Here is a 144,179-nt window from a genome sequence, read left to right on the forward strand (position 1 = left end):
ATAAACTTCGTTTTATGCAAATTAATATTTTCCAATTGACATAAATTGTTCTGTTTCTGGATAATTTGCTGGAGCTGTGCCTGAACCTGCACAGATTCACAATCAATAGCCAGCAGTGAGTCAATCGCAGCAAGCCATGTCAATGAGCCTCACCTCCAGAATTGGTCTGGGTAGACCATTGCAGGATCAGCAAGAAGAAGGAGAAAGGCATCCAAGAGTGAGGAGGAAGAAGAAGAAAGATCCTCTTCAACCAGAAGGAGGAGTCTTCTGCAGACTGAACTATCACAACTAACATCATCTTCCTCTTGGCTGAGTCCAAGGATCACTTACAGGCTCATTCGTATTGCATTCGTCTAAACTTCTTATGTAGTGCCCTGTCACACAGGAACCCATCCAGGCCATCATCTTTCTAGCCTAGAGCAGGTACCCAGGGGGTTTCTTCCTCATCAGCTGCCAGAACCTCCCAATCATTGAGCACCTCTGCTGTTGCTCTTGACTCCTCTTCAGAGGCTGGCAACATCCACCACTCATCAGCTGCACTCTCCAGAGTACCTTTTTCTCTCTCAGATAATTCTTCAGCAGTTACCTCCTCCGGTGTATCTATTCTGTCTATCTTCTTGGGCACCACCGGATTGGCATCTTTACATGTCCACACATACAGTGAGTCACAGTGGCGGGTTTTCACAGGTCTACCTACTTCTTCAGAGACCACATCATCCTCAAACTTCGACGAATTGTCAACTGTATCCGACATCTTCCATCCCCATATCTCTGCTTCCTGCACATGCAGGTATCCTTGCCGAATATCTTGTTCAGATGGGACGATCACCTATGATCCAGTCCAGCAGGCTCTGTCAATCAATCTCTCCATATTACAGGGCATCGGGAGACCACACTTCTAAGACTCCTTTCACCTTTAGACCGTTGTGTGTGAAGTGTCCTGACAGCTGACACTTCCAACAAAACACTTGTTTCAGCTCCCGCTCCTCGGCACATCTGTCCTCCTTCTCCTTTTCATGCCACTGTAATGTTCTCTGCAGGCATGTGTACACCTCCTTCATCTTTATCACGAGGTTGGGTCCCTTGTACTCCAAGATGATCTCCAGGTTGATGAATGTGATTCCTCCTCATCATCTGTATGTCCAAACAGAGCTTCAACTCTATCTGGTGTGAGGCTATCAGCATAGACATTGTCGTCATCACAGAGTTCGCAGTCATCACCATTACTGCTGTCGTTCTCATACAAAGCGCTGTCTTCACTGCCATCCATAGCATTACTAATGCTACATTTCTTGAAGGCATGTTGCACCATGTCCTCTGGAATCTCTTCCCATGCATCACGAACCCACTTTGCTACCAATTCTATGTCGGGCTTCCTCAGATTTCCAACTTTTGTCAGTTGGGCTTGACCAGATGACATGCTTTCATGCCACATCTTTCACACACGGTCTTTGAAAGGTTTGTTTAAACACACATCTAGGGGCTGCAATACAGATGTAAGCCCACCTGGGATAACGGCCAAAGTAACTTGAGAAGACTTTGCCAATTTTTTTATGTCATCAGATGTGTGGGCTCTGAACATATCCCAAACTAGCAATGATGGTTTTTTCTTTAAGGCTGTTCCTGGACGTCCGTTCCAAATTTCTTCCAGCCATTTTTTTGTTCCGTCTTCATCCATCCAGCCTTTAATATATGCATGCACTGTAATTCGTGGTGGGAATTTGACCTTTTTAGACAAGGTCTTTCTTTTAAAAATAATGACAGGCCGCAGCTTAGTTCCATTAGCCAAACATGACAGAACGACTGTGAAATGGTTTTTTTCATTTCCTGTGGTTCTGAGTAAAATAGTTTTTTTCTCCCAAACTTGCCACAGTTCTGTTGCTAGGAAGATCAAAGGTCATAGGTGTTTCATCCATATTCCCAATATCTCCCAGGTCAAAGTTATGGATCCTTCTTTGTTTTATGAAGAATGAATGGAATGACATCACTTTCTCTTCAAGGTCTTTTGGCAACTTCTGTGAAATCTTTGTTCTTTGCCGCAAACATAAGGCAAACCTATTCATAAAGCGGGTACACCATCCTGCTGACGCAACAAAATTTTCAATGCCTGGTGCTTTTAATTTGTCATCTTTAGCCAATTGAAGGGCACGTAAGCGAATTCCCATACGTGTCAAGCAGTAACCATTTTGACGACACTCTATAACCCATTTATGCAATTCAGTCTCTAGAGCTTCATATGAAGTCGTTAAACCACGTCGAGCCTTTTTTGCATTTGGAATCTTTTCCAAGTCAGCTTTCATTTTCCGCCACTCCCTCACTTGTTTTTCGTCAACACAAAATTCCCTACTTGCAATACTGTTATTGCTCTCTTCTGCTCTTGACACAACCTTAAGTTTGAAGCCAGCTTCGTATGACCTGCGTTTTTGTTTTGGTCCAGGATTAGAAGTACTGGGCTCTATTTCTAACAGGATAAAAAAAACCATCTAGTATTTTATGCACTTTATTATGCTCATCTTCTTTTTTTTTTTTTACTTTACTTTTATACATTCAGCTGAGACCCCAGGCTTCCACTACAGTGAAAGCACATTCATTAGAAGCAGCGGCACCCAGCAGTTATGCTGCTCTAGATAACAGTGACCCCCCCTGTCAGGATGTGTGCATTGCAATTAGTGAGGGCATCTCGGCTTCTCATCAGCACCCCTCGCCGCTAAGTGCTTTGGCGCACAGTCCAAATTCTTGAAGACACACATACTTTCGGTTGCTTTGTTTGTGAAAGATGGGTGATGATGCAGGGTTTAATATCTGGGCGGCACGGTGGTGTAGTGGTTAGCACTTCTGCCTTACAGCACTGGGGTCATGAGTTCAATTCCCAACCATGGCCTTATATGAGTGGAGTTTCTATGTTCTCCCTGTGTTTGCGTGGGTTTCCTCCAGGTGCTCCGGTTTCCTCCCACACTCCAAAAACATACTACTAGGTTCATTTTTATTACCGTACTTTTGCAGAAGAGACACGTGTACTAATGTTATTATAGTAAAATGATGGAGTTGTGTTTTTCTAATTACATCTTCCAGATATAACAACTACATACGGGTAATCCATTATATACAGTTAATGGGGGAAAATACCAACAAGACATTTCACATCCCCTTGTTAAATCCTAGAGGGATATGGGGGAATGAAGTGTTAACACACAACACAAGACATTTCATTGTGTCTTTTTTGCGATAATACAACCACCAATCGTTGATGGTGACTGTATTCAACCTACCAGGACCACAATGCACGATTACAATTCCATGGACACCATACTGAAGCTAAAAGGACTACAACTAATAATATACTTATTGAACACTCAAGCGATGAGCGAGTTGTTCTACTGATGGCATGCAGCAACTTCTACATTCATGATTGTGCTGTGTTTTATCAATCAGTTTTCTTATTTATTAGAACGAGTATACATGTTGGAGATCTCCTTATTCTCGTACTGCTTAGACGTAGAGAATTTCAAACCCTGGCTCTATTTTTATCTATACATTGCCTCCTTTATTGATAACTGGACTTTATCCATATGTCTGCATACGCATTTATGGTTTTTATGCGCATGTTACAGTACGGTCATTACCGGTAATTAACCTACCGGTATATATCTGTTGCTATAATATTGTACAATATTTTAATTTGCTATCAATGCACTGATTTTTTATATGTACTTTGATATTTCATTGCATATTTACATTGATATATGTGCTACAGGATATTATTTTCACAAATTACCGTATATTAAATATATTCCATATTTTTACTTTGGATATAGTATACTGTGGGCACATAATTGTATTTTGTAACGAGGATGGTTCGGCATTTGGAACTTCCGGTCGGTGGAACGCACATGCGTTCCACTGCGGAACTTACGGCAACAGGCACCAAGCTCTTGAAAGTTGATTTTTTTCTCACCAAACTTGTAAGTTAATATTTTCTTTCTCTTTCTCTTCAGCCCTTAAGCGGAACTTAGGGGCTGAAGCTATGGAGGCAGGCACCATCCTCGTTACGGCCGTGCATTGGTGTCCTGGAGCATCACCCGAGTATAAGCCGAGGGGGGGCTTTTCCAGCACAAAAAATGTGCTGGAAAACTCGGCTTATACTCGAGTATATACGGTACTTAGAAATAAAAGGGTGAGCACAAAAACAGTGTAATATTATTAGATACTAGAAAATGTTCTTAACCTCCAGTGTGAGTACATTTATTGGGATGTACCAGGCTTCTCTGATTAGAGGTATAGATCTACGTTTTGGATAAAGTATTCAGTGAAATACCATACATAAAACCTACAGGAATTGGGAGACCATCATACGATAGTATGAAAGCGCATTTTTTAATAGCTGTTTCTTTTTACCCTGGCTGTGGAAACAATATGACAGTTCACACATATGATAATAAATACAAATATGCAGTAACAAAGGACATAGTAACATCCTTTTACACAACAGTTATACAAAAATAAATACAAAATGAATCATGCTGACACATTAGGTATTTTCACTTTAAAATCATTTCTGATAGGCCCATGATGGTGATGACATCACCAGTGTCCACTGTAACCATGGAGACGGCAGTAAATAAACAGCTACAGATTTGTTTATGTTTGATTTGACCTAATGGCAGTTGATGGTCAGGTCAGAGGACATCTCATCTGAGAGAGACTAGAGAGATATTACCCATTGCTACCTTACCATATTACCTTACATCAGTATCATGGCAGGTAAGATTTCTTGTCATCTAATGCATAATAACTCATGACGGTGTAATATTAACTATGTCAAGCTAAAACCAGATGCAATACATAAACATAACTTATGATGGTAAGTGACAACCAAGTATTCAGATTTGTTTATTATTATCTAAGCTACTTCCAAAATGTTCATGGGACATATTGAATTCTTGAAATGTATCAATGGGAATTAAATATTTTTGAGCAATCTAATATTGTGACGTTAGTCAATATATAAAATATACTATATTATTTTGTCAGTCTTGTATGTCAAATTCATTGATGAGTTTTAGGCTGTAACCCAACATCACCAGTTTTCTTTTTGAGATGTTTATCCATTAAACTGTGAAATAAATAAACAAAGTGAGATATGTTTACTTAAATGATAATTTCATCTAAAACTAAGGGGGGTATTCAATTGTTGCCGTTACCGCTCTCAAACGAGCGCTCTAAAAATATAAGCGTTAATACGGTAAATACTCGCTAAATTTCATCTCGCAGCTCCCTGAGCTGCGACATGAAATTCAGCGAGTAAACTACCGTATTAACGGTATTTACGCACATATTACCGTATAAACTGTAATATTTTTCGAGCGCTCCTTTTTTTTTGTTTTAGCGCGTTAAAAACAACAATTAAATACTCCCCTAAAAGTCATTTAAATTCATTGATGAGTTTTAGGCTGTAAAATCACCATTTTTCTTTTTAACTATGAGATGTTTATCCATTAAACTGTGAAATAAATAAACAAAGTGAGATATGTTTACTTAAATGATAATTTCATCTAAAACTAAAAGTCATTTATGGAAGGATTTCAAAAAGATAGGGAAAAATGAAAGCTATATTTACTTTTAGACTGGCTTTACCCCCATCAGGCAGGTCACCCGAATGCACCAAGGGTTCCTCTCAGCAATCCTACTAAGTCAGTCCTGTTTCATACAGTCTGAGCATGTGTCATGGCCCCTCATGTATGACAACACTGCTGCGTGTTTCTGTCAGGCCATCACTAGTAAGAGAGACGATCACAATCTAGGCAGATACAAATATTAATAAGTATTACAACTTCTACATGTAAATGGGCATTAGGTATAAAAGAAAATGAGCCATTATAAGTGTACTGTTACTAAACTGTGATATAATGGATCGCTAAGGAAACGTAAATGTCCCCCTCACTGAAAAAGTGAGGTTAGTCTGATAAAAACCGACATTGCACTTTATTGCAGAGTCTTTCCACTCTTCATTTTCAAACTCAAGCTCTAAACTCAGGTCACCATCGTGCAGAGGGAAGTCAGGATTACACCTAGACACCCGCCATGATGCATTAGGATGGGGGTAATCAACATACTTGTTTCAGTGTAAAAAACAATTACTCCTCTTAAAATATTAAGGCATAATTCTATCCAATGTGGATTATAACATTATGCTGGTAATTCATGGTACATTGACTTATAACATTATATAATTGCAAGTAAAAAAACAAATAAGCAGGACACACTTGGCCCAACAAACTGTGCAATACTATGATCCCTTTTAAGCAGATACCTTTACCCCCCAAATTTAGCTTTGCACAAAACAGTTTTGTCAACTTCCAACATAATTTATCTTTTAATTTCCAACACTCATGCTAATATTATTAAAAATGTTGGACCATTTAAAATGGGCCTCAATTGTGACTAATAAGCATTCAAAGTTCAGTGTAGTAGTAGTCTTATATAACATACACTGCGTGCAATGTAATGATATGTATGGGATATAACCAGAAAAAGTGTTTGAAAAGAAAAACTAATTCCTGAAGCAGCAGTTATAGAAAGACACTGATGACTATATAGGGACTGAGCCATTAAAAAATGTATCTGTTTTTTGTGAGTATCGTACGCAATTCCTTTCTGCGCATGCCCAGAACAAGGACATTCGGCCGTCGATGAAAGCAAGTCCGCTGCGTATGACAACGCAAATAACTGTTACAATGGCCTATGAATTCGGGGAGTGAACGGGGCGGGGAAGGGACGTGTGCCCATACTCGATGCACAATGTGGGCGTGCCAAACTGAAATGAATGCAGCCACGTTAACATGAAGCTCTGTGTTTGTAAAAGTTTCTTGTTTTTCTGCCGTATCTCTTGCACCAGCTAAGGGTCTAGTCTAAGTCATGGGTAAGTATTGTATGCATGCTATAACATGTGTCTGCAATCAGGAGCAACTGTAACAATGTATTTTATGTACAGTAGACATTAAGGACAGCCTAATAAATGTTTTTCAAAGGAAAAAAAATATATAATTTTTTTTTTATACAGTTTTCATTTCTAATCATAAATGACTATATTATTGACAGGTAACATTAATTGTTTTTTATTTTCTGTGTGCGTTCTTTTGAGATTTCATATTCCACATACGTATTGTACACATCCTGCAGTGTCTGGTCTTGTAGAGCAGAGTGAACCTACACCCATTGTCAACACCACACGTATCTTGAGATCTGCTCCTTGCTGACTCCGGGAGTACGCAGAACCGACTTACGTGCCGTTGAGGACAACAGCACGATGCGCTCAGTATCCGTCCCTTAACGACCAATAGTCCAATAGTCTTAAATATAAACTATCCCCTAAGCAGAACACTTACCTGACTCATCTCCGGCACAGAGCTCTGCACTATTCTGTGGGTCTGCATCTATTCTGTCACAGCTGACATACTTTTTTCTACAGGGCCATGGTCTCCATTAACATTCTTAGCAACACACCAGCTTCTCCCCCTAGCAATAAATGCGCTACAAGTTTCTATAGCACCGTAGGGGTATAAGTGTTAGTGTGATCCTTTAGTGGAGTAAAGTGACTCCAAGCCTGATGCAGTGTGAGACCAGCTTTAGTAAACTAACACCAACCCCACCAGACCATGTATAACTAAATGTGTAATCAATCAAAGCCTTTATATTTAATCTTTATCAGATTCATAATGTATCTGGGGTAAAGCTCTTCATTCGCTCTTCATCAGACATGATTCAACTGGTACATTGGGGGGAAAAAAACTAAACATTTTTTCTTATATTTGTTTTTGGGTCTCACATTGTCTAGAGAAATTAATTAAGAAAGAAAACTACCCACAGGGGATGGGCTGGAATACAATAAGACATTTTTAGGTTGAAATATCTTAGTATATAGACTGTTCTCTGTACTTTGAGAGGTTGAAAAATATAAAGATTCAGATAGTAGTGGAAAAATCATTGTTTTGATCCCTCACAATATTTTGGACTTATTGAAGCTCTCAGATACATGTGAAGTGTTGGGAAACATCATTACATTTTTTCCACCACAAACTGTTGTGGGAAATTATGACCAATCATATCTCAAAGGAGATTCTATTTTTACAGATATGATGACTTTCTATCTTGTTATCTTAAACAGACAACACCAAAATCCCCTAACCCCCATCCAGCTTTCTGCTGGAAAAGTGTGGGAAATTTCACCCCTTCTTTGCTGATTTTTCGGTCCATTTTCACCTTGATGTATACCCTGTGGGATTGAAAAGGATTTTAAGGGAATATTATTGTTAAGAACAGTCCAAGTATTGAAAATTGCATTCATGAAACAGCATTTATAATAATAAACACCATTTTATGTATTACAATATTATATTATTAAATTATTATTTTCTTTGCAGACTCTTTAAGGAATACTTCAGATAATAATGCCACTGACATAACATCTCCAAAAAGCCAGATCAGCAGGTTACGCCTTCAGCTACAGGAATCGGTTAATTACTTCCATGAACTGGGTAAAAGAACAAGTAATCAAATCCAAAGCCACACTAAATCTTCTCAAAACAACATGGAATCTAGAAAAAAAATAGTCAACATAACTTCAGAACCCATCCTCCAGCAGAAGCCTACTCGTAATATGCAGGTGTCCAGAAAATTTTTCCAAGCAGGGCTGAAAAACACCAAAGTTCCTAACATCCACGGAATGTCAAAATCATCTATTTTTCAGGAACCGGAGGTTTCTATACCGATTCCTCCAGAGAAGAGAAAGGAACGAGAGGCCTTGAAAAGGAAAGCTCAGAAGGAGCGAGAAGAGGCCGCTAAATACCCCAGGAGGAGAGGGCCACAAATCCTAAGTCAGAGGATTAAGGATCAACAAATTGCCCTTCACTATGGATATTTATTTTGTTAATTTATCTCTTTGAGTATCTGGGTGGACAATTTATCTGATGACTAGTCCTTGCCTTCAATCAGTATGCCCCATTACTTTATTTCTGGTAGATAAACGTCGTTTTATGCAAATTAATATTTTCCAATTGACATAAATTGTTCTGTTTCTGGATAATTTGCTGGAGCTGTGCCTGAACCTGCACAGATTCACAATCAATAGCCAGCAGTGAGTCAATCGCAGCAAGCCATGTCAATGAGCCTCACCTCCAGAATTGGTCTGGGTAGACCATTGCAGGATCAGCAAGAAGAAGGAGAAAGGCATCCAAGAGTGAGGAGGAAGAAGAAGAAAGATCCTCTTCAACCAGAAGGAGGAGTCTTCTGCAGACTGAACTATCACAACTAACATCATCTTCCTCTTGGCTGAGTCCAAGGATCACTTACAGGCTCATTCGTATTGCATTCGTCTAAACTTCTTATGTAGTGCCCTGTCACACAGGAACCCATCCAGGCCATCATCTTTCTAGCCTAGAGCAGGTACCCAGGGGGTTTCTTCCTCATCAGCTGCCAGAACCTCCCAATCATTGAGCACCTCTGCTGTTGCTCTTGACTCCTCTTCAGAGGCTGGCAACATCCACCACTCATCAGCTGCACTCTCCAGAGTACCTTTTTCTCTCTCAGATAATTCTTCAGCAGTTACCTCCTCCGGTGTATCTATTCTGTCTATCTTCTTGGGCACCACCGGATTGGCATCTTTACATGTCCACACATACAGTGAGTCACAGTGGCGGGTTTTCACAGGTCTACCTACTTCTTCAGAGACCACATCATCCTCAAACTTCGACGAATTGTCAACTGTATCCGAAATCTTCCATCCCCATATCTCTGCTTCCTGCACATGCAGGTATCCTTGCCGAATATCTTGTTCAGATGGGACGATCACCTATGATCCAGTCCAGCAGGCTCTGTCAATCAATCTCTCCATATTACAGGGCATCGGGAGACCACACTTCTAAGACTCCTTTCACCTTTAGACCGTTGTGTGTGAAGTGTCCTGACAGCTGACACTTCCAACAAAACACTTGTTTCAGCTCCCGCTCCTCGGCACATCTGTCCTCCTTCTCCTTTTCATGCCACTGTAATGTTCTCTGCAGGCATGTGTACACCTCCTTCATCTTTATCACGAGGTTGGGTCCCTTGTACTCCAAGATGATCTCCAGGTTGATGAATGTGACTCTACCGACTTTGCAAAATGTAAAAGGTCCTGGAAGAAAACAGGCAAAGGTCTTACCTATTCACCATGCAGACACTGAAGAATCCAGAGAAGCGCTTCACGTGGGGGTTTATCAATTATCCTTGCAGTCTTGTCCAATTGTCCTTGTAGGGATTCCTCACTGTCTTACCATATCCAGGTCCACCTTGTGCTCAATTAACTTCTCTATTGGCCTAGAGACTGAAAATGTGCCAACTGGCCTTGTGTCCAACAGTGCTGTTAGTGGGCAAAGTAAACAGTATGTAAACCATACTTAACTGCTCCATGCAGGAACTGGATCTTCTCCCCACTGCTTCCACTTCTTTCAGCTGTCTGCACTTCTACTCATGTATAATACTTTACTTGATTGAAGAGGCTCTGTCCTCTTCAGTGTGCGCCAGACTCTTCCGCTTGTTTGAAGAGGGTCCTTCTTCATTTTTGGCATTTTTCTGCTTCTTCTTTTGTCAGAAAATTCAAATGGCCAACTGTGAAACTCAATTGACTGGCAGTCCTGGCCATTGAATGGCTAACAGTGAATCTGTTCAAATTCTCTGTCACTAAAGTTAGAAGTTCAGAGAGTCCAGACTTACTTGTGCTGGATTGGTCATTTGGTAACTAGAATGCACTTTTTTCTTTGACTGCTGGTTGGCTCTAGTGCTGTCCTCTTGGGCACAGCTTCAGGTTCACACTGTGGACACTCTTCTACATTTCCTTCTTCTTTTTTCTGTTTTGGTCTTCACAATTAACTTCTTCTTTTCGATTGCAGAGTCCAATGTTTGATTACTGGCACGTCAGTACTGCATCTGCTGCAAGCTATTAGATAGTGCACTCTTATACAGGATCCAATAGAGGTGGTCAGCTTTCTCACCAACAGCAGTTACCAAGGGGTTTCCTACACAGCTGCTGGAGCCTCCCAATCAATTGTCACCTCTGCTGTGGCTCTTGGCTTCTATACAGAGGTGACATCCACCACTTACCAGCTGCAATATCCATAGTACCTTCTTCTCTCTCAGGTACCTCATCTCCAGAATTCTCCTCTATGGTACCTAAAGCGTCCATCCATCCATCCATCCATCCAGCATATCCCAGAGGAGAGTATTCACAGGTCTAGCCTCCTCCTTAGGGACCACCTTCTCCACTGATATAGACAAGACATCTGCTGTATCCAACATCTTCATCCCCCACTCTGCTTTCCTTCCCGGGAATCTTGTCCAGATAGGTTAATTACCTGTGATCCACTGTCCAGCAACCTCTGCATAGCATTTTCTCCAACATCCAGAGCAGTGGGAGAGCACTCTTCAAGGACGTCTTCCATCGGACAGTTGCATGTAAGTGTGCTAGCTGAACACTTCCAACACTGCACTTCTTCTGGCTTCTGTTGGCGGGTACTTATATATTTTTACTCTTTCCCTTGCTGCTGCAATATTCTCTGGAGACATGTGTTCATTTCCATTTATGCCTGTCATTTAAGTACAAGAGAAATCTCTCAGCTGCACGCAATTTAAATGATTAGTTTGGGTTTCTGCAGCTTTCCCTCATGGAGTTAACTTTACTCAAAGTGTTGCAGCCAATAGTAGCACAGGGGAGGGGCCACTTCCCTGCTATAGCTCCTAACACTAGGAGTGGCTTTTGTGTTCCAATCGTGCTCTGACGAGAGGATTTTCATCCAAACGAAGGCTTAGTATACTGTAGAACTTTCACACTTTAAAACCCACCTTTTTTCCACAGCTTTCATCCTCTCCAAAATCTAGAATCCCCACCTTGCCCCATCTGATTAGCACCACCTTTCCCGTTATTTCAATCCCCAAATTTGCCTGCCAAGGGACCCTAGTGTCCTTGTCCCGGTTAACAGTCATACATCGTAGCTCACTCACCTTTCACACACACACACATATCCCTCACGACCCCCCCTCTTTCTTTTTTATTACCCAAAACCTTCCCCCATTGTCTTTCCTACCCACAACCATGCCCCGACCTAAAAGGATCAGGTCTACCCCCGCAAGACACTCACAGCTGATCCCCCTGCCATTCGGCTGCACTCCCTTGGAACTGGAGGGCGCCAAGCCGTCCGGGACCTCCAGCCTGAGAGTGGCCGCATCCACCTCCGGAATGGCGGCCGTCTCTTTTGATGGAGCGCTTGGGTGCGCATGCCGCCGCAGTCAGGGATCACGTGACCTGGGCGCAGGGACGCTGGATGCAGTGCCTGCACCCGGACAGACGCAAAGAGCCCATGCTCCGGAGCGAGCGGCCAGGTCACCCCACTCAGTGGCAGTCCTTACAGGGAGAGTCAACAGGTCTGTGCGGGATAGGGGATCTCCTTTCCCGCCCCCCGCTCGAGCGACTCTTGCTGTTAGGCGGAATGACAGGGATGGGCAAGTCGGCACACAAGCTAATATGGGGGGTAGCAGTGGACATGGCGACAGGTATGCCCTTCCATCCACAAGACAGGGGATTAGGCCCTGTAATTTACAATGTAATTCCTCCATCTCTGGTCCCCGCCATGTTACAGACAGATTGGGGTGCAGCCAGGGATAGGTTCAGCACAAGAGAGGCTCAGGCACATCAGTCCGGACCGCCGCTTACTGACTGCAGCAGGGCTTTCTCATCCACCCGCCTTTTTGAACCCAGGGGCCTCGCTAGGTGGGCAGAGGGGCGTGGGACACACGTTTAATTGCTAGAGTTTAGGGGCAACCCTCCACAGTCAACGTCCCCTATGCTGTTTTCAATTGAAGAAGCCTATGAGGCCCCTGCTCCGAGGGACACAGTGGCATCCAGTGCACCTAGGGTAGCCACATCAGTATCAGGAAATAACTTCGCTGGCAGCCAGCCCCTAGGGGCAAATGTCATTCCAGCCCTCCCCCTGTCAACCACATCTCCGTGTAAAGACCAAGGAGATCTATGGCCTTTTCCCCCCGCGGCATTAAGGCAAGCGGGTGGGTCCTCCAACGCTAGTTGGTCCCTACCCTACCCCTCCTCAGTATCTCCCATCCCTGCCATCATCAATAATATCTGGACAGCTCCATACCCATCACCCTCGGGGCATTATGCCCAGTACTCTCCTCGCCCGTCATTTTCCTCTCAGGGTTTCTACACCATCCCGGATGCACAGGGACAGAATGCGCAGCCATGGGCTACACAGCCACCCCCTCCCGAGTTTTTGCAGTTTATGGTTTCACCTAATCAACCAACCCATTCCGCTCCTAGAGAAACTACAGCACTCACTGCGGATAATAACAATAACTCTCATCCAGTTTTACAGGAGTAGCTTCAGGCCAAGGAGACATAGGCTCTCATTCCGGAGTAATTGCAGACGGCAACTCAAGGTCAACCCGGCATTTCTCACCCTTCAACTGCTGAGGAAGTTCCGCTTGCGGAGATGGGGACTACAACTGATAACGCCGGTGAGAATGAGAACATGGCAGCTTACACTCATAGCCCACCCATGTCTACAACTAGCGATGACTCCTCATCATACCACACGCATTTCAAAGGGGGCAACTATAGCAAAGGGGTTCCAGGCCAGCAAGCAGTTAAACCCACAACAGGTGCCCTTATGGTTAGTTGTGAAAACACAGCGTTGTTAGCAGGGATTCGTCCCAGGATTAGGGATAAAATTAAGAAGGGTTTCTCTGTTGACTTATTCAAGCTAACAAATTCAGCGCAAAAGGATCTATCAGCAGCGGGGGTGAAGGGAGGCATGGGTACAGACGCATATAAATCTTTCCCAAATTGGCTAAGCGGTTATTGCGCGTTCGTAGCATGCTATTTAGAGACTAGGCCATCAGCTTACGTGGAGGTGTGCAAATACTTGCATCTCATAATTTTTGTATACGAGCTTCCAGGAACATGGCGGGCGTACGACGAGCAATTCCAGGATAAAGTCAGTGGGTGGTCACTTAATGGATGAAACTTAATTGAGCAAATATGCATCCTGAACAAGGGGGCCAAGCCACTCTGTTTCTGTCAGCGGGGAGACATAGCGCTCCCCAATTATATAAGAACAGGTGCTTTGCATTCAATAATGCGGCTTGCGGGAAAGGCGAAGCTTGTAGATAAAGGCACACCTGTTCTTACTGTCGTGGCAACCACCCAGCCGAGAATTGGACAAAAAATAGTAAAGGAACCAGCTGAGGTCGCGGGAATACAGGAGGTGACATGTAAAGCCCACTCCCCTATAAACCTCCAAGTTCTTAGCACGTGACTTCGTCTTTACCCTAAAACTGAGGAGGCTTAGTTTCTGTTACATGGCTTCAGAGACGGTTTCAAACTGCCCATTAGGGGTAAGATATCCACCAGTTTAGTTAATAACCTGAAATCATCTCTCCTCTACAGATATATTTTAGCTGACAAAGACCGTCAGGAGGTTAGCCTGGGGCGCATGCTAGGCCCTTTCACTGACCCTCCCATAGCTGGCCTTATTATTTTTATTATTATTATTTCCCTTGTTGGAATAATGTCAAAGAAAAGCGTCGGGAAGTTTAGGCTAATTCAACATCTATCCCACCCCCGAGGTAGCTCCGCAAACTATGCCATTGATCCCTCTATTAGCCCGGTAACATATCAATCTTTTGACGAAGCACTGTGACTCATCAGAGGTCTAGGGCTAGGCGCATTAATGGCCAAATTAGATATTGAATCCGCTTTTTAGATTGCTCCCGCTTTATCCGTCATCTTTTAAATACATGGGCTTCCGCATGCCAGATGGGTTCTACATAGATAGGTGCCTTCCCATGGGTTGTTCGGTCTTGTGTGCCTTCTTTGAGGCATTTAGCTCCTTCCTGCATTGATGCATACAAGCAGGAACGGGCAACCTTGGGATAGCACACTGCCTAGATGACTTTCTTATATTAGGTCCCCCTTCTTTTTCCATCTGCATTGACACCCTTTTCACTTCCAAAGCTCTTTTTTGCATGATGGAGGTTCCAGTGGCCCACGAAAAGACAGAAGGGCTTGTTACCACACTATCATTTCTCGAAATTGAGATTGACACTGTTCAAGGTTGCTGTATGCATCCGTTAGATAAAATTAAGAAGCTAGACACCCTAATCTTAGAGGTACTTTCATCACCCTCCCCCACCCTTCGACGAATCCAATCCCTTTTAGGCTCCCTGAGCTTCTCATGCAGGGTAATACCCACGGGCAGAATTTTTTGTAGAAAACTGGAACTAGCAATGGCCGTGTACACCCACTTCCACGCTCGGCTTCGTTTAGGGGAAGAGATTGTGGCAGATTTAAGAATGTGGCTGCGGTTCCTAGCTAATTTCAATGGCTCCAGAATCTGGCCCACGGAGCAAATATGTGCAATAGCCTTGGATTTACACACGGACGTATCCGGGGCTATAGGTTTTTAGTGCCTTTTTTCAGGGGGAATGGTGCGTTGCCCCTTGGCCCCTCTTATAAAAGCAAAATAGCTTAATGCGCAACCTATTAGCTCTAGAACTATTCCCCATCATGGTAGCTGTTGTACTTTGGGCCCCCGCCTCCGTGGCCGGAACGTGGTTTTTTGGTGCGATAATCTTGGCGTGGTACAGACAATCAATCGCCAGAGTGCCTCATCCCGACCAGCAGTGAACTTTCTTAGGGTGCTGGTTCTTCGTTGCCTGGATCACGACATAACATTTTGAGGCCGCCACGTTCCCGGAGTGGACAATAAAATAGCTGATGCCCTCTCACGAGGTAAATGGCGGATCTTTAGAGCCCTCGCCCGCCATGCGCAGCGAGTAGGTATAACCTGTCCTAATTATGTTTGGCAGATGGTAGATCCAGCATAAGGACCCTCGCAGTGATATCCCTGGCCCCATCCACCAAGTAAACATAGCTTTCGGCGTGGAATCGTTGGGTATGTTTTCAAGCGACGGGCCATCCAGCTCCTTCCAATTTAGCAGACGCTATGTTCAAATTTATGTGGGATCGATTATAGAGAGGGCACATCTAAAGCGTCGATGGTTTCTACTTTAGCAGGAATCTCCTTCATGGCCAAATTGCAAGGTGTCCCCGACCCCACAAAGGTTTTCCTCATAAGTAAAGCGTTAAAAGGGTGGGCGAAACTACATCCAGTTTTAGCAGATAGTCGTAGATCAATTGTTGGCCCCTTGTTAGTATGATTGGTGAGGGCTTTGTCTGTGATTGCGAACGACACTTATGAGGAGTTACTGTTTAGCGCAGCATTTTCCATGGCATATCACGGGGCCTTCAGGGTTGGTGAGCTAGTGGTGCATTCCAACAGACACCTAGGCTCAGCTTTGCTATCAAGCAGGTTATGTGTTTACCCACTACCATTCAATGTAAGATATCAAGTTCCAAGACAGATCAAATGGGAAGAGGTCAGTGGGTAATTTTATCGGCCCAACAGGACACGAGTATTTGCCCAGTCACTCTATGTCTTAGATTTGCCCATTCCCGCCCCCAAAACCCTGTATGGTTATTTCATAATGATGGTTCTCCACTCACCAAGTTTCAGTTTAACGCCCTTTGAAGAGAGGTTTAGTTAATTTAGGTTTAAACCCTGCGGATTATGAAACGTATTCATTTAAGATAGGGGCAGCTACTGCTGCTGCTATGGGTGGTGCTACAACCCCCGAAATTCAATCGCTAGGACGGTGGAATCAGACTCTTACAAGAAATATATAAGGCCAGATAATTTATATCCTTCTTTCCGTTTGTCTCCTCTATTGCGGCGACCCAAGGCTCCTCCGCCTGCCGTTTTTAACGGAGGCACGAAGGGCTTTTCTCCCATTTTTCTCCTTGGACCAAGGCCTGCTTAGGGGCCCCGAGGTTTTATGGGTTTTCACCTTCGTTTGGGTCAAAGCTCTTTCTATCTTACTTTCTGCTTTTGCTTACTATTTGTTACAAATGTTCTATTTTGGTTAGTAAACCAGTTATATTTGATGTGTTTTTGTCCTAGGCATGTCCTCTAAACGGATTTGAATTTGGGTAATGGGGCACTCCTATGTGTTTTGGGTGGCCAAGCACTCTATGGCCTCCAACAGGTCATTTGTTAATACCCCCATAGACATCAGATGAATTGGTAAGAGGGGGATGAAATGGCAGGCACTTATACCATCATTAGGCCAGGAGATTGCTAGGCATGGTATACCTGACATCTTAGTCATCCATTTGGGGTGCAACGATTTGGGTTTGTGCACATCTTTGGCCTTCATTATCCAAATAAGGGAAAGTTTGGAAGAAATCACCACGCGATGGCATGGAATTCATATATGTTGGTCAGACATAATACCGCGTCCGTGCTGGAGGTCTGATACCCCCTCTTTAGTCATGGCCCACATTGTCAGGAAATGTAACAAAGGCATCGGACGAATTTTAAGGGTTTTAGGGGGATCTGTTATAGAACATCCTTTTCTTTCGTTTAAGGCAGCCCACCTTTTCAGAGTAGAAGGGGTTCACCTGTCAAACGATGGGGTTTGGATATTCCTAGATCAGATATTCTGGAACCTTAGGTCGGATGTTAGGAAGCTTGGTGGCGGGCCGTGAACTACTATGGTTCGTAGCATGTTTATTTGGTAGGAGAGCAGCTCAGCCAGCAACAAGAGAGCATATGGTGCTTGTTACCTGTTTATTAAGCCATACTCCTTTCCAAGTCACCAGACTCTTGGACCTCTGCGAGGAGTATCAATTGGCCTGCTGAGCGCTCGCAGGCCATCGTCGAGTCATGAAAGCTAGTAGACCCCCTAGTACATATTAGCACCGGCCAATAGATAAGGTATAACCTGGTTTGGTGATTAGGCGTGTAACCCTTTTCCACCTTTATTGGTTTTGCTAGTGTGGCTGACTGCCCTGCTCACGCCGCCACCTTCAGTTTTTCGTATTTAGTCCTTCTTCAATAAACTCCTCTTTTTTCTAACCTTAATCAGTTGTCGCGTGGTTATTGGTTTAGTATTATGATATAAGCTAAGTGTGTAAAGGGGTGGTTGCAGGAACTTCAACTATATGCATTTTAAGAGAATGGCCTCAAAAGAGATGACATACAGGTACCCATTTATTTTTCAGGAAAAGCACAAAAAAAGCAGGTAGTAATATTAAAAAATATAAAACTTCTACACATGTAGATATGAATTAGGTATAAAACAAAAAATGAGTCAATTTAAGAATCCTCTTACTAAGATGTGATATAGTGAATCGTTAATGAAAATAAAAATGTCCCCTTTACTAAAAAGTGAGGTTAGCCTGATAACAACTGACATTGCACTTTATTGCAGACTTACCACTCTCCATTTCCAATCTCAAGCTCTCACCTCAGGTCCCTATCGTGCAGTGGGATCCCAGGATTACACCTAGACACCCGCTATGATGCATTGGAATGGGTGTAATCAACAGTCGTACTACTTAATTTTTGTTTAAAAATAAAAAAAAATTCTATTAAAATTTTAGGGCATAACTCTATGTAAAGAGGAGTATGGCATTATACTTGTAATTCATGGTAAATTGGATTATAATGTTTAAACCCAGCTTCACAATGAGAATATATATTTGATGGTAGAAAAAAATGTAAAGAGCACACTTGGCCCCACAAATAGTGCAAGGCCTGCCTCGGGCCCAGCAGACAAGGGGGCCTGAGACTCATGTAAAAGAAAAAAAGAAAAAACACCTGATTTGCCGTTCAGGTCAGGTGGCGATCCGGCTCCCTCACTGGTCCCCTCTTCCGTGCTGCATGTCAGCCATAGGAGACCCAGGTCTCTCATGGCTGCTAGTGCTTGGGAAAGACTTGCCTTTAAAAGCTGTGTGCAGATAATGAGGAAAATACCTTTATATACAAGAGGATGATTCAGATGACCAGTGACAGATAAGCCATACTTGTGTTTTATTCTGATAAGCGGAATACAAATAAGTGTTTCACAAACACGGTTCCTTGTGTGAAATATTCCACTTGTGTGGTGTTCTATAATAAGGTGGACAGTAGACCTTATTTTTGGTCTGTTGATATATACCTATACATCACTGGGTGTACAAGTGAGTCTAACAAAAATATTACTCTATTACTGGTTTCCATTGCTTTTCATTTATGTGGTGAGATCCAGAGATACATTCTGAGAACCAGATGGACTGACAACATGTTATGAGTGCTGACAAGCTTCTATCTGGTGCGCATACCACTTCTCTAAGATATATTTCTGCATCTTTACAATACTACACCATGAGGCGCCTTGCTTTCTTATTTTTGTATATATATATATATATATATATATATATATATATATATATATATATATTTATATATGGGCCCCTGTGCACTGCTTTGCCCGGAGGCCCAAAATGTTGTTAAAATGGCCCTGGACTGACTTTTTTAAGGGGTGGGTCACCTTTAAAGGTCATGGCAATACAGCGGCTTTTGCCCCTAGCAATATATGTACTGCAGGTTTCTATTAAACTATAGTCAGTATCTAATGTGTTTTTTTTTGCCAATACAAATGTGATTCTCAACAATTAGTTGAAAAATAAATTTCTTCCCAGGCAATGGCCAGGAATACAGTAAGAAATTCTCAGATTTCAGTATCGTAGTATATAGACTGTTCTCTCTGCTCTGAGTGGTTGAATAGTAGAAATTTTAATGAATCATTCATAGCTCAAAAGGATATTCTACTTTTCCAGATAGGGTGGGTTTTTATTGTGTCATCTTTTTTATCTCATAGTCCAGTGGAAATATGCTAATAATGTGCTAATAATATGTATGCCAGCGATAATGCCCAACAAATCAAATAAGCCAGTAATGTCAGCAAGAGGTTATATACCATTCAATATACACCACAAGATCTGAAATGCCATCAGTGATGCCCAGCAACATGTGCCCTATGATAGTACTCTAACATCTTGTATGCCAGTGATAATGTCCAGCAAGCTCTTACTATGTCAGTGATAACAGTCATTAATGTGTCCATCAGTAGCAGTAATGCTTATAAAATGCCCATAAGTAGTAATGTCCAGTACGATGCTCAGTACTAGCAGCAATATCCAGTGAGATGCCCAATAATAATAAATTGCAGTAATTTACCTATCAGTAGCAGAAATATTTACTAAAATTCCCATGAATAGTGCTGATCTCTGTATGATGCTCATTAGAAGCAGTTCTGCCCAGTCAGGGCAATGACTAGTAATGCTCCGTAAGATGTCCAATAGTTGTAATGTTCAGAAAAATTGTCCAGTAATGGTAATGCCCAGTGGGATGACATTAGTAGTAATATCCAATAAAATGCATTGTGGTAATAATGTCCAGCATGATGTCCATAAGTAGTAATATCAAATTAAATGTTGTAGGTGCTCAGAAGTGATCCAAACCAGTACTTATGCGGGGATTCACTTTGGCAGGTGGGACGAGGGAGTAGAGAAAGTAAATAATTTTCTTTTTTTTAAAAACTAATCAAATTAAATGCAAAAAAATATGCATACAACTCATACACCCATCAGTTCCCTAGGCCCCAATGTAACACTGTGTAAAATGTCACTCCTCCTTTGCTGATCATTTGGTCTAATTTAATTTTGATGTATACTCTCTGGGATTCAGAAATATTTCAAGGGAATACTATTATTAAATACAGTTCAAGTATTGCTAAACAATAATAAACACAATATTATGTATAATAAAATTATACTATTAAGTTACTATTTTTCTTTGCAGACTCTTTAATGAATATTTCAGATGTTAAGATCACTGATATAACAATTCCAAAAATCCACAGCAGTAGCTTATGTCTTCAGCTACTGGAGTCTGTTCATGTCTTCCATGAACTGGGTGAAAAAAACTTCTGTGAGTAAACAAATTCGAAACCAGCCAAAATCTTCCCAAAAAGACATAGAATATGAAAAAAAAAGACAACTTGATTTCAGACCATTTCATCCAGCAACTGTCCAGAACATCTTTCCAAGCATGGCTGAAAAACACAAAAGGGTCTATTGACTAAGTTATGATGAACCAAACATCTGAATAAAGATTTGCTTTTCACTGCAGGCCGTAAAAACAAAAGCCATCTTGAGAAAGTATTAGCTTTTCTTTTTAAGCTTTGTTCTTCATTGCCAGCCTTAGAAAACAAAAGACATCTTCAGATAGCGTTAGCTTAGATTTTTATGTCTCTCCTTGTCCAGCACAAGATCCCATCACAATGTGCAATGAGCGACCTTAGCCGTGCATGCACAGTAGGCACTGGCATCAGATCCTCCATTCGCCGGCAGCGTTAGGCTGCCAGTGGAGCAGGTTTTAGGTAGTTTAGATGGGGGGAGCCCTGGAATGGTAAATTCAAGCAGCAGGACATTTTTGCACCACTGCGATACAAAATGAATCTAGGTACTGCCCACTGCCCGTCAATATTAAATAGACGCCCAAAGTTCCAAACATTCACGGCTTTTCTAAATCATCTATTACTCGGGAACTGGAGGTTTCTATACCAATTCCTCCAGAGAAGAAGGAGAAAAGAGTGAATTCTTGAAAAGAAAGCACTGAAGAAGAAAGAAACCTCTAAATATCCCAGCCAGAGAGGCAGGGCCTGATCAACCAATAGGCTAATCAGGCTGCAACCTGGGGCGCTGGGACCTGGAGTGACACAGCAAAGGCAGCAATTAGGAATTTTTTTACAATGTTTTATTTATTTATTTATTTTTATTGATCATGTGCGCCCGAAGCCACCCCTCCCCCTCCTCCAGACTGCAGATCCCTCCCCCTCCCTCCTTCTCCTCTCCCCCCCTCTGCTCCTCCCCCCTCCTCACTGACTGTCGGGAGTGATGTCATCATCAAGTCCTGACAGTGCAAGTGAGGACTAAAGCTGTGATGAGAGGAACTAACTGTCCAGGTAAGTAATGATTTATTTTTATGTAGGAGGGGGTGCATGTGTAATGGGGAGTGTGTAATGGGGAGAAGTGTGTGATGAAAGGGGAACAGTGAGTGACGAAAGGGGGACAGTGAGTGCTGTAGGGGGATAGTGTGTGATTAAAGTGTGACAGTGAGTGCTGTAGGAGGACAGTAAGTGCTAGCGTGGGTTGAATATGTTTCATAAAATTATATTTGAATTCCAGGTCTCGTTTTGAAATCAAGGCTTGGAATAGAACCAATGCGGAAGTACAGTGATGCCTGTTAACGATTGTGATATATAAGGATGTTATTAGTGCATGTATAGTAAAGCCTTGAGAAAGACCTATTATATAAGGGTCGAAACACGTCGGAAGGTGTGAGTGATAGAAGGTGATTACCATGGTCTCGGGCACAAGGCATAACCTGTGCAGGAGGAGGTCGGCGTCGATTTGCATGTTACACGCTGTTTTCTATAGGGGACAGCGGTAGGTGGCCTTGCCACTCCTATATATGTTCTGTTATTTTAATTTTGTTTTATGATTTTAGCTGTTTCTATACATTTTATAATAAAGGATAAAGCACTATGTTTTTCCATTCCCTCCCCTTTTTCCACATCTTAGGAATACACAGTGCTTTCTTTGAAAGAGAAAAGGTGCCAGAACTCATCAAGTAGCAGGGGCGGATCCAGAAGTTAATTGTACAGGGGGCGATTTAGGGGGGGCGATTTAGCCCCGCCCCCTTTTTGACACGTAAGGCTGCTGACGGCTGCACACTATGTGCAGATCCGTTCAGCAGAGAGAGTTAGGGAGAGAGTCCTGCCCGGCTGATCTGATTGTGTCAATCAGAGCAATGAAGACATTCTACTATTGGTATAATCTCTCTGTGCAAGAGATCAGCGCCATGTTACCATATCTTTTTTATGTATTGTAATTGGTGTGGCATGGCGCATTATTCTGCTGAAAGAAGTCTCTGCCACCAGGGAATACCGTTGCTATTAAGTGATGTACTTGGTCTGCAACAATGTTTAGGTAGCTGGTATGTTTCAAAGTAACATCCGCATGAATGCCAGGACCGAAGGTTTCCCAGCAGAACATTTCCCAGAGCATCATTCCGCCTCCACCGGCTTGCCTTCTTCCCATAGTGCATCTTGGTGCCACCTTTTCCCAGGTAAATGATGCATATGTGCCCGACTGTTTGCATGATGTAAAAGAAAATATGATTCACTAGCCCAGGCCACTGTTTTCTATTGCTCCATGGCACTCACATGCCCATTGTAGGCACTTCTGTCGGTGTACATGGGTCAGCATGGGCATTCTGACTGGTCTGTGGCTATGCAGCCCCATGCGCAGCAAGCTACGAAGCACTGTGTGTTCTGACACCCTTCTATCATAGCCAGCATTAACTTTTTCAGCAATTTGTGCTACAGTAGCTCTTCTGTGGGATTGGTCCAGACAGGCTAGCCTTCATTCCCACAATGAGCCTTGGGCACCCATGACCCTGTTGCCGGTTCACCGGTTGTCCTTCCTCGGACCAATTTTGGTAGGTACTAGCCACTGTATACTGGGAACACCCCTCAAGACCTGCCATTTTGGAGATGCTTTGACCCAGTCATCTAACCATCACATTTCTCAGTCGCTAAGATCCTTCCACTTGCCCATTTTCTCCTGCTTTCAACACATCAACTTATAGAACTGACTGTTCAAGCAGTAACAGACACGGAGTATGTGCACGAAGGTGACATTTAAGCACAGTTTAAGCAGCATAGCTATTATATCAAGAACAATGAGTTTGCAATGGGTACCTGAGTGTATGAAAGGTTTGAAAAAAATGCCTATGTGAAGTGAAGGTGAGAAGTAAAGGTTAATAATAAATGAGAGAGGTAGTGGAGGAAAAGGTATACTATAAAATGATTACAGCGCTGCAACTGGTCAAAATATAATCATGCCAAACACGATTCTGAAAAGTTGTTTTAGGTAAAGTTTATTTATATATAGACAGTATTACATCTAAATAGATGAAAGAGTATCTTAAAAATAAACATATAACACATAAAAAATGATGAATGTGAGCTCAAGATGATAAAAATCAAACACAAGTGTAAGTTGTGATAACAACGCTGTTCCAATAACTTTGAAAAATAATAAAACTCAAGAATTAATTTGGTTTTCTAATCTCCAAAATCACTAATGAGAGTTCAACTTAGAATATGACATGTAGAGACTCAGAGAAAGTAGTGGTGTGCTGATGTAAATAGATAAAATAAAGTCTTTCAATATTATCCATAGGTGCACCTTTTGTGATGAGTGATCCAAAGTACTTAAATAGGATATAATAATCCAGTTCCAATCAGATATTGTACATTAATGAAGAACTTGAATTACCTGACATGCAGTTAATCCATCCGGCCGCTTGCTGCAACAAGTTATAGATACTGTTCCAGTCGGCAAATGAGATGTTTTGTTTCCTTCAAATATGTGCACAATACAAAGGATATTTGGCCCACTTCACCCAATTGATCTTTGTTATTCCGTAATTAGAACTCCTTGCACGCTTTCTGCAAAGTGATTTTTTTTAAGGGTCCCGGTCAGTCATTAAAATGAATAAAAATAAAATTAACTTCCAATTTAGTGGAACAGCGTGTAGATCTTTAACCTGACGCGTTTCATTACCTACACAGTAATGTCTTCAGAGGAAAAATACAGCAACAGTGTAAAGTCCAGCTCACAATGAAAAGATGAAAAGGAAAAATACAACAACACTGTGTAAAGTCACCTCACAATGAAAAAGTGAAGGAAAAGAAAGGAAGGCAAATCCCCAAGAACCTGACAAGTCCGGGGAGGAGAAACACAAAAATAGGAAGGACCATCAAATTTGGACAGGTGGATATTGATTTGCTCATGTGATAACTACCAATCAAGGTCTGAAAATTCACAGGTAGAGAGGTTTTGGTGGGTTAAGGTATTTTAGTAATACCATAAGTTCCCGATCTGGGTCAATTTGTGGGTTTTATTGTTCAGATAAGCAGATGTTTTCATCACATTGAGGATCCTGGTGGCCAGTTTATCTGATGACTTGTCCCTGTCCTCAGTCAGTAGGACCCATTACTTTATTTTTTGTAGATAAACTTATTTTTATGCCAAATAATACTTTTCAGATTTTTTTCATTATACATAGAAATAATATAATACAGGATAACATATTACACTGCATGTTCTTTACATATTATTTCTCTTTTGCTGGGACTTCTGATTACATTGCAGCCAGTAGGACGATGAATTCCGTAAAGATGGCAACAGGAGTTTAATGAGCACCAGACACATGTTGTTAGAAGGAAATTACATATTTAGAAGGCTGTATAGGGCGTCGTAAATAGCCAACAGTTTGCTGGTTCAAGGTGCTCAGGTTTGGCATATTGTGGATTGTAATGATTGATTGTTAAGTGCGGTTAGGGAGGACTCAATGATAAACTTCATAACCAATAACATAATTATAGATAGACACTGGGATTAGACAGTAAATATAAAGTAATAACCTTCAAGGTAGTATTTTTTTAAATACTAATTGCTCCACATGCTACATCAGAAATCCAAGTTAGCTTAGGGAGGTAAACAAGTGGCTGAGATATTAATGTAGGGATGTATCTAGGGTTTTGGAGAACTAGGACAATTTCTCAGTTATAGTCTCTACAGTAAGACAAGATACACCTCAGGGGAGGTTTTAAATTAGGACATAGGAGCAGTGCAGATAGAAACAATGGACAAGATAGATAGGAGCAGTGATTAGAAGCACAGAGAGAAGTGGTTAGAAGCAGTGAGAAAGAGACATGTAATTAGAAGTGGCAGTGAAAATTAGAGATGAGCGTCTTCGAATTCTGAGAAATTTGACAGACTCTGTTTTGCGCGCCAATTTGTGATCTCAAAATGAGGCAAAACGTAATTTCTGGGAAAATATTGATGCAAAACTCACAAGACTTTTGGATCAATATCTTCTATATATAGCAATCCCTCATTTTCTCATGTGCCATTTAAGAACAGGCGGCATGAAGGACAATAGGGTGCAGGGTGAAAGGAGGACAGAGAAAACAATAGAATAGTTGTGATTGTTGTAATGCAGTTCTGTAGAGATCAGTCAGCTAGAACAGTGTGGTGATCAATTTTTTTTTAATTTCAATCTTTCAGAGAGTTTAGATGGAGTAATGGCTACTGGTTGCAATTAATGCGTACAGTATATAATTGTGCTAGTATATAGACTGAGGTAGATATTATTCTGAAATAAGTAGTATATTTAGTGGAGACAAAGAGATTGCTTTTGCTGTAAGAATATTAGCAGCAGAATACAAAAAACAAATAGATTTATTTCTTATAAAATGATATGTTTTTCGAGTGAAAGTAATCTTGTGTGGGGCAGTGATATCTGAGTACATTTTGTAAAAATGTGGGTGTTTGCGTGTGAGTGTCAATGCAGCTGTACATCCCAAGAAATGGCAATATATTTTACTCTTCTTTTTTTTTCAATACTTGTTAATTTTTATAGTGTCATTCAGTGACATCTGTATTAAAAAAAAGGGTGTTTGCATGTGAGGTTTTTTTCTAGGCATTTTCATCATTCAGCAACTGCATGTAGAACGTTGCAGCGGCTGCAAAAAAATGTCATCTTCCATGTCACCAACTGAAGCAAGCCCATTAGATAAATTAAACAACAACAAAAATTTAATGTAAGGTGCAAGAGATAAGAATGTTGAAATGCTACGCACACAATAAATTTGCAACAGCATGTATCATGGAGAGTGAAGAGGCAGTAACAATCAGATGTCATTAGATGGACCAAGGCATCAGTAGTTATTTAGACAAGTAGAAACCAATTGTAAAGAGCTACGTAATTTGCTGTCACTATATAAATAAATGATGATTGTTATGTGCGTATTGTCGCTAACCAATAACGATTGTCGAACCTCGATTTGTGTTTCCAACGCACAAAGATTTATTCGCAAATAGTAGAATAATATGTTCAAGCGAAGTGATAATAGATACAGCCGCTACTTATCGCAGGCGCTCTGGATCCAGTGTGCAGTCATTTAATCCTGAAGTCTGGGGACAAGATGTCTGAACACTAGATGTGAAACTGCTGCTTATATGCACATAGGAATAGAGTAATACAATGGAGATGGTATAGCTTGCTTCTATTGGTCCAGGTTTCAGGAAGGTCCAAGGGGTTGTCAATCATTGGCTAGTTCATCCTAAAGAATCCAAAGGAGGGGGTCATCTCTCCAGGGGGTATGCTCTGCTCTTTCCGCCAAGATTCCTTAGTCTTAAGTAGTTCATAATTCCCTATCATTCATAACTTGTGTATGCACTCTGCGATTCCTTCGCAGAGTGAACCAAACAGTAGGAAATGTAAAGAGGTTTATTATGATACCACCCATGATATGATTCCTTCAACCTGTTCCGTATATTTCACTAATGTGCATGTAACTTTAATATAATGTTAGGAACCCCTCCAGCCTGCACGACACAACCCGGAGTCTACTCTGCCAATCAGGTATTCACTGGAGCCCCTGATGATGGGGACAGACTGGGCTGCAGACTGACAGAGGGTCGTGAAGTGCGTACCGGCTGGGGAGAACCCGGATAAGTGGAGTGGATTCCAAGCAGAGGTCAAGGGCAAGCAGCAGATAGCAGATCCGATAAACAAGCCGGGGTCAGGGGTCACGAGCAGACAGGATAGTCGGTATACAAGCCAGAGGTCAGGGTCACGAGAAACACAGGCAGGGTCCAAATCCAGGCAAGGGGTCATACACGGGTAGTCAATAGAATTTCCAAGACACAGGAACAAGGCACAGAGCAGGTCAGCAGACTGGAACAGAAGCTATAACCGGCAGACCTCACTGCCTTAAGTACATGGTTAGACCAATCAGAGCCTAGCTCTGTAACCACACACAGGTCCCTGTAATTAATTAAATCAGCACCTAAATAGCCTCCAGGCTATTACATAACCTTGCGCATGCGCCCGGCTGTCCCCTGTTGCCGGGACGCAGCGCTATACTGTGAGGCGTTGTAAGGGAAGTGAAGTCCCGGTCGGCATGGTGACGGCCAGGACGCTGGGGCAGACTGGAAGCGTACCGCCGCGGCTCGTGACATATTACACATAAATACTACTATATTTCGACATAACTGACTATGTGTTGCAACTACCATTAATGTGTACTATTTTACAAGTATGCGTGTTTGTGCGAATGTATGGTAAAAGACCAAATACTGTTGGTGCCACGTGTAGTATCTGCGTACACCCTTTCACGCCGTGGCGTGCTCTTGTACGTCGTAGCGTACCATACGCATCTTTTTCAGACAAAGACAACCAAGTTTGCTCGACTTTAATTGAAATGACTTTATCCAATTTGCTGACTTCGACAGCTCCACCCTTTGATAGTGTAGCAAACTATCACCCAATCACCGTTTCAAGTTCAGGATTATACAATACTTCTTCACAGACCATGATCTCGGTATGGTATCTGGTACCACCCTTTCAGTCTCTTTCTCAGTGTTACTCCTATGAGACCTTTTTCCACACTTCAACACAGTAGGAACACATTTGACAACTAAACCAATTGCTAAGATGACACGCAGTATAATGAGAAGGAGCTTACCTACACTAGCAACCATTTCCTGTACCCACTTCCCCAGAACGGAGAACCATTTCACAGGGTTCAACCATGAGAACCAACCCGCCACCTTTTCCCCGACCTCATATAGCGAAGAATTATGGCTCTTTCGAAATTCCCATTTCAGCTGCAAAATTTCATCCATCTTCCGGTCTATAACCTCTTTAGGGTCATCCGTATTATTAGTGATGTACGTGCAACATTTGACACCGAACTGGATGGCCAGTGTCACCCAGTACCCACCAGTAATGGAGGTGAGATAATTTAGTACCAGTCTATGTTGCACCAACTCCTTCTTGTACGCTTGTAGCTCCCTTCCAGTATACCTGAAAGTGTCATCATACATCTCGGTGATATTATCTATTAATTTAGCTAGGTCTTGGATATATTTAAAGTTTAATGTTCCCCGAGCGGTCCTGGTGAGATCTAGAGCAACCAAAACTTGAAAACCAGCAGTTTCACTAATCAATTTTGTAGCTATGGGTTCCTCACCAGGAATCATATTTCTCTTGCCACGGTGTTCATACTGCGTGTGTATGTATGATGGTGATTTAATCTTGTGAATACCAACCATTTCTTCATGAGTAATAGTCATGATTTCAGGAACCAGTTTAGCTAAGAAACACAAGCCCTTTGAACTCGGAGTCACCCAGGAATAAGCTTTCCTTTCACAAACAAAATACACATCATCTGGGAGAACATAAGGAACAGTATGCCCATGAATTATATCACACAGAGTTTTGATAAAACTACCCATGCCTAGTGTCTCCATTTGCTCTAGACACGTGTCTGCATTAATGACATTTTTACATTTATCTGTAAAGACTTTTCCAATGGATACCTTCTTATGTTTGGTTATACGCCCTAATTTGTGACTTCCATCAACATTCCTGCCTACTAGTGACCTTGTGAGTCTCCCTCTAAAATGAGTGTGGCGGGCCATTGTCTGATCTGATGGGTCAGCTTCCCAATTTTCCAGGCGCTTTGCATGAGATATGTTTAGGCACAGCAAAGATCTGCCTATGGAGTATTGTCGAAGCGTCAGTCTAGGGGACCTAGTGTTATTGTACCTCCCGTCTATGGGCCTCCCACCCCTCAATTCGAGTACTTCGGATATGTTTAGAGGGAATGGCACTAGTCCTATATTATGCTGCCCTTGCGGCATGTGAGAGCACACCCAACACTCAGTTTGGTTTAGCACCTTACCCACCAGGGAGTGATAATCCTCCAAAGGATGCCCGCCTATATTCAGAGTATTGGGGGACTGGCATCGTTGGATGCATCTCTCTTCAACTAGGGAGTCGCAGAGCTTGCAGATACAATACTCATCAGACAATAGCCCCTCATACTGCCTCCGAGTTCCTGAGCTAGCAGACCTTTTCATAACCCCCGGACCAAGCTTGCTAATGGGCTGCTCTGAGTATCCTAATAACTTTTCCTCTGCCTCCATCTCGTATCACTACCAGAACCTTCCTCTGTCCTCCATCCTCCTTCACAAAAATAGAATGTCCTAGAAAGAGTAAAAACAAGGAAAATCCTGGAACAAAAGAAAAACAAAAACCGCCACTCCATCGCTGGAAAGATAGTTCTGGGGCAACGTCTCTGGTTCAGGTGTCTCGACTGCAGGCTTTAGGTCTCCCGGAACAGACTCACAAGTGACAGATCTATGTTGTCGGTCTTAGTTTTATCTTGCACTTTCTCCGGATTATGGACTCTCCTGCAGTGGGTGGAATGGACCCAAGTGTCTCTCTCTGCAACCTTCAGTGATGTAGTACTGGTCAGCAGCACTTGGTACGGGCATTCCCAACAGTCTGTTAAACAACCTGAATGTAAGAAATTGCGGATCATAACATAGTCTCCAGGTTCAACATCATGACAGTTTGTTTCTGGCATACCAGGTGACAGCATTTTTAGTTTTTGTTGTTGTTGCTTTAGCTGTCTACTCATTCTTATAAGATATTGTACAGTCACTTCATTATTACACTTCAAGTCGTCTTGTGGACTCACGATCAAATGAGGCTGTCGTCCGAACAGTATCTCAAAGGGGGACAGATTAAGAGGAGGTCTAGGAGTGGTCCGAATGCTATGGAGGACCAATGGCAAAGCCTCAGGCCATGCCAACCCAGTTTCAGCCATTACCTTACCAAGCTTGTTCTTTATAGTACCATTTACTCTCTCCACCTTACCACTGGCTTGTGGTCGGTAAGGGGTGTGAAGTCTGCTACTGATTCCCATGAGTTTACACATATTTTGGAAGATATCACCAGTAAAGTGGGTACCCCTATCACTTTCAATGATTCTAGGGATACCGAACCTACATACAAAGTCTTGTACAATTTTCTTTGCAGTGAACACAGCAGTATTAGTGGCTGCCAGATATGCTTCTACCCAACCGGAAAACACATCAATACACACTAACACATACTTTAGATTCTTGCACGGTGGTAATTGGATATAGTCAATTTGTATTACCTGAAAAGGTCCGTCTGTAGGAGGGATGTGGGATGGCTCAGTTGGAATAGTTTTCCCAACATTTTTCCTCAAACAAGTAAGACATGACATTGCTTTCTTACCAGCCTGAGAGGAAAATCCAGGAGCACACCAGTATGCTCTCACCAGTTTGCACATACCTTCTTTACCCAGGTGAGTCAGACCGTGTGCTGCTTCAGCCAGGCTAGGATAGTACGTTCGGGGAGCTACAGGCTTACCTTGTCCATCCCTCCAGAGTCCTGAGGACTCTTGACCACATCCCTTCGCCTTCCAGACCGCCTTTTCCTGCAGGGAACACAAATCTTGCATTTCAATTAATTTCTGCATGTCTAATGTCTGAAAAACCATCATAGTCTCGGTCGATACAGTCATAGGTTGCCCTGCTGCCCATTTAGCAGCTTCGTCTGCCCTGTTGTTGCTTAATGACACTGGGTCTTCTTCAAAGGTATGGGCTTTGCACTTTATGACGGCTACCGTTCTGGGTAACTGTATAGCTGTCAGAAGTCCTTTTATGTGTTGTGAGTGTGCCACTGGAGTACCTGCTGCTGTCGTAAAGTTTCTAAGACGCCAAAGGGCCCCAAAATCGTGCACTACCCCGAAGGCGTACCTAGAGTCAGTATATATATTGGCTGATTTACCCTCTGCCAATTCACACGCTCTCCTTAGTGCTACTAGTTCCGCAGCCTGGGCTGAGTGAGGTGGACCAAGGGGTTCAGCTTCTACCACATCCTGATAGTCTACAACAGCGTAACCAGTACATAGCTCTCCCATCTCTGTCTGTTTATGACAACTTTCGTCTGTATAAAACGTATAAATCTACATTTTCTAAGGGGGTGTCAGGTATGTCGGGCCTTGCAGTAAAGGTCTGATTCAGGTGTTCCATACAGTCATGCGTGTCAGTATTCTTGCCTAACTCATAATCAACCAGGGTCTCCTCACCTCCCACCCTTTGTGTCTCTAGAGACACACACGGAAGGTATGAAGCTGGATTTAAGGTGCTACATCGTTTGATGGTGATGTTTGAGGGTGCCATCACGGCTAGTTCCCACTTTGTGAATCTAGCTGAAGAAACATGTCTGGTTTGGGCTGAATTTAACAGAGCTGATACAGCATGGGGTGTATAGATAGTTGAATTATGTCCTAATACTACGTCCTCGTTCTTACTTACCAGAAGAGCCGTTGCTGCTACACTTCTGAGACATGTTGGGAGTGATCTTGCCACATTGTCTAATTGTGCACTGTAGTATGCTACCGGTCTGCTAGCGTCACCATGTTTCTGTGCGAGGGCACCTGCTGCACACCCATCAGCTTCTGTACAAAATAACTCAAAAGGCTTTTCATAATCAGGTATTCCCAATGCAGGTGCTCTAGTCAGACTATCTTTAAGATTAAAGAACGCTTGCTCTGACTCTTCTGTGTGTACAACACGTTCTGGTTTTGAGGAAGAGATTAGCTCCTGCAATGGTAATGCCAGAATAGAAAAACCTGGGATCCAGGATCTACAGTATCCACACATCCCCAGGAAAGTACGAATCTGCTTCTGGCTCTGCGGCAGAGTCATGTGTTGTATGGCCTCAATCCTGTCGGTTGTCAGGTGTCTTAGCCCCTTAGTGAGGCAGTGTCCTAAGTATTTGACCTTAGTCTGACATGGCTGTAATTTATCCTTTGCCACCTTGTGCCCTGTTTGTGAAAGATGAAGCAACAACAATTTAGTATCATGTAAACATGACATAAAAGAATCAGAACACAGCAACAAATCATCCACATATTGAATTAGAACAGACCCATTGTGGGGTTGAAAGGATTGCAAACAGTCATGTAAGGCTTGGGAGAAAATACTGGGACTGTCAAAGAACCCCTGGGGTAGTCTGGTCCATGTGTATTGCACTCCCCTGTAGGAGAATGCAAAAAGGTATTGGCAGTCAGGGTGAAGAGGGACTGAGAAGAAAGCAGAACATAGATCAATGACAGTAAAATGACTGGCAGACGGTGGAATCTGCATGAGGATGACAGCTGGATTCGGCACTACGGGGAATTGGCTCTCAACAACTTTATTAATTCCCCTTAAGTCCTGGACTAATCTATAGCCCCTCCCCCAACTCTTCTTCACAGGGAAAATGGGACTATTTGCTGTACTGGCTGTACGAATTAAAATCCCTTGTTGTAACAGCATCTCAATAACAGGATATACCCCTAGTTCCACCTCCAGTTTTAATGGATACTGTGGGATTTTTGGAGCTATCCTACCACTTTTTAGATTGACCATGACAGGGGCTACGTTTGCCATCAGTCCAGTGTCCTGTCCATCTCTGGTCCTTAGTGAACCTGGTATTTCCAGCAACATCCCTTTTATTCGAGATGGACTGTGTTCTATAACAGTAGAGTGTAACATTAACCTTTGAGGGGTGTCCAATATATCCTGTACCTCATGTGCGACCTTCTCCGGTATATCTAAGAACACACCATCAGAAGTACAGTATATGACACATCCCATTTTACATAACAAGTCTCTTCCCAGCAAGTTAGTAGGGGCCGCCGCAGCCAAGAGAAACGAATGCTTGGTATGCAGGGGCCCGATAGTAACCTCAGCCGGTTTAGTTAATGGATAATGCAACACTTTTCCAGTTACCCCATAGCTGGAATGGTTTTACTGGTCACCTGTAGATTGAAAGGAGAGGTTATCACAGATCGGGCCGCCCCTGTATCTACAAGAAAGGTTTGTTTCCTACCAGCTATGTCAACTATCATTGTTTGTTCTTCTCTCTGACTCTCAGTTAACCTCACTGGCTGTAGATTACAGGTATGACCTGACCCCTAGCGCTGACTGTCATTTTCCCACGCAGCATTTGCGGCTATAATATGCGCGGGTAGCTGTGTGTTATCTTACCTATGTGTGTTTCTCCGTGGAGGATACCTATATGATTCCCCCCTTGATGTTTCTTTTCTTGCTTCTGGACAGAATCTCCTTATGTGTCCCTCTTTCTGACAGCGAAAACATAACATTACCTATTTACTTGAGTTGTATGTTTGTGGTTGTGTGTGTATTACTTCTAAAGCCTGAATACTCACCGTCATCAACCTATCACCTTTCTCTTCTTTCTTTCTAAAGATATTTTTGTCATGTTCCACAGCAGACTCCCTAAGAGAGTCTACTGTGATACCTCTCCAATTAGGTAATGAGGTTTGTACTCTGGTTTTTAAATTTTCCCTAAGACCATCCATTAACACTTCTACAGCTACTTCCCTGTGATGTGGATCCTCTCTTATGTTAGTTACTCCGGTAAAGTGTGTCATTGATGCTAGTGCCCTAGAAAAATAGTCTGCTGCTGTTTCACTATCCTTTTGCTTAATGGTGAAAATCTTACTCCAATTTACCACTACTGGAAAATAGATGGCTAAGTGTTTGACAATTTGTTCTATATTTTTTTGGTTAATCTCATCAGTCAAGGTGTCATCTTCCTCCAACAAACAATCTTCAACACTACACGCCAATCCTTATTAGTTGGTTCGTGGGCATTTCCTAAGTCTTTAACAAATTTCTGACATTTAGTCAACTCCTTTCTAGGATCTGGGAATTCAGTCATAATGGAACGTAATTCTGATCTAGTCCAGGGACAATGCATTGTAACATTTCTTAAAGGAACTACACCATCCTTATCCGGTTTCCCATTGGGAACTGATATTGTGCGGACTGGGTACGCACCCACTGGTTCACTGTCTTCAGGGGACACTATAGAATTTGCTGTTTCAAGATTTAGAACGCTTTCACTCATAGTGATCACGCTACTCTCACCTATCTCAGCCATTTTCTCATACTTACGCTGAGCCTCTAGTACACTAACAGCATGGGCAATGGCCGAAATCACAGTGGGTTCATCTTCATCTTCTGATACACTTGTTTTAAACTGGCTTAAAACAGGATACAACTTAGCAATTTTTCTTTTTTCAGTTTTAGTAACGGCTGTACTTACCCCTCCCGCCACATAAGGTGGCGAGGGCGCGCTTGTGCTGAGTTCGCCACGCTTCTCAACGGCTACTTCCGCCGTGTGCGCGCTTTTCGCCACGCCTACTTCCGCTGTGCATTCGCTGCTCTGCCACGTGTTACCTTCCATTTGCCACAATTTTAAACAATCATTATGTCTATTTCTCACTTTTGTTGATTTGATCAACCCCACTTTATCTTTTAAATTATTTAGTACCTCTGAATAAAAACTTCCTATTGTTGGGAAAGGCCTATCACAATCTTTGGTCATCTTGACCCACGTGTCGCAATACGCAGTTGCGTATGCACCATATTTCTCAAACATAAGGTACCTAGCTGACCCCAGCGGTCCTTCCTTAAGCAGCACATCAACCATCTCTAGCGTTTGCTTCGCACCCATTGTGAATACAACCTATTTCTCAACGCTACGCAAAAAGACTTTTTACCTGTTCTCCTTTCAAACAGAACTTACTAGAGATTTTTTTTATCCGTGGACGGTTTCACAGGCTACGCCCACACACCTCCTAACACAGAAATATCACTATGGACAACAGAAATATCAACTCCTCGATATCCTGGCTCTCCACAAAATCTGTTGAGTATTACTGAACTGGTAGTACCGGAGTTTTTATACCCGTTTGTACCAGCGTAATTCCTCCAGCCGTTCAACCCAAGTCACAAGCACGGTTGCACAATAAACCATGCGGTCCGATCGCACCGCTTAACAATACTAACGATCGCTAAACTTTGCGATTACTCTTGGGGAGAAAGTTTCCAAAAGCTTTTTAACTGTTCTCTTTTCAAACAGGGCTTTTGCTGCCAGTATACCTGCCTTGTATACTACCTCGGTTGCAAGCCCGCCTCGTCAAACGGCAACCGATATCCCTGTCTTTTTGACAGTAAATCAGCTTTCACTTCAAAATCATACAATCACCAAACACATACACCTTAGTTTTCTGCGCAGAAAATCAACAATGTTCCCAACAATAGTAATAATGCTTCAGAGACTTTCAAAAGTGATTTATACTATGCATGTATAACTATCAAATTGATTGTTTTAACCACGTGGCAAATCTACCGGAAGTTCGCGTACGCACAGCAGGAAATACACATATTCTAAGCAATGCAATACAGTTAAAACGCACAATGACAGTAAAAAGAAACAGTTTTCTCTTTTGTCCCTAGGTTCTAGTTAGCGTGCCCTAGACAATGCAAAACGGACATTCGGTTTCACAACACAGAGTAAAATTCAGGTTTTGAACACATTGCGTTCTTACCCGTATATGACGCGTCTCCACCCTTTGTTGCGGAACCGAAATCCGTTGGTCTTGCGTATCATCGGCAAAGAAACCTCCAAAGCTCACGAGCCCCCAAATTGTTATGTGCGTATTGTCGCTAACCAATAACGATTGTCGAACCTCGATTTGTGTTTCCAACGCACAAAGATTTATTCGCAAATAGTAGAATAATAATAATAATAATAAATACAGCCGTTACTTATCGCAGGCGCTCTGGATTCAGTGTGTAGTCATTAAATCCTGAAGTCTGGGGACAAGATGTCTGAACACTAGATGTGAAGCTGCTGCTTATATACACACAGAAATACAGTAATACAATGAAGATGGTATAGCTTGCATCTATTGGTCCAGGTCTCAGGAAGGTCCAAGGGGTTGTCAATCATTGGCTAGTTCATCCTAAGGAATCCAAAGGAGGGGGTCACCTTTCCAGGGGGTATGCTCGGCTCTTCCCGCCAAGATTCCTTAGTCTTAAGTAGTTCATAATTCCCTATCATTCATAACTTGTGTATGCACTCTGCGATTCCTTCGCAGAGTGAACCAAACAGTAGGAAATGTAAAGAGGTTTATTATGATACCACTCATGATATGATTCCTTCAACCTGTTCCGTATATTTCACTAATATGCATGTAACTTTAATATAACACATAAATACTACTATATTTCGACATAACTGACTATGTGTTGCAACTACCATTAATGTGTACTATTTTACAAGTATGCGTGTTTGTGCGAATGTATGGTAAAAGACCAAATACTGTTGCTTCCACGTGTAGTAGCTGCGTACGCCCTTTCACGCTGTAGCGTGCCCTCGTACGTCGTAGCGTACCGTACGCATCTTTTTCAGACAAAGACAACCAAGTTTGCTCGACTTTAATTGAAATGACTTTATCCAATTTGCTGACTTCGACATGATCATAGACAAAGCTGGCCTGTACTTATACCAAAAACTCAAACACTAGTACTATGTACTTCTCAATGGGCAGATTATTTATCGTTAGCCAACAGCAGAGCTACGAGTGAGGCAGGTCTGTGCCATAATGCTGCCCTTGTGAATCATATATATGCAGTGTATATATACATCCAGTTACCATGTCCAGTTTGAAATGATGATGATGATGATGAACTCCAAATTACATTATTTAACTATTTTTCACAAATTTTATTTAAATCCAGATCCAAAACCAAAAATCATAATTTTAAATTGCCAAACATTTTGTAAACTAGGTGATATGAACTAAAATACAGTACATAATCTCACGTAACATTTATAGATCCAAAAGTCCCTCTAAGAGAAGGATGCATTCCTAAATTATAAATAAATTCATGCAGGTATGTTTCTTTTTGCAAGAAATGGACTTCTCCAGAGCTTTATTTCCAAAATACCTATTATCACTACCTTAGAGGTCAGCCATTTCATTTTATCCATTGTTTTATTCTAAGTCTGCCCATTGCCCAGACAACAGCGATGGGCCAGGTCAGTCCGATCCCTTATTCAATGCTTTAGCCTCTATAGGCTGAGATGTCCGTTGCTATCTGTTGCCTTAGAGAGGCAGCAATTTACACAGTGATGTGGTGGCCAGGATCAATATAAAATGGTTTCTGACTTCGAAACTAGTCCAATAGGCTATCATTAGCAGTGAGGGTTCATCACTGCTGTGTGGTTACTGTAATTAGTTTACTTAATTAGTATAAATCTAATAAGGGATTTAAAAATTATGATTCTCAATTACAGTTTAAAACAATTCTGAAACAAGATTTAGATGTTAAAAGTATTTTCAATCTGATTTTTTTCAAAGAGGGACTATTTGGTGATTGTTACCATGACTGTGAATAGCCAGAATCACCTTTAGTCAGTGGGCTCTTCCGCAAACACAAATGCTAAGGTTAGACTGTGACACAAACTAGCAGAATGTTTTTTTTTTCTTCTTTTCAAACCTTGCTCAAATAGATGCTTTACTAAAAATATGCAGCATAATGGAATGAATATCTTCAACTCATCAACTTAAATAAATATTAAATTAAATAATATAAACAATCTATCATTAAAACTGTTGATGTAAAATTGTATGTTTTTTTAACTTGGACAAACCAGTCTTTAAAAAAAATCACAAATATAAATAAAAGGGGCTTGTTTTTTTTACATGTACTAATGAATATGGACAGCAAAACAATAATTTCATGGGGCTCTCAGCCCCAAAATATTTTTTAAAAGCAGGGTGTGGTCTACATTTATATATTCATAGAAAACAGAAGGGTGAGCACAAAACAGTGTAATATTATTAGATACTAGAAAATGTTTTTAACCTCTAGTGTGAGTACATTTATTGGGATGTACCAGGCTTCTCTGATTAGAGGTATAGATCTACGTTTTGGATAAAGTATTCAGTGAAATACCATACATAAAACCTACAGGAATTGGGAGACCATTATACGTTAGTATAAAAGCGCACATTTTAATAGCTGTTTCTTTTATCCTGGCTGTGGAAACAATATGACAGTTCACACATATGATAATAAATACATATATGCAGTAACAAAGGACATATTAACATCCTTTTACACAACAGTTATACAAAAATAAATACAAAATAAATCATGCTGACACATTAGGTATTTTCACTTTAAAATCATTTCTGATAGGCCCATGATGGTGATGACATCACCAGTGTCCACTGTAACCATGGAGACGGCAGTAAATAAACAGCTACAGATTTGTTTATGTTTGATTTGACCTAATGGCAGTTGATGGTCAGGTCAGAGGACATCTCATCTGAGAGAGACTAGAGAGATATTACCCATTGCTACCTTACCATATTACCTTACATCAGTATCATGGCAGGTAAGATTTCTTGTCATCTAATGCATAATAACTCATGACAGTGTAAAATTAATTATGTCAAGACAAAACCAAATGTAATACATAAACATAACTTATGATGGTAAGTGACATCCAAGTATTCAGATTTGTTTATTATTATCTAAGCTATTTCTAAAATTTTCATGGGACATATTGAATTCTTGAAATGTATCAATGGGAATTAAATATTTTTGAGCAATCTAATATTGTGACGTTAGTCAATATATAAAATATACTATATTATTTTGTCAGTCTTGTATGTCAAATTCATTGATGAGTTTTAGTCTGTAACACAACATCACCAGTTTTCTTTTTAACTATGAGATGTTTATCCATTAAACTGTGAAATAAATAAACAAAGTGAGATATGTTTACTTAAATGATAATTTCATCTAAAACTAAAAGTCATTTCTGGATGGATTTCAAAAAGATAGGGAAAAATGAAAGCTATATTTACTTTTAGACTGGCTTTACCCCCATCAGGCAGGTCCCCGAATGCACCAAGGGCTCCTCACTGCAATCCTACTAAGTCAGTCCTGTTTCATACAGTCTAAGCATGTGTCATGGCCCCTCATGTATGACAACACTGCTGCGTGTTTCTGTCAGGCCATCACTAGTAAGAGAGACGATCACAATCTAGGCAGATACAAATATTAATAAGTATTACAACTTCTACATGTAAATGGGCATTAGGTATAAACGAAAGTGAGCCATTATAAGTATACTGTTACTAAGCTGTGATATAATGGATCGCTAAGGAAACGTAAATGTCCCCCTCACTGAAAAAGTGAGGTTAGTCTGATAAAAACCGACATTGCACTTTATTGCAGAGTCTTTCCACTCTTCATTTTCAAACTCAAGCTCTAAACTCAGGTCACCATCGTGCAGAGGGAAGTCAGGATTACACCTAGACACCCGCCATGATGTATTAGGATGGGGGTAATCAACATACTTGTTTCAGTGTAAAAACAATTACTCCTCTTAAAATATTAAGGCATAATTCTATCCAATGTGGATTATAACATTATACTGGTAATTCATGGTACATTGACTTATAACATTATATAATTGCAAGTAAAAAAACAAATAAGCAGGAAACACTTGGCCCAACAAACTGTGCAATACTATGATCCCTTTTAAGCAGATACCTTTACCCCCAAATTTAGCTTTGCACAAAACAGTTTTGTCAACTTCCAACATTATTTATCTTTTAATTTCCAACACTCATGCTAATATTATTAAAAATGTTGGACCATTTAAAATGGGCCTCAATTGTGACTAATAAGCATTCAAAGTTCTGTGTAGTAGTAGTCTTATATAACATACACTGCGTGCAATGTAATGATATGTATGGGATATAAACAGAAAAAGTGTTTGAAAAGAAAACGAATTCCTGAAGCAGCAGTTATAGAAAGACACTGATGACTATATAGGGACTGAGCCATTAAAAACGTATCTGTTTTTTGTGAGTGTCGTACGCAATTCTTTTCTGCACATGCCCAGAACAAGGACACTCGGCCGTCGATGAAAACAAGTCCGCTGCGTATGACAACGCAAATAACTGTTACAACGGCCTATGATTTCGGGGAGTGAACATGGCGGGGAAGGGGCTTGTGCCCATACTCGATGCACAATGTGGGCGTGCCAAACTGAAGTGAATGCAGCCACGGTAAAATGAAGCTCTGTGTTTGTAAAAGTTTCTTGTTTTTCTTCCGTATCTCTTGCACCAGCTAAGGGTCTAGTCTAAGTCCTGGGTCAGTATTGTATGCATGCTATAACATGTGTCTGCAATCAGGAGCAACTGTAACAATGTATTTTATGTACAGTAGACATTAAGGACAGCCTAATAAATGTTTTTCAATGTAAAAAAAAATATATATTTTTTTATATATTTTTTTTTTATACAGTTTCTTTTTCTAATCATAAATGACTATATTATTGACAGGTAACATTAATTGTTTTTTATTTTCTCTGTGCGTTCTTTTGAGATTTCATATTCCACATATGTATTGTACACATCCTGCAGTGTCTGGTCTTGTAGAGCAGAGTGAACCTACACCCATTTACAACACCACACGTATCTTGAGATCTGCTCCTTGCTGACTCCGGGAGTACGCAGAGCCGATTTACAAGCCGTTGAGGACAACAGCACGATGCTCTCAGTATCCGTCTCTTAACGACCAATAGTCCAATAGTCTTAAATATAAACTATCCCCTAAGCAGAACACTTACCTGACCCATCTCCGGCACAGAGCTCTGCACTATTCTGTGGGTCTGCATCTATTCTGTCACAGCTGACATAGTTTTTTCTACAGGGCCATGGTCTCCATTAACATTCTTAGCAACACACCAGCTTCTCCCCCTAGCAATAAATGCGCTACAAGTTTCTATAGCACCGTAGGGGTATAAGTGTTAGTGTGATCCTTTAGTGGAGTAAAGTGACCCCAAGCCTGATGCAGTGTGAGACCAGCTTTAGTAAACTAACACCAACCCCACCAGGCCATGTATAACTAAATGTGTAATCAATCAAAGCCTTTATATTTAATCTTTATCAGATTCATAATGTATCTGGGGTAAAGCTCTTCATTCTCTCTTCATCAGACATGATTCAACTGGTACATTTGGGGGAAAAAAAACTAAACATTTTTTCTTATATTTGTTTTTGGGTCTCACATTGTCTAGAGAAATTAATTAAGAAAGAAAACTACCCACAGGGGATGGGCTGGAATACAATAAGACATTTTTAGGTTGAAATATCTTTGTATATAGACTGTTCTCTGTACTTTGAGAGGTTGAAAAATATAAAGATTCAGCTAGTAGTGGAAAAATCATTGTTTTGATCCCTCACAATATTTTGGACTTATTGAAGCTCTCAGATACATGAGAAGTGTTGGGAAACATCATTACATTTTTTCCACCACAAACTGTTGTGGGAAATTATGACCAATCATATCTTAAAGGAGATTCTATTTTTACAGATATGATGACTTTCTATCTTGTTATCTTAAACAGGCAACACCAAAATCCCCTAACCCCCATCCAGCTTTCTGCTGAAAAAGTGTGGAAAATTTCACCCCTTCTTTGCTGATTTTTCGGTCCATTTTCACCTTGATGTATACCCTGTGGGATTGAAAAGGATTTTAAGGGAATATTGTTGTTAAGAACAGTCCAAGTATTGAAAATTGCATTCATGAAACAGCATTTGTAATAATAAACACCATTTTATGTAATACAATATTATATTATTAAATTATTATTTTCTTTGCAGACTCTTTAAGGAATACTTCAGATAATAATGCCACTGACATAACAGCTCCAAAAAGCCAGATCAGCAGGTTACGCCTTCAGCTACAGGAATCGGTTAATTACTTCCATGAACTGGGTAAAAGAACAAGTAATCAAATCCAAAGCCACACTAAATCTTATCAAAACAACATGGAATATAGCAAGAAAATAGTCAACAAAACTTCAGATCCCATCCTCCAGCAGAAGCCTACTCGTAATATGCAGGTGTCCAGAAAATTTTTCCAAGCAGGGCTGAAAAACACCATAGCTCCTAACATCCACGGAATGCCAAAATCATCTATTTTTCGGGAACCGGAGGTTTCTATACCGATTCCTCCAGAGAAGAGAAAGGAAAGAGAGGCCTTGAAAAGGAAAGCTCAGAAGGAGCGAGAAGAGGCCGCTAAATACCCCAGGAGGAGAGGGCCACAAATCCTAAGTCAGAGGATTAAGGATCAACAAATTGCCCTTCACTATGGATATTTATTTTGTTAATTTATCTCTTTGAGTATCTGGGTGGACAATTTATCTTATGACTAGTCCTTGCCTTCAATCAGTATGCCCCATTACTTTATTTCTGGTAGATAAACTTCTTTATATGCAAATTAATATTTTCCAATTGACATAAATTCTTCTGTTTCTGGATAATTTGCTGGAGCTGTGCCTGAACCTGCACAGATTCACAATCAATAGCCAGCAGTGAGTCAATCGCAGCAAGCCATGTCAATGAGCTTCACCTCCAGAATTGGTCTGGGTAGACCATTGCAGGATCAGCAAGAAGAAGGAGAAAGGCATCCAAGAGTGAGGAGGAAGAAGAAGATGGATCCTCTTCAACCAGAAGGAGGAGTCTTCTGCAGACTGAACTAACACAACTAACATCATCTTCCTCTTGGCTGAGTCCAAGGATCACTTACAGGCTCATTCGTATTGCATTCGCCTAAACTTCTTATGTAGTGCCCTGTCACACAGGAACCCATCCAGGCCATCATCTTTCTAGCCTAGAGCAGGTATCCAGGGGGTTTCTTACTCATCAGCTGCCGGAACCTCCCAATCACTGAGCACCTCTGCTGTTGCTCTTGACTCCTCTTCAGAGGCTGGCAACATCCACCACTCATCAGCTGCACTCTCCAGAGTACCTTTTTCTCTCTCAGATAATTCTTCAGCAGTTACCTCCTCCGGTGTATCTATTCTGTCTATCTTCTTAGGCACCACCGGGTTGGCATCTTTACATGTCCCCACATACAGTGAGTCACAGTGGCAGGTTTTCACAGGTCTACCTACTTCTTCAGAGACCACATCATCCTCAGACTTTGACGAATTGTCAACTGTATCCGACATCTTCCATCCCCATATCTCTGCTTCCTGCACATGCAGGTATCCTTGCCGAATATCTTGTTCAGATGGGACGATCACCTATGATCCAGTCCAGCAGGCTCTGTCAATCATTCTCTCCATATTCCAGGACATCGGGAGACCACACTTCTAAGACTCCTTTCACCTTTAGACCATCGTGTGTGAAGTGTCCTGGCAGCTGACACTTCCAACAAAACACTTGTTTCAGCTCCCACTGCTCGGCACATCTGTCCTCCTTCTCCTTTTCTTGACACTGTAATGTTCTCTGCAGGCATGTGTACACCTCCTTCATCGTTATCACTAGGTTGGGTCCCTTGTACTTCAAGATGACCCCTAGGTTGATGAATGTGACTCTACCGACTATGCTAAATGTAAAAGGTCCTGGAAGACAACAGGCAAAGGTCTTACCTATTCACCATGCAGACACTGACGAATCCAGAGAAGCGCTTCACGTGGGGGTTTATCAATTATCCTTGCAGTCTTGTCCAATTGTCCTTGTAGGGATTCCTCACTGTCTTACCATATCCAGGTCCACCTTGTGTTCAATTAACTTCTCTATTGGCCTAGAGACAGAAAATGTGCCAACTGGCCTTGTGTCCAACAGTGCTGTTAGTGGGCAAAGTAAACAGTATGTAAACCATACTTAACTGCTCCATGCAGGAACTGGATCTTCTCCCCACTGCTTCCACTTTTTCCAGCTGTCGGCAATTCTACTCATGTTCAATACTTTACTTGATTGAAGAGGCTCTGTCCTCTTCAGTGTGCCCCAGACTCTTCCGCTTGTTTGAAGAGGGTCCTTCTTCATTTTTGGCATTTTTCTGCTTCTTCTTTTGTCAGAAAATTCAAATGGCCAACTGTGAAACTCAATTGACTGGCAGTCCTGGCCATTGATTGGCTAACAGTGAATCTGTTCAAATTCTCTGTCACTAAAGTTAGAAGTTCAGAGAATCCAGACTTACTTGTGCTGGATTGGTCATTTGGTAACTAGAATGCACTTTTTTCTTCGACTGCTGGTTTGCTCTAGTGCTGTCCTCTTGGGCACAGCTTCAGGGTCACACTGGGGACACTCTTCTACATTTCTTTATTCTTTTTTCTGTTTTGGTCTTCACAATTAACTTCTTCTTTTCGATGGCAGAGTCCAATGTTTGATTACTGGCACATCAGTACTGCATCTGCTGCAAGCTATTAGATAGTGCACTCTTATACAGGATCCAATAGAGGTGGTCAGCTTTCTCACCAACAGCAGTTACCAAGGGGTTTCCTACACAGCTGCTGGAGCCTCCCAATCAATTGTCACCTCTGCTGTGGCTCTTGGCTCCTATACAGAGGTGACATCCACCACTTACCAGCTGCAATATCCATAGTACCTTCTTCTCTCTCAGGGACCTCATCTCCAGAATTCTCCTCTATGGTACCTAATGTGTCCATCCATCCATCCATCCAGCATATCCCAGAGGAGAGTATTCACAGGTCTACCCTCCTCCTTAGGGACCACCTTCTCCACGGACATAGACAAGACATCTGCTATATCCAAAATCTTCATCCCCCACTCTGCTTTCCTTCCTGGGAATCTTGTCCAGATAGGTTAATTACCTGTGATCCACTCTCCAGCAACCTCTGCATAGCATTTCCTCCAACATCCAGAGCAGTGGGAGAGGACTCTTCAAGGACGTCTTCCATCGGACAGTTGCATGTAAGTGTGCAAGCTGAACACTTCCAACACTGCACTTCTTCTGGCTTCTGTTGTCGGGTACTTATATATTTTTACTCTTTCCCTTGCTGCTGCAATATTCTCTGGAGACATGTGTTCATTTCCAACTGTGCCTGTCATTTAAGTACAAGAGAAATCTCTCAGCTGCACGCAATTAAAATGATTAGTTTGGGTTTCTGCAGCTTTCCCTCATGGAGTTAACTTTACTCAAAGTGTTGCAGCCAATAGTAGCACAGGGGAGGGGCCACTTCCCTGCTATAGCCCCTAACACTAGGAGTGGCTTTTGTGTTCCAATCGTGCTGCTGACGAGAGGATTTGCATCCAAATGAAGGCTTAGTATACTGTAGAACTTTCACACTTTAAAACCCCCTTTTTTCCACAGCTATCATCCTCTCCAAAATCTAGAATCCCCACCTTGCCCCATCTGATTAGCACCACCTTTCCCGTTATTTTAATCCCCAAATTTGCCTGTCAAGGGTCCCTAGTATCCTTGTCCCGGTTAACAGTCATACATCGTAGCTCACTCACCTTTCACACACACACATATCCCTCACGACCCCCCCCCTTTCTTTTTTATTACCCAAAACCTGCCCCCATTGTCTTTCCTACCCACAACCATGCCCCGACCTAAAAGGACCAGATCTACCCCCGCAAGACACTCACAGCTGATCCCCCCGCCATTTGGCTGCACTCGCTTGGCACAGGAGGGCGCCAAGCCGTCCGGGACCTACAGCCGGAGAGCGGCCGCATCCACCTCTGGAATGGCGGCCGTCTCTTTTGATGGAGCGCTTGGGTGCGCATCCCGCCGCAGTCGGGGATCACGTGACCTGGGCGCAGGGACGCTGGATGCAGCACCTGCACCCGGACAGACGCAGAGAGCCCATGCTCCGGAGCGAGCGGCCAGGCCGCCCCACTCAGTGGCAGTCCTTACAGGGAGAGTCAACAGGTCTGTGCAGGATAGGGGATCTCCTTCCCCGCCCACCGCGCGAGTGACTCTTGCTGTTAGGCGGAATGACAGGGATGGGCAAGTCGGCACACAAGCTAATATGGGGGGTAGCAGTGGACAGGGTGACAGGTATGCCCTTCCATCCAGAAGACAGTGGATTAGGCCCTGTAATTTACAATGTAATTCCTCCATCTCTGGTCCCCGCCATGTTATAGACAGATTGGGGTGCAGCCAGGGATAGGTTCAGCACAAGAGAGGCTCAGGCACATCAGTCCGGACCGCCGCTTACTGACTGCAGCGGGGCTTCCTCATCCACCCGCCTTATTGAACCCAGGGGCCTCGCTAGGTGGGCAGAGGGACGTGGGACACACGTTCAATTGCTAGAGTTTAGGGGCAACCCTCCACAGTCAACGTCCCCTATGCTGTTTTCAATTGAAGAAGCCTATTGGGCCCCTGTTCCGAGGGACACAGTGGCATCCAGCGCACCTAGGGTAGCCACATCAGCATCAGGAAATACCTTCGCTGGCAGCCAGCCCCTAGGGGCAAATGTCATTCCAGCCCTCCCCCTGTCAACCACATCTCCGTGCAAAGACCAAGGAGATCTATGGCTTTTTCCCCCCGTGGCATTAAGGCAAGCGGGTGGGTCCTCCAACGCTAGTTGGTCCCTACCCTACCCCTCACCAGTATCTGCCATCATCAATAATATCTGGACAGCTCCGTACCCATCACCCTCGGGGCATTATGCCCAGTACTATCCTCGCCCGTCATTTTCCCCTCAGGGTTTCTACACCATCCCGGATGCACAGGGCCAGAATGCGCAGCCATGGGCTACACAGCCACCCCCTCCCGGGTTTTTGCAGTTTATGGTTTCACCTATTAAACCAACCCATTCCGCACCTAGAGAAACTACAGCACTCACTAGGGATAATACCAATAACTCTCATCCAGTTGTACAGGAGTAGCTTCAGGCCAAGGAGACATAGGCTCTCGTTCCGGAGTAATTGCAGACGGCAACTCAAGGTCAACCCGGCATTTCTCACCCTTCAACTGCTGAGGAAGTTCTGCTTGCGGAGACGGGGACTACAACTGATACCGCCGGTGAGAATGAGAACATGGCAGCTTACACTCATAGCCCACCCATGTCTACAACTAGCGATGACTCCTCATCATACCACACGCATTTCAAAGGGGGCAACTATAGCAAAGGGGTTCCAGGCCAGCAAGCAGTTAAACCCACAACAGGTGCCCTTATGGTTAGTTGTGAAAACACAGCGTTGTTAGCAGGGATTCGTCCCAAGATTAGGGATAAAATTAAGAAGGGTTTCTCTGTTGACTTATTCGAGCTAACAAATTCAGTGCAAAAGGATCTAGCAGCAGTGGGGGTGAAGGGAGGCATGGGTACGGACGCGTATAAATCTTTCCCAAATTGGCTAAGCGGTTATTGCGCGTTCGCAGCATGCTATTTAGAGACTAGGCCATCGGCTTACGTGGAGGTGTGCAAATACTTGCATCTCATAATTTTTGTATACGAACGGCCAGGAACATGGCAGGCGTACGATGAGCAATTCCGGGAAAAAGTCAGTGGGTGGTCACTTAATGGATAAAACTTAATTAAGCAAATATGCATCCTAAACAAGGGGGGCAAGCCACTCTGTTTCTGTCAGCGGGGAGACGTAGCGCTCCCCAATTATATAAGAACAGGTGCTTTGCATTCAATAATGCGGCTTGCGGGAGAGGCAAAGCTTGTAGATAAAGGCACACCTGTTCTTACTGTCTTTGCAACCACCCCACCGAGAATTGGACAAAAAATAGTAAAGGAGCCAGCTGAGGTCGCGGGAATACAGGAGGTGACATGTAAAGCCCATTCCCCTATAAACCTCCAAGTTCTTAGCACGTGGCTTCGTCTTTACCCTAAAACTGAGGAGGCTTAGTTTCTGTTACATGGCTTCAGAGACGGTTTCAAACTGCCCATTAGGGGTAAGATATCCACCAGTTTAGTTAATAACCTGAAATCATCTCTCCTCTACAAATATATTTTAGCTGACAAAGACCGTCAGGAGGTTAGCCTGGGGCGCATGCTAGGCCCTTTCACTGACCCTCCCATAGCTGGCCTTATTATTTTTATTATTATTATTTCCCTTGTTGGAATAATGTCAAAGAAAAGCTTCGGGAAGTTTAATCTAATTCAACATCTATCCCACCCCCCAGGTAGCTCCGCAAACTATGCCATTGATCCCTCTATTAGCCCGGTAACATATCAATCTTTTGACGAAGCACTCTGACTCATCAGAGGTCTAGGGCTAGGCGCAATAATGGCCAAATTAGATATTGAATCCGCTTTTTAGATTGCTCCCGCTTTATCCGTCATCTTTTAAATACATGGGCTTCCGCATGCCAGATGGGTTCTACATAGATAGGTGCCTTCCCATGGGTTGTTCGGTCTTGTGTGCATTCTTTGAGGCATTTAGCTCCTTCCTGCATTGATGCATACAAGCAGAAACGGGCAACCTTGGGATAGCACACTGCCTAGATGACTTTCTTATATTAGGTCCCCCTTCTTTTTCCATCTGCATTGACACCCTTTTCACTTCCAAAGCTCTTTTTTGCATGATGGGGGTTCCAGTGGCCCACGAAAAGACAGAAGGGCTTGTTACCACACTATCATTTCTCGAAATTGAGATTGACACTGTTCAAGGTTGCTGTATGCATCCGTTAGATAAAATTAAGAAGCTAGACACCCTAATCTTAGAGGTACTTTCATCACCCTCCCCCACCCTTCGACGAATCCAATCCCTTTTAGGCTCCCTGAGCTTCTCATGCAGGGTAATACCCATGGGCAGAATTTTTTGTAGAAAACTGGAACTAGCAACGGCCGTGTACACCCACTTCCAGGCTCGGCTTCGTTTAGGGGAATAGATTGTGGCAGATTTAAGAATGTGGCTGAGGTTCCTAGCTAATTTCAATGGCTCCAGAATCTGGCCCACGGAGCAAATATGTGCAATAGCCTTGGATTTACACACGGACGCATCCGGGGCTATAGGTTTTTAGTGCCTTTTTTCAGGGGGAATGGTGCGTTGCCCCTTGGCCCCTCCTATAAAAGCAAAATAGCTTAATGCGCAACCTATTAGCTCTAGAACTATTCCCCATCATGGTAGCTGTTGTACTTTGGGGCTCCGTGGCCGGAACGTGGTTTTTAGTGCGATAATCTTGGCGTGGTACAGACAATCAATCGCCAGAGTGCCTCATCCCGACCAGCAGTGAACTTTCTTAAGGTGCTGGTTCTTCGTTGCCTGGATCACGACATAACATTTTGAGGCCGCCACGTTCCCGGAGTGGACAATAAAATAGCTGATGCCCTCTCACGAGGTAAATGGCGGATCTTTAGAGCCCTCGCCCGCCATGCGCAGCGAGTAGGTATAACCTGTCCTAATTATGTTTGGCAGATGGTAGATCCAGCATAAGGACCCTCGCAGTGATATCCCTGGCCCCATCCACCAAGAAAACATAGCTTTCGGCGTGGAATCGTTGGGTATGTTTCCAAGCGACGGGCCATCCAGCTCCTTCCAATTTAGCAGACGCTATGTTCAAATTTATGTGGGATCGATATAGAGAGAGCACATCTAAAGCGTCGATGGTTTCTACTTTAGCAGGAATCTCCTTCATGGCCAAATTGCAAGGTGTCCCCGACCCCACAAAGGTTTTCCTCATAAGTAAAGCGTTAAAAGGGTGGGCGAAACTACATCCAGTTTTAGCAGATAGTCGTAGATCAATTCTTGGCCCCTTGTTAGTATGATTGGTGAGGGCTTTGTCTGTGATTGCGAACGACACTTATGAGGAGTTGCTGTTTAGCGCAGCATTTTCCATGGCATATCACGGGGCCTTCAGGGTTGGTGAGCTAGTGGTGCATTCCAACAGACACCTAGGCTCAGCTTTGCTATCAAGCAGGTTATGTGTTTACCCACTACCATTCAATGTAAGATATCAAGTTCCAAGACAGATCAAATGGGAAGAGGTCAGTGGGTAATTTTATCGGCCCAACAGGACACGAGTATTTGCCCAGTCACTCTATGTCTTAGATTTGCCCATTCCCGCCCCCAAAACCCTGTATGGTTATTTCATAATGATGGTTCTCCACTCCCCAAGTTTCAGTTTAACGCCCTTTGAAGAGAGGTTTAGTTAATTTAGGTTTAAACCCTGTGGATTATGGAACGTATTCATTTAAGATAGGGGCAGCTACTGCTGCTGCTATGGTTGGTGCTACAACCCCCGAAATTCAGTCGCTAGGATGGTGGAATCAGACTCTTACAAGAAATATATAAGGCCAGATAATTTATATCCTTCTTTCCGTTTGTCTCCTCTATTGCGGCGACCCAAGGCTCCTCCGCCTGCCGTTTTTAACGGAGGCACGAAGGGCTTTTCTCCCATTTTTCTCCTTGGACCAAGGCCTGCTTAGGGGCCCCGAGGTTTTATGGGTTTTCACCTTCGTTTGGGTCAAAGCTCTTTCTATCTTACTTTCTGCTTTTGCTTACTATTTGTTACAAATGTTCTATTTTGGTTAGTAAACCAGTTATATTTGATGTGTTTTTGTACTAGGCATGTCCTCTAAACGGATTTGAATTTGGGTAATGGGGCACTCCTATGTGTTTTGGGTGGCCAAGCACTCTATGGCCTCCAACAGGTCATTTGTTAATACCCCCATAGACATCAGATGAATTGGTAAGAGGGGGATGAAATGGCAGGCACTTATACCATCATTAGGCCAGGAGATTGCTAGGCATGGTATACCTGACATCTTAGTCATCCATTTGGGGTGCAACGATTTGGGTTTGTGCACATCTTTGGCCTTCATAATCCAAATAAGGGAAAGTTTGGAAGAAATCACCACGCGATAGCATGGAATTCATATATGTTGGTCAGACATAATACCGCGTCCGTGCTGGAGGTCTGATACCCCCTCTTTAGTCATGGCCCACATTGTCAGGAAATGTAACAAAGGCATCGGACGAATTTTAAGGGTTTTAGGGGGATCTGTTATAGAACATCCTTTTCTTTCGTTTAAGGCAGCCCACCTTTTCAGAGTAGAAGGGGTTCACCTGTCAAACGATGGGGTTTGGATATTCCTAGATCAGATATTCTGGAACCTTAGGTCGGATGTTAGGAAGCTTGGTGGCGGGCCGTGAACTACTATGGTTCGCAGCATGTTTATTTGGTAGGAGAGCAGCTCAGCCAGCAACCAGAGAGCATATGGTGCTTGTTACCTGTTTATTAAGCCATACTCCTTTCCAAGTCACCAGACTCTTGGACCTCTGCGAGGAGGATCAATTGGCCTGCTGAGCGGTCGCAGGCCATCGTCGAGTCATGAAAGCTAGTAGACCCCCTAGTACATATTAGCACCGGCCAATAGATAAGGTATAACCTGGTTTGGTGATTAGGCGTGTAACCTTTTTCCACCTTTATTGGTTTTGCTAGTGTGGCTGACTGCCCTGCTCACGCCGCCACCTTCAGTTTTTCGTATTTAGTCCTTCTTCAATAAACTCCTCTTTTTTCTAACCTTAATCATTTGTCGCGTGGTTATTGGTTTATTATTATGATATAAGCTAAGTGTGTAAAGGGGTGGTTGTAGGAACTTCAGCTATATGCATTTTAAGAGAATGGCCTCAAAAGAGATGACATACAGGTACGCATTTATTTTTAAGGAAAAGCACAATAAAAGCAGGTATTATTATTAAAAAATTTAAAACTTCTACACATGTAGATATGAATTAGGTATAAAACAAAATGAGTCAATTTAAGAATCCTCTTAGTAAGATGTGATATAGTGAATCGTTAATGAAAATAAAAATGTCCCCTTTACTAAAAAGTGAGGTTAGCCTGATAAAAACTGACATTGCACTTTATTGCAGACTTACCACTCTCCATTTCCAAACTCAAGCTCTCACCTCAGGTCCCTATCGTGCAGTGGGATCCCAGGATTACACCTAGACACCCGCTATGATGCATTGGAATGGGTGTAATCAACAGTCGTACTACTTAATTTTTGTTTAAAAATAAAAAAGATTTCTATTAAAATTTTAAGGCATAACTCTATGTAAAGAGGAGTATGGCATTATACTTGTAATTCATGGTAAATTGGATTATAATGTTCAAACCCAGCTTCACAATGAGAATATATATTTGATGGTACAAAAAAATGTAAAGAGCACACTTGGCCCCACAAATAGTGCAAGTCCTGACTCGGGCCCAGCAGACAAGGGGGCCTGAGACTCATGTAAAAGAAAAAAAGAAAAAACACCTTATTTGCCGTTCAGGTCAGGTGGCGATCCGGCTCCCTCACTGGTCCCCTCTTCCGTGCTGCATGTCAGCCATAGGAGACCCAGGACTCTCATGGCTGCTAGTGCTTGGGAAAGACTTGCCTTTAAAAGATGTGTGCAGATAATGAGGAAAATACCTTTATATACAAGAGGATGATTCAGATGACCAGTGACAGATAAGCCATACTTGTGTTTTATTCTGATAAGCGGAATACAAATAAGTGTTTCACAAACACGGTTCCTTGTGTGAAATATTCCACTTGTGTGGTGTTCTATAATAAGGTGGCCAGTAGACCTTATTTTTGGTCTGTTTATATATACCTATACATCACTGGGTGTACAAGTGAGTCTAACAAAAATATTACTCTATTACTGGTTTCCATTGCTTTTCATTTATGTGGTGAGATCCAGAGATACATTCTGAGAACCAGATGGACTGACAACATGTTATGAGAGCTGACAAGCTTCTATCTGGTGCGCATACCACTTCTCTAAAATATATTTCTGCATCTTTACAATACTACACCATGTGGAGCCTTGCTTTCTTATTATTGTAAATATATAAATATATATATATATATATATATATATATATATATATATATATATATATTTATATATGGGCCCCTGTGCACTGATTTGCCCGGAGGCCCAAAATGTTGTTAAAATGGCCCTGGACTGACTTTTTTAAAGGGTGGGTCAACTTTAAAGGTCATGGCAATACAGAGGCTTTTACCCCTAGCAATATATGTACTGCAGGTTTCTATTAAACTATAGTCAGTATCTAATGTGTTTTTTTTGCCATATGCCAGTAATGTCAGCAAGAGGTTATATACCATTCATTATACACCACAAGATCTGAAATGCCATCAGTGATGCCCAGCAACATGTGCCCTATGATAGTACTCTAACATCTTGTATGCCAGTGATAAATTCAAGCAAGCTCTTACTATGTCAGTGATAACACCCATTAATGTGTCCATCAGTAGCAGTAATGCTTATAAAATGCCCATAAGTAGTAATGTCCAGTACGATGCTCACTAGTAGCAGTAATATCCAGTGAGATGCCCAATAATAATAAATTGCAGTAATATACCTATCAGTAGCAGTAATATCCAGTGAGATGCCCAATAATAATAAATTTCAGTAATATACCTATCAGTAGCAGAAATGTTTACTAAAATGCCCATGAATAGTGCTGATCTCTGTATGATGCTCATTAGAAGCAGTCCTGCCCAGTCAGGGCAATGACTAGTAATGCTCAGTAAGAGGTCCAATAGTTGTAATGTTCAAAAAATTGTCCAGTGATGGTAATGCCCAGTGGGATGACATTAGTAGTAATATCCAATAAAATGCATTGTGGTAATAATGTCCAGCATGATGTCCATAAGTAGTAATATCAAATTAAATGTTGTAGGTGCTCAGAAGTGATCCAAACCAGTACTTATGCTGGAATTCACTTTGGCAGGTGGGACGAGGGAGTAGAGAAAGTAAATAATTTTCTTTTTTTTAAAAACTAATCAAATTAAATACAAAAAAATATGCATACAACTCATACACCCATCAGTTCCCTAGGCCCCAATGTAACACTGTGGAAAATGTCACTCCTCCTTTGCTGATCATTTGGTCTAATTTAATTTTGATGTATACTCTCTGGGATTCAGAAATATTTCAAGGGAATACTACTATTAAATACAGTTCAAGTATTGCTAAACAGTAATAAACACAATATTATGTATTATAAAATTATACTATTAAGTTACTATTTTTCTTTGCAGACTCTTTAATAAATATTTCAGATGTTAAGATCACTGATATAACAATTCCAAAAATCCACAGCAGTACCTTATGTCTTCAGCTACTGGAGTGTGTTCATGTCTTCCATGTACTGGGTAAAAAATCTTCTGTGAGTAAACAAATTCAAAACCAGCCAAAATCTTCCCAAAAAGACATGGAATGTAAAAAAAAAAAGACAACTTGATTTCAGACCATTTCATCCAGCAACTGTCCAGAACATCTTTCCAAGCATGGCTGAAAAACACAAAAGGGTCTATTGACTAAGCTATGATGAACCAAACATCTGAATAAAGCTTTGCTTTTCACTGCAGGCCGTAAAAACAAAAGCCATCTTGAGAAAGTATTAGCTTTTCTTTTTAAGCTTTGTTCTTCATTGTCAGCCTTAGAAAACAAAAGCCATCTTCAGATAGCGTTAGCTTACATTTTTAAGTCTCTCTTTGTCCAGCACAAGATCCCATCACAATGTACAATGCGCGACCTTAGCCGTGCATGCACAGTAGGCACTGGCGTCAGATCCTCCATTCGCCGGCAGCGTTAGGCTGCCAGTGGAGCAGGTTTTAGATAGTTTAGATGGGGGGAGCCTTGGAATGGTAAATTCAAGCAGCAGGACATTTTTGCACCGCTGCGATACAAAATGAATCTAGGTGCTGCCCACTGCCCGTCAATGTTAAATAGACCCCCAAAGTTCCAAACATTCACGGCTTTTCTAAATCATCTATTACTCGGGAACTGGAGGTTTCTTTACCAATTCCTCCAGAGAAGAAGGAGAAAAGAGAGAATTCTTGAAAAGAAAGCACAGAAGAAGAAAGAAACCTCTAAATATCCCAGCCAGAGAGGCGGGGTCTGATCAACCAATAGGCTAATCAGGCTGCAGCCTGGGGCACTGGGACCTGGGGGGACGCAGCAAAGGCAGCAATTAGGAATTTTTTTACAATGTTTTATTTATTTATTTTTGTTGATCCTGTGCGCTCGAAGCCACCCCTCCCCCCTCCTCCAGACTGCAGATCCCTGCCCCTCCCTCCTTCTCCTCTCCTCCCCTCTGCTCCTCCCCCCACCTCACTGACTGTCGGGAGTGATGTCATCAGGGGCGGATTGGGAACTTAAAGTGGCCCTGGAAAAAATTATTGTAGTGGCCTCATGTGGGTGGGACCAAAATAACTGTAGGTGGGACGAACACAAAAGTAGGCGGGATTTAGAACTACTGGAATCTGTTTCTAGTAACATTTAGGAAAACCTAGATGTGACGACTTTACACACAGTGGTCATTTCTAAAGAAATGCAGGGCAAATGCTGCCAATCCGGTGTCATAAAATTACATGAATTATTTTTACATTATCTGCGACTGGTTTATGCCTCTGTGCTCCAACTTATTTAGTTGCCTACTAACACATACTTCCAAAATTCCCTTCATAGAAACATACCTGACTTTGTTTAATAAGTTTGACTATTACGAAAGATGTTGGCACAATCGTATTAGATCAGTCTGCCAGAGCAGCATATGAGCACCACACGCACTGTTGTTTCCCTGACATCATGAGATGCAAATTAAATCTCTCTCTATATATAATATATAAATATGTGTACCATGTGTTTCAAAAATGCATTAATAATAAGCCTTCTAATAAATGGCTGTCTAGGTGCGATCATCACAAAGGTGAAACAACATCTGCAAGAAAACACTTAATTTGCAACAAATGTGTATGAGCCCTAAATGTGCCCAGTGATTGGGGGTGGTTTGAATTAACAGTGTAGGGAGGGTTGACAGACAATGGCATAAGTAAAGGGGAAAGCTATTACAAGTGTTTGCTGGTGATATACAAAGTGCAAAGGAGGCATGATTAATTAAATTGTCAGTGCAATGGGGGCTGGCCATATTTTCAACAAAGTGATCTGAGAATGGGACCAGTGCAAGGTAGAAGGAAGCAATGGAATCAATGCAAGAACCACTAAAGTATCATCAGAGCTGGAATAAGGCTCTGGGCAGGCCAGGGCACTTAAGACAGGGGGGTTATTGTTTTAGATACATTTTAGACAAATACACTGGCAAAACTTTGTGCACTACTGTTAGGTGCATGCATCTCTGCCTTCACGAGCAGTACAGTGTGAAGCGGGACATACCTCCCAACTGTCCTTGCTGTCTGACCAAGTCCTGAATAAGCGAGACAGTCACCCAATTCGGGACTGCCCCATCAGATTCAGGACAGTTGGCAGTCTGTCATGCTCACTCCTACCTGTTCTTGTCACTTACACGACCTGTGGCTGCTGGATTCTTTAGCTCAGTTGCTGCTTGTCTGGATACTGGAATGCTGGAGGCCCTATTTGGAAAAAATAATGGGTACATGAAAATTAGAAAATGCCAACCAGCCCCAGCATTAAATCAATAGCATTTACAGTAAATAATTAGGCCTCCCTCTAGCCCTAACATTAAAATAATAGTACTCACAATTTATAAATAGATCTATTTCCATACAACCAGCCCTGACAATAAATTAATAGTATACACAATTAATAAGTAGACCTACTTCCCTCCAATCAACTCCAGCAAAACATTAATAGCATTTACAATTAATATTACCATTTCCCACAACCATTTAGAGCATTAAATAATTCATATTCACATTTAGTAAATAACTCCTACCCAAACTCAGTCCCACATTGAATTAATAGCCCCATATCACATCAACTTTAAAGGTCCCGCCACCCCATCTTAATTTAATAGGCCCCACTATTTAATGAAATAGCCCACAAATAAATTAAATTGCCCCACCATCACCCCACATTAAATATTAAGCCCCCACCTAAACGCCACCATTAAATTAATAGCCTACCTTCCACCGATGTGCTATTAAGACAGCTCTCCTTCCTTCCCTCATATCACACATTATAGCAACATAACCCCCTTTCCTTCACAAATTATAGTAGCCCTTCCCAGTCCTTCACACTCCCTATTGTTTAGTAAAGGCAGCCCTCCCTTAGTATAGTATAGGCAGCCCTCCCCTTAGTATAGGATAGGCAGCCCCCCTATTAGTATAGGATAGGCAGCCCCCCTTAGTATAGGATAGGTAGCCTCCCTTAGTATAGGATAGGTAGCCACCCTTAGCATAGAATAGGAAGCCCTTCTTAGTATAGTATAGGCAGCCCCCCTTAGTATAATATAGGTAGCCCCACTCACTTACCTTCAGTTACTCAAGCCAGTGACTTTTCTCACATCAGGCAGACAGGAAGTGAAGTTAGACTTCCTGTCTGCCGAACAGCAGCCTGGGAGCCCATATAGCAGCAGGCAGCCTAGCGACTGGCTGCCTGCTGCTGCCCACTGAACACCAATGGTTATTGCTTCCTTGCACCAGCCCACAACCCCCCCGCAGTCTAAAACGATACCCCCCCACCCCCCGTGGCCGAGCGCGACCCCCCGCGGGTGCCCCTCCCTCCGCTCGGCAAAAAAATGACACAAAGTGAGGTGGCCTCCGGGCGGCCTCGTTAGGCCATCAGCCTACCGGTAAACTTCGCGGTAAGGTCTATGGCCAATCCGCCCCTGGATGTCATCATCAAGTCCTGACAGTGCAAGTGAGGACTGAAGCTGCGATGAGAGTAACTAACTGTCCAGGTAAGTAATGATTTATGTTTATGTAGGAGGGTGTGTGTGTGTGATGGGGAGTGTGTAATGGGGAGAAGTGTGTGATGAAAGGGGGACAGTGAGTGATGAAAGGGGGACAGTGAGTGCTGTAGGGGCACAGTGTGTGATTAAAGTGGGACAGTGAGTGCTGAAGGAGGACAGTGAGTGCTAGCGTGGGTTGAATATGTTTCATAAAATTATATTTGAATTCCAGGTTTTGAAATCAAGGCTTGGCATAGAACCAATGCGGAAGTACCGTGATGTCTGTAAATGATTATGATATATAAGGATGTTACTAGTGCATGTATAGTAAAGCCTTGAGAAAGACCTATTATATAGGGGTCGAAACACGTCGGAAGGTGTGAGTGATAGAAGGTGATTACCATGGTCTCGGGCACAAGGCATAACCTGTGCAGGAGGAGGTCGGCGTGGATTTGCATGTTACACGCTGTTTTCTATAGGGGACAACGGTAGGTGGCCTTGCCGCTCCTATATTGCTCTGTTATTTTAATTTTGTTTTATGATTTTAGCTGTTTCTATACATTTTATAATAAAGGATAAAGCACTATGTTTTTCCATTCCCTCCCCTTTTTCCACGTATTAGGAATACACAGTGCTTTCTTTGAACTCATCACGTAGTCAATCACTGTACACACACCCACACACGTCAGTTGTGTAACGAAACATAATGGTCACCGCCCTCAGTAAGCTCTCAGCATGCGACCAAACGACCAATCACAAGCTGAGAAGCGCCACAAGCCAAGCAGTGCCATCACAACCAGCGCGGAACGAAGTACGCATGCATTGGACTCGACACACAAGCAGCCCGCATTAACTGTTTTAATGATTTTGCCGCTGACCTGCTACGCTCGACAGGGCGATTTAAGTCCACGTGGACCAAACATCAAATGTTCAAAAGTTACTTTTAAAACTTGGGAAAGCCGATGAAAAAAGGTGGCGGAACTCAGTTCTGTGAGTTCTATGACAAAAAAAAGCACTGGGAATATATATGGAGTATTTCAACATCCTGATATTATTGAGGAGAGAAGCTTAAGGAATGTAGTGTGGATTTCAATATTGGAACAGCATGGATGTCTATTTCATTTGCATTTGTGTAAGTGCATTTTCAAAAGGGCCTTTGAATCAAAGGTGAAAGATCTTCTTTTTTATTTTTATTTGTACTTCTGAGTCCCTTTATATTTTACTTTGTGGCATTCAGTGTCTTGGTGACTTGGATATTCTACACACATTTGTTTTCTATATGGTGAAAGGATTTTTGACACAGTGTGAATGTACATGTATTTGGATATACTGCACCATCATTATTTCCTTTATATTTGAGGATATTCACCCATGTCTTAATACCATTCAAGCTATCATCTAGCAACGTCAAGCATACCAGTTAACTATTTTGAGGATTTGAAGGAGTGTCATCTATGGGACAATAATATGTATAGAGTGTCTTATTGTTGTGAACAATCATGATAGACATATCTTGAAGACATTCTACTGTAAGGTCCCTAAATGGAGATGTGCCTCACAGGGCGACTAACTCCTAATACCTCCGAATTTGCCACGATCCGCGTGGATGACTGGATCCTACCTCGGTCCCAGTTTGGGGAGTTCGACTCCTGCGGATGACAAGAACACACAGCCTCCCTCTACTCTCTCAGTGAGACTAAGATGGCACCCACAAAACTGGACTGACTACAATAGCGACCCGACCCTAACAACGTTCTAATGATCGGCAACGCCATTAAGTCAAACCACTATGACTAACTAGGTGTGGTGCACTAACGGAACTGCTCACTTACACACTACGGGGAACACCAGCCGGTGTTCACGGACTAAACCGAAGGGCGGTTCCTAACCCCCTCACCCAGGTCTAACCAAGGAGACTGTCTCCTTACGATGGGGTCACCCACGGACCCTAAGGACCGGCTGCTTCAAGCCCGGCTGAGGCTCAGTGGAACAGCACACTAACCCGCGGGCCAACTTCTGCACGGAACAGCCGATCGAACTGAACCGCCCGACTGCCTGTACTCGGGTCTCTCACACATGTCTCTACGTCCGGAACCACAGGTCCACCTGCACGGAACCGGCCTTGGGGACCCTCAATCAGAACCACGGCCGCCCCTGGAACTGCCTCAAGGTGTGCTGCACTGCCACGAACTCACTCAGCCACCCCCTCTGGGAACCAGTGTGACCCCGGGGACCTAAGGGACAGGAAAACTACGTGTGTTCTCCCCTGACTATGTGTATGCTGGTAACTACACTTGTCCCCACAGCACGGGTTAGCACAGAACAACACAGGAACAAGAGCCTACCTTTAATGGGGGCCTGACGTCTTGCCCCTGGACACAAATACGTAGCACACCCAAAATACTGTAATACAACAATACCCGCCGCACAGACAGAATACAATATACAGTACTTTGTAAGCTACTTACCAGAGCACACCACTGCTAGCCAACCAGCCGGTTGCTACAGCACCACAAGAGCCTCTGCTCTACTGTACCTCCTAACTACATTTGCTCACCTCACACAGGACCGCGCCTACACTCACGAGGCTCCCACGCCTCTATCACACCACCTCCAGGGCCTTCTGCCCTTCACACCATGGGCTTCTTGCCCAGTTGCACACAGAGCCTTGTGCTCTGATTAATGGGCCTCAGCCCCCTCTCTACCTCAGGGCTCTGAGCCCACTAACTAGGGCCTTGTGCCCTTCTACCTAGGGGTCCTAGCCCCTGCCTACTGAGGCCTATGGCCTCCCTGACTAACTGAGGGCCTTGTGCCCGTAAAAACCTATGGGCAATCCGCCCCCTAACCACGCCCTGTGGCCTCTCCTGCGGCCTCTAGGCAACTAACTAACTAAGGGCCTTGTGCCCTTTTATCCTTGGGGCTCAGAGTCCCCCTCACTGACTAACGGGGCCTTGTGCCCTTCAACAATGTGGCCTACTGGCCCACTATCTTTATAGGGGCCTAGTGCCCAAGTCCCTGGGCCTTGTGCCCCTAATTTACTGTCCCCACGGGCCTTGTGCCCGACCGTGGCCACGGGCCTAGTGCCCGACTTTATGGGGTGTGCTGCGGGTGTGGGCCCGGGAGAGGGGTTGCCTGGCAAGGGCCTTACCTGGTGCTGTCTTCGGGGAGCTTCTCCTGGACTCCTTCCCCGTCTGCCGCTGCTTCCACGCTCTGCCGCCGGCTTCTTGTCTTGATCACGCCAGTCTTCAGGCAGAGGAGGCGCTCTTAGCCCTAACAAGGGCTCTCTGCCGCCACTGCTGGTCTCCGCTGGCTTCTTCTCTTCTGATCTTGATCTCGCAGCTCTCCGCGACACGTCTTCTTCTCTCTCTCTCCGCTGACGAACTGCCCATACTTAAATAGTCGGCGCCGCGCTAACGTCGTCACGTAGCATTGACGCGACGCCACGTGATGACATGGCGGGTCCGGATTGGCCCGCCACCATTCTTCTTTTTCAAATGGCCGGGAGGTGAGCCCTGATTGGCTCACCGTCCCGGCTGAACCGAGGGAGCCGCCGCCGCCCAAGGAACGACGACGGCCCTGGACAGGTAAGCCCTCCACATTTCCCCCCGTTTTAATGTCGGCAGTCCCTGCCGACAAAACCCTGGTCCACACGAAATTTGGGTCAGTATAACGTTCTCCAGGCTGGCCCAAGTTCGGTCGCTGCGATCTTCTAGGTAGAAGCGGCGGTGTTGGAAGGTCCATGTTCACTGGAGTGGAATCCGGAGTATCAACGTCCTCTGTGGTCGTTGGTGCCCACCAATCCACCCCCGTCGGGGCGGGTATGAGATCTGGCTCACTTCTCTCCGGGACGTCGGAAGGCAAATCCAGAAAACCACAGGGACGTAACATATTCCGATGCAGCACCCGCGGTCTTCCAGTCCCTTCCGCAGGAACCACTTCATACAAGGGAAGGTCAGGAGCCATGCGCCATTGCACTACATGTGGCAACACTTCTCACCAATCGCTGAGTTTATTTCCTGGCCTCTTTATTCTTACCAGTACTCGCTGACCCACTACGAAGGGAGAAGCCGTGATGTTGGTTAGTCCGTGTCACGGGCACTAGGAGTCTTTACCCAGGGATCACCAGGTGATAAGCTTACCAGAGCAGTATAGGTGGTAATATGGTACTCTGGTAGCGGGGTGATCACGGAACAGGAGACAGCAGATGATAGAGATGCTCGGGAAAGTCTATGACTAGCAGTACTGGTAATATATATGTAGTAATACACGAGGAACTGAATGGACAAAGGACACGTGAGGGTAGTCAGTGGTCTGCGGTAGCAAGTTGTACCACTGCTATAGTGAGGAGGAATGTCCAACAGAAACGAGGAGGTGATGAGAGTCAGCGGTCTGCGTTTAGCAAGTTGTACCGCTGTCTGGGTGAAGGAATGGGATCCAGGTGAAGGTATCCGGGAAGTCAGTGGTCTGCGTTAGCAAGTTGTACCACTGCTATGTGAGAGGATACTGGAACAGGTGACACTGGAAACAGGAATCAGTGGTCTGCCTCTAGCAAGTTGTACCACTGAATATATATGTGAGGAGGAGCACGGGGAGAGACTGCAATACAGAGGATACACGGGCACCTTGAACTTGATCCACAATGACATGCACAATATAATAATGACTGAACAGCACTGCAATAATACAAAGTCATAGAAACTATCCGGGCAAAAGATAACACAGTCAATGATGGCAAAAGTCTCAGCGGATAGTAAACTCCAGAGGAGAACAACTCAGTCCAGCAAGATATGCAATACACCAGCACAGTCAATGAGAAGTATGCATACCGTGGTTCAGGAGCAGGCTGTCAGACAGGTGTGCAGAGATACCTGAACGGCTGGAGGCCGGCAGGATGCGAAGTCCCTGGAGGGTGAAGCGGTAATCAAGTAGGTGCAGCGCACGGGTAGGTAGACCAGCAGGGGAACAAATACTCAGGAAGCAGTAGTATGTAGAACTGGACTCCTGGAGGACCCTGAAGAGTAGCGATGGTCTAGACGAGATGAAAGCAGTGAGGCGCAGATCCGATGCAGACTGGCGAGTAGAGACCAGCAGGAACACTGAGAAGCACGGAGAGCGGATCAGCTGCTGCAGTCACGAGTAGAACTGAGGAGTAGCAGCCAGCAGGACTCTGCAGGTACACGGAGGTAGCGGATAGCAACCAGCAGGTGCAGCCACGATGAAACACGGGAGAGTAGAGCTGAGCTGGAACTGTTGAGCACGGAGAGCAGCGGATAGGAATCAGTTGTAGCAGTCTCGAGGAAACACGGGAGAGTTGAGATGAGCTGAAGACTGTAGCGCACGGAGGCAGCAGATAGGAATCAGCCAAACAGTCACGATGAAACACAGGAGAGTTGAAGTGGTCTGAGGACTGTAGTGCACTGAGGCAGCGGATAGGAATCAGCTAACAGTCACGATGAAACACAGCAGAGTAGAAGTGGTCTGAAGACTGTAGTGCACGGAGGCAGCGGATAGGAATCAGCTAACAGTCACGATGAAACATAGCAGAGTTGAAGTGGTCTGAAGACTGTAGTGCACGGAGGCAGCGGATAGGAATCAGCTAACAGTCCCGATGAAACACAGGAGAGTTGAAGTGGTCTGGAAACCACAGGAGTAGAAGTGGTCTGGAAACCACAGGAATCAGCAGCGCTGAATACACGAGGAAACACAGGAACACCTTCAGAGGCTCATGGGGAATGAGACTCCAAGATCAGGCAACGAGGTATGGACAGCAGGTGCTTTAAATAGGGAGTGTTGCCTGATCAGCCAATTAAGTTAAAGGAACAGGTACTGAAGGTTTTGAAAGGGCTGCGCATGCGCAGACCCTCAGGATGGTGGACGGCCACGGTTCCTAAACACACGGGAAGAAGCACTCACAGTCTGGTGAGTGACAGTACCCCCCCTTTTTTAAGGTGGGCACAGGGCGCCTGGAACCGGGCTTGTCTGGATTTTTGGAATAAAACTTCTTAAGAAGAGCTGGGGCGTTGAGATCTTCAGCTTTGATCCATGAACGCTCCTCAGGACCAAAGCCCTTCTAATCAACGAGGAAACGGAGAACTCCTCGCGAAATTTTTGCGTCCAATACATGAGTAATCTCGAAATCTTCCTCCTGATGAACTTGAACTGGCTGAGGTGCTGAAGGAGGAGCCGAGAAACGGTTGATGATGAGAGGTTTGAGCAAGGACATATGGATGGAAGGCATTGGAAATACGAAGGTTCTTAGGAAGTAAAAGTTTGAAACAAACTGGATTTATCACTTGGATGATCCTATATGGACCAATAAAACGGGGAGCGAATTTCATAGATGGGACCTTCAAACGAATATTTTTGGTAGATAACCAGACACGATCTCCAATTTTCAGTGGTGGAATAGCCCGCCTCTTCTTATCTGCGAAAGACTTATATTTGGCAGATGTCTTCTTTAAACAGGTTTTGACCTGAGACCAAATATTTTTGAAGGTCTGACAAACAGTCTCTACAGCAGGAACTTGGGTGGGAGGGAGGGCAGGAAATTCCGGAAAAGACGGATGGTGACCGTAAACCACAAAGAATGGAGTTTTGGATGATGACTCATGGTACATGTTGTTATGAGCGAATTCAGCCCAAGGAAGCAATTCTACCCAGTTGTCTTGATTGGCTGATGAGAACATCCTTATAAAGGTCTCGAGATCTTGATTGACCCGTTCAGTTTGTCCGTTTGATTGCGGATGGTAAGAAGATGAGAGTGCTAATCGTATGCCCAAGGTTTTACAAAGGGCCCGCCAGAATCTGGAAACGAATTGTAATCCTCTATCTGACACAATCTCAGACGGACATCCATGAATACGAAAGATTTCCTTAACGAAATGTTCAGCCAGAGTAGACGAGGAAGGCAAACCAGACAAAGGGACAAAATGAGCCATCTTCGAAAATCTGTCTACCACTACCCAAATAGTATTACAATTTTTACTAGATGGCAGATCAGTAACAAAGTCCATACTAATATGGGTCCAGGGCTTGGACGGAATGGGTAGTGGTTGCAGCAACCCCGCTGGAGTTCTGCGGGAGGATTTAAACTGAGAACACAATTCACAAGAAGCAACAAACTCTTTGACGTCTCTCCTCATCGAGGGCCACCAGTAACTTCGAGAGAGAATCTCAAAGGTCTTGCGTTCACCAGCATGTCCAGAAAAACGAGAAGAATGGAACCACGAAAGGATTTTCCTCCTAAGAGTAGGAGGCACGAGGGTCTTCCCAAATGGTAGCACTTTAGTGGAAGGAGCAGCCAGCGAGATACATTTGGGGTCTAGTATAGAATGGTTGGAAACCTCTTCAACGTCAGAGGACGTCACAAACGCTCGAGATAGAGCGTCAGCTTTCTTGTTCTTGGCAGCTGGTTTGAAGGTTATGATTAATTCGAAACGGGATAAGAAAAGAGACCATCTTGCTTGATGAGGATTCAAGCATTGGGCAGACTGTAGGTATGACAAGTTCTTATGATCCTTGAAAATCGTCACAGGGTGACGAGCTCCTTCCAATAAGTATCTCCACTCCTCTAATGCAACTTTGATAGCCAGCAACTCCTTGTCCCCGATAGTGTAATTTTTCTCCGCAGGCAGGAGACCCCGAGAGTAAAAGGCACAAGGATGGAATTTTTGTTGCTCTGAGCGTTGGGAGAGAATGGCTCCTAAGCCCACATTAGCGGCATCTACTTCTAGGAAGAAGGGAAGTGTCACATCAGGCTGTCGAAGAATGGGAGCAGAGGAGAAGGACTCTTTAAGAAATTGAAAGGCTTGGAGGGCCGCGGATGACCATTGCTTAGTATTGGCCCCTTTACGAGTCAGGGCCACAATAGGAAATGCAATGGACGAGAAGTCTTGAATGAAGCGTCTATAGTAATTGGCAAAACCTAAAAAACGCTGGATAGCACGAAGAGTAGTTGGCTGGGGCCAATGTAATACAGCATTCACCTTTTCTGGATCCATTTTTAGGCCAACTCCGGAAACAATATACCCCAAAAATGGAATCTGGGGCAACTCGAATGAACATTTTTCTAGTTTGCAGAATAATGAATTTTTCCGGAGTCTGGAAAGGACCTCTGCCACATGTTGGTGATGAGAAGGCAGGTCCTGTGAAAAGATCAATATGTCGTCCAGGTAGACAACGACACATACATATAACAAGTCCCGAAAGATCTCATTAACGAAGCCCTGGAAAACAGCGGGGGCATTACACAACCCGAAAGGCATTACTAGATATTCATAATGCCCATCTCTGGTGTTGAACGCTGTCTTCCATTCGTCACCGGGCCGGATTCTAATTAAATTATAGGCACCACGAAGATCCAACTTGGTAAAGATCCGAGCTCCCTTGATGCGATCAAATAACTCAGTGATCAACGGAATGGGATACCGATTTTTAATAGTAATGGCATTGAGTCCACGAAAATCTATGCAGGGGCGTAGTGAACCATCCTTCTTTTATACGAAGAAGAACCCGGCTCCAGCGGGAGAGGTGGAAGGTCCAATAAACCCTCGCTGGAGATTCTCCTGGATGTAATCAGATGTAGCTTGAGTTTCAGGTAACGAAAGTGGATAGACCCGACCACTAGGAGGAGTCTTGCCAGGTAGAAGATCGATCGGACAATCCCATGAACGATGAGGAGGAAGACGTTCAGACTGAGCTTTATCAAAAACATCGGCAAATGAAGCATACTGAGGAGGGAGTCCCGGTGAGGAAGATAAGATGGAAGATTGCTGTATTTTAAGAGGAATGACTTGAGAAAGACAACGATGATGACATTCAGCTCCCCAAGACGTAACTTGAGGAGTGCGCCAGTCAATCTGGGGAGAATGACATTGAAGCCATGGAAGGCCTAAGACAATCGGACTTGTCGTAACAGGAAGAATTAAAAACGAAATCTCTTCATGGTGTAGCACACCAATCTGAAGCGTTACTGGAGACGTACTCTGGGTGATGAGACCATTGATGAGACGTGATCCATCTATAGCAGTCACAGTAATCGGTGTTTTCAAAGTAATCACTGGTAGGGACCATTGATTCACTAGGGATTTAGAAATGAAATTTCCTGCTGCTCCAGAATCAATCAGTGCTTGAGACTCAAAGGATTTGGTAGCAAAGGAAATCGTAACATCAAAAGCGCAGACTTTTAATTTCGTAGAAGATGGAGAGGACTCCAGGGACCCTAACTTCACCTCTCCAGAACTAGTTAGGGCCTGGCATTTCCCGATTTCTTAGGGCAAGAACTGAGCATATGTGTGGAATCAACACAATAGATACAAAGTCTATTCTTTACTCTTCGGTTCCTCTCCTCTGAAGTTAATTTGGAACGTCCTATCTCCATGGGAATCACAGAAGGTGAAGCTGGACGAAATTGAAGGGTTGAGCGAAGAGGTGCTTTAACTGAAGTTGTTTTCTCAGATTCTCTTTCACGAAACCTCATGTCTACACGATGGCAAAGAGAGATCAAATCTTCTAATGAAGTAGGAAGCTCTTGGGTAGTCAGTGCATCTTTAATTTTATCGGAGAGCCCCTGCCAGAAGGCGGCAATTAATGTTTCAGTGTTCCACTGAAGTTCAGAGGCTAATATCCTAAATTGAATGACGTACTGGCCTACTGTATGAGAACCCTGACGTAAACGAAGAATGCTGGAAGCAGCGGAGGTCACACGACCTGGTTCATCGAACACAGTTCGGAACATAGAAATGAATTTGGCACTATCTTGTAATACAGGATCGTTTCTCTCCCACAGAGGGGAGGCCCAAGCCAGAGCTTGTCCAGAAAACAATGAGATAAGATAGGCCACTCTGGAACGATGGGTAGAAAAATTTTGAGGTTGGAGCTCAAAATGAACTGAGCATTGGTTGAGAAAACCCCTACAAGTTTTGGGGTCTCCATCGTACTTTGACGGAGTAGGCAGGTGAAGCGTGGAAGCCGTAGACACCTGGGATGGCACTGGGGAAACGGAGGAAAGCACAGGAGCTTCAACAGTAGCTGTGGCATCTTGCACAGACGTTCTTTGGGAGGCTAACGCCTGGTAACACCGCAGTAAATGCCGTTGGCGAACTTCCTGTTGGTCAATACGGGTAACCAGATGCTGCAGCATCTCTTTGGCTGTAGGTTCCGTATCTGGGTCTGTCATGGCCTGATCTTACTGTCACGGGCACTAGGAGTCTTTACCCAGGGATCACCAGGTGATAAGCTTACCAGAGCAGTATAGGTGGTAATATGGCACTCTGGTAGCGGGGTGATCACGGAACAGGAGACAGCAGATGATAGATATGCTCGGGAAAGTCTATGACTAGCAGCACTGGTAATATATATGTAGTAATACACGAGGAACTGAATGGACAAAGGACACGTGAGGGTAGTCAGTGGTCTGCGGTAGCAAGTTGTACCACTGCTATAGTGAGGAGGAATGTCCAACAGAAACGAGGAGGTGATGAGAGTCAGCGGTCTGCGTTTAGCAAGTTGTACCGCTGTCTGGGTGAAGGAATGGGATCCAGGTGAAGGTATCCGGGAAGTCAGTGGTCTGCGTTAGCAAGTTGTACCACTGCTATGTGAGAGGACACTGGAACAGGTGACACTGGAAACAGGAATCAGTGGTCTGCCTCTAGCAAGTTGTACCACTGAATATATATGTGAGGAGGAGCACGGGGAGAGACTGCAATACAGAGGATACACGGGCACCTTGAACTTGATCCACAATGACATGCACAATATAGTAATGACTGAACAGCACTGCAATAATACAAAGTCATAGAAACTATCTGGGCAAAAGATAACACAGTCAATGATGGCAAAAGTCTCAGCGGATAGTAAACTCCAGAGGAGAACAACTCAGTCCAGCAAGATATGCAATACACCAGCACAGTCAATGAGAAGTATGCATACCGTGGTTCAGGAGCAGGCTGTCAGACAGGAGTGCAGAGATACCTGAACGGCTGGAGGCCGGCAGGATGCGAAGTCCCTGGAGGGTGAAGCGGTAATCAAGTAGGTGCAGCGCACGGGTAGGTAGACCAGCAGGGGAACAAATACTCAGGAAGCAGTAGTATGTAGAACTGGACTCCTGGAGGACCCTGAAGAGTAGCGATGGTCTAGACGAGATGAAAGCAGTGAGGCGCAGATCCGATGCAGACTGGCGAGTAGAGACCAGCAGGAACACTGAGAAGCACGGAGAGCGGATCAGCTGCTGCAGACACGAGTAGAACTGAGGAGTAGCAGCCAGCAGGACTCTGCAGGTACACGGAGGTAGCGGATAGCAACCAGCAGGTGCAGCCACGATGAAACACGGGAGAGTAGAGCTGAGCTGGAACTGTTGAGCACGGAGAGCAGCGGATAGGAATCAGTTGTAGCAGTCTCGAGGAAACACGGGAGAGTTGAGATGAGCTGAAGACTGTAGCGCACGGAGGCAGCAGATAGGAATCAGCCAAACAGTCACGATGAAACACAGGAGAGTTGAAGTGGTCTGAGGACTGTAGTGCACGGAGGCAGCGGATAGGAATCAGCTAACAGTCACGATGAAACACAGCAGAGTAGAAGTGGTCTGAAGACTGTAGTGCACGGAGGCAGCGGATAGGAATCAGCTAACAGTCACGATGAAACATAGCAGAGTTGAAGTGGTCTGAAGACTGTAGTGCACGGAGGCAGCGGATAGGAATCAGCTAACAGTCCCGATGAAACACAGGAGAGTTGAAGTGGTCTGGAAACCACAGGAGTAGAAGTGGTCTGGAAACCACAGGAATCAGCAGCGCTGAATACACGAGGAAACACAGGAACACCTTCAGAGGCTCATGGGGAATGAGACTCCAAGATCAGGCAACGAGGTATGGACAGCAGGTGCTTTAAATAGGGAGCGTTGCCTGATCAGCCAATTAAGTTAAAGGAACAGGTACTGAAGGTTTTGAAAGGGCTGCACATGCGCAGACCCTCAGGATGGTGGACGGCCACGGTACCTAAACACACGGGAAGAAGCACTCACAGTCTGGTGAGTGACAGTCCGTGATGGACTTTGGACCGTAGCTGCCCCCTAACCACAACCCCGGCAATCTTCAGCTTCCTCCTCTGCTCGGTCACCCAGCCGCTGGGAGTCCAACTGTCCGCTTCTTCCGGGACGGACAACTCCAAATCACGCCACTCTCTTCCAGGCCGCCCAAACAGAAGAAAGTATGGGATATAACCGGTGGTACTATGTACCCGGTTATTGTATACCCACACCAAGTCCTGCACGAACTCCGGCCAGCGCTTTTTTTGTCCAACCTCCAGAGCCCTGAGCATTTGCAGCAAATCCGATTGAACCTTTCACAGGTGCCATTACCTTGAGGGTGATAAGGAGTGGTCCGGGACTTCTGTACCCCATAGGTGTGACACATCCCTTCCATGAGGCGTCCCTGGAAACAGGCTCCCTGATCCGAGTAAATCCACTCCGGGCACCCATATCTCCGAATGAAGTGCTCCACAATGGCGCGCGTAGCCGCCTCCGCAGTCTGGTTTCGTGTGGGCACGACGACGGTGAACTTAGTAAAGTGGTCTGTCATGACCAACGCGTAGCTATGACCACTTCTTGATTCCCCAACCAGGACGTAATCAATCATAAGCAGCTCCAAGGGTCGCCCCGTCTGGATGGTTTGCACGGGCGCATGCTGCTCACCAGCCTTACTTACCCCACATCGTGGACAGGCTCGGCAGACCTCCTCCGCCAACGCCTTGGCGCCAGGTACGCAGTACTGCCTGCGTAGCCATTGATGGGTCTTGGGCGCCCCGAGATGAGCGCCTTGTTCATGAGCTTCCAGTACCAAGTCCCGCGCCATGGACTCAGGCACCACCACCTGCCATACAGGACGGAGCTCCTGCTCCAGGTAGGCTCGACGAACTAGCACCCCTTCCCTCACAGTCAGTTGATCCCATCTGTGCAATAGCCTTCGTCCGGCTATAGACAGTCGATGCCGTTCCTCACTAGAGGGCCAATGTCCCTGTTGCTTCCATTGGCGGACACACCGCAATGGAGCATCCTGAGCCTGTTGTTCGGCCCAATCTACGGTCGTCTTGGGCACACTCAGAGCACAGACAGGAGATGTCAACTGGATCAGATCCGGGATCTCTTCCCCTTCTCTGTCCTCATCACTAGGCCCCTCTGGCCCTTGCAGGGGATACCGGGACAACTCTTCCGCATTTCCATTAGCCTTTCCGGGTCGATACCGGATCTTATGTCCGAACTTGGCCAACCGAGCCATCCAGCGCTGTTCCAGCGCCCCTAACTTGGCCGTGCCTAAATAAGCCAATGGATTGTGGTCGGTCACTATGTCGAACTCAGCGCCGGTTAAGTATTCCGTGAACTTCTCGGTTACTGCCCAAACTATTGCTAGCAACTCCAGCTTAAAGGAACTGTAATTATCGGGGTTTCTTTCTGAATCCCGCAGACTCCGGCTTCCGTAGGCAATGACCCGTTCTCTGCCGCCTTGGACTTGTGCTAGCACGGCCCCCAGGCCCTTGAGACTTCCAGCGGTATACAGAACGAAGGGCTTTTCAAAGTCAGCGTACGCCAACACCGGAGCCGTTGTCAGGTCTTCTTTGAGCTGCGTGAACGCCTTTTCCTGAGCGTCTCCCCAGGCTATGGCTTGATTCTTAGCCGTAGTGGCAACTCCCCTCAACAAGTCGTTCAGCGGGCCAGCCACCTTTGCAAATTCTTTGATGAATCTCCGATAGTAGCCCACTAACCCCAGAAATGCTCTCAATTCCGTCACCGTCCGAGGGATCTTCCAGTCCAACACCGCAGACACCTTATCCGGAGTGGGGCTCACTCCATCCCGGGACACGATATGTCCCAGGTATACCAACCGAGGTTTCAGAAGATGACACTTTCGCGGCTTCAACTTCAGTCCGAATTTCTCTAAGCGCTGTAGGACGACGTCGAGTCGATCCAGATGTTCTTTGACCGTGGGAGCGAAGATGATGATATCATCCAAGTAGATCAGAAGAGCGTCGAAATTCAGGTTTCCCAGACATCTCTCCATTAACCGTTGGAAGGTGGCGGGAGCATTAGCGAGACCTAAAGGCATCCTACAGAACTCAAACAGACCCATTGGAGTGATGAAGGCCGTCTTCGGCCGGTCCTCTGCAGCCACTGGTACTTGCCAGTATCCATTGGCAAGATCCAGAGTGGAGAAATATCTCGCCTTCCCTAGCGCAGCTAGCGATTCCTTAATCCTGGGCAACGGATACGCATCGCGGACAGTACAGCTAGTCAACCGCCGATAGTCCACACAGAACCTGATGGCGCCATCTTTCTTCCGTACTAAGACGATAGGAGCTGCCCACGGGCACTTACTTTACTATCTTTATAGGGGCCTAGTGCCCAAGTCCCTGGGCCTTGTGCCCCTAATTTACTGTTCCCACGGGACTTGTGCCCGACCGTGGCCATGGGCCTAGTGCCCGACCTTATGGGGAGTGCTAAGGGCATGGGCCCGGGAGAGGGGTTGCCTGGCAAGGGCCTTACCTGGTGCTGTCTTCAGGGAGCTTCTCCTGGACTCCTTTCCCGTCTGCCGCTGCTTCCACGCTCTGCCGCTGGCTTCTTGTCTTGATCACGCCGGTCTTCAGGCAGCAGAGGCGCTCTTAGCCCTAACAAGGGCTCTCTGCCGCCACTGCTGGTCTCCGCTGGCTTCTTCTCTTCTGATCTTGATCTCGCAGCTCTCCGCGACACGTCTTCTTCTCTCTCTCTCCGCCGACGAACTGCCCATGGCGACGCGCGCCGACTTAAATAGTCGGCGCCGCGATAACATCGTCACGTAGCATCGACGCGACGCCACGTGATGACATGGCGGGTCCGGATTGGCCCGCCGCCATTCTTCTTTTTCAAATGGCCGGGAGGTGAGCCCTGATTGGCTCACCGTCCCGGCTGAACCGAGGGAACCGCCGCCGCCCGAGGAACGACGACGGCCCCGGACAGGTAAGCCCTCCACACTACTATCGGTATAATCTCTCTGTGCAAGAGATCAGCACCATGTTACCATATCTTTTTTATGTATTGTAAGTGGTGTGGCATGGTGCATTATTCTGCTGAAAGAGGTCTCTGTCACCAGGGAATACCGTTGCTATTAAGTGATGTACTTGGTCTGCAACAATGTTTAGGTAGCTGGTATGTTTCAAAGTAACATCCGCATGAATGCCAGAACCGAAGGTTTCCCAGCAGAACATTTCCCAGAGCATCATACCCCTTCACCGGCTTGCCTTCTTCCCATAGTGCCACCTATTCTCAGGTAAACGATGCATACGCGCCCGACTGGTCACATGATGTAAAAGAAAATATGATTCACTAGACCAGGCCACCATTTTCTATTGCTCCATGGCACTCACATGCCCATTGTAGGCACTTTTATCGGTGTACATGGGTCAGCATGGGCATTCTGACTGGTCTGCGGCTATGCAGCCCCATTCGCAGCAAGCTACGAAGCACTGTGTGTTCTGACACCCTTCTATCATAGCCAGCATTAACTTTTTCAGCAATTTGTGCTACAGTAGCTCTTCTGTGGGATTAGGCCAGACAGGCTAGCCTTCATTCCCACACGTATCAATGAGCCTTGGGCACCCATGACCCTTTTGCCGGTTCACCGGTTGTCCTTCCTCGGACCAATTTTGGTAGGTACTAGCCACTGTATACTGGGAACACCCCTCAAGACCTGCAATTTTGGAGATGCTTTGACCCAGTCATCTAACCATCACATTTGTCCCTTGTCAGTCGCTCAGATCCTTCCACTTGCCCATTTTTTCCTGCTTCTAACACATCAACTTATAGAACTGACTGTTCACTTGCTGCCTAATATATCCCACCCCTTGACAGGTGCCATTGTAACGAGATAATGAATGTTATTTCCTTTACTTGTCAGTGGTTTAATGTTGTGGCTGATTGGTGTCTTATCTATACACACATACACACAATTACCATCAGGTGGAGCTTGGGAGGGCCACAATTCTTAAGCCAGAGGATAAGTGATCAATAGATTACCTGTTATTATGGATATTTATTTGATTAATGTATTACTTAATACCAGTGCTTTTTTTGTAAGAAAAAAGGTGCCGGAACTCACCTCTTTCTGCCCCCTCATTTTTCTGTAGCCCTCTCTTTCTGCCCCTCTCGTTTTTCAGCAGCCCTCTCTTTGTGTCCCCCTCGTTTTTCTGTAGCCCTCTCTTTCTGCCCCCCCTCGTTTTTCTGTAGCCCTCTCTTTCTGCCCCCCCTCGTTTTTCTGTAGCCCTCTCTTTCTGCCCCCCCTCGTTTTTCTGTAGCCCTCTCTTTCTGCCCCCCCCTCGTTTTTCTGGAGCCCTCTCTTTCTGCCACCTTATTTTTCTGTAGCCCTCTCTTTCTGCGCTCCCTCCCCCGCTTTCTGTAGTCTGTACTTACCTTCTATGCTTCTTTTCTCGCTTCTCTGCTTGATCGCGGCTCCTCTCACTGGCAGCGCCGTGATGTCACAACGCTGCCGGAGCCAGAAGCAGGACACATACTAAGATACGGTGCTGCACTGTAGCAGCAGAGAAAAAATAAAAATGTTAAAAAAGTAATTAAACTTTGAAAACTCATGAAAAAAGGTGCCGGAACTCCATTCTGAGCGTTCTATGACAAAAAAAGCCCTGCTTAATACATATTCTCATATTTTATTAGTCATTTTTCTTTACAATTTTATTTTGTTTTCAGAAATAATGATACAAGCAGTAACAGACACGGGGTATGTGCACGAAGGTGACGTTTAAGCACAGTTTAAGCAGCATAGCCATTATATCAAGAACAATGAGTTTGCAATGGGTACCTGAGTGTATGAAAGGTTTGAAAAAAATGCCTGTGTGAAGTAAAGGTGAGAAGTAAAGGTTAATAATAAAGGAGAGAGGTAGTGGAGGAAAAGGTATACTATAAAATGATTACAGCGCTGCAACTGGTCAAAATATAATCATGCCAAACACAATGCTGAAGAGTTGTATTAGATAAAGTTTATTTATATATAGACAGTATCACATCTAAATAGATGAAAGAGTATCTTAAAAATAAACATATAACACATAAAAAATGATGAATGTGAGCTCAAGATGATAAAAATCAAACACAAGTGTAAGTTGTGAAAACAACGTTGTTCCAATAACTTTGAAAAATGATAAAACTCAAGAATTCATTTGGTTTTGTAATCTCCAAAATCACTAATGAGAGTTCAACTTAGAATATGACATGTAGAGACTCAGAGAAAGTAGTGGTGTGCTGATGTAAATAGATAAAATAAAGTCTTTCAATATTATCCATAGGTGCACCTTTTGTGATGAGTGATCCAAAGTACTTAAATAGGATATAATAATCCAGTTGCAATCAGATATTGTACATTAATGAAGAACTTGAATTACCTGACATGCAGTTAATCCATCCGGCCGCTTGCTGCAACAAGTGATAGATACTGTTCCAGTCGGCAAATGAGATGTTTTGTTTCCTTCAAATATGTGCACAATACAAAGGATATTTGGCCCACTTCACCCAATTGATCTGTGTTATTCCGTAATTAGAACTCCTTGCACGCTTTCTGCAAAGTGATTTTTTTTAAGGGTCTCGGTCAGTCATTAAAATGAATAAAAATAAAATTAACTTCCAATTTAGTGGAACAGCGTGTAGATCTTTAACCTGACGCATTTCATTACCTACACAGTAATCTCTTCAGAGGAAAAATACAGCAACAGTGTAAAGTCCAGATCAAAAATGAAAAGATGAAAAGGAAAAATATAACAACACTGTGTAAAGTCATCTCACAATGAAAAAGTGAAGGAAAAGGGAAGGAAGGCAAATCCCCAAGAACCTGGCAAGTCCGGGGAGGAGAGACGCAAAAATAGGAAGGACCATCAAATTTGGACAGGTGGATATTGATTTGCACATGTGGTAACTACCAATGAAGGTCTGAAAATTCACTGGTAGAGAGGTTTTGGTGGGTTAAGGTAGTTTAGTAATACCATAAGTTCCAGATCTGGGTCAATTTGTGGGTTTTATTGTTCAGATAAGCAGATGTTTTCATCACATTGCGGATCCGGGTGGCCAGTTTATCTGATGACTTGTCCCTGTCCTCAGTCAGTAGGACCCATTACTTTATTTTTTGTAGATAAACTTATTTTTATGCAAAATAATACTTTTCATATTTCTTTCATTTTACATAGAAATAATATAATACAGGATAACATATTACACTGCATGTTCTTTACATATTATTTCTCTTTTGCTGGGACTTCTGATTACATTGCAGCCAGTAGGACGATGAATTCCGTAAAGATGGCAACAGGAGTTTAATGAGCATCAGACACATGTTGTTAGAAGGAAATTACATATTTAGAAGGCTGTATAGGGCGTCGTAAATAGCCAACAGTTTGCTGGTTCAAGGTGCTCAGGTTTGGCATATTGTGGATTGCAATGATTGATTGTTAAGTGCGGTTAGGGAGGACTCAATGATAAACTTCATAACCAATAACATAATTATCAATAGACACTGGGATTAGACAGTAAATATAAAGTTATAACCTTCAAGGTAGTATTTTTTTAAATACTAATTGCTCCACATGCTACATCAGAAATCCAAGTTAGCTTAGGGAGGTAAACAAGTGGCTGAGATATTAATGTAGGGATGTATCTAGGGTTTTGGAGAACTAGGACAATTTCTCAGTTATAGTCTCTACAGTAAGACAAGATACACCTCAGGGGAGGTTTTAAATTAGGACATAGGAGCAGTGCAGATAGAAACAATGGACAAGATAGATAGGAGCAGTGATTAGAAGCACAGAGAGAAGTGGTTAGAAGCAGTGAGAAAGAGACATGTAATTAGAAGTGGTAGTGAAAATTAGAGATGAGCGTCTTCGAATTCTGAGAAATTTGACAGACTCTGTTTTGCGCGCCAATTTGTGATCTCAAAATGAGGCAAAACGTAATTTCTGGGAAAATATTGATGCAAAACTCACAAGACTTTTGGATCAATATCTTCTATATATAGCAATCCCTCATTTTCTCATGTGCCATTTAAGAACAGGCGGCATGAAGGACAATAGGGTGCAGGGTGAAAGGAGGACAGAGAAAACAATAGAATAGTTGTGATTGTTGTAATGCAGTTCTGTAGAGATCAGTCAGCTAGAACAGTGTGATGATCAATTTTTTTTTAATTTCAATCTTTCAGAGAGTTTAGATGGAGTAATGGCTACTGGTTGCAATTAATGCGTACAGTATATAATTGTGCTAGTATATAGACTGAGGTAGATATTATTCTGAAATAAGTAGTATATTTAGTGGAGACAAAGAGATTGCTTTTGCTGTAAGAATATTAGCAGCAGAATACAAAAAACAAATAGATTTATTTCTTATAAAATGATACGTTTTTCGAGTGAAAGTAATCTTGTGTGGGGCAGTGATATCTGAATACATTTTGTAAAAATGTGGGTGTTTGCGTGTGAGTGTCAATGCAGCTGTACATCCCAAGAAATGGCAATATATTTTACTCTTCTTTTTTTTTCAATACTTGTTAATTTTTAAAGTGTCATTCAGTGACATCTGTATTAAAAAAAGGGTGTTTGCATGTGAGGTTTTTTTCTAGGCATTTTCATCATTCAGCGACTGCATGTAGAACGTTGCAGCGGCTGCAAAAAAAAGTCATCTTCCATGTCACCAACTGAAGCAAGCCCATTAGATAAATTAAACAACAACAAAAATTTAATGTAATGTATATATATAAATAAATGATGATTGTTATGTGCGTATTGTCGCTAACCAATAACGATTGTCCAACCTCGATTTGTGTTTCCAACGCACAAAGATTTATTCGCAAATAGTAGAATAATATGTTCAAGCGAAGTGATAATAGATACAGCCACTAATTATCGCAGGCGCTCTGGATCCAGTGTGCAGTCATTCAATCCTGAAGTCTGGGGACAAGATGTCTGAACACTAGATGTGAAACTGCTGCTTATATGCACATAGGAATAGAGTAATACAATGGAGATGGTATAGCTTGCTTCTATTGGTCCAGGTTTCAGGAAGGTCCAAGGGGTTGTCAATCATTGGCTAGTTCATCCTAAGGAATCCAAAGGAGGGGGTCACCTTTCCAGGGGGTATGCTCGGCTCTTCCCGCCAAGATTCCTTAGTCTTAAGGTTTATTATGATACCACCCATGATATGATTCCTTCAACCTGTTCCGTATATTTCACTAATATGCATGTAACTTTAATATAACACATAAATACTACTATATTTCGACATAACTGACTATGTGTTGCAACTACCATTAATGTGAACTATTTTACAAGTATGCGTGTTTGTGCGAATGTATGGTAAAAGACCAAATACTGTTGCTTCCACGTGTTGTAGCTGCGTACGCCCTTTCACGCCGTAGCGTGCCCTCGTACGTCGTAGCGTACCGTACGCATCTTTTTCAGACAAAGACAACCAAGTTGGCTCGACTTTAATTGAAATGACTTTATCCAATTTGCTGACTTCGACATGATCATAGACAAAGCTGGCCTGTACTTATACCAAAAACTCAAACACTAGTACTATGTACTTCTCAATGGGCAGATTATTTATCGTTAGCCAACAGCAGAGCTACGAGTGAGGCAGGTCTGTGCCATAATGCTGCCCTTGTGAATCATATATATGCAGTGTATATATACATCCAGTTACCATGTCCAGTTTGAAATTTAAATGTCAATCTTGATTTATCATTTTGGCTAAGCTCAAGAATAGTATCTGACCTAGTACGGTTGGTTCAGGACATCCTGCATCCTGATTGGGCAGGTCCCCTTGGTCTGATGCAGGAAGGCTGGTGGAAATTGGAGCCCAAGCTGCCTATGCCTCAGAGGGACAGGGCCGTAGGTTACCTGAAAATGCAGTGGTGGTGGGACTGGAACCCTCACCTTGCACAATCATGGTGTAAAGGGGAATGCCCTAGGCCTGCAGTGATGGTGGTCTCAAGACCTATGTATGTAATTATGGAATGTATATAAATAATATTTATATGTTCTATTAGTGAAGTGAAAGAAATATGTAAAATAAAACAGTTCAGATAGGCCAATAGTTGCCCTCCCTAAATAGTAAAATATGAGCATATGATGATGATGATGATGATGATGATGAACTCCAAATTACATAATTTAACTATTTTTCACAATTTTTATTTAAATCCAGATCCAAAACCAAAAATCATAATTTTAAATTGCCAAACATTTTGTAAACTAGGTGATATGAACTAAAATACAGTACATAATCTCACGTAACATTTATAGATCCAAAAGTCCCTCTAAGAGAAGGATGCATTCCTAAATTATAAATAAATTCATGCAGGTATGTTTCTTTTTGCAAGAAATGGACTTCTCCAGAGCTTTATTTCCAAAATACCTATTATCACTACTTTAGAGGTCAGCCATTTCATTTTATCCATTGTTTTATTCTAAGTCTGCCCATTGCCCAGACAACAGCGATGGGCCAGGTCAGTCCGGTTCCTTATTCAATGCTTTAGTCTCTATAGGCTGAGATGTCCGTTGCTATCTGTTGCCTTAGAGAGGCAGCAATTTACACAGTGATGTGGTGGCCAGGATCAATATAAAATGGTTTCTGACTTCGAAACTAGTCCATTAGGCTATCATTAGCAGTGAGGGTTCATCACTGCTGTGTGGTTACTCTAATTAATTTACTTACATAGTATTAATCTAACAAGGTATTTCAAAATTATGATTCTCAATTACAGTTTAAAACAATTCTGAAATAAGATTTAGATGTTAAAAGTATTTTAGATCTGATTTTTGGCAAAGAGGGACTATTTGGTGATTGTTACCATGACTGTGAATAGCCAGAGTCACCTTTAGTCAGTGGGCTCTTCCGCAAACACAAATGCTAAGGTTAGACTGTGATACAAACTAGCAGAATGTTTTCTTTCTTCTTTTCAAACTTTGCTCAAAAAGATACTTTACTAAAAATGTGCAGCATAATGGAATGAATATCTTCAACTCATCAACTTAAATAAATATTAAATTAAATAATATGAACAATCTATCATTAAAACTGTTGATGTAAAATTGTATGTTTTTTTAACTTGGACAAACCAGTCTTTAAAAAAAGTCATAAACATAAATAAAAGGGGCTTGTTTTTCCTACATGTACTAATGAATAAGGATAGCAAAACAATAATTTCATGGGGCTCTCAGCCCCAAAATATTTTTTAAAAGCGGGGTGTGGTCTACATTTATATATTCATAGAAAACAGAAGGGTGAGCACAAAACAGTGTAATATTATTAGATACTAGAAAATGTTTTTAACCTCTAGTGTGAGTACATTTATTGGGATGTACCAGGCTTCTCTGATTAGAGGTATAGATCTACGTTTTGGATAAAGTATTCAGTGAAATACCATACATAAAACCTACAGGAATTGGGAGACCATTATACGTTAGTATAAAAGCGCACATTTTAATAGCTGTTTCTTTTATCCTGGCTGTGGAAACAATATGACAGTTCACACATATGATAATAAATACAAATATGCAGTAACAAAGGACATATTAACATCCTTTTACACAACAGTTATACAAAAACAAATACAAAATAAATCATGCTGACATATTAGGTATTTTCACTTTAAAATCATTTCTGATAGGCCCATGATGGTGATGACATCACCAGTGTCCACTGTAACCATGGAGACGGCAGTAAATAAACAGCTACAGATTTGTTTATGTTTGATTTGACCTAATGGCAGTTGATGGTCAGGTCAGAGGACATCTCATCTGAGAGAGATTAGAGAGATATTACCCATTGCTACCTTACCATATTACCTTACATCAGTATCATGGCAGGTAAGATTTCTTGTCATCTAATGCATAATAAATCATGACGGTGTAAAAATTAATTATGTCAAGCTAAAACCAAATGCAATACATAAACATAACTTATGATGGTAAGTGACATCCAAGTATTCAGATTTGTTTATTATTATCTAAGCTATTTCTAAAATTTTCATGGGACATATTGAATTCTTGAAATGTATCAATGGGAATTAAATATTTTTGAGCAATCTAATATTGTGACGTTAGTCAATATATAAAATATACTATATTATTTTGTCAGTCTTGTATGTCAAATTCATTGATGAGTTTTAGTCTGTAACACAACATCACCAGTTTTCTTTTTAACTATGAGATGTTTATCCATTAAACTGTGAAATAAATAAACAAAGTGAGATATGTTTACTTAAATGATAATTTCATCTAAAACTAAAAGTCATTTCTGGATGGATTTCAAAAAGATATGGAAAAATGAAAGCTATATTTACTTTTAGACTGGCTTTACCCCCATCAGGCAGGTCCCCGAATGCACCAAGGGTTCCTCTCTGCAATCCTACTTAGTCAGTCCTGTTTCATACAGTCTGAGCATGTGTCATGGCCCCTCATGTATGACAACACTGCTGCGTGTCTCTGTCAGGCCATCACTAGTAAGAGAGACGATCACAATCTAGGCAAATACAAATATTAATAAGTATTACAACTTCTACATGTAAATGGGCATTAGGTATAAACGAAAGTGAGCCATTATAAGTATACTGTTACTAAGCTGTGATATAATGGATCGCTAAGGAAATGTAAATGTCCCCCTCACTGAAAAAGTGAAGTTAGTCTGATAAAAACCGACATTGCACTTTATTGCAGAGTCTTTCCACTCTTCATTTTCAAACCCAAGCTCTAAACTCAGGTCACCATCGTGCAGAGGGAAGTCAGGATTACACCTAGACACCCGCCATGATGCATTAGGATGGGGGTAATCAACATACTTGTTTCAGTGTAAAAAACAATTACTCCTCTTAAAATATTAAGGCATAATTCTATCCAATGTGGATTATAACATTATACTGGTAATTCATGGTACATTGACTTATAACATTATATAATTGCAAGTTAAAAAACAAATAAGCAGGACACACTTGGCCCAACAAACTGTGCAATACTATGATCCCTTTTAAGCAGATACCTTTACCCCCCAAATTTAGCTTTGCACAAAACAGTTTTGTCAACTTCCAACATTATTTATCTTTTAATTTCCAACACTCATGCTAATATTATTAAAAATGTTGGACCATTTAAAATGGGCCTCAATTGTGACTAATAAGCATTCAAAGTTGAGTGTAGTAGTAGTCTTATATAACATACACTGCATGCAATGTAATGATATGTATGGGATATAACCAGAAAAAGTGTTTGAAAAGAAAACGAATTCCTGAAGCAGCAGTTATAGAAAGACACTGATGACTATATAGGGACTGAGCCATTAAATAACGTATCTGTTTTTTGTGAGTGTCGTACGCAATTCTTTTCTGCACATGCCCAGAACAAGGACACTCGGCCATCGATGAAAGCAAGTCCGCTGCGTATGACAACGCATATAACTGTTACAATGGCCTATGATTTCGGGGAGTGAACATGGCGGGGAAGGGGCTTGTGCCCATACTCGATGCACAATGTGGGCGTGCCAAACTGAAGTGAATGCAGCCACGTTAAAATGAAGCTCTGTGTTTGTAAAAGTTTCTTGTTTTTCTGCCGTATCTCTTGCACCAGCTAAGGGTCTAGTCTAAGTCCTGGGTCAGTATTGTATGCATGCTATAACATGTGTCTGCAATCAGGAGCAACTGTAACAATGTATTTTATGTACAGTAGACATTAAGGACAGCCTAATAAATGTTTTTCAATGGAAAAAATATATATAATTTTTTTTTATACAGTTTCCATTTCTAATCATAAATGACTATATTATTGACAGGTAACATTAATTGTTTTTTATTTTCTCTGTGCGTTCTTTTGAGATTTCATATTCCCCATACGTATTGTACACATCCTGCAGTGTCTGGTCTTGTAGAGCAGAGTGAACCTACACCCATTGACAACATCACACGTATCTTGAGATCTGCTCCTTGCTGACTCCGGGAGTACGCAGAGCCGACTTACGTGCCGTTGAGGACAACAGCACGATGCGCTCAGTATCCATCTCTTAATGACCAATAGTCCAATAGTCTTAAATATAAACTATCCCCTAAGCAGAACACTTACCTGACTCATCTCCGGCACAGAGCTCTGCACTAATCTGTGGGTCTGCATCTATTCTGTCACAGTTGACATACTTTTTTCTACAGGGCCATGGTCTCCATTAACATTCTTAGCAACACACCGGCTTCTCCCCCTAGCAATAAATGCGCTACAAGTTTCTATAGCACCGTAGGGGTATAAGTGTTAGTGTGATCCTTTAGTGGAGTAAAGTGACTCCAAGCCTGATGCAGTGTGAGACCAGATTTAGTAAACTAACACCAACCCCATCAGGCCATGTATAACTAAATGTGTAATCAATCAAAGCTTTTATATTTAATCTTTATCAGATTCATAATGTATCTGGGGTAAAGCTCTTCATTCGCTCTTCATCAGAAATGATTCAAATGGTCCATTGGGGGGGAAAAAACGAAACATTTTTTCTTATATTTGTTTTTGGGTCTCACATTGTCTAGAGAAATTAATTAAGAAAGAAAACTACCCACAGGGGATGGGCTGGAATACAATAAGACATTTTTAGGTTGAAATATCTTAGTATATAGACTGTTCTCTGTACTTTGAGAGGTTGAAAAATATAAAGATTCAGCTAGTAGTGGAAAAATCAGTGTTTTGATCCCTCACAATATTTTGGACTTATTGAAGCTCTCAGATACATGTGAAGTGTTGGGAAACATCATTACATTTTTTCCACCATAAACTTGTGGGAAATTATGACCAATCATATCTCAAAAGAGATTCTATTTTTACAGATATGATGACTTTCTATCTTGTAATCTTAAACAGACAACACCAAAATCCCCTAACCCCCATCCAGCTTTCTGCTGGAAAAGTGTGGAAAATTTCACCCCTTCTTTGCTGATTTTTCGGTCCATTTTCACCTTGATGGATACCCTGTGGGATTGAAAAGGATTTTAAGGGAATATTATTGTTAAGAACAGTCCAAGTATTAAAAATTGCATTCATGAAACAGCATTTATAATAATAAACACCATTTTATGTATTACAATATTATATTATTAAATTATTATTTTCTTTGCAGACTCTTTAAGGAATACTTCAGATAATAATGCCACTGACATAACAGCTCCAAAAAGCCAGATCAGCAGGTTACGCCTTCAGCTACAGGAATCGGTTAATTACTTCCATGAACTGGGTAAAAGAACAAGTAATCAAATCCAAAGCCACACTAAATCTTATCAAAACAACATGGAATATAGCAAGAAAATAGTCAACAAAACTTCAGATCCCATCCTCCAGCAGAAGCCTACTCGTAATATGCAGGTGTCCAGAAAATTTTTCCAAGCAGGGCTGAAAAACACCAAAGCTCCTAACATCCACGGAATGCCAAAATCATCTATTTTTCGGGAACCTGAGGTTTCTATACCGATTCCTCCAGAGAAGAGAAAGGAAAGAGAGGCCTTGAAAAGGAAAGCTCAGAAGGAGCGAGAAGAGGCCGCTAAATACCCCAGGAGGAGAGGGCCACAAATCCTAAGTCAGAAGATTAAGGATCAACAAATTGCCCTTCACTATGGATATTTATTTTGTTAATTTATCTCTTTGAGTATCTGGGTGGACAATTTATCTTATGACTAGTCCTTGCCTTCAATCAGTATGCCCCATTACTTTATTTCTGGTAGATAAACTTCTTTATATGCAAATTAATATTTTCCAATTGACATAAATTGTTCTGTTTCTGGATAATTTGCTGGAGCTGTGCCTGAACCTGCACAGATTCACAATCAATAGCCAGCAGTGAGTCAATCGCAGCAAGCCATGTCAATGAGCTTCACCTCCAGAATTGGTCTGGGTAGACCATTGCAGGATCAGCAAGAAGAAGGAGAAAGGCATCCAAGAGTGAGGAGGAAGAAGAAGAAGGATCCTCTTCAACCAGAAGGAGGAGTCTTCTGCAGACTGAACTAACACAACTAACATCATCTTCCTCTTGGCTGAGTCCAAGGATCACTTACAGGCTCATTCGTATTGCATTCGTCTAAACTTCTTATGTAGTGCCCTGTCACACAGGAACCCATCCAGGCCATCATCTTTCTAGCCTAGAGCAGGTATCCAGGGGGTTTCTTACTCATCAGCTGCCGGAACCTCCCAATCACTGAGCACCTCTGCTGTTGCTCATGACTCCTCTTCAGAGGCTAGCAACATCCACCACTCATCAGCTGCACTCTCCAGAGTACCTTTTTCTCTCTCAGATAATTCTTCAGCAGTTACCTCCTCCGGTGTATCTATTCTGTCTATCTTCTTAGGCACCACCGGTTGGCATCTTTACATGTCCCCACATACAGTGAGTCACAGTGGCAGGTTTTCACAGGTCTACCTACTTCTTCAGAGACCACAACATCCTCAGACTTCGACGAATTGTCAACTGTATCCGACATCTTCCATCCCCATATCTCTGCTTCCTGCACATGCAGGTATCCTTGCCGAATATCTTGTTCAGATGGGACGATCACCTATGATCCAGTCCAGCAGGCTCTGTCAATCATTCTCTCCATATTCCAGGGCATCGGGAGACCACACTTCTAAGACTCCTTTCACCTTTAGACCGTCGTGTGTGAAGTGTCCTGGCAGCTGACACTTCCAACAAAACTCTTGTTTCAGCTCCCACTGCTCGGCACATCTGTCCTCCTTCTCCTTTTCTTGACACTGTAATGTTCTGTGCAGGCATGTGTACACCTCCTTCATCGTTATCACTAGGTTGGGTTCCTTGTACTTCAAGATTATCCCCAGGTTGATGAATGTGACTCTACCGACTATGCTAAATGTAAAAGGTCCTGGAAGACAACAGGCAAAGGTTTTACCTATTCACCATGCAGACACTGACGAATCCAGAGAAGCGCTTCACGTGGGGGTTTATCAATTATCCTTGCAGTCTTGTCCAATTGTCCTTGTAGGGATTCCTCACTGTCTTACCATATCCAGGTCCACCTTGTGCTCAATTAATTTCTCTATTGGCCTAGAGACCGAAAATGTGCCAACTGGCCTTGTGTCTAACAGTGCTGTTAGTGGGCAAAGTAAACAGTATGTAAACCATACTTAACTGCTCCATGCAGGAACTGGATCTTCTTCGCACTGCTTCCACTTCTTCCAGCTGTCGGCACTTCTACTCATGTTCAATACTTTACTTGATTGAAGAGGCTCTGTCCTCTTCAGTGTGCCCCAGACTCTTCCGCTTGTTTGAAGAGGGTCCTTCTTCATTTTTGGCATTTTTCTGCTTCTTCTTTTGTCAGAAAATTCAAATGGCCAACTGTGAAACTCAATTGACTGGCAGTCCTGGCCATTGATTGGCTAACAGTGAATCTGTTCAAATTCTCTGTCACTAAAGTTAGAAGTTCAGAGAATCCAGACTTACTTGTGCTGGATTGGTCATTTGGTAACTAGAATGCACTTTTTTCTTCGACTGCTGGTTTGCTCTAGTGCTGTCCTCTTGGGAACTGCTTCAGGGTCACACTGGGGACACTCTTCTACATTTCTTTCTTCTTTTTTCTGTTTTGGTCTTCACAATTAACTTCTTCTTTTCGATGGCAGAGTCCAATGTTTGATTACTGGCACATCAGTACTGCATCTGCTGCAAGCTATTAGATAGTGCACTCTTATACAGGATCCAATAGAGGTGGTCAGCTTTCTCACCAACAGCAGTTACCAAGGGGTTTCCTACACAGCTGCTGGAGCCTCCCAATCAATTATCACCTCTGCTGTGGCTCTTGGCTCCTATACAGAGGTGACATCCACCACTTACCAGCTGCAATATCCATAGTACCTTCTTCTCTCTCAGGTACCTCATCTCCAGAAATCTCCTCTATGGTACCTAATGTGTCCATCCATCCATCCATCTAGCATATCCCAGAGGAGAGTATTCACAGGTCTACCCTCCTCCTTAGGGACCACCTTCTCCACGGACATAGACAAGACATCTGCTATATCCAAAATCTTCATCCCCCACTCTGCTTTCCTTCCTGGGAATCTTGTCCAGATAGGTTAATTACCTGTGATCCACTGTCCAGCAACCTCTGCATAGCATTTCCTCCAACATCCAGAGCAGTGGGAGAGCACTCTTCAAGGACGTCTTCCATCGGACAGTTGCATGTAAGTGTGCAAGCTGAACACTTCCAACACTGCACTTCTTCTGGCTTCTGTTGTCGGGTACTTATATATTTTTACTCTTTCCCTTGCTGTTGCAATATTCTCTGGAGACATGTGTTCATTTCCAACTGTGCCTGTCATTTAAGTACAAGAGAAATCTCTCAGCTGCACGCAATTAAAATGATTAGTTTGGGTTTCTGCAGCTTTCCCTCATGGAGTTAACTTTACTCAAAGTGTTGCAGCCAATAGTAGCACAGGGGAGGGGCCACTTCCCTGCTATAGCCCCTAACACTAGGAGTGGCTTTTGTGTTCCAATCGTGCTGCTGACGAGAGGATTTGCATCCAAACTAAGGCTTAGTATGCTGTAGAACTTTCACACTTTAAAACCCCCTTTTTTCCACAGCTATCATCCTCTCCAAAATCTAGAATCCCCACCTTGCCCCATCTGATTAGCACCACCTTTCCCGTTATTTCAATCCCTAAATTTGCCTGTCAAGGGTCCCTAGTATCCTTGTCCCGGTTAACAGTCATACATCGTAGCTCACTCACCTTTCACACACTCACATATCCCTCACGACCCCCCCTTTCTTTTTTATTACCCAAAACCTGCCCCCATTGTCTTTCCTACCCACAACCATGCCCCGACCTAAAAGGACCAGGTCTACCCCCGCAAGACACTCACAGCTGATCCCCCCGCCATTCGGCTGCACTCGCTTGGCACAGGAGGGCGCCAAGCCATCCGGGGCCTCCAGCCGAAGAGCGGCCGCATCCACCTCCGGAATGGCGGCCGTCTCTTTTGATGGAACGCTTGGGTGCGCATCCCGCTGCAGTCGGGGATCACGTGACCTGGGCGCAGGGACGCTGGATGCAGCGCCTGCACCCGGACAGACGCAGAGAGCCCATGCTCCGGAGCGAGCGGCCAGGCCGCCCCACTCAGTGGCAGTCCTTACAGGGAGAGTCAACAGGTCTATGCGGGATAGGTGATCTCCTTCCCCGCCCAGCATGCGAGCGACTCTTGCTGTTAGGCGGAATGACAGGGATGGGCAAGTCGGCACACAAGCTAATATGGGGGGTAGCAGTGGACAGGGCGACAGGTATGCCCTTCCATCCAGAAGACAGTGGATTAGGCCCTGTAATTTACAATGTAATTCCTTCATCTCTGGTCCCCGCCATGTTATAGACACATTGGTGTGCAGCCAGGGATAGGTTCAGCACAAGAGAGGCTCAGGCACATCAGTCCGGACCGCCGCTTACTGACTGCAGCGGGGCTTCCTCATCCACCCGCCTTATTGAACCCAGGGGCCTCGCTAGGTGGGCAGAGGGACGTGGGACACACATTCAATTGCTAGAGTTTAGGGGCAACCCTCCACAGTCAACGTCCCCTATGCTGTTTTCAATTGAAGAAGCCTATGGGGCCTCTGCTCTGAGGGACACAGTGGCATCCAGCGCACCTAGGGTAGCCACATCAGCATCAGGAAATAACTTCGCTGGCAGCCAGCCCCTAGGGGCAAATGTCGTTCCAGCCCCCCCCCCTGTCAACCACATCTCCGTGCAAAGACCAAGGAGATCTATGGCCTTTTCCCCCCGCGGCATTAAGGCAAGCGGGTGGGTCCTCCAACGCTATTTGGTCCCTACCCTACCCCTCACCAGTATCTCCCATCCCTGCCATCATCAATAATATCTGGACAGCTCCGTACCCATCACCCTCGGGGCATTATGCCCAGTACTATCCTCGCCCATCATTTTCCCCTCAGGGTTTCTACACCATCCCGGATGCACAGGGCCAGAATGCGCAGCCATGGGCTACACAGCCACCCCCTCCCGGTTTTTGCAGTTTATGGTTTCACCTATTAAACCAACCCATTCCGCACCTAGAGAAACTACAACACTCACTAGGGATAATAACAATAACTCTCATCCAGTTGTACAGGAGTAGCTTCAGGCCAAGGAGACATAGGCTCTCGTTCCGGAGTAATTGCAGACGGCAACTCAAGATCAACCCGGCATTTCTCACCCTTCAACTGCTGAGGAAGTTCTGCTTGCGGAGACGGGGACTACAACTGATACCCCCGGTGAGAATGAGAACATGGCAGCTTACACTCATAGCCCACCCATGTCTACAACTAGCGATGACTCCTCATCATACCACACGCATTTCAAAGGGGGCAACTATAGCAAATGGGTTCCAGGCCAGCAAGCAGTTAAACCCACAACAGGTGCCCTTATGGTTAGTTGTGAAAACACAGCGTTGTTAGCAGGGATTCGTCCCAGGATTAGGGATAAAATTAAGAAGGGTTTCTCTGTTGACTTATTCGAGCTAACAAATTCAGTGCAAAAGGATCTAGCAGTAGCGGGGGTGAAGGGAGGCATGGGTACGGACGCGTATAAATCTTTCCCAAATTGGCTAAGCGGTTATTGCGCATTCGCAGCATGCTTTTTAGAGACTAGGCCATCGGCTTACGTGGAGGTGTGCAAATACTTGCATCTCACAATTTTTGTATACGAGCGGCCAGGAACATGGCAGACGTACGACGAGCAATTCCGGGAAAAAGTCAGTGGGTGGTCACTTAATGGATAAAACTTAATTAAGCAAATATGCATCCTAAACAAGGGGGGCAAGCCACTCTGTTTCTGTCAGCGGGGAGACGTAGCGCTCCCCAATTATATAAGAACAGGTGCTTTGCATTCAATAATGCGGCTTGCGGGAGAGGCAAAGCTTGTAGATAAAGGCACACCTGTTCTTACTGTCTTTGCAACCACCCCGCCGAGAATTGGACAAAAAATAGTAAAGGAGCCAGCTGAGGTCGCGGGAATACAGGAGGTGACATGTAAAGCCCACTCCCCTATAAACCTCCAAGTTCTTAGCACGTGGCTTCGTCTTTACCCTAAAACTGAGGAGGCTTAGTTTCTGTTACATGGCTTCAGAGACGGTTTCAAACTGCCCATTAGGGGTAAGATATCCACCAGTTTAGTTAATAGCCTGAAATCATCTCTCCTCTACAAATATATTTTAGCTGACAAAGACCGTCAGGAGGTTAGCCTGGGGCGCATGCTAGGCCCTTTCACTGACCCTCCCATAGCTGGCCTTATTATTTTTATTATTATTATTTCCCTTGTTGGAATAATGTCAAAGAAAAGCGTTGGGAAGTTTAGGCTAATTCAACATCTATCCCACCCCCCAGGTAGCTCCCCAAATGATGCAATTGATCCCTCTATTAGCACGGTAACATATCAATCTTTTGACGAAGCACTGTGACTCATCAGAGGTCTAGGGCTAGGCGCATTAATGGCCAAATTAGATATTGAACCCGCTTTTTAGATTGCTCCCGCTTTATCCGTCATCTTTTAAATACATGGGCTTCCGCATGCCAGATGGGTTCTACATAGATAGGGTTGTTCGGTCTTGTGTGCCTTCTTTGAGGCATTTAGCTCCTTCCTGCATTGATGCATACAAGCAGGCACGGGCAACCTTGGGATAGCACACTGCCTAGATGACTTTCTTATATTAGGTCCCCCTTCTTTTTCCATCTGCATTGACACCCTTTTCACTTCCAAAGCTCTTTTTTGCATGATGGAGGTTCCAGTGGCCCACGAAAAGACAGAAGGGCTTGTTACCACACTATCATTTCTCGAAATTGAGATTGACACTGTTCAAGGTTGCTGTATGCATCTGTTAGATAAAATTAAGAAGCTAGACACCCTAATCTTAGAGGTACTTTCATCACCCTCCCCCACCCTTCGACGAATCCAATCCCTTTTAGGCTCCCTGAGCTTCTCATGCAGGGTAATACCCACGGGCAGAATTTTTTGTAGAAAACTGGAACTAGCAATGGCCGTGTACACCCACTTCCATGCTCGGCTTCGTTTAGGGGAAGAGATTGTGGCAGATTTAAGAATGTGGCTGCGGTTCCTAACTAATTTCAATGGCTCCAGAATCTGGCCCACAGAGCAAATATGTGCAATAGCCTTGGATTTACACACGGACGCATCCGGGGCTATAGGTTTTTAGTGCCTTTTTTCAGGGGGAATGGTGCGTTGCCCCTTGGCCCCTCTTATAAAAGCAAAATAGCTTAATGCGCAACCTATTAGTTCTAGAACTATTCCCCATCATGGTAGCTGTTGTACTTTGGGCCCCCGCCTCCGCGGCCGGAACGTGGTTTTTGGTGCGATAATCTTGGCGTGGTACAGACAATCAATCGCCAGAGTGCCTCATCCCGACCAGCAGTGAACTTTCTTAGGGTGCTGGTTCTTCGTTGCCTGGATCACGACATAACATTTTGAGGCCGCCACGTTCCCGGAGTGGACAATAAAATAGCTGATGCCCTCTCACGAGGTAAATGGCGGATCTTTAGAGCCCTCGCCCGCCATGCGCAGCGAGTAGGTATAACCTGTCCTAATTATGTTTGGCAGATGGTAGATCCAGCATAAGGACCCTCGCAGTGATATCCCTGGCCCCATCCACCAAGTAAACATAGCTTTCGGCGTGGAATCGTTGGGTATGTTTTCAAGCGACGGGCCATCCAGCTCCTTCCAATTTAGCAGATGCTATGTTCAAATTTATGTGGGATCGATATAGAGAGGGCACATCTAAAGCGTTGATGGTTTCTACTTTAGCAGGAATCTCCTTCATGGCCAAATTGCAAGGTGTCCCCGACCCAACAAAGGTTTTCCTCATAAGTAAAGCGTTAAAAGGGTGGGCGAAACTACATCCAGTTTTAGCAGATAGTCCTAGATCAATTGTTGGCCCCTTGCTAGTATGATTGGTGAGGGCTTTGTCTGTGATTGCGAACGACACTTATGAGGAGTTACTGTTTAGCGCAGCATTTTCCATGGCATATCACGGGGCCTTCAGGGTTGGTGAGCTAGTGGTGCATTCCAACAGACACCTAGGCTCAGCTTTGCTATCAAGCAGGTTATGTGTTTTCCCACTACCATTCAATGTAAGATATCAAGTTCCAAGACAGATCAAATGGGAAGAGGTCAGTGGGTAATTTTATCGGCCCAACAGGACACGAGTATTTGCCCAGTCACTCTCTGTCTTAGATTTGCCCATTCCCGCCCCCAAAACCCTGTATGGTTATTTCATAATGATGGTTCTCCACTCACCAAGTTTCAGTTTAACGCCCTTTGAAGAGAGGTTTAGTTAATTTAGGTTTAAACCCTGCGGATTATGGAACGTATTCATTTAAGATAGGGGCAGCTACTGCTGCTGCTATGGGTGGTGCTACAACCCCCGAAATTAAGTCGCTAGGACGGTGGAATCAGACTCTTACAAGAAATATATAAGGCCAGATAATTTATATCCTTCTTTCCGTTTGTCTCCTCTATTACGGCGACCCAAGGCTCCTCCGCCTGCCGTTTTTAACGGAGGCACGAAGGGCTTTTCTCCCATTTTTCTCCTTGGACCAAGGCCTGCTTAGGGGCCCCGAGGTTTTATGGGTTTTCACCTTCGTTTGGGTCAAAGCTCTTTCTATCTTACTTTCTGCTTTTGCTTACTATTTGTTACAAATGTTCTATTTTGGTTAGTAAACCAGTTATATTTGATGTGTTTTTGTCCTAGGCATGTCCTCTAAACGGATTTGAATTTGGGTAATGGGGCACTCCTATGTGTTTTGGGTGGCCAAGCACTCTATGGCCTCCAACAGGTCATTTGTTAATACCCCCATAGACATCAGATGAATTGGTAAGAGGGGGATGAAATGGCAGGCACTTATACCATCATTAGGCCAGGAGATTGCTAGGCATGGTATACCTGACATCTTAGTCATCCATTTGAGGTGGAACGATTTGGGTTTGTGCACATATTTGGCCTTCATTATCCAAATAAGGGAAAGTTTGGAAGAAATCACCACGCGATGGCATGGAATTCATATATGTTGGTCAGACATAATACCGCGTCCGTGCTGGAGGTCTGATACCCCCTCTTTAGTCATGGCCCACATTGTCAGGAAATGTAACAAAGGCATCGGACGAATTTTAAGGGTTTTAGGGGGATCTGTTATAGAACATCCTTTTCTTTCTTTTAAGGCAGCCCACCTTTTCAGAGTAGAAGGGGTTCACCTGTCAAACGATGGGGTTTGGATATTCCTGGATCAGATATTCTGGAACCTTAGGTCAGATGTTAGGAAGCTTGGTGGCGGGCCGTGAACTACTATGGTTCGTAGCATGTTTATTTGGTAGGAGAGCAGCTCAGCCAGCAACCAGAGAGCATATGGTGCTTGTTACCTGTTTATTAAGCCATACTCCTTTCCAAGTCACCAGACTCTTGGACCTCTGCGAGGAGGATCTATTGGCCTGCTGAGCGGTCGCAGGCCATCGTCGAGTCATGAAAGCTAGTAGACCCCCTAGTACATATTAGCACCGGCCAATAGATATGGTATAACCTGGTTTGGTGATTAGGCGTGTAACCTTTTTCCACCTTTATTGGTTTTGCTAGTGTGGCTGACTGCCCTGCTCACGCCGCCACCTTCAGTTTTTAGTTTTTAGTCCTTCTTCAATAAACTCCTCTTTTTTCTAACCTTAATCAGTTGTCGCGTGGTTATTGGTTTAGTATTATGGTATAAGCTAAGTGTGTAAAGGGGTGTTTGCAGGAACTTCAACTATATGCATTTTAAGAGAATGGCCTCAAAAGAGATGACATACAGGTACCCATTTATTTTTCAGGAAAAGCACAAAAAAAGCAGGTAGTAATATTAAAAAATATAAAACTTCTACACATGTAGATGTGAATTAGGTATAAAACAAAATGAGTCAATTTAAGAATCCTCTTAGTAAGATGTGATATAGTGAATCGTTAATGAAAATAAAAATGTCCCCTTTACTAAAACGTGAGGTTAGCCTGATAAAAACTGACATTGCACTTTATTGCAGACTTACCACTCTCCATTTCCAAGCTCAAGCTCTCACCTCAGGTCCCTATCGTGCAGTGGGATCCCAGGATTACACCTAGACACCCGCTATGATGCATTGTGATGGGTGTAATCAACAGTCATACTACTTAATTTTTGTTTAAAAATAAAAAATATTTCTATTAAAATTTTAAGGCATAACTCTATGTAAAGAGGAGTAGGGCCCAAAATGTTGTTAAAATGGCCCTGGACTGACTTTTTTAAGGGGTGGGTCACCTTTAAAGGTCATGGCAATACAGCAGCTTTTGCCCCTAGCAATATATGTACTGCAGGTTTCTATTAAACTATAGTCAGTATCTAATGTGGTTTTTTTGCCAATACAAATGTGATTCAGGTTTCAAAAATTAGTTGAAAAATAAATTTCTTCCCAGGCAATGGCCAGGAATACAGTAAGAAATTCTCAGATTTCAGTATCGTAGTATATAGACTGTTCTCTCTGCTCTGAGTGGTTGAATAGTAGAAATTTTAATGAATCATTCATAGCTCAAAAGGATATTCTACTTTTCCAGATAGGGTGGGTTTTTATTGTGTCATCTTTTTTATCTCATAGTCCAGTGAAAACATGCTAATAATGTGCTAATAATATGTATGCCAGCGATAATGCCCAACAAATCGAATAAGCCAGTAATGTCAGCAAGAGGTTATATACCATTCAATATACACCACAAGATCTGAAATGCCATCAGTGATGCCCAGCAACATGTGCCCTATGATAGTACTCTAACATCTTGTATGCCAGTGATAATGTCCAGCAAGCTCTTACTATGTCAGTGATAACAGTCATTAATGTGTCCATCAGTAGCAGTAATGCTTATAAAATGCCCATAAGTAGTAATGTCCAGTACGATGCTCACTAGTAGCAGTAATATCCAGTGAGATGCCCAATAATAATAAATTGCAGTAATATATCAGTAGCAGAAATATTTACTAAAATGCCCATGAATAGTGCTGATCTCTGTATGATGCTCATTAGAAGCAGTCCTGCCCAGTCAGGGCAATGACTAGTAATGCTCAGTAAGATGTCCAATAGTTGTAATGTTCAGAAAAATTGTCCAGTGATGGTAATGCCGAGTGGGATGACATTAGTAGTAATAGCCAATAAAATGCACTGTGGTAATAATGTCCAGCATGATGTCCATAAGTAGTAATATCAGGTTAAATGCTGTAGGTGCTCAGAAGTGATCCAAACCAGTACTAATGCTGGAATTCACTTTGGCAGGTGGGACGAGGGAGTAGATAAAGTAAATCATTTTCTTTTTTTAAAAACTAATCAAATTAAATGCAAAAAAATATGCATACAACTCATACACCCATCAGTTCCCTAAGCCCCAATGTAACACTGTGGAAAATGTCACTCCTCCTTTGCTGATCATTTGGTCTAATTTAATTTTGATGTATACTCTCTGGGATTCAGAAATATTTCAAGGGAATACTACTATTAAATACAGTTCAAGTATTGCTAAACAGTAATAAACACAATATTATGTATTATAAAATTATACTATTAAGTTACTATTTTTCTTTGCAGACTCTTTAATGAATATTTCAGATGTTAAGATCACTGATATAACAATTCCAAAAATCCACAGCAGTAGCTTATGTCTTCAGCTACTGGAGTCTGTTCATGTCTTCCATGTACTGGGTGAAAAAAACTTCTGTGAGTAAACAAATTCAAAACCAGCCAAAATCTTCCCAAAAAGACATAGAATGTGAAAAAAAAAAAAGACAACTTGATTTCAGACCATTTCATCCAGCAACTGTCCAGAACATCTTTCCAAACATGGCTGAAAAACACAAAAGGGTCTATTGACTAAGTTATGATGAACCAAACATCTGAATAAAGATTTGCTTTTCACTGCAGGCTGTAAAAACAAAAGCAATCTTGAGAAAGTATTAGCTTTTCTTTTTAAGCTTTGTTCTTCATTGCCAGCCTTAGAAAACAAAAGACATCTTCAGATAGCGTTAGCTTACATTTTTATGTCTCTCCTTGTCCAGCACAAGATCCCATCACAATGTGCAATGAGCGACCTTAGCCGTGCATGCACACTAGGCACTGGCATCAGATCCTCCATTCGCCGGCAGCGTTAGGCTGCCAGTGGAGCAGGTTTTAGGTAGTTCAGATGGGGGGAGCCCTGGAATGGTAAATTCAAGCAGCAGGACATTTTTGCACCACTGCGATACAAAATGAATCTAGGTACTGCCCACTGCCCGTCAATATTAAATAGACGCCCAAAGTTCCAAACATTCACGGCTTTTCTAAATCATCTATTACTCGGGAACTGGAGGTTTCTATACCAATTCCTCCAGAGAAGAAGGAGAAAAGAGTGAATTCTTGAAAAGAAAGCACTGAAGAAGAAAGAAACCTCTAAATATCCCAGCCAGAGAGGCGGGGCCTGATCAACCAATAGGCTAATCAGGCTGCAGCCTGGGGCGCTGGGACCTGGAGTGACACAGCAAAGGCAGCAATTAGGAATTTTTTTACAATGTTTTATTTATTTATTTATTTTTATTGATCATGTGCGCCCGAAGCCACCCCTCCCCCTCCTCCATACTGCAGATCCCTCCCCCTCCCTACTTCTCCTCTCCTCCCCTCTGCTCCTCCCCCCTTCTCACTGACTGTCGGGAGTGATGTCATCATCAAGTCCTGACAGTGCAAGTGAGGACTAAAGCTGTGATAAGAGGAACTAACTGTCCAGGTAAGTAATGATTTATTTTTATGTAGGAGGGGGTGCATGTGTAATGGGGAGTGTGTAATGGGGAGAAGTGTGTGATGAAAGGGGGACAGTAAGTGATGAAAGGGGGACAGTGAGTGCTGTAGGGGGATAGTGTGTGATTAAAGTGGGACAGTGAGTGCTGTAGGAGGACAGTGAGTGCTAGCGTGGGTTGAATATGTTTCATAAAATTATATTTGAATTCCAGGTCTCGTTTTGAAATCAAGGCTTGGAATAGAACCAATGCGGAAGTACCGTGATGCCTGTTAACGATTGTGATATATAAGGATGTTATTAGTGCATGTATAGTAAAGCCTTGAGAAAGACCTATTATATAAGGGTCGAAACACGTCGGAAGGTGTGAGTGATAGAAGGTGATTACCATGGTCTCGGGCACAAGGCATAACCTGTGCAGGAGGAGGTCGGCGTCGATTTGCATGTTACACGCTGTTTTCTATAGGGGACAGCGGTAGGTGGCCTTGCCACTCCTATATATGTTCTGTTATTTTAATTTTGTTTTATGATTTTAGCTGTTTCTATACATATTATAATAAAGGATAAAGCACTATGTTTTTCCATTCCCTCCCCTTTTTCCACATCTTAGGAATACACAGTGCTTTCTTTGAAAGAGAAAAGGTGCCGGAACTCATCACGTAGCAGGGGCGGATCCAGAAGTTAATTGTACAAGAGGCGATTTAGGGGGGGCGATTTAGCCCCGCCCCCTTTTTGACACCTAAGGCTGCTGACGGCTGCACACTATGTGCAGATCCGTTCAGCAGAGAGAGTTAGGGAGAGAGTCCTGCCCGGCTGATCTGATTGTGTCAATCAGAGCAATGAAGACATTCTACTATTGGTATAATCTCTCTGTGCAAGAGATCAGCGCCATGTTACCATATCTTTTTTATGTATTGTAATTGGTGTGGCATGGCGCATTATTCTGCTGAAAGAGGTCTCTGTCACCAGGGAATACCGTTGCTATTAAGTGATGTACTTGGTCTGCAACAATGTTTAGGTAGCTGGTATGTTTCAAAGTAACATCCGCATGAATGCCAGGACCGAAGGTTTCCCAGCAGAACATTTCCCAGAGCATCATTCCGCCTCCACCGGCTTGCCTTCTTCCCATAGTGCATCTTGGTGCCACCTTTTCCCAGGTAAACGATGCATACGTGCCCGACTGTTTGCATGATGTAAAAGAAAATATGATTCACTAGCCCAGGCCACTGTTTTCTATTGCTCCATGGCACTCACATGCCCATTGTAGGCACTTCTGTCGGTGTACATGGGTCAGCATGGGCATTCTGACTGGTCTGTGGCTATGCAGCCCCATACGCAGCAAGCTGCAAAGCACTGTGTGTTCTGACACCCTTCTATCATAGCCAGCATTAACTTTTTCAGCAATTTGTGCTACAGTAGCTCTTCTGTGGGATTGGTCCAGACAGGCTAGCCTTCATTCCCACACGCATCAATGAGCCTTGGGCACCCATGACCCTGTTGCCGGTTCACCGGTTGTCCTTCCTCGGACCAATTTTGGTAGGTGCTAGCCACTGTATACTGGGAACACCCCTCAAGACCTGCCATTTTGGAGATGCTTTGACCCAGTCATCTAACCATCACATTTCTCAGTCGCTAAGATCCTTCCACTTGCCCATTTTCTCCTGCTTTCAACACATCAACTTATAGAACTGACTGTTCAAGCAGTAACAGACACGGAGTATGTGCACGAAGGTGACATTTAAGCACAGTTTAAGCAGCATAGCCATTATATCAAGAACAATGAGTTTGCAATGGGTACCTGAGTGTATGAAAGGTTTGAAAAAAATGCCTATGTGAAGTGAAGGTGAGAAGTAAAGGTTAATAATAAATGAGAGAGGTAGTGGAGGAAAAGGTATACTATAAAATGATTACAGCGCTGCAACTGGTCAAAATTTAATCATGCCAAACACGATTCTGAAAAGGTGTTTTAGGTAAAGTTTATTTATATATAGACAGTATTACATCTAAATAGATGAAAGAGTATCTTAAAAATAAACATATAACACATAAAAAATGATGAATGTGAGCTCAAGATGATAAAAAACACAAACACAAGTGTAAGTTGTGAAAACAACGTTGTTCCAATAACTTTGAAAAATAATAAAACTCAAGAATTCATTTGGTTTTGTAATCTCCAAAATCACTAATGAGAGTTCAACTTAGAATATGACATGTAGAGACTCAGAGAAAGTAGTGGTGTGCTGATGTAAATAGATAAAATAAAGTCTTTCAATATTATCCATAGGTGCACCTTTTGTGATGAGTGATCCAAAGTACTTAAATAGGATATAATAATCCAGTTGCAATCAGATATTGTACATTAATGAAGAACTTGAATTACCTGACATGCAGTTAATCCATCCGGCCGCTTGCTGCAACAAGTTATAGATACTGTTCCAGTCGGCAAATGAGATGTTTTGTTTCCTTCCAATATGTGCACAATACAAAGGATATTTGGCCCACTTCACCCAATTGATCTGTGTTATTCCATAATTAGAACTCCTTGCACGCTTTCTGCAAAGTGATTTTTTTTAAGGGTCTCGGTCAGTCATTAAAATGAATAAAAATAAAATTAACTTCCAATTTAGTGGAACAGCGTGTAGATCTTTAACCTGACGCGTTTCATTACCTACACAGTAATGTCTTCAGAGGAAAAATACAGCAACAGTGTAAAGTCCAGCTCACAATGAAAAGATGAAAAGGAAAAATACAACAACACTGTGTAAAGTCACCTCACAATGAAAAAGTGAAGGAAAAGAAAGGAAGGCAAATCCCCAAGAACCTGACAAGTCCGGGGAGGAGAAACACAAAAATAGGAAGGACCATCAAATTTGGACAGGTGGATATTGATTTGCTCATGTGATAACTACCAATCAAGGTCTGAAAATTCACAGGTAGAGAGGTTTTGGTGGGTTAAGGTATTTTAGTAATACCATAAGTTCCCGATCTGGGTCAATTTGTGGGTTTTATTGTTCAGAGAAGCAGATGTTTTCATCACATTGAGGATCCTGGTGGCCAGTTTATCTGATGACTTGTCCCTGTCCTCAGTCAGTAGGACCCATTACTTTATTTTTTGTAGATAAACTTATTTTTATGCCAAATAATACTTTTCAGATTTTTTTCATTATACATAGAAATAATATAATACAGGATAACATATTACACTGCATGTTCTTTACATATTATTTCTCTTTTGCTGGGACTTCTGATTACATTGCAGCCAGTAGGACGATGAATTCCGTAAAGATGGCAACAGGAGTTTAATGAGCACCAGACACATGTTGTTAGAAGGAAATTACATATTTAGAAGGCTGTATAGGGCGTCGTAAATAGCCAACAGTTTGCTGGTTCAAGGTGCTCAGGTTTGGCATATTGTGGATTGTAATGATTGATTGTTAAGTGCGGTTAGGGAGGACTCAATGATAAACTTCATAACCAATAACATAATTATAGATAGACACTGGGATTAGACAGTAAATATAAAGTAATAACCTTCAAGGTAGTATTTTTTTAAATACTAATTGCTCCACATGCTACATCAGAAATCCAAGTTAGCTTAGGGAGGTAAACAAGTGGCTGAGATATTAATGTAGGGATGTATCTAGGGTTTTGGAGAACTAGGACAATTTCTCAGTTATAGTCTCTACAGTAAGACAAGATACACCTCAGGGGAGGTTTTAAATTAGGACATAGGAGCAGTGCAGATAGAAACAATGGACAAGATAGATAGGAGCAGTGATTAGAAGCACAGAGAGAAGTGGTTAGAAGCAGTGAGAAAGAGACATGTAATTAGAAGTGGCAGTGAAAATTAGAGATGAGCGTCTTCGAATTCTGAGAAATTTGACAGACTCTGTTTTGCGCGCCAATTTGTGATCTCAAAATGAGGCAGAACGTAATTTCTGGGAAAATATTGATGCAAAACTCGCAAGACTTTTGGATCAATATCTTCTATATATAGCAATCCCTCATTTTCTCATGTGCCATTTAAGAACAGGCGGCATGAAGGACAATAGGGTGCAGGGTGAAAGGAGGACAGAGAAAACAATAGAATAGTTGTGATTGTTGTAATGCAGTTCTGTAGAGATCAGTCAGCTAGATCAGTGTGGTGATCAATTTTTTTTTCATTTCAATCTTTCAGAGAGTTTAGATGGAGTAATGGCTACTGGTTGCAATTAATGCGTACAGTATATAATTGTGCTAGTATATAGACTGAGGTAGATATTATTCTGAAATAAGTAGTATATTTAGTGGAGACAAAGAGATTGCTTTTGCTGTAAGAATATTAGCAGCAGAATACAAAAAACAAATAGATTTATTTCTTATAAAATGATACGTTTTTCGAGTGAAAGTAATCTTGTGTGGGGCAGTGATATCTGAATACATTTTGTAAAAATGTGGGTGTTTGCGTGTGAGTATCAATGCAGCTGTACATCCCAAGAAATGGCAATATATTTTACTCTTCTTTTTTTTTCAATACTTGTTAATTTTTATAGTGTCATTCAGTGACATCTGTATTAAAAAAAAAGGGTGTTTGCATGTGAGGTTTTTTTCTAGGCATTTTCATCATTCAGCAACTGCATGTAGAACGTTGCAGCGGCTGCAAAAATATGTCATCTTCCATGTCACCAACTGAAGCAAGCCCATTAGATAAATTAAACAACAACAAAAATTTAATGTAAGGTGCAAGAGATAAGAATGTTGAAATGCTACGCACACATTAAATTTGCAACAGCATGTATCATGGAGAGTGAAGAGGCAGTAACAATCAGATGTCATTAGATGGACCAAGGCATCAGTAGTTATTTAGACAAGTAGAAACCAATTGTAAAGAGCTACGTAATTTGCTGTCACTATATAAATAAATGATGATTGTTATGTGCGTATTGTCGCTAACCAATAACGATTGTCGAACCTCGATTTGTGTTTCCAACGCACAAAGATTTATTCGCAAATAGTAGAATAATATGTTCAAGCGAAGTGATAATAGATACAGCCGCTACTTATCGCAGGCGCTCTGGATCCAGTGTGCAGTCATTTAATCCTGAAGTCTGGGGACAAGATGTCTGAACACTAGATGTGAAACTGCTGCTTATATGCACATAGGAATAGAGTAATACAATGGAGATGGTATAGCTTGCTTCTATTGGTCCAGGTTTCAGGAAGGTCCAAGGGGTTGTCAATCATTGGCTAGTTCATCCTAAAGAATCCAAAGGAGGGGGTCATCTCTCCAGGGGGTATGCTCTGCTCTTTCCGCCAAGATTCCTTAGTCTTAAGTAGTTCATAATTCCCTATCATTCATAACTTGTGTATGCACTCTGCGATTCCTTCGCAGAGTGAACCAAACAGTAGGAAATGTAAAGAGGTTTATTATGATACCACCCATGATATGATTCCTTCAACCTGTTCCGTATATTTCACTAATATGCATGTAACTTTAATATAATGTTAGGAACCCCTCCAGCCTGCACGACACAACCCGGAGTCTACTCTGCCAATCAGGTATTCACTGGAGCCCCTGATGGTGGGGACAGACTGGGCTGCAGACTGACAGAGGGTCGTGAAGTGCGTACCGGCTGGGGAGAACCCGGATAAGTGGAGTGGATTCCAAGCAGAGGTCAAGGGCAAGCAGCAGATAGCAGATCCGATAAACAAGCCGGGGTCAGGGGTCACAAGCAGACAGGATGGTCGGTATACAAGCCAGAGGTCAGGGTCACGAGAAACACAGGCAGGGTCCAAATCCAGGCAAGGGGTCATACACGGGTAGTCAATAGAATTTCCAAGACACAGGAACAAGGCACAGAGCAGGTCAGCAGACTGGAACAGAAGCTATAACCGGCAGTGAGGCTGCAGACCTCACTGCCTTAAGTACATGGTTAGACCAATCAGAGCCTAGCTCTGTAACCACACACAGGTCCCTGTAATTAATTAAATCAGCACCTAAATAGCCTCCAGGCTATTACATAACCTTGCGCATGCGCCCGGCTGTCCCCTGTTGCCGGGACGCAGCGCTATACTGTGAGGCGTTGTAAGGGAAGTGAAGTCCCGGTCGGCATGGTGACGGCCAGGACGCTGGGGCAGACTGGAAGCGTACCGCCGCGGCTCGTGACATATTACACATAAATACTACTATATTTCGACATAACTGACTATGTGTTGCAACTACCATTAATGTGTACTATTTTACAAGTATGCGTGTTTGTGCGAATGTATGGTAAAAGACCAAATACTGTTGCTGCCACGTGTAGTATCTGCGTACACCCTTTCACGCCGTGGCGTGCTCTTGTACGTCGTAGCGTACCATACGCATCTTTTTCAGACAAAGACAACCAAGTTTGCTCGACTTTAATTGAAATGACTTTATCCAATTTGCTGACTTCGACAGCTCCACCCTTTGATAGTGTAGCAAACTATCACCCAATCACCGTTTCAAGTTCAGGATTATACAATACTTCTTCACAGACCATGATCTCGGTATGGTATCTGGTACCACCCTTTCAGTCTCTTTCTCAGTGTTACTCCTATGAGACCTTTTTCCACACTTCAACACAGTAGGAACACATTTGACAACTAAACCAATTGCTAAGATGACACGCAGTATAATGAGAAGGAGCTTACCTACACTAGCAACCATTTCCTGTACCCACTTCCCCAGAACGGAGAACCATTTCACAGGGTTCAACCACGAGAACCAACCCGCCACCTTTTCCCCGACCTCATATAGCGAAGAATTATGGCTCTTTCGAAATTCCCATTTCAGCTGCAAAATTTCATCCATCTTCCGGTCTATAACCTCTTTAGGGTCATCCGTATTATTAGTGATGTACGTGCAACATTTGACACCGAACTGGATGGCCAGTGTCACCCAGTACCCACCAGTAATGGAGGTGAGATAATTTAGTACCAGTCTATGTTGCACCAACTCCTTCTTGTACGCTTGTAGCTCCTTTCCAGTATACCTGAAAGTGTCATCATACATCTCGGTGATATTATCTATTAATTTAGCTAGGTCTTGGATATATTTAAAGTTTAATGTTCCCCGAGCGGTCCTGGTGAGATCTAGAGCAACCAAAACTTGAAAACCAGCAGTTTCACTAATCAATTTTGTAGCTATGGGTTCCTCACCAGGAATCATATTTCTCTTGCCACGGTGTTCATACTGCGTGTGTATGTATGATGGTGATTTAATCTTGTGAATACCAACCATTTCTTCATGAGTAATAGTCATGATTTCAGGAACCAGTTTAGCTAAGAAACACAAGCCCTTTGAACTCGGAGTCACCCAGGAATAAGCTTTCCTTTCACAAACAAAATACACATCATCTGGGAGAACATAAGGAACAGTATGCCCATGAATTATATCACACAGAGTTTTGATAAAACTACCCATGCCTAGTGTCTCCATTTGCTCTAGACACGTGTCTGCATTAATGACATTTTTACATTTATCTGTAGAGACTTTTCCAATGGATACCTTCTTATGTTTGGTTATACGCCCTAATTTGTGACTTCCATCAACATTCCTGCCTACTAGTGACCTTGTGAGTCTCCCTCTAAAATGAGTGTGGCGGGCCATTGTCTGATCTGATGGGTCAGCTTCCCAATTCTCCAGGCGCTTTGCATGAGATATGTTTAGGCACAGCAAAGATCTGCCTATGGAGTATTGTCGAAGCGTCAGTCTAGGGGACCTAGTGTTATTGTACCTCCCGTCTATGGGCCTCCCACCCCTCAATTCGAGTACTTCGGATATGTTTAGAGGGAATGGCACTAGTCCTATATTATGCTGCCCTTGCGGCATGTGAGAGCACACCCAACACTCAGTTTGGTTTAGCACCTTACCCACCAGGGAGTGATAATCCTCCAAAGGATGCCCGCCTATATTCAGAGTATTGGGGGACTGGCATCGTTGGATGCATCTCTCTTCAACTAGGGAGTCGCAGAGCTTGCAGATACAATACTCATCAGACAATAGCCCCTCATACTGCCTCCGAGTTCCTGAGCTAGCAGACCTTTTCATAACCCCCGGACCAAGCTTGCTAATGGGCTGCTCTGAGTATCCTAATAACTTTTCCTCTGCCTCCATCTCGTATCACTACCAGAACCTTCCTCTGTCCTCCATCCTCCTTCACAAAAATAGAATGTCCTAGAAAGAGTAAAAACAAGGAAAATCCTGGAACAAAAGAAAAACAAAAACCGCCACTCCATCGCTGGAAAGATAGTTCTGGGGCAACGTCTCTGGTTCAGGTGTCTCGACTGCAGGCTTTAGGTCTCCCGGAACAGACTCACAAGTGACAGATCTATGTCGTCGGTCTTAGTTTTATCTTGCACTTTCTCCGGATTATGGACTCTCCTGCAGTGGGTGGAATGGACCCAAGTGTCTCTCTCTGCAACCTTCAGTGATGTAGTACTGGTCAGCAGCACTTGGTACGGGCCTTCCCAACAGTCTGTTAAACAACCTGAATGTAAGAAATTGCGGATCATAACATAGTCTCCAGGTTCAACATCATGACAGTTTGTTTCTGGCATACCAGGTGACAGCATTTTTAGTTTTTGTTGTTGTTGCTTTAGCTGTCTACTCATTCTTATAAGATATTGTACAGTCACTTCATTATTACACTTCAAGTCGTCTTGTGGACTCACGATCAAATGAGGCTGTCGTCCGAACAGTATCTCAAAGGGGGACAGATTAAGAGGAGGTCTAGGAGTGGTCCGAATGCTATGGAGGACCAATGGCAAAGCCTCAGGCCATGCCAACCCAGTTTCAGCCATTACCTTACCAAGCTTGTTCTTTATAGTACCATTTACTCTCTCCACCTTACCACTGGCTTGTGGTCGGTAAGGGGTGTGAAGTCTGCTACTGATTCCCATGAGTTTACACATATTTTGGAAGATATCACCAGTAAAGTGGGTACCCCTATCACTTTCAATGATTCTAGGGATACCGAACCTACATACAAAGTCTTGTACAATTTTCTTTGCAGTGAACACAGCAGTATTAGTGGCTGCCAGATATGCTTCTACCCAACCGGAAAACACATCAATACACACTAACACATACTTTAGATTCTTGCACGGTGGTAATTGGATATAGTCAATTTGTATTACCTGAAAAGGTCCGTCTGTAGGAGGGATGTGGGATGGCTCAGTTGGAATAGTTTTCCCAACATTTTTCCTCAAACAAGTAAGACATGACATTGCTTTCTTACCAGCCTGAGAGGAAAATCCAGGAGCACACCAGTATGCTCTCACCAGTTTGCACATACCTTCTTTACCCAGGTGAGTCAGACCGTGTGCTGCTTCAGCCAGGCTAGGATAGTACGTTCGGGGAGCTACAGGCTTACCTTGTCCATCCCTCCAGAGTCCTGAGGACTCTTGACCACATCCCTTCGCCTTCCAGACCGCCTTTTCCTGCAGGGAACACAAATCTTGCATTTCAATTAATTTCTGCATGTCTAATGTCTGAAAAACCATCATAGTCTCGGTCGATACAGTCATAGGTTGCCCTGCTGCCCATTTAGCAGCTTCGTCTGCCCTGTTGTTGCTTAATGACACTGGGTCTTCTTCAAAGGTATGGGCTTTGCACTTTATGACGGCTACCGTTCTGGGTAACTGTATCGCTGTCAGAAGTCCTTTTATGTGTTGTGAGTGTGCCACTGGAGTACCTGCTGCTGTCGTAAAGTTTCTAAGACGCCAAAGGGCCCCAAAATCGTGCACTACCCCGAAGGCGTACCTAGAGTCAGTATATATATTGGCTGATTTACCCTCTGCCAATTCACACGCTCTCCTTAGTGCTACTAGTTCCGCAGCCTGGGCTGAGTGAGGTGGACCAAGGGGTTCAGCTTCTACCACATCCTGATAGTCTACAACAGCGTAACCAGTACATAGCTCTCCCATCTCTGTCTGTTTATGACAACTTTCGTCTGTATAAAACGTATAAATCTACATTTTCTAAGGGGGTGTCAGGTATGTCGGGCCTTGCAGTAAAGGTCTGATTCAGGTGTTCCATACAGTCATGCGTGTCAGTATTCTTGCCTAACTCATAATCAACCAGGGTCTCCTCACCTCCCACCCTTTGTGTCTCTAGAGACACACACGGAAGGTATGAAGCTGGATTTAAGGTGCTACATCGTTTGATGGTGATGTTTGAGGGTGCCATCACGGCTAGTTCCCACTTTGTGAATCTAGCTGAAGAAACATGTCTGGTTTGGGCTGAATTTAACAGAGCTGATACAGCATGGGGTGTATAGATAGTTGAATTATGTCCTAATACTACGTCCTCGTTCTTACTTACCAGAAGAGCCGTTGCTGCTACACTTCTGAGACATGTTGGGAGTGATCTTGCCACATTGTCTAATTGTGCACTGTAGTATGCTACCGGTCTGCTAGCGTCACCATGTTTCTGTGCGAGGGCACCTGCTGCACACCCATCAGCTTCTGTACAAAATAACTCAAAAGGCTTTTCATAATCAGGTATTCCCAATGCAGGTGCTCTAGTCAGACTATCTTTAAGATTAAAGAACGCTTGCTCTGACTCTTCTGTGTGTACAACACGTTCTGGTTTTGAGGAAGAGATTAGCTCCTGCAATGGTAATGCCAGAATAGAAAAACCTGGGATCCAGGATCTACAGTATCCACACATCCCCAGGAAAGTACGAATCTGCTTCTGGCTCTGCGGCAGAGTCATGTGTTGTATGGCCTCAATCCTGTCGGTTGTCAGGTGTCTTAGCCCCTTAGTGAGGCAGTGTCCTAAGTATTTGACCTTAGTCTGACATGGCTGTAATTTATCCTTTGCCACCTTGTGCCCTGTTTGTGAAAGATGAAGCAACAACAATTTAGTATCATGTAAACATGACATAAAAGAATCAGAACACAGCAACAAATCGTCCACATATTGAATTAGAACAGACCCATTGTGGGGCTGAAAGGATTGCAAACAGTCATGTAAGGCTTGGGAGAAAATACTGGGACTGTCAATGAACCCCTGGGGTAGTCTGGTCCATGTGTATTGCACTCCCCTGTAGGAGAATGCAAAAAGGTATTGGCAGTCAGGGTGAAGAGGGACTGAGAAGAAAGCAGAACATAGATCAATGACAGTAAAATGACTGGCAGACGGTGGAATCTGCATGAGGATGACAGCTGGATTCGGCACTACGGGGAATTGGCTCTCAACAACTTTATTAATTCCCCTTAAGTCCTGGACTAATCTATAGCCCCTCCCCCCACTCTTCTTCACAGGGAAAATGGGACTATTTGCTGTACTGGCTGTACGAATTAAAATCCCTTGTTGTAACAGCATCTCAATAACAGGATATACCCCTAGTTCCACCTCCAGTTTTAATGGATACTGTGGGATTTTTGGAGCTATCCTACCACTTTTTAGATTGACCATGACAGGGGCTACGTTTGCCATCAGTCCAGTGTCCTGTCCATCTCTGGTCCTTAGTGAACCTGGTATTTCCAGCAACATCCCTTTTACTTGAGATGGACTGTGTTCTATAACAGTAGAGTGTAACATTAACCTTTGAGGGGTGTCCAATATATCCTGTACCTCATGTGCGACCTTCTCCGGTATATCTAAGAACACACCATCAGAAGTACAGTATATGACACATCCCATTTTACATAACAAGTCTCTTCCCAGCAAGTTAGTAGGGGCCGCCGCAGCCAAGAGAAACGAATGCTTGGTATGCAGGGGCCCGATAGTAACCTCAGCCGGTTTAGTTAATGGATAATGCAACACTTTTCCAGTTACCCCATAGCTGGAATGGTTTTACTGGTCACCTGTAGATTGAAAGGAGAGGTTATCACAGATCGGGCCGCCCCTGTATCTACAAGAAAGGTTTGTTTCCTACCAGCTATGTCAACTATCATTGTTTGTTCTTCTCTCTGACTCTCAGTTAACCTCACTGGCTGTAGATTACAGGTATGACCTGACCCCTAGTGCTGACTGTCATTTTCCCACGCAGCATTTGCAGCTTTAATATGCGCGGGTAGCTGTGTGTTATCTTACCTATGTGTGTTTCTCCGTGGAGGATACCTATATGATTCCCCCCCTTGATGTTTCTTTTCTTGCTTCTGGACAGAATCTCCTTATGTGTCCCTCTTTCTGACAGCGAAAACATAACATTACCTATTTACTTGAGTTGTATGTTTGTGGTTGTGTGTGTATTACTTCTAAAGCCTGAATACTCACCGTCATCAACCTATCACCTTTCTCTTCTTTCTTTCTAAAGATATTTTTGTCATGTTCCACAGCAGACTCCCTAAGAGAGTCTACTGTGATACCTCTCCAATTAGGTAATGAGGTTTGTACTCTGGTTTTTAAATTTTCCCTAAGACCATCCATTAACACTTCTACAGCTACTTCCCTGTGATGTGGATCCTCTCTTATGTTAGTTACTCCGGTAAAGTGTGTCATTGATGCTAGTGCCCTAGAAAAATAGTCTGCTGCTGTTTCACTATCCTTTTGCTTAATGGTGAAAATCTTACTCCAATTTACCACTACTGGAAAATAGATGGCTAAGTGTTTGACAATTTGTTCTATATTTTTTTGGTTAATCTCATCAGTCAAGGTGTCATCTTCCTCCAACAAACAATCTTCAACACTACACGCCAATCCTTATTAGTTGGTTCGTGGGCATTTCCTAAGTCTTTAACAAATTTCTGACATTTAGTCAACTCCTTTCTAGGATCTGGGAATTCAGTCATAATGGAACGTAATTCTGATCTAGTCCAGGGACAATGCATTGTAACATTTCTTAAAGGAACTACACCATCCTTATCCGGTTTCCCATTGGGAACTGATATTGTGCGGACTGGGTACGCACCCACTGGTTCACTGTCTTCAGGGGACACTATAGAATTTGCTGTTTCAAGATTTAGAACGCTTTCACTCATAGTGATCACGCTACTCTCACCTATCTCAGCCATTTTCTCATACTTACGCTGAGCCTCTAGTACACTAACAGCATGGGCAATGGCCGAAATCACAGTGGGTTCATCTTCATCTTCTGATACACTTGTTTTAAACTGGCTTAAAACAGGATACAACTTAGCAATTTTTCTTTTTTCAGTTTTAGTAACGGCTGTACTTACCCCTCCCGCCACATAAGGTGGCGAGGGCGCGCTTGTGCTGAGTTCGCCACGCTTCTCAACGGCTACTTCCGCCGTGTGCGCGCTTTTCGCCACGCCTACTTCCGCTGTGCATTCGCTGCTCTGCCACGTGTTACCTTCCATTTGCCACAATTTTAAACAATCATTATGTCTATTTCTCACTTTTGTTGATTTAATCAACCCCACTTTATCTTTTACATTATTTAGTACCTCTGAATAAAAACTTCCTATTGTTGGGAAAGGCCTATCACAATCTTTGGTCATCTTGACCCACGTGTCGCAATACGCAGTTGCGTATGCACCATATTTCTCAAACATAAGGTACCTAGCTGACCCCAGCGGTCCTTCCTTAAGCAGCACATCAACCATCTCTAGCGTTTGCTTCGCACCCATTGTGAATACAACCTATTTCTCAACGCTACGCAAAAAGACTTTTTACCTGTTCTCCTTTCAAACAGAACTTACTAGAGATTTTTTTTATCCGTGGACGGTTTCACAGGCTACGCCCACACACCTCCTAACACAGAAATATCACTATGGACAACAGAAATATCAACTCCTCGATATCCTGGCTCTCCACAAAATCTGTTGAGTATTACTGAACTGGTAGTACCGGAGTTTTTATACCCGTTTGTACCAGCGTAATTCCTCCAGCCGTTCAACCCAAGTCACAAGCACGGTTGCACAATAAACCATGCGGTCCGATCGCACCGCTTAGCAATACTAACGATCGCTAAACTTTGCGATTACTCTTGGGGAGAAAGTTTCCAAAAGCTTTTTAACTGTTCTCTTTTCAAACAGGGCTTTTGCTGCCAGTATACCTGCCTTGTATACTACCTCGGTTGCAAGCCCGCCTCGTCAAACGGCAACCGATATCCCTGTCTTTTTGACAGTAAATCAGCTTTCACTTCAAAATCATACAATCACCAAACACATACACCTTAGTTTTCTGCGCAGAAAATCAACAATGTTCCCAACAATAGTAATAATGCTTCAGAGACTTTCAAAAGTGATTTATACTATGCATGTATAACTATCAAATTGATTGTTTTAACCACGTGGCAAATCTACCGGAAGTTCGCGTACGCACAGCAGGAAATACACATATTCTAAGCAATGCAATACAGTTAAAACGCACAATGACAGTAAAAAGAAACAGTTTTCTCTTTTGTCCCTAGGTTCTAGTTAGCGTGCCCTAGACAATGCAAAACGGACATTCGGTTTCACAACACAGAGTAAAATTCAGGTTTTGAACACATTGCGTTCTTACCCGTATATGACGCGTCTCCACCCTTTGTTGCGGAACCGAAATCCGTTGGTCTTGCGTATCATCGGCAAAGAAACCTCCAAAGCTCACGAGCCCCCAAATTGTTATGTGCGTATTGTCGCTAACCAATAACGATTGTCGAACCTCGATTTGTGTTTCCAACGCACAAAGATTTATTCGCAAATAGTAGAATAATAATAATAATAATAAATACAGCCGTTACTTATCGCAGGCGCTCTGGATTCAGTGTGTAGTCATTAAATCCTGAAGTCTGGGGACAAGATGTCTGAACACTAGATGTGAAGCTGCTGCTTATATACACACAGAAATACAGTAATACAATGAAGATGGTATAGCTTGCATCTATTGGTCCAGGTCTCAGGAAGGTCCAAGGGGTTGTCAATCATTGGCTAGTTCATCCTAAGGAATCCAAAGGAGGGGGTCACCTTTCCAGGGGGTATGCTCGGCTCTTCCCGCCAAGATTCCTTAGTCTTAAGTAGTTCATAATTCCCTATCATTCATAACTTGTGTATGCACTCTGCGATTCCTTCGCAGAGTGAACCAAACAGTAGGAAATGTAAAGAGGTTTATTATAATACCACTCATGATATGATTCCTTCAACCTGTTCCGTATATTTCACTAATATGCATGTAACTTTAATATAACACATAAATACTACTATATTTCGACATAACTGACTATGTGTTGCAACTACCATTAATGTGTACTATTTTACAAGTATGCGTGTTTGTGCGAATGTATGGTAAAAGACCAAATACTGTTGCTTCCACGTGTAGTAGCTGCGTACGCCCTTTCACGCCGTAGTGTGCCCTCGTACGTCGTAGCGTACCGTACGCATCTTTTTCAGACAAAGACAACCAAGTTTGCTCGACTTTAATTGAAATGACTTTATCCAATTTGCTGACTTCGACATGATCATAGACAAAGCTGGCCTGTACTTATACCAAAAACTCAAACACTAGTACTATGTACTTCTCAATGGGCCGATTATTTATCGTTAGCCAACAGCAGAGCTACGAGTGAGGCAGGTCTGTGCCATAATGCTGCCCTTGTGAATCATATACATGCAGTGTATATATACATCCAGTTACCATGTCCAGTTTGAAATGATGATGATGATGATGAACTCCAAATTACATTATTTAACTATTTTTCACAAATTTTATTTAAATCCAGATCCAAAACCAAAAATCATAATTTTAAATTGCCAAACATTTTGTAAACTAGGTGATATGAACTAAAATACAGTACATAATCTCACGTAACATTTATAGATCCAAAAGTCCCTCTAAGAGAAGGATGCATTCCTAAATTATAAATAAATTCATGCAGGTATGTTTCTTTTTGCAAGAAATGGACTTCTCCAGAGCTTTATTTCCAAAATACCTATTATCACTACCTTAGAGGTCAGCCATTTCATTTTATCCATTGTTTTATTCTAAGTCTGCCCATTGCCCAGACAACAGCGATGGGCCAGGTCAGTCCGATCCCTTATTCAATGCTTTAGCCTCTATAGGCTGAGATGTCCGTTGCTATCTGTTGCCTTAGAGAGGCAGCAATTTACACAGTGATGTGGTGGCCAGGATCAATATAAAATGGTTTCTGACTTCGAAACTAGTCCAATAGGCTATCATTAGCAGTGAGGGTTCATCACTGCTGTGTGGTTACTGTAATTAGTTTACTTAATTAGTATAAATCTAATAAGGGATTTAAAAATTATGATTCTCAATTACAGTTTAAAACAATTCTGAAACAAGATTTAGATGTTAAAAGTATTTTCAATCTGATTTTTTTCAAAGAGGGACTATTTGGTGATTGTTACCATGACTGTGAATAGCCAGAATCACCTTTAGTCAGTGGGCTCTTCCGCAAACACAAATGCTAAGGTTAGACTGTGACACAAACTAGCAGAATGTTTTTTTTTTCTTCTTTTCAAACCTTGCTCAAATAGATGCTTTACTAAAAATATGCAGCATAATGGAATGAATATCTTCAACTCATCAACTTAAATAAATATTAAATTAAATAATATAAACAATCTATCATTAAAACTGTTGATGTAAAATTGTATGTTTTTTTAACTTGGACAAACCAGTCTTTAAAAAAAATCACAAATATAAATAAAAGGGGCTTGTTTTTTTTACATGTACTAATGAATATGGACAGCAAAACAATAATTTCATGGGGCTCTCAGCCCCAAAATATTTTTTAAAAGCAAGGTGTGGTCTACATTTATATATTCATAGAAAACAGAAGGGTGAGCACAAAACAGTGTAATATTATTAGATACTAGAAAATGTTTTTAATCTCTAGTGTGAGTACATTTATTGGGATGTACCAGGCTTCTCTGATTAGAGGTATAGATCTACGTTTTGGATAAAGTATTCAGTGAAATACCATACATAAAACCTACAGGAATTGGGAGACCATTATACGATAGTATAAAAGCGCACATTTTAATAGCTGTTTTTTTTTATCCTGGCTGTGGAAACAATATGACAGTTCACACATATGACAATAAATACAAATATGCAGTAACAAAGGATATATTAACATCATTTTACACAACAGTTATACAAAAATAAATACAAAATAAATCATGCTGACACATTAGGTATTTTCACTTTAAAATCATTTCTGATAGGCCCATGATGGTGATGACATCACCAGTGTCCACTGTAACCATGGAGACGGCAGTAAATAAACAGCTACAGATTTGTTTATGTTTGATTTGACCTAATGGCAGTTGATGGTCAGGTCAGAGGACATCTCATCTGAGAGAGACTAGAGAGATATTACCCATTGCTACCTTACCATATTACCTTACATCAGTATCATGGCAGGTAAGATTTCTTGTCATCTAATGCATAATAACTCATGACAGTGTAAAATTAATTATGTCAAGCTAAAACCAGATGCAATACATAAACATAACTTATGATGGTAAGTGACATCCAAGTATTCAGATTTGTTTATTATTATCTAAGCTACTTCTAAAATGTTCATGGGACATATTGAATTCTTGAAATGTATCAATGGGAATTAAATATTTTTGAGCAATCTAATATTGTGACGTTAGTCAATATATAAAATATACTATATTATTTTGTCAGTCTTGTATGTCAAATTCATTGATGAGTTTTAGTCTCTAACACAACATCACCAGTTTTCTTTTTAACTATGAGATGTTTATCCATTAAACTGTGAAATAAATAAACAAAGTGAGATATGTTTACTTAAATGATAATTTCATCTAAAACTAAAAGTCATTTCTGGATGGATTTCAAAAAGATAGGGAAAAATGAAAGCTATATTTACTTTTAGACTGGCTTTACCCCCATCAGGCAGGTCCCCGAATGCACCAAGGGCTCCTCTCTGCAATCCTACTAAGTCAGTCCTGTTTCATACAGTCTGAGCATGTGTCATGGCCCCTCATGTATGACAACACTGCTGCGTGTTTCTGTCAGGCCATCACTAGCAAGAGAGACGATCACAATCTAGGCAGATACAAATATTAATAAGTATTACAACTTCTACATGTAAATGGGCATTAGGTATAAACGAAAGTGAGCCATTATAAGTATACTGTTACTAAGCTGTGATATAATGGATCGCTAAGGAAACGTAAATGTCCCCCTCACTGAAAAAGTGAGGTTAGTCTGATAAAAACCGATATTGCACTTTATTGCAGAGTCTTTCCACTCTTCATTTTCAAACTCAAGCTCTAAACTCAGGTCACCATCGTGCAGAGGGAAGTCAGGATTACACCTAGACACCCGCCATGATGCATTAGGATGGGGGTAATCAACATACTTGTTTCAGTGTAAAAACAATTACTCCTCTTAAAATATTAAGGCATAATTTTATCCAGTGTGGATTATAACATTATACTGGTAATTCATGGTACATTGACTTATAACATTATATAATTGCAAGTAAAAAAACAAATAAGCAGGACACACTTGGCCCAACAAACTGTGCAATACTATGATCCCTTTTAAGCAGATACCTTTACCCCCAAATTTAGCTTTGCACAAAACAGTTTTGTCAACTTCCAACATTATTTATCTTTTAATTTCCAACACTCATGCTAATATTATTAAAAATGTTGGACCATTTAAAATGGGCCTCAATTGTGACTAATAAGCATTCAAAGTTCTGTGTAGTAGTAGTCTTATATAACATACACTGCGTGCAATGTAATGATATGTATGGGATATAACCAGAAAAAGTGTTTGAAAAGAAAACAAATTCCTGAAGCAGCAGTTATAGAAAGACACTGATGACTATATAGGGACTGAGCCATTAAAAATGTATCTGTTTTTTGTGAGTGTCGTACGCAATTCCTTTCTGCACATGCCCAGAACAAGGACACTCGGCCGTCGATGAAAGCAAGTCCGCTGCGTATGACAACGCAAATAACTGTTACAATGGCCTATGAATTCGGGGAGTGAACATGGCGGGGAAGGGGCTTGTGCCCATACTCGATGCACAATGTGGGCGTGCCAAACTGAAGTGAATGCAGCCACGTTAAAATGAAGCTCTGTGTTTGTAAAAGTTTCTTGTTTTTCTGCCGTATCTCTTGCACCAGCTAAGGGTCTAGTCTAAGTCATGGGTAAGTATTGTATGCATGCTATAACATGTGTCTGCAATCAGGAGCAACTGTAACAATGTATTTTATGTACAGTAGACATTAAGGACAGCCTAATAAATATTTTTCAATGGAAAAAAAATATATAATTTTTTTTTATACAGTTTCTTTTTCTAATCATAAATGACTATATTATTGACAGGTAACATTAATTGTTTTTATTTTCTCTGTGCGTTCTTTTGAGATTTCATATTCCACATACGTATTGTACACATCCTGCAGTGTCTGGTCTTGTAGAGCAGAGTGAACCTACACCCATTTACAACACCACACGTATCTTGAGATCTGCTCCTTGCTGACTCCGGGAGTATGCAGAGCCGATTTACAAGCCGTTGAGGACAACAGCACGATGCTCTCAGTATCCGTCTCTTAATGACCAATAGTCCAATAGTCTTAAATATAAACTATCCCCTAAGCAGAACACTTACCTGACCCATCTCCGGCACAGAGCTCTGCACTATTCTGTGGGTCTGCATCTATTCTGTCACAGCTGACATACTTTTTTCTACAGGGCCATGGTCTCCATTAACATTCTTAGCAACACACCAGCTTCTCCCCCTAGCAATAAATGCGCTACAAGTTTCTATAGCACCGTAGGGGTATAAGTGTTAGTGTGATCCTTTAGTGGAGTAAAGTGACTCCAAGCCTGATGCAGTGTATGACCAGCTTTAGTAAACTAACACCAACCCCACCAGGCCATGTATAACTAAATGTGTAATCAATCAAAGCCTTTATATTTAATCTTTATCAGATTCATAATGTATCTGGGGTAAAGCTCTTCATTCACTCTTCATCAGACATGATTCAACTGGTACATTGGGGGGAAAAAAACGAAACATTTTTTCTTATATTTGTTTTTGGGTCTCACATTGTCTAGAGAAATTAATTAAGAAAGAAAACTACCCACAGGGGATGGGCTGGAATACAATAAGACATTTTTAGGTTGAAATATCTTAGTATATAGACTGTTCTCTGTACTTTGAGAGGTTGAAAAATATAAAGATTCAGCTAGTAGTGGAAAAATCATTGTTTTGATCCCTCACAATATTTTGGACTTATTGAAGCTCTCAGATACATGAGAAGTGTTGGGAAACATCATTACATTTTTTCCACCACAAACTGTTGTGAGAAATTATGACCAATCATATCTCAAAGGAGATTCTATTTTTACAGATATGATGACTTTCTATCTTGTAATCTTAAACAGACAACACCAAAATCCCCTAACCCCCATCCAGCTTTCTGCTGAAAAAGTGTGGAAAATGTCACCCCTTCTTTGCTGATTTTTCGGTCCATTTTCACCTTGATGTATACCCTGTGGGATTGAAAAGGATTTTAAGGGAATATTATTGTTAAGAACAGTCCAAGTATTGAAAATTGCATTCATCAAACAGCATTTATAATAATAAACACCATTTTATGTATTACAACATTATATTATTAAATTATTATTTTCTTTGCAGACTCTTTAAGGAATACTTCAGATAATAATGCCACTGACATAACAGCTCCAAAAAGCCAGATCAGCAGGTTACGCCTTCAGCTACAGGAATCTGTAAATTACTTCCATGAACTGGGTAAAAGAACAAGTAATCAAATCCAAAGCCACACTAAATCTTATCAAAACAACATGGAATATAGCAAGAAAATAGTCAACAAAACTTCAGATCCCATCCTCCAGCAGAAGCCTACTCGTAATATGCAGGTGTCCAGAAAATTTTTCCAAGCAGGGCTGAAAAACACCATAGCTCCTAACATCCACGGAATGCCAAAATCATCTATTTTTCGGGAACCGGAGGTTTCTATACCGATTCCTCCAGAGAAGAGAAAGGAAAGAGAGGCCTTGAAAAGGAAAGCTCAGAAGGAGCGAGAAGAGGCCGCTAAATACCCCAGGAGGAGAGGGCCACAAATCCTAAGTCAGAGGATTAAGGATCAACAAATTGCCCTTCACTATGGATATTTATTTTGTTAATTTATCTCTTTGAGTATCTGGGTGGACAATTTATCTTATGACTAGTCCTTGCCTTCAATCAGTATGCCCCATTACTTTATTTCTGGTAGATAAACTTCTTTATATGCAAATTAATATTTTCCAATTGACATAAATTCTTCTGTTTCTGGATAATTTGCTGGAGCTGTGCCTGAACCTGCACAGATTCACAATCAATAGCCAGCAGTGAGTCAATCGCAGCAAGCCATGTCAATGAATTTCACCTCCAGAATTGGTCTGGGCAGACCATTGCAGGATCAGCAAGAAGAAGGAGAAAGGCATCCAAGAGTGAGGAGGAAGAAGAAGATGGATCCTCTTCAACCAGAAGGAGGAGTCTTCTGCAGACTGAACTAACACAACTAACATCATCTTCCTCTTGGCTGAGTCCAAGGATCACTTACAGGCTCATTCGTATTGCATTCATCTAAACTTCTTATGAAGTGCCCTGTCACACAGGAACCCATCCAGGCCATCATCTTTCTAGCCTAGAGCAGGTATCCAGGGGGTTTCTTACTCATCAGCTGCCGGAACCTCCCAATCACTGAGCACCTCTGCTGTTGCTCTTGACTCCTCTTCAGAGGCTGGCAACATCCACCACTCATCAGCTGCACTCTCCAGAGTACCTTTTTCTCTCTCAGATAATTCTTCAGCAGTTACCTCCTCCGGTGTATCTATTCTGTCAATCTTCTTAGGCACCACCGGTTGGCATCTTTACATGTCCCCACATACAGTGAGTCACAGTGGCAGGTTTTCACAGGTCTACCTACTTCTTCAGAGACCACATCATCCTCAGACTTCGACGAATTGTCAACTGTATCCGACATCTTCCATCCCCATATCTCTGCTTCCTGCACATGCAGGTATCCTTGCCGAATATCTTGTTCAGATGGGACGATCACCTATGATCCAGTCCAGCAGGCTCTGTCAATCATTCTCTCCATATTCCAGGGCATCGGGAGACCACACTTCTAAGACTCCTTTCACCTTTAGACCATCGTGTGTGAAGTGTCCTGGCAGCTGACACTTCCAACAAAACACTTGTTTCAGCTCCCACTGCTCGGCACATCTGTCCTCCTTCTCCTTTTCTTGACACTGTAATGTTCTCTGCAGGCATGTGTACACCTCCTTCATTGTTATCACTAGGTTGGGTCCCTTGTACTTCAAGATGACCCCTAGGTTGATGAATGTGACTCTACCGACTATGCTAAATGTAAAAGGTCCTGGAAGACAACAGGCAAAGGTCTTACCTATTCACCATGCAGACACTGACGAATCCAGAGAAGCGCTTCACGTGGGGGTTTATCAATTATCCTTGCAGTCTTGTCCAACTGTCCTTGTAGGGATTCCTCACTGTCTTACCATATCCAGGTCCACCTTGTGTTCAATTAATTTCTCTATTGGGCTAGAGACCGAAAATGTGCCAACTGGCCTTGTGTCTAACAGTGCTGTTAGTGGGCAAAGTAATCAGTATGTAAACCATACTTAACTGCTCCATGCAGGAACTGAATCTTCTCCCCACTGCTTCCACTTCTTCCAGCTGTCGGCAATTCTACTCATGTTCAATACTTTACTTGATTGAAGAGGCTCTGTCCTCTTCAGTGTGCCCCAGACTCTTCCGCTTGTTTGAAGAGGGTCCTTCTTCATTTTTGGCATTTTTCTGCTTCTTCTTTTGTCAGAAAATTCAAATGGCCAACTGTGAAACTCAATTGACTGGCAGTCCTGGCCATTGATTGGCTAACAGTGAATCTGTTCAAATTCTCTGTCACTAAAGTTAGAAGTTCAGAGAGTCCAGACTTACTTGTGCTGGATTGGTCATTTGGTAACTAGAATGCACTTTTTTCTTCGACTGCTGGTTTGCTCTAGTGCTGTCCTCTTGGGCACAGCTTCAGGGTCACACTGGGGACACTCTTCTACATTTTTTTCTTCTTTTTTCTGTTTTGGTCTTCACAATTAACTTCTTCTTTTCGATGGCAGAGTCCAATGTTTGATTACTGGCACATCAGTACTGCATCTGCTGCAAGCTATTAGATAGTGCACTCTTATACAGGATCCAATAGAGGTGGTCAGCTTTCTCACCAACAGCAGTTACCAAGGGGTTTCCTGCACAGCTGCTGGAGCCTCCCAATCAATTGTCACCTCTGCTGTGGCTCTTGGCTCCTATACAGAGGTGACATCCACCACTTACCAGCTGCAATATCCATAGTACCTTCTTCTCTCTCAGGTACCTCATCTCCAGAATTCTCCTCTATGGTACCTAATGTGTCCATTCATCCATCCATCCAGCATATCCCAGAGGAGAGTATTCACAGGTCTACCCTCCTCCTTAGGGACCACCTTCTCCACGGACATAGACAAGACATCTGCTATATCCAAAATCTTCATCCCCCACTCTGCTTTCCTTCCTGGGAATCTTGTCCAGATAGGTTAATTACCTGTGATCCACTGTCCAGCAACCTCTGCATAGCATTTCCTCCAACATCCAGAGCAGTGGGAGAGCACTCTTCAAGGACGTCTTCCATCGGACAGTTGCATGTAAGTGTGCAAGCTGAACACTTCCAACACTGCACTTCTTCTGGCTTCTGTTGTCGGGTACTTATATATTTTTACTCTTTCCCTTGCTGCTGCAATATTCTCTGGAGACATGTGTTCATTTCCAACTGTGCCTGTCATTTAAGTACAAGAGAAATCTCTCAGCTGCACGCAATTAAAATGATTAGTTTGGGTTTCTGCAGCTTTCCCTCATGGAGTTAACTTTACTCAAAGTGTTGCAGCCAATAGTAGCACAGGGGAGGGGCCACTTCCCTGCTATAGCCCCTAACACTAGGAGTGGCTTTTGTGTTCCAATCGTGCTGCTGACGAGAGGATTTGCATCCAAACGAAGGCTTAGTATACTGTAGAACTTTCACACTTTAAAACCCCCTTTTTTCCACAGCTATCATCCTCTCCAAAATCTAGAATCCCCACCTTGCCCCATCTGATTAGCACCACCTTTCCCGTTATTTCAATCCCCAAATTTGCCTGTCAAGGGTCCCTAGTATCCTTGTCCCGGTTAACAGTCATACATCGTAGCTCACTCAACTTTCACACACACACATATCCCTCACGACCCCCCCCCCTTTCTTTTTTATTACCCAAAACCTGCCCCCATTGTCTTTCCTACCCACAACCATGCCCCGACCTAAAAGGACCAGGTCTACCCCCGCAAGACACTCACAGCTGATCCCCCCGCCATTTGGCTGCACTCGCTTGGCACAGGAGGACGCCAAGCCGTCCGGGACCTCCAGCCGGAGAGCGGCCGCATCCACCTCCGGAATGGCGGCCGTCTCTTTTGATGGAGCGCTTGGGTGCGCATCCCGCCGCAGTCGGGGATCACGTGACCTGGGCGCAGGGACTCTTGATGCAGGACCTGCACCCGGACAGACGCAGAGAGCCCATGCTCCGGAGCGAGCGGCCAGGCCGCCCCACTCAGTGGCAGTCCTTACAGGGAGAGTCAACAGGTCTGTGCAGGATAGGGGATCTCCTTCCCCGCCCCCGCGCGAGCGACTCTTGCTGTTAGGCGGAATGACAGGGATGGGCAAGTCGGCACACAAGCTAATATGGGGGGTAGCAGTGGACAGGGCGACAGGTATGCCCTTCCATCCAGAAGACAGTGGATTAGGCCCTGTAATTTACAATGTAATTCCTCCATCTCTGGTCCCCGCCATGTTATAGACAGATTGGGGTGCAGCCAGGGATAGGTTCAGCACAAGAGAGGCTCAGGCACATCAGTCCGGACCGCCGCTTACTGACTGCAGCGGGGCTTCCTCATCCACCCGCCTTATTGAACCCAGGGGCCTCGCTAGGTGGGCAGAGGGACGTGGGACACACGTTCAATTGCTAGAGTTTAGGGGCAACCCTCCACAGTCAACGTCCCCTATGCTGTTTTCAATTGAAGAAGCCTATTGGGCCCCTGTTCCGAGGGACACAGTGGCATCCAGCGCACCTAGGGTAGCCACATCAGCATCAGGAAATACCTTCGCTGGCAGCCAGCCCCTAGGGGCAAATGTCATTCCAGCCCTCCCCCTGTCAACCATATCTCTGTGCAAAGACCAAGGAGATCTATGGCCTTTTCCCTCCGTGGCATTAAGGCAAGCGGGTGGGTCCTCCAACGCTAGTTGGTCCCTACCCTACCCCTCACCAGTATCTCCCATCCCTGCCATCATCAATAATATCTGGACAGCTCCGTACCCATCAGCCTCGGGGCATTATGACCAGTACTATCCTCGCTCGTCATTTTCCCCTCAGGGTTTCTACACCATCCCGGATGCACAGGGCCAGAATGCGCAGCCATGGGCTACACAGCCACCCCCTCCCGGGTTTTTGCAGTTTATGGTTTCACCTATTAAACCAACCCATTCCGCACCTAAAGAAACTACAGCACTCACTAGGGATAATACCAATAACTCTCATCCAGTTGTACAGGAGAAGCTTCAGGCCAAGGAGACATAGGCTCTCGTTCCGGAGTAATTGCAGACGGCAACTCAAGGTCAACCCGGCATTTCTCACCCTTCAACTGCTGAGGAAGTTCTGCTTGCGGAGACGGGGACTACAACTGATACCGCCGGTGAGAATGAGAACATGGCAGCTTACACTCATAGCCCACCCATGTCTACAACTAGCGATGACTCCTCATCATACCACACGCATTTCAAAGGGGGCAACTATAGCAAAGGGGTTCCAGGCCAGCAAGCAGTTAAACCCACAACAGGTGCCCTTATGGTTAGTTGTGAAAACACAGCGTTGTTAGCAGGGATTCGTCCCAAGATTAGGGATAAAATTAAGAAGGGTTTCTCTGTTGACTTATTCGAGCTAACAAATTCAGTGCAAAAGGATCTAGCAGCAGAGGGGGTGAAGGGAGGCATGGGTACGGACGCGTATAAATCTTTCCCAAATTGGCTAAGCGGTTATTGCGCGTTCGCAGCATGCTATTTAGAGGCTAGGCCATCGGCTTACGTGGAGGTGTGCAAATACTTGCATCTCATAATTTTTCTATACGAGCGGCCAGGAACATGGCAGGCGTACGATGAGCAATTCCGGGAAAAAGTCAGTGGGTGGTCACTTAATGGATAGAACTTAATTAAGCAAATATGCATCCTAAACAAGGGGGGCAAGCCACTCTGTTTCTGTCAGCGGGGAGACATAGCGCTCACCAATTATATAAGAACAGGTGCTTTGCATTCAATAATGCGGCTTGCGGGAGAGGCGAAGCTTGTAGATAAAGACACACCTGTTCTTACTGTCTTTGCAACCACCCCGCCGAGAATTGGACAAAAAATAGTAAAGGAGCCAGCTGAGGTCGCGGGAATACAGGAGGTGACATGTAAAGCCCACTCCCCTATAAACCTCCAAGTTCTTAGCACATGGCTTCGTCTTTACCCTAAAACTAAGGAGGCTTAGTTTCTGTTACATGGCTTCAGAGATGGTTTCAAACTGCCCATTAGGGGTAAGATATCCACCAGTTTAGTTAATAACCTGAAATCATCTCTCCTCTACAAATATATTTTAGCTGACAAAGACCGTCAGGAGGTTAGCCTGGGGCGCATGCTAGGCCCTTTCACTGACCCTCCCATAGCTGGCCTTATTATTTTTATTATTATTATTTCCCTTGTTGGAATAATGTCAAAGAAAAGCTTCGGGAAGTTTAGGCTAATTCAACATCTATCCCACCCCCCAGGTAGCTCCGCAAACTATGCCATTGATCCCTCTATTAGCACGGTAACATATCAATCTTTTGACGAAGCACTGTGACTCATCAGAGGTCTAGTGGTAGGCGCATTAATGGCCAAATTAGATATTGAATCCGCTTTTTAGATTGCTCCCGCTTTATCCGTCATCTTTTAAATACATGGGCTTCCGCATGCCAGATGGGTTCTACATAGATAGGTGCCTTCCCATGGGTTGTTCGGTCTTGTGTGCCTTCTTTGAGGCATTTAGCTCCTTCCTGCATTGATGCATACAAGCAGAAACGGGCAACCTTGGGATAGCACACTGCCTAGATGACTTTCTTATATTAGGTCCCCCTTCTTTTTCCATCTGCATTGACACCCTTTTCACTTCGAAAGCTCTTTTTTGCATGATGGGGGTTCCAGTGGCTCACGAAAAGACAGAAGGGATTGTTACCACACTATCATTTCTCGAAATTGAGATTGACACTGTTCAAGGTTGCTGTATGCATCCGTTAGATAAAATTAAGAAGCTAGACACCCTAATCTTAGAGGTACTTTCATCATCCTCCCCCACCCTTCGACGACTCCAATCCCTTTTAGGCTCCCTGAGCTTCTCATGCAGGGTAATATCCATGGGCAGAATTTTTTGTAGAAAACTGGAACTAGCAACGGCCGTGTACACCCACTTCCAGGCTCGGCTTCGTTTAGGGGAAGAGATTGTGGCAGATTTAAGAATGTGGCTGAGGTTCCTAGCTAATTTCAATGGCTCCAGAATCTGGCCCACGGAGCAAATATGTGCAATAGCCTTGGATTTACACACGGACTCATCCGGGGCTATAGGTTTTTAGTGCCTTTTTTCAGGGGGAATGGTGCGTTGCCCCTTGGCCCCTCCTATAAAAGCAAAATAGCTTAATGCGCAACCTATTAGCTCTAGAACTATTCCCCATCATGGTAGCTGTTGTACTTTGGGCCCCCGCCTCCGTGGCCGGAACGTGGTTTTTAGTGCGATAATCTTGGCGTGGTACAGACAATCAATCGCCAGAGTGCCTCATCCCGACCAGCAGTGAACTTTCTTAGGGTGCTGGTTCTTGGTTGCCTGGATCACGACATAACATTTTGAGGCCGCCACGTTCCCAGAGTGGACAATAAAATAGCTGATGCCCTCTCACGAGGTAAATGGCGGATCTTTAGAGCCCTCGCCCGCCATGCACAGCGAGTAGGTATAACCTGTCCTAATTATGTTTGGCAGATGGTAGATCCAGCATAAGGACCCTTGCAGTGATATCCCTGGCCCCATCCACCAAGAAAACATAGCTTTCGGCGTGGAATCGTTGGGTATGTTTCCAAGCGACGGGCCATCCAGCTCCTTCCAATTTAGCCGACGCTATGTTCAAATTTATGTGGGATCGATATAGAGAGGGCACATCTAAAGCGTCGATGGTTTCTACTTTAGCAGGAATCTCCTACATGGCCAAATTGCAAGGTGTCCCCGACCCCACAAAGGTTTTCCTCATAAGTAAAGCGTTAAAAGGGTGGGCGAAACTACATCCAGTTTTAGCAGATAGTCGTAGATCAATTCTTGGCCCCTTGTTAGTATGATTGGTGAGGGCTTTGTCTGTGATTGCGAACGACACTTATGAGGAGTTGCTGTTTAGCGCAGCATTTTCCATGGCATATCACGGGGCCTTCAGGGTTGGTGAGCTAGTGGTGCATTCCAACAGACACCTAGGTTCAGCTTTGCTATCAAGCAGGTTATGTGTTTACCCACTACCATTCAATGTAAGATATCAAGTTCTAAGACAGATCAAATGGGAAGAGGTCAGTGGGTAATTTTATCGGCCCAACAGGACACGAGTATTTGCCCAGTCACTCTATGTCTTAGATTTGCCCATTCCCGCCCCCAAAACCCTGTATGGTTATTTCATAATGATGGTTCTCCACTCAGCAAGTTTCAGTTTAACGCCCTTTGGAGAGAGGTTTAGTTAATTTAGGTTTAAACCCTGCGGATTATGGAACGTATTCATTTAAGATAGGGGCAGCTACTGCTGCTGCTATGGTTGGTGCTACAACCCCCGAAATTCAGTCGCTAGGATGGTGGAATCAGACTCTTACAAGAAATATATAAGGCCAGATAATTTATATCCTTTCTTTCCGTTTGTCTCCTCTATTGCGGCGACCCAAGGCTCCTCCGCCTGCCGTTTTTAACGGAGGCACGAAGGGCTTTTCTCCCATTTTTCTCCTTGGACCAAGGCCTGCTTAGGGGCCCCGAGGTTTTATGGGTTTTCACCTTCGTTTGGGTCAAAGCTCTTTCTATCTTACTTTCTGCTTTTGCTTACTATTTGTTACAAATGTTCTATTTTGGTTAGTAAACCAGTTATATTTGATGTGTTTTTGTACTAGGCATGTCCTCTAAATGGATTTGAATTTGGGTAATGGGGCACTCCTATGTGTTTTGGGTGGCCAAGCACTCTATGGCCTCCAACAGGTCATTTGTTAATACCCCCATAGACATCAGATGAATTGGTAAGAGGGGGATGAAATGGCAGGCACTTATACCATCATTAGGCAAGGAGATTGCTAGGCATGGTATACCTGACATCTTAGTCATCCATTTGGGGTGCAACGATTTGGGTTTGTGCACATCTTTGGCCTTCATTATCCAAATAAGGGAAAGTTTGGAAGAAATCACCACGCGATGGCATGGAATTCATATATGTTGGTCAGACATAATACCGTGTCCGTGCTGGAGGTCTGATACCCCCTCTTTAGTCATGGCCCACATTGTCAGGAAATGTAACAAAAGCATCGGACGAATTTTAAGGGTTTTAGGGGGATCTGTTATAGAACATCCTTTGCTTTCTTTTAAGGCAGCCCACCTTTTCAGAGTAGAAGGGGTTCACTTGTCAAACGATGGGGTTTGGATATTCCTAGATCAGATATTCTGGAACCTAAGGTCGGATGTTAGGAACATTGGTGGCGGGCCATGAACTACTATGGTTCGCAGCATGTTTATTTGGTAGGAGAGCAGCTCAGCCAGCAACCAGAGAGCATATGGTGCTTGTTACCTGTTTATTAAGCCATACTCCTTTCCAAGTCACCAGACTCTTGGACCTCTGCGAGGAGGATCAATTGGCCTGCTGAGCGGTCGCAGGCCATCGTCGAGTCATGAAAGCTAGTAGACCCCCTAGTACATATTAACACCGGCCAATAGATAAGGTATAACCTGGTTTGGTGATTAGGCGTGTAACCTTTTTCCACCTTTATTGGTTTTGCTAGTGTGGCTGACTTCCCTGCTCTCGCCGCCACCTTCAGTTTTTCGTATTTAGTCCTTCTTCAATAAACTCCTCTTTTTTCTAACCTTAATCAGTTGCCGCGTGGTTATTGGTTTATTATTATGATATAAGCTAAGTGTGTAAAGGGGTGGTTGTAGGAACTTCAGCTATATGCATTTTTAGAGAATGGCCTCAAAAGAGATGACATACAGGTATCCATTTATTTTTAAGGAAAAGCACAAAAAAAGCAGGTAGTAATATTAAAAAATATAAAACTTCTACACATGTAGATGTGAATTAGGTATAAAACAAAATGAGTCAATTTAAGAATCCTCTTAGTAAGATGTGATATAGTGAATCGTTAATGAAAATAAAAATGTCCCCTTTACTAAAAAGTGAGGTTAGCCTGATAAAAACTGACATTGCACTTTATTGCAGACTTACCACTCTCCATTTCCAAACTCAAGCTCTCACCTCAGGTCCCTATCGTGCAGTGGGATCCCAGGATTACACCTAGAAACCCGCTATGATGCATTGGAATGGGTGTAATCAACAGTCGTACTACTTAATTATTGTTTAAAAATAAAAAAGATTTCTATTAAAATTTTAAGGCATAACTCTATGTAAAGAGGAGTATGACATTATAGTTGTAATTCATGGTAAATTGGATTATAATGTTCAAACCCAGCTTCACAATGAGAATATATATTTGATGGTAGAAAAAAATGTAAAGAGCACACTTGGCCCCACAAATAGTGCAAGTCCTGCCTCGGGCCCAGCAGACAAGGGGGCCTGAGACTCATGTAAAAGAAAAAAAGAAAAAACACCTGATTTGCCGTTCAGGCCAGGTGGCGATCCGGCTCCCTCACTGGTCCCCTCTTCCGTGCTGCATGTCAGCCATAGGAGACCCAGGTCTCTCATGGCTGCTAGTGCTTGGGAAAGACTTGCCTTTAAAAGCTGTGTGCAGATAATGAGGAAAATACCTTTATATACAAGAGGATGATTCAGATGACCAGTGACAGATAAGCCATACTTGTGTTTTATTCTGATAAGCGGAATACAAATAAGTGTTTCACAAACACGGTTCCTTGTGTGAAATATTCCACTTGTGTGGTGTTCTATAATAGGGTGGCAAGTAGACCTTATTTTTGGTCTGTTGATATATACCTATACATCACTGGGTGTACAAGTGAGTCTAACAAAAATATTACTCTATTACTGGTTTCCATTGCATTTCATTTATGTGGTGAGATCCAGAGATACATTCTGAGAACCAGATGGACTGACAACATGTTATGAGAGCTGACAAGCTTCTATCTGGTGCGCATACCACTTCTCTAATATATATTTCTGCATCTTTACAATACTACACCATGAGGCGCCTTGCTTTCTTATTTTTGTATATATATATATATATATATATATATATATATATATATATATATATATGGGCCCCTGTGCACTGCTTTGCCCGGAGGCCCAAAATGTTGTTAAAATGGCCCTGGACTGACTTTTTTAAGGGGCGGGTCACCTTTAAAGGTCATGGCAATACAGCGGCTTTTGCCCCTAGCAATATATGTACTGCAGGTTTCTATTAAACTATAGTCAGTATCTAATGTGTTTTTTTTGCCAATACAAATGTGATTCAGGTCTCAATAAATAGTTGAAAAATAAATTTCTTCCCAGGCAATGGCCAGGAATACAGTAAGAAATTCTCAGATTTCAGTATCGTAGTATATAGACTGTTCTCTCTGCTCTGAGTGGTTGAATAGTAGAAATTTTAATGAATCATTCATAGCTCAAAAGGATATTCTACTTTTCCAGATAGTGTGGGTTTTTATTGTGTCATCTTTTTTATCTCATAGTCCAGTGAAAATATGCTAATAATGTGCTAATAATATGTATGCCAGCGATAATGCCCAACAAATCAAATAAGCCAGTAATGTCAGCAAGAGGTTATATACCATTCAATATACACCACAAGATCTGAAATGCAATCAGTGATGCCCAGCAACATGTGCCCTATGATAGTACTCTAACATCTTGTATGCCAGTGATAATGTCCAGCAAGCTCTTACTATGTCAGTGATAACAGTCATTAATGTGTCCATCAGTAGCAGTAATGCTTATAAAATGCCCATAAGTAGTAATGTCCAGTACGATGCCCACTAGTAGCAATAATATCCAGTGAGATGCCCAATAATAATAAATTGCAGTAATTTACTCATACACCCATCAGTTCCCTAGGCCCCAATGTAACACTGTGGAAAATGTCACTCCTCCTTTGCTGATCATTTGGTCTAATTTAATTTTGATGTATACTCTCTGGGATTCAGAAATATTTCAAGGGAATACTATTATTAAATACAGTTCAAGTATTGCTAAACAATAATATACACAATATTATGTATTATAAAATTATACTATTAAGTTACTATTTTTCTTTGCAGACTCTTTAATGAATATTTCAGATGTTAAGATCACTGATATAACAATTCCAAAAATCCCCAGCAGTAGCTTATGTCTTCAGCTACTGGAGTCTGTTCATGTCTTCCATGTACTGGGTGATTAAAAACTTCTGTGAGTAAACAAATTCAAAACCAGCCAAAATCTTCCCAAAAAGACATAGAAAGTGAAAAAAAAAAGACAACTTGATTTCAGACCATTCATCCAGCAACTGTCCAGAACATCTTTCCAAGCATTGCTGAGAAACACAAAAGGGTCTATTGACTAAGTTATGATGAACCAAACATCTGAATAAAGATTTGCTTTTCACTGCAGGCCGTAAAAACAAAAGCCATCTTGAGAAAGTATTAGCTTTTCTTTTTAAGCTTTGTTCTTCATTGCCAGCCTTAGAAAACAAAAGACATCTTCAGATAGCGTTAGCTTACATTTTTAAGTCTCTCCTTGTCCAGCACAAGATCCCATCACAATGTGCAATGAGCGACCTTAGCCGTGCATGCACACTAGGCACTAGCATCAGATCCTCCATTCGCCGGCAGCGTTAGGCTGCCAGTGGAGCAGGTTTTAGGTAGTTTAGATGGGGGGAGCCCTGGAATGGTAAATTCAAGCAGCAGGACATTTTTGCACCGCTGCGATACAAAATGAATCTAGGTACTGCCCACTGCCCGTCAATATTAAATAGACGCCCAAAGTTCCAAACATTCATGGCTTTTCTAAATCATCTATTACTCGGGAACTGGAGGTTTCTATACCAATTCCTCCAGAGAAGAAGGAGAAAAGAGTGAATTCTTGAAAAGAAAGCACTGAAGAAGAAAGAAACCTCTAAATATCCCAGCCAGAGAGGCGGGGCCTGATCAACCAATAGGCTAATCAGGCTGCAGCCTGGAGCGCTGGGACCTGGGGTGACACAGCAAAGGCAGCAATTAGGAATTTTTTTTACAATGTTTTATTTATTTATTTATTTTTATTGATCATGTGCGCCCGAAGCCACCCCTCCCCCTCCTCCATACTGCAGATCCCTCCCCCTCCCTCCTTCTCCTCTCCCCCCTCTGCTCCTCCCCCCTCCTCACTGACTGTCGGGAGTGATGTCATCATCAAGTCCTGACAGTGCAAGTGAGGACTAAAGCTGCGATGAGAGGAACTAACTGTCCAGGTAAGTAATGATTTATTTTTATGTAGGAGGGGGTGCATGTGTAATGGGGAGTGTGTAATGGGGAGAAGTGTGTGATGAAAGGGGAACAGTGAGTGACGAAAGGGGGACAGTGAGTGCTGTAGGGGGATAGTGTGTGATTAAAGTGGGACAGTGAGTGCTGTAGGAGGACAGTAAGTGCTAGCGTGGGTTGAATATGTTTCATAAAATTATATTTGAATTCCAGGTCTCGTTTTGAAATCAAGGCTTGGAATAGAACCAATGCGGAAGTACCGTGATGCCTGTTAACGATTGTGATATATAAGGATGTTATTAGTGCATGTATAGTAAAGCCTTGAGAAAGACCTATTATATAAGGGTCGAAACACGTCGGAAGGTGTGAGTGATAGAAGGTGATTACCATGGTCTCGGGCACAAGGCATAACCTGTGCAGGAGGAGGTCGGCGTCGATTTGCATGTTACACGCTGTTTTCTATAGGGGACAACGGTAGGTGGCTTTGCCACTCCTATATATGCTCTGTTATTTTAATTTTGTTTTATGATTTTAGCTGTTTCTATACATTTTATAATAAAGGATAAAGCACTATGTTTTTCCATTCCCTCCCCTTTTTCCACATCTTAGGAATACACAGTGCTTTCTTTGAAAGAGAAAAGGTGCCGGAACTCATCAAGTAGCAGGGGCGGATCCAGAAGTTAATTGTACAGGGGGTGATTTAGGGGGGGCGATTTAGCCCCGCCCCCTTTTTGGCACCTAAGGCTGCTGACGGCTGCACACTATGTGCAGATCCGTTCAGCAGAGAGAGTTAGGGAGAGAGTCCTGCCCGGCTGATCTGATTGTGTCAATCAGAGCAATGAAGACATTCTACTATTGGTATAATCTCTCTGTGCAAGAGATCAGCGCCATGTTACCATATCTTTTTTATGTATTGTAATTGGTGTGGCATGGCGCATTATTCTGCTGAAAGAGGTCTCTGTCATTAGGGAATACCGTTTCTATTAAGTGATGTACTTGGTCTGCAACAATGTTTAGGTAGCTGGTATGTTTCAAAGTAACATCCGCATGAATGCCAGGACCGAAGGTTTCCCAGCAGAACATTTCCCAGAGCATCATTCCGCCTCCACCGGCTTGCCTTCTTCCCATAGTGCATCTTGGTGCCACCTTTTCCCAGGTAAATGATGCATACGTGCCTGACTGTTGGCATGATGTAAAAGAAAATATGATTCACTAGCCCAAGCCACTGTTTTCTATTGCTCCATGGCACTCACATGCCCATTGTAGGCACTTCTGTCGGTGTACATGGGTCAGCATGGGCATTCTGACTGGTCTGTGGCTATGCAGCCCCATACGCAGCGAGCTACGAAGCACTGTGTGTTCTGACACCCTTCTATCATAGCCAGCATTAACTTTTTCAGCAATTTGTGCTACAGTAGCTCTTCTGTGGGATTAGACCAGACAGGCTAGCCTTCATTCCCACACGCATCAATGAGCCTTGGGCACCCATGACCCTGTTGCCGGTTCACCGGTTGTCCTTCATCTGAACTAATTTTGGTAGGTACTAGCCACTGTATACTGGGAACACCCCTCAAGACCTGCAATTTTGGAGATGCTCTGATCCAGTCATCTAGCCATCACATTTGTCCCTTGTCAGTCGCTCAGATCCTTCCACTTGCCCATTTTTACTGTTTCCAACACATCAACTTATATAACTGACTGTTCACTTGCTGCCTAATATATCCCACCCCTTGACAGGTGCCATTGTAACGAGATAATGAATGTTATTCAATTCACTTGTCAGTGGTTTAATGTTGTGGCTGATCGTTGTCTATCTATACACACATACACACAATTACCATCAGGTGGAGCTTGGGAGGGCCACAATTCTTAAGCCAGAGGATAAGTGATGAATAGATTACATGTTATTATGGATATTTATTTGATTAATGTATTACTTAATACATATTCTCATATTTTATTAGTCATTTTTCTTTACAATTTTATTTTCAGAAATAATGATACAAGCAGTAACAGACACGGGGTATGTGCACGAAGGTGACGTTTAAGCACAGTTTAAGCAGCATAGCCATTATATCAAGAACAATGAGTTTGCAATGGGTACCTGAGTGTATGAAAGGTTTGCAAAAAATGCCTATGTGAAGTGAAGGTGAGAAGTAAAGGTTAATAATAAAGGAGAGAGGTAGTGGAGGAAAAGGTATACTATAAAATGATTATAGCGCTGCAACTGGTCAAAATATAATCATGCCAAACACAATGCTGAAGAGTTGTATTAGATAAAGTTTATTTATATATAGACAGTATCACATCTAAATAGATGAAAGAGTATCTTAAAAAATAAACATATAACACATAAAAAATGATGAATGTGAGCTCAAGATGATAAAAATCAAACACAAGTGTAAGTTGTGAAAACAACGTTGTTCCAATAACTTTGAAAAATGATAAAACTCAAGAATTCATTTGATTTTGTAATCTCCAAAATCACTAATGAGAGTTCAACTTAGAATATGACATGTAGAGACTCAGAGAAAGTAGTGGTGTGCTGATGTAAATAGATAAAATAAAATCTTTCAATATTATCAATAGGTGCACCTTTTGTGATGAGTGATCCAAAGTACTTAAATAGGATATATTAATCCAGTTGCAATCAAATATTGTACATTAATGAAGAACTTGAATTACCTGACATGCAGTTAATCCATCCGGCCGCTTGCTGCAACAAGTTATAGATACTGTTCCAGTCGGCAAATGAGATGTTTTGTTTCCTTCAAATATGTGCACAATACAAAGGATATTTGGCCCACTTCCCCCAATTGATCTCTGTAATTCTGTAATTAGAACTCCTTGCACGTTTTCTGCAAAGTGATTTTTTTTTTAGGGTCTCGGTCAGTCATTAAAATGAATAAAAATAAAATTAACTTCCAATTTAGTGGAACAGCGTGTAGATCTTTACCCTGACGCATTTCATTACCTACACTGTAATCTCTTCAGAGGAAAAATACAGCAACAGTGTAAAGTCCAGCTCACAATGAAAAGATGAAAAGGAAAAATACAACAACACTGTGTAAAGTCACCTCACAATGAAAAAGTGAAGGAAAAGGGAAGGAAGGCAAATCCCCAAGAACCTGGCAAGTCCGGGGAGGGGAGACGCAAAAATAGGAAGGACCATCAAATTTGGACAGGTGGATATTGATTTGCACATGTGGTAACTACCAATCAAGGTCTGAAAATTCACTGGAAGAGAGGTTTTGGTGGGTTAAGGTATTTTAGTAATACCATAAGTTCCAGATCTGGGTCAATTTGTGGGTTTTATTGTTCAGAGAAGCAGATGTTTTCATCACATTGAGGATCCTGGTGGCCACTTTATCTGATGACTTGTCCCTGTCCTCAGTCAGTAGGACCCATTACTTTATTTTTTGTAGATAAACTTATTTTTATGCAAAATAATACTTTTCATATTTCTTTCATTTTACATAGAAATAATATAATACAGGATAACATATTACACTGCATGTTCTTTACATATTATTTCTCTATTGCTGGGACTTCTGATTATATTGCAGCCAGTTGGACGATGAATTCAGTAAAGATGGCAACAGGAGTTTAATGAGCACCAGACACATGTTGTTAGAAGGAAATTACATATTTAGAAGGCTATATAGGGCGTTGTAAATAGCCAACAGTTTGCTGGTTCAAGGTGCTCAGGTTTGGCATATTGTAGATTGCAATGATTGATTGTTAAGTGCGGTTAGGGAGGACTCAATGATAAACTTCATAACCAATAACATAATTATAGATAGATAGACACTGGGATTAGACAGTAAATATAAAGTAATAACCTTCAAGGTAGTATTTTTTTTGAAATACTAATATCTCCACATGCTACATCAGAAATCCAAGTTAGCTTAGGGAGGTAAACAAGTGGCTGAGATGTTGATGTAGAAAGGAGGGATCTAGGGTTTTCGAGAACTGGGACAATTTCTCAGTTATAGTCTCTACAGTAAGGCAAGATACACCCAAACGAAGGTTTTAAAGTAGGACCTAGGAGCAGTGCAGATAGAAACAATGGACAAGATAGATAGGAGCAGTGATTAGAAGCACAGAGAGAAGTGGTTAGAAGCAGTGAGAAAGAGACATGTAATTAGAAGTGGTAGTGAAAATTAGAGATGAGCGTCTTCGGATTCTGAGAAATCTGACAGATCTGAGAATTGGGGTTCCGAGTGAAACCGAGTCATGACTCTGTTTTGCGCACCAATTTGTGATCTCAAAATGAGGCAAAACATAATTTCTGGGAAAATATTGATGCAAATCTTGCAAGACTTTTGGATCAATATCTTCTATATATAGGCCTCCCTCATTTTCTCATGTGCCATTTAAGAACAGGCGGCATGAAGGACAATAGGGTGCAGGGTGAAAGGAGGACAGAGAAAACAATAGAATAGTTGTGATTGTTGTAATACAGTTCTGTAGAGATCAGTCAGCTAGAACAGTGTGGTGATCAATAGGTTTTAATTTCAATCTTTCAGAGAGTTTAGACGGAGTAATGGCTACTGGTTGCAATTAATGTGTAAGGTATATAATAGTGCTAGTATATAGACTGAGGTAGATATTATTCTGAACTAAGTAGTATATTTAGTGGAGAAAAATAGAGTGCTTTTGCTGTTAGATTATTAGCAGCAGAATACAAAAAATAAACAGATTTATTTCTTATAAAATGATACGTTTTTCGAGTGAAAGTAATCTTGTGTGGGGCAGTGATATCTGAATACATTTTGTAAAAATGTGGGTGTTTCGTGTGAGTATCAATTACAGCTGTACATCCCAAGAAATGGCAATATATTCTAATCTTTTTTTTTTTTTCAATACTTATCAATTTTTAAAGTGTCATTCAGTGACATCTATATTAAAAAAAAGGGTGTTTGCATGTGAGGGTTTTTTCTAGGCATTTTCATCATTCAGCAACTGCATGTAGAACGTTGCAGCGGCTGCAAAAAAAATGTCATCTTCCATGTCACCAACTGAAGCAAGCCCATTAGATAAATTAAACAACAACAAAAATTTAATGTAAGGTGCAAGAGATAAGAATGTTGAAATGATACGCACACAATAAATTTGCAACAACATGTATCATGGAGAGTGACGAGGCAGTAACAATCAGATGTCATTAGATGGACCAAGGCATCAGTAGTTATTTAGACAAGTAGAAACTAATTGTACACAGCTACGTAATTTGCTGTCACTATATAAATAAATGATTATCATAGACAAAGCTGGCCTGTACTTATACCAAAAACTCAAACACTAGTACTATGCACTTCTCAATGGGCAGATTATTTATCGTTAGCCAACAGCAGAGCTACGAGTGAGGCAGGTCTGTGCCATAATGCTGCCCTTGTGAATCATATATATGCAATGTATATAAACATCCAGTTACTATGTCCAGTTTGAAATTGAAATGTCAGTCTTGATTTATGCTTTTGGCTAAGCTCAAGAGTAGTATCTGACCTAGTACGGTTGGTTCAGGACATCCTGCATTCTGATTGGACAGGTTCCCTTTGTCTGATGCAGGAAGGCTGGTGGAGTTTGGAGCCCAAGCTGCCTATGCCTCAGGGGGACAGGGCCGTAGGTTACCTAAAAATGCAGTGGTGGTGGGACTGGAACCCTCACCTGGCACAATCCTGGTGTAAAGGGGACTGCCCGAGGCTTGCAGTGATGGTGGTCCCCAAGACCCATGTATGTAACTATGGAATGTATATAAATAATTATATGTTCTATTAGTGAAGTGAAAGAAATATGTTAAACAAATAGGCCAATAGTTGCCCTCCCTAAATAGTAAAATAGGAGCAAAAACAACTCCAAATTACATTATTTATTCTATTTTTCACAATTTTTAATTAAATCCAGATCCAAAACCAAAAATCATGATTTTAAATTGCCAAACATTTTGTAAACTAGGTGATATGAACTAAAATACTGTACATAATCTCACGTAACATTTATAGATTCAAAAGTCCCTCTAAGAGAAGGATGCATTGCTAAATTATAAATAAATTCATGCAGGTATGTTTCTTTTTGCAGTAAATGGACTTCTCCAGAGCTTTATTTCCAAAATACCTATTATCACTACCTTAGAGGTCAGCCATTTCATTTTATCCATTGTTTTATTCTAAGTCTGCCCATTGCCCAAACAATAGCAATGGGCCAGGCGGTCCGTCCCTTATTCAATGCTTTGACCTCTATAGGCTGAGATGTCCACTGCTATCTGTTGCCTTAGAGAGGCAGCAATTTACACAGTGATGTGGTGGCCAGGATCAATATAAAATGGTTTCTGACTTCGAAACTAGTCCATTAGGCTATCATTAGCAGTGAGGGTTCATCACTGCTGTGTGGTTACTGTAATTAATTTACTTAATTAGTATAAATCTAATAAGGGATTTAAAAATTATGATTCTCAATTACAGTTTAAAACAATTCTGAAACAAGATTTAGATGTTAAAAGTATTTTCGATCTGATTTTTTTCAAAGAGGGACTATTTGGTGATTGTTACCATGAATGTGAATAGCCAGAGTCACCTTTAGTCAGTGGGCTCTTCCGCAAACACAAATGCTAAGGTTAGACTGTGACACAAACTAGCAGAATGTTTTCTTTTTCTTCTTTTCAAACTTTGCTCAAAAAGATGCTTTACTAAAAATATGCAGCATAATGGAATGAATATCTTCAACTCATCAACTTAAATAAATATTCAATTAAATAATATAAACAATCTATCATTAAAACTGCTGATGTAAAATTGTATGTTTTTTTAACTTGGACAAACCAGTCTTTAAAAAAAATCATAAACATAAATAAAAGGGGCTTGTTTTTTCTACATGTACTAATGAATATGGACAGCAAAATAATAATTTCATGGGGCTCTCAGCCCCAAAATATTTTTTAAAAGCAGGGTGTGGTCTACATTTATATATTCATAGAAAACAGAAGGGTGAGCACAAAACAGTGTAATATTATTAGATACTAGAAAATGTTTTTAACCTCCAGTGTGAGTACATTTATTGGGATGTACCAGGCTTCTCTGATTAGAGGTATAGATCTACGTTTTGGATAAAGTATTCAGTGAAATACCATACATAAAAACCTACAGTATTTGGGAGACCATTATACGATAGTATAAAAGCGCACATTTTAATAGCTGTTTCTTTTATCCTGGCTGTGGAAACAATATGACAGTTCACACATATGATAATAAATACAAATATGCAGTAACAAAGGACATATTAACATCCTTTTACACAACAGTTATATAAATATAAATACAAAATAAATCATGCTGACACATTAGGTATTTTCACTTTAATATCATTTCTGATAGGCCCATGATGGTGATGACATCACCAGTGTCCACTGTAACCATGGAGATGGCAGTAAATAAACAGCTACAGATTTGTTTATGTTTGATTTGACCTAATGGCAGTTGATGGTCAGGTCAGAGGACATCTCATCTGAGAGAGACTAGAGAGATATTACCCATTGCTACCTTACTATATTACCTTACATCAGTATCATGGCAGGTAAGATTTCTTGTCATCTAATGCATAATAACTCATGACGGTGTAAAATTAATTATGTCAAGACAAAACCAGATGCAATACATAAACATAACTTATGATGGTAAGTGACATCCAAGTATTCAGATTTGTTTATTATTATCTAATCTACTTATAAAATTTTCATGGGACATATTGAATTCTTGAAATGTATCAATGGCAAATAAATATTTTTGAGCAATCTAATATTGTGACGTTAGTCAATATATAAAATATACTATATTATTTTTTCAGTCTTGTATGTCAAATTCATTGATGAGTTTTAGGCTGTAACATAACATCACCAGTTTTCTATTTAACTATTAAATTGTGAAATAAATAAACCCAATGAGATATGTTTACTTATATAATAATTTCATCTAAAATTAAAAGTATGGAAAAATGAAAGCTATATTTACTTTTAGACTGGCTTTACCCCCATCAGGCAGGTCCCCGAATGCACCAAGGGTTCCCCTCTGCAATCCTACTAAGTCAGTCCTGTTTCATACAGTCTGAGCATGTGTCATGGCCCCTCATGTATGACAACACTGCTGCGTGTTTCTGTCAGGTCATCACTAATAAGGGAGACTATCATAATCTAGGCAGATACAAATATTAATAAATATTACAACTTCTACATGTAAATGGGCATTAGGTATAAAAGAAAATGAGCCATTACAAGTATACTGTTACTAACCTATGATATAATGGATCGCTAAGGAAACATAAATGTCCCCCTCTCTGAAAAAGTGAGGTTAGTCTGATAAAAACCGACATTGCACATTATTGCAGAGTCTTTCCACTCTTCATTTTCAAACTCAAGCTCTAAACTCAGGTCACCATCGTGCAGAGGGAAGTCAGGATTACACCTAGACACCCGCCATGATGCATTAGGATGTGGGTAATCAACATACTTGTTTCAGTGTAAAAAACAATTACTCCTCTTAAAATATTAAGGCATAATTCTATCCAATGTGGATTATAACATTATACTGGTAATTCATTGTACATTGACTTATAACATTATATAATTGCAAGTAAAAAAACAAATAAGCAGGACACACTTGGCCCAACAAACTGTGCAATACTATGATCCCTTTTAAGCAGATACCTTTACCCCCCAAATTTAGCTTTGCACAAAACAGTTTTGTCAACTTCCAACATTATTTATCTTTTAATTTCCAACACTCATGCTAATATTATTAAAAATGTTGGACCATTTAAAATGGGCCTCAATTGTGACTAATAAGCATTCAAAGTTCAGTGTAGTAGTAGTCTTATATAACATACACTGCGTGCAATGTAATGATATGTATGGGATATAACCAGAAAAAGTATTTGAAAAGAAAAACAAATTCCTGAAGCAGCAGTTATAGAAAGACACTGATGACTATATAGGGACTGAGCCATTAAAAAATGTATGTTTTTTGTGCGTATCGTACGCAATTCCTTTCTGCACATGCCCAGAACAAGGACACTCGGCCGTCGATGAAAGCAAGTCCGCTGCGTATGACAACGCAAATAACTGTTACAACGGCCTATGATTTCGGGGAGTGAACAGGGCGGGGAAGGGGCGTGTGCCCATACTCGATGCACAATGTGGGCGTGCCAAACTGAAGTGAATGCAGCCACGTTAACATGAAGCTCTGTGTTTGTAAAAGTTTCTTGTTTTTCTGCCGTATCTCTTGCACCAGCTAAGGGTCTAGTCTAAGTCCTGGGTCAGTATTGTATGCATGCTATAACATGTGTCTGCAATCAGGAGCAACTGTAAAAATGTATTTTATGTACAGTAGACATTAAGGACAACCTAATAAATGTTTTTCAATGGAAAAAAAATATATAATTTTTTTTTTATACAGTTTCCATTTCTAATCATAAATGACTATATTATTGACAGGTAACATTAATTGACTTTTTTTTTTCTCTGTGTGTTCTTTTGAGATTTTATATTCCACATACGTATTGTACACATCCTGCAGTGTCTGGTCTTGTAGAGCAGAGTGAACCTACACCCATTGTCAACACCACACGTATCTTGAGATCCACTCCTTGCTGACTCTGGGAGTACGCAGAGCCCATTTATGTGCCGTTGAGAACAACAGCACGATGCGCTCAGTATCCGTCTCTTAATGACTCAGGCCAATAGTCTTAAATATAAACTATCCCCTAAGCAGAACACTTACCTGACTCATCTCCGGCACAGAGCTCTGCACTATTCTGTGGGTCTGCATCTATTCTGTCACAGCTGACATAGTTTTTTTCCACAGGGCCATGGTCTCCATTAACATTCTTACCAGCACAGCGGCTTCTCCCCCTAGCAATAAATGCGCTACAAGTTTCTATAGCACCGTAGGGGTATAAGTGTTAGTGTGATCCTTTAGTGGAGTAAAGTGACTCCAAGCCTGATGCAGTGTGAGACCAGCTTTAGTAAACTAACACCAACCCCACCAGGCCATGTATAACTAAATGTGTAATCAATCAAAGCCTTTATATTTAATCTTTATCAGATGCATAATGTATCTGGGGTAAAGCTCTTCATTCGCTCTTCATCAGACATGATTCAACTGGTACATTGGGGGGAAAAAACTAAACATTTTTTCTTATATTTGTTTTTGTGTCTCACATTGTCTAGAGAAATTAATTAAGAAAGAAAACTACCCACAGGGGATGGGCTGGAATACAATAAGACATTTTTAGAATATAGTATCTTAGTGTATAGACTGTTCTCTGTACTTGGAGTGGTTGAAAAATATAAAGATTCAGCTAGTAGTGGAAAAACATTGTTTTGATCCCTCACAATATTTTGGACTTATTGAAGCTCTCAGATACATGAGAAGTGTTGGGAAACATCATTACATTTTTTCCACCACAAACTGTTGTGAGAAATTATGACCAATCATATCTCAAAGGAGATTCTATTTTTACAGATATGATGACTTTCTATCTTGTAATTTTTTTTATCTCATATGCCAATAAAAATGTCCAAATGATTATTGTCAGCAATAATGCTCAGCAAATCAAAATATACTAGTAATAATGTCTGCAAGATCTTATATATCATTTGTTATACACCACAAGACATCTAAAATGCCAGTAGTGATGCCCAGCAACATGTAATATGCCCGATGGTATTGCTCTAAGATTTTGTATGCAAGTGATAATGTCCAGCAAGCTCTGAATATGTCAGTGATAACCCCCATTAATATGTCCATCAGTAGCAGTAATTCCTATAAAATGCCCATTAGTAGTATTGTCTAGTACAATGTTCACAATATCCAATGAGATGCCCAATAATCATACTTTCCAGTAATATACCTATTAGTAGCAGTAATGCCTAGTAAAATGCCCATGAATAGTGGTGATCCCCAGTATAATGCTCATTAGAAGCTGTTCTGTCCAGTAAAGGCAATTACTAGCAATGCTCAGTTATGTGTCCAATAGTTGTAAAAATTGCCCAGTGGTGGTAATGCCAAGTGAGATGGCCATTAATAGTAATATCCAATAAAATGCCCTTTGGTAATGATGTGCAGCAACATGTCCATAAGTAGTAATATCAAGATAAATACCATAGAACCTCAGTAGTAATCCAAACCAGTACTGATGCTGAAATTAACTTCGGCATGTGGGACCAGGGAGTAGAAAAAGAAACTTTTGTTTAAAAAAAAAAGTAACCAAATTAAAGAAAACAATTAAACAGACAACACCAAAATCCCCTAATCCCCATCAGTTCCCTGCTTTCTGCTGTAAAAGTGTGAAAAATTCCACCCCTTCTTTGCTGATTTTTAGGTCCATTTTCACCTTGATGTATACCCTGTGGAATTGAAAAGGATTTTAAGGGAATATTATTGTTAAGAACAGTCCAAGTATTGAAAATTGCATTCATGAAACAGCAGTTATAATAATAAACACAATTATATGTATTACAATATTATATTATCAAACTATTATTTTCTTTGCAGACTCTTTAAGGAATACGTCAGATGATAATGCCACTGACATAACAGCTCCAAAAAGCCAGATCAGCAGGTTACGCCTTCAGCTACAGGAATCGGTTAATTACATCCATGAGCTGGGTAAAAGAACAAGTAATCAAATCCAAAGCCACACTAAATCTTATCAAAACAACATGGAATATAGCAAAAAAATAGTCAACAAAACTTCAGATCCCATCCTCCAGCAGAAGCCTCCTCATAATATGCAGGTGTCCAGAAAATTTTTCCAAGCATGGCTGAAAAACACCAAAGCTCCTAACATCCACGGAATGCCAAAATCATCTATTTTTCGGGAACCGGAGGTTTCTATACCGATTCCTCCAGAGAAGAGAAAGGAAAGAGAGGCCTTGAAAAGGAAAGTTAAGAAGGAGCGAGAAGAGGCCGCTAAATACCCCAGGAGGAGAGGGCCACAAATCCTAAGTCAGAGGATTAAGGATCAACAAATTGCCCTTCACTATGGATATTTATTTTGTTAATTTATCTCTTTGAGTATCTGGGTGGACAATTTATCTGATGGCTTGTCCTTGCCTTCAATCAGTATGCCCCATTACTTTATTTCTGGTAGATAAACTTCTTTTTATGCAAATTAATATTTTCCAATTGACATAAATTATTCTGTTTCTGGATAATTTGCTGGAGCTGTACCCAAACCTGTACAGATGCACAATCAATAGCCAGTCAATCGCCGCAAGCAATGTCAATGAGCCTCACCTCCAGCACTGGTCTGGGTAGACCATTGCAGGATCAGCAAAAAGAAGGAGAAAGGCATCCAAGAGTGAGGAAGAAGAAGAAGAAGGATCCTCTTCAATCAGAAGGAGGAGTCTGCTGCAGACTAAACTAACACAACTAACATCATCTTCCTGATGGCTGAGTCCAAGGATCACTTACAGGCTCATTCGCACTGCATTCGTCTAAACTTCTTATGTAATGCCCTGTCGCACAGGAACCCATCCAGGCCGTCATCTTTTTAACCTAGAGCAGGTACCCAGGAGGTTTCTTCCTCCCAATCATTGAGCACCTCTGCTTTTACTCTTGACTCCTCTTCAGAGGCTGGCAACATCCACCACTCATCAGCTGCACTCTCCAGAGTACCTTTTTCTCTCTCAGATAATTCTTCAGCAGTTACCTCCTCCGGTGCATCCATTCTGTCTATCTTCTTAGGCACCACCGGGTTTGCATCTTTACATGTCCACACATACAGTGAGTCACAGTGGCAGGTTTTCACAGGTCTACCTACTTCTTCGGAGACCACATCATCCTCGGACTTCAACCAATTGTCAACTGTATCCGACATCTTCCATCCCCATATCTCTGCTTCCTGCATATGCAGGTATCCTTGCCGAATATCTTGTTCAGATGGGACGATCACCTATGATCCAGTCCAGCAGGCTCTGTCAATCATTCTCTCCATATTCCAGGGCATCGGGAGACCACACTTCTAAGACTCCTTTCACCTTTAGACCATCGTGTGTGAAGTGTCCTGGCAGCTGACACTTCCAACAAAACACTTGTTTCAGCTCCCACTGCTCGGCACATCTGTCCTTCTTCTCCTTTTCTTGACACTGTAATGTTCTCTGCAGGCATGTGTACACCTCCTTCATCGTTATCACTAGGTTGGGTCCCTTGTACTTCAAGATGACCCCTAGGTTGATGAATGTGACTCTACCGACTATGCTAAATGTAAAAGGTCCTGGAAGACAACAGGCAAAGGTCTTACCTATTCACCATGCAGACACTGACGAATCCAGAGAAGCGCTTCACGTGGGGGTTTATCAATTATCCTTGCAGTCTTGTCCAATTGTCCTTGTAGGGATTCCTCACTGTCTTACCATATCCAGGTCCACCTTGTGTTCAATTAACTTCTCTATT

Source organism: Mixophyes fleayi, chromosome 1 (genome assembly GCF_038048845.1).
Source record: "Mixophyes fleayi isolate aMixFle1 chromosome 1, aMixFle1.hap1, whole genome shotgun sequence".
Classification (NCBI taxonomy): Eukaryota; Metazoa; Chordata; class Amphibia; order Anura; family Limnodynastidae; genus Mixophyes; species Mixophyes fleayi.